The following is a 116,160-nucleotide window of genomic DNA, read 5'->3' as shown; positions in this document are numbered from 1 at the left end:
TCCGGTGGCAGCAATGTCAGCATCAGCCTGGCCCCAGGGCAAGATACAAATCCCCAGAGGCTAGGCTCTGAAAATGGCACCAAGCTGAAGCTACTCTGGCCTTGGATGCCTCTGGGACTTTGTATGAGTTTGCTCTTTGAAGCTGTGTCTCTGTGCAATCTCTAAGCACCTTCCTGTTAGACTTGAGATCTGCATGGCTTGAGTGGTTCTGCAGCTATGTTATAAAAGACGATGGCAGAAGTAGGAAGCTCTGAGGGTTTTTCTCTTACCCTTTCCCTGTGTTTGGAAGCTTCTCCCACTTCTCATCCAATCCTGGCTGAGCAAGCTGCCTCTTTCCCTGCTTTCAGTGCTTCCTATCACTTTTCTGTTGAATCCCAGTGTTCTCTCTTAAACAATCTTTTTGAAGTATGAATATCTACTTGCTATATTTGTCCCTCTCCATAGAGGAGGTGCATACTAGCTGCATTTACTCAGGCATCTTGAACCCTCTCCTTGATGTTAATGTTTGGAAAGCAACAAAAATGTACTAATCTTTTCTCCAGATTTAATCTAACTTATCATTTACATTTGGTTGAATTGCAAATAATATAGCTCTTTCTTTTCACCTATGTAACTACTATACAAACCACTTCAACATATTTAAATATTTGTAGCATTAGAGACAATAAGATAATGACAAACATAAACTATATAATGAAATGATACTTTCCTTGTGACGGCAGAATATTTTATATTTAGGGATATAATTAAGTACAGCATAATTTAAAGATGGTGTAAATTACACACTGAATAATAATAAGATATTCTATCTAGAGTTTAAGATGTCCATACCTTAATTATCAGAGTTGGGAGATGATTGAAAAATTAAAAATTAAAAAACAAATGCCTATACCGGAGTCTGATTCTTCAAAACAATCTGGCAATACCCTATATGGTCATTAGTGACCATATAGGTCATATAGCAAGTAGATATTCATACTTCATACCATATAGCAAGTAGATATTCATACTTCAAAAAGATTGTCTAAGAGAGAACACTGGGATTCAACAGAAAAGTGATAGGAAGCACTGATGTGAAATCATTCCTCATGTTTATTATGTCACTTTCTAATTCTCTTTGAATAGTTCAAATTCTTTTTTAAAAATTACTTGATTAGTGGCTCATGCCTGTAATCCCAACACTTTGGGAGGCCAAGACAGGCAGATCACTTGAGCTCAGGAGTTTGAGACCAGCCTGGCCAACATGGTGAAACTCCATTTCTACTAAAAATACAAAAATTAGCTGGGCGTGGTGGCATATGCCTGTAATTCCAGCCACTGGGGAGGCTTAGGTATAAGAATTGCTTCAACCCGGGAGGTGGAGGTTGCAGTGAGCTGAGATCATGCCACTGCACTCTAGCCTGGGTAATGGAGTGAGACTCTGTCTCAAAAAAAAAAAAAAAATTGCTTGATTTTTTCCAAACCCTCTCTTTTTTTCTTTGGATTTGTAATATTTATCTTAAGGATATACAGAATGTTATCAAACATTACTCTTTAATACTATCTCTAGTCTTGTAATTTAGGATTCTACTAGGGAAAGATTATATGAGTTATATACACAGTATCAGGCAATTAGGTTGAACTAAGGTTTCAGTTTTCTTTTCTTTTTCTTTCTTAAAAAAAAAGTTTTTGAACAGGGTCTCATTCCTGTTCAGGCTGGAGTGCAGTGGGATGATCAGGGCTCACTGCTGCTTCAACCTCGGTTAGTATTGAAGTCCCCCACTGCACTAAAAATACAAAAATTTGTCAGGTGTGGTGGTGGATGCCTATAATCCCAGCTACTTGGGAGGCTGAGGCAGGAGAATTGCTGGAACCCAGGAGGCAGAGGTTGCAGTGAACCCATATCATGCCCCTGTGCTCCAGTCTGGGCAGCAGAGTGAGACTCCATCTCAAAAACAAAAAACAAACAAACAGAAAAACAACCATCTATGATAAACCCTCTCAAATAAAAAAACAACCATCTATGATAAACCCATAGCCAACATTATACTGAACAGGGAAAAGTTTAAAGCATTCCCCCTAAGAACTGGAATAAGACAAGGATGACCACTTTCACCACTTCTATTCAACACAGTATTAGAAATCCTAGCCAGAGCAATCAGACAAGAGGAATAAAGGGAATCCAAATCTGTAAAGAAGAAGTCAAATTGTTGCAGGTTGCTAATGATATGATCATATACCTAGAAAACCCTAAAGACTCATTGAAAAAGTTACTACATCTGATACATGAATTCAGTAAAGTTTCAGGATACAAAATCAATGTACACAAATCAGTAACACTGTTATACACCAACAGCAATCAAGCTGAGAATCAAACTGAGAACTCAATCACTTTTACAGTAGCTGCAAAAGAATAATAAAATACTTAGGAATATACCTAATCTAGGAGATGAAAGACCTCTACAAGGAAAACTACAAAACACTGCTGAAAGAAATCACAGATGACACAAACAAATGGAAACACATCCCATGCTCATGAATGGGTAGAATCAGTATTGTGAAAATGACTATACTGCCAAAAGCAATCTACAAATTCAATGCAATTCCCATCAAAATACCATCATCATCTTCACAGAACTAGAAAAAACAATCCTAAAATTCATATAGAACCAAAAAAGAGCCCATATAGCCAAAGCAAGACTAAGCAAAAAGAACAATTTTGTTTGTTTGTTTCTGAGATGGAGTTTTGCTGTTGTTGCCCGGGCTGGAGTGCAATGGTGCAATCTCAGCTCACCGCAACCTCCACCTCCCGGGTTCAAGCGATTCTCCCACCTCAGCCTCCCAAGTAGCTGGGATTACAGACATGTGTCACTACCCCCGGCTAATTTTTTTGACTTTTAGTAGAGATGGAGTTTCTCCTTGTTGGTCAGGCTGGTCTTGAACTCCCAACCTAAGGTGATCCACCTGCCTCGGCCTCCCAAAGTGCTGGAATTACAGGCGTCAGCCACTGCACCCAACCTTTTTTGTTCTTTACCTGACTTCAAACTCTACTCTAAGGCTATAGTCACCAAAACAGCACGTTACTGGTATAAAAATAGGCAAATAGACCAATGGAACATAATAGAGAACCCAGAAATAAAACTAACAGCCAACTGATCTTCAACAAAGCAAACAAAAACATAAAGTGGGGAAAGAATACCATACAAATGGTGCTGGGATAATTGGCAAGCAACATGTAGAAGAATGAAACTGAATCCTCATGTCCTACCTTATTAAAAATCAACTGAAGATGTATCAAAGACTTCAATCTAATACCTGAAACCATCAAAATTTTAGAAGATAACATTAGAAAAACTCTTCTAGACACTGGCTTAGGCAAAGACTTCATGACCAAGAACCCAAAAGCAAATGCAACAACAACAAAAAAGATAAATAGATGGGACTTAATTAAACTAAAAGGTTTCTGCACAGCAAAAGAAATAATCAGTAAACAGACAACCCACAGACTGGACAAAAATTTTCACAAACCGTGCATCCAACAAAGGACTAATATCCAGAATCTGCAACGAACTCAAACAAATCAGCAAGAAAAAAACAAATACTCTCATCGAAAAGTAGGCTAAGGACATGAATAGACAATTCTCAAAAGAAGATATACGAATGGTCAACAAACATGATAAAATGCTCAACATCACTATCAGGGAAATGAGAATCAAAACCACAATGCAATACCACTTTACCCCTGTAAGAATGGCCATAATTAAAAAAAAATAGATATTGGCATGGATACAGTGAAAAGGGAACACTTCTACACTGCTGGTGGGAATGTACAACCACTATGGAAAACATTATGGAGATTCCTGAAAGAACTAAAAGTAGATCTACCATTTTGATGCAGCAGTCCCACTTTTGGGTTTCCACCTAGATGAAAAGAAGTCATTACATGAAAAAGAGACTTGCACACACATGTTTATAGCAGCACAATTCACAATTGTAAAATTATGGAACCAGCCCAAATGTCCGTCAATCAATGAGTGGATAAAGAAAATGTGGCAGTGGTCGGGCGCAGTGGTTCACGCCTATAATCGCAGCACTTTGGGAAACTGAGGCGGGCAGATCATCTGAGGTCAGGAGTTGGAGACCAGCCTGACCAACATGGCAAAACCCCAACTCTATTAAAAATACAAAAATTAGGCTGGGGGCAGTGGCTCACGCTTGTAATCCCAGCACTTTGGGAGGCCGAGGTGGGTGGATCACGAGGTCAGGAGATCGAGACCATCCTGGCTAACATGGTGAAAAACCCCATCTCTACTAAAAATACAAAAAGTTAGCTGGGTGTGGTGGTGGGCGCCTGTAGTCCCAGGTACTCAGGAGGCTAAGTCAGGAGAATAGCGTGAACCCGGGAGGCGGAGCTTGCAGTGAGCCAAGATCGAGCCACTGCACTCCAGCCTGGGTGACAGAGTGAGACTCCCTCTCAAAAAAAAAAAAAAAAAAAAAATTAGCTGGGCGTGGTGGCACTCACCTGTAATCCCAGCTACTTGCAAGGCTGAGGCAGGAGAATTGCTCGAACCTAAGAGGCAGAGGTCGCAGTGAGCCGAGATCATGCCACTGCACTCTAGCCTGGGTGACAGAGAGAGACTCTGACTCAAAAAAAAAAAAAAAGAAAAGAAAAGAAAAGAAAGTGATATATATACATATATATATATACCATAGAATACTACTCAACCATAAAAAGAAACAAAATAATAGTATTTGCAGCAACCTGGAAGGAGTTGCAGACCATTATTCTAAGTGAAGTAACTCAGGAATGGAAAACTAAACATTGTATGTTCTCACTTATAAGCGGGAGCTAAGCAATGTGGATGCAAAGGCATAAGAATGACCCAATGGACTTTGGGGACTCAGGGGGAAGGTTGAAAGGGGGTGAGGAATAAAATACTATAATTAGGTACAGTGTACACTGCTCAGATTATAGGTGTACCAAAAGTTCAGAAATCAGCACTAAAGAACTTATCCATGTAACCAAATACCACTTGTTTCCCACAAACTATTAAAATTAAAAATTTAAAAACTTTAAAAATTTTAAAGTAATTGACAATAAAAAACACAAAAAAGTAGAATGATTTCAAATAAACAACCTAATAATGCACTAAAGCAAGAACAAATCACACTCCCTAATTATGAGAAGAAAAAATAAAGATCAGAGCAGAACTAAATCAATTTAAGACTAAAAAATTACAAAGGACCAATGAAACAAAAAGTCGGTTCTTCAAAAAAATAAACAAAATTGATAAACTGTTATCTAGACCAGCCAAGAAAAGAATACTCAAACAAAATCAAAAATGAGAAAGAAGATATTACCATTGATGCCACAGAAATACAAAAAAATTATCAGAGACTTTTATGACTATATGCTGACAAACTGGAAAACCTACAGGAAATGTATAAATTCTTGGACACTACAATCTACCAAGACTGAATCAGAAAGAAACAGAAAACCTGAACAGACTAATAATGAGTAAGAAGATTCAATCAGTAATAAAAATCTCTCAACAATATAAAGCCTAGGATCAGATGGATTCACATTCAAATTTGCTCAAGTGTACAAAGTAGAACTAATGTCAATCCTCCTTAAATGACTCCAAAAAAACTGAAAAGGAGGGAATCCTCTCTAATTTTTTTTTTTTTTTTTGAGACAGAGTCTCACTCTGTCACCCAGGCTGGAATGCAGTGGCGTGATTTCGGCTCACTGCAACCTCTACATCCTGGGTTCAAGCAATTCTCCTGCCTCAGCCTCCCGAGTAGCTTGGACTATAGGTGTGCACCACCAGGTCCAGGTAATTTTTGTATTTTTTAGTAGAGACGGGGTTTCACCATGTTGGCCAGGCTGGTCTCGAATGCTTGACCTCATGATCCACCCACCTCAGCCTCCCAAAGTGCTGGGATTACTGGCGTAAGCCACCATGCCCAGCCCTCCCTAACTAATTCTATGAGGCCAGTGTCACCTTCATATCAAAACCAAACAAGGACAAGAAAAAAGGAAACTACAGGTCAATATCCCTGATGAATCCATAGAAGAAAATACTAGCAAATCAAATCAGCATTATATCAAAAACTAATACACCATGATCAAATGTGATTTATACCTGGAATGCAAAGATGGTACAACATATACAAATCAATAAATGTGATACATCACATCAACAGAATGAAGGACTAAAACCATATGATCATCTCAATAGATGCAGAAAAAGCATTTAATAAAATTCGATATCCATTCTTCAGAAAAACTCTCAACAAACTAGGCATAGAAGGAATATACCTCAGAGTAATAAAGGCCATATATAACAAATCCACAGCTAGCATTATACTGAATTCAGAAAAAGTTGAAAGCCTTTCTTCTAAGAACTGGATCAAGACAAGGACGCCCACAGTTACCACTCCAATTCAACATAGTACTAGAAGTCATACCCAAAAGAATCAGGCAAGAGAAAGAAATAAAATGCATTCAAATTGGAAAAGAAGAAGTCAAACTACCTCTCTTTGTTGATGATATGATCTTATATGTAGAGCAAGCTAAAAGACTCCACCAAAAAACTCTTAGATTTAATAAATAAATTCAGTAAAGTTGCAGTTCACAAAATCAACACACATAAATCAGTAGTGTTCCTGTATATCAATAATGATCTAGCCAAGAAAGAAATTAAGAAGGCAATTCCATGTACAATAAAAAAAAAAAAAAACCCAAAATACCTAGAAATAAATTTAACCAGGGAGGTGAAATATCGCTACAAAGAAAACTATAAGATAGCTAAACAAAAACCAGCAGAAACCTCAGCAGAGGTTAATGCCCCCATCTGACAGCTTTGGAGAAAGCAGTGGATCTCCCAGCATGGAGGTTGAGATCTGAGAACAGACAGACTGCCTGCTCAAGTGGGTCCCTGACCCCTGAGTAGCCTAACTGAGAGACATCCCCCACTAGGTGCAGACCGACACCTCACACCTCACATGGCGGGATACACCCCTGAGACAACGCTTCCAGAGCAAGAATCAGACAGCAACACTCGCTGTTCAGCAATATTCTATCTTCTGCAGCCTCTGCTGCTGATACGCAGGCAAACAGGGTCTAGAGTGGACCTCAAGCAAACTCCAACAGACCTACAGCTGAGGGTCCTGCTTGTTAGAAGGAAAACTAACAAACAGAAAGGACACCCACACCAAAACCCCATCAGTACGTCACCATCATCAAAGACCGAAGGCAGATAAAACCACAAAGATGGGGAAAAAGCAGTGCAGAAAAGCTGAAAATTCAAAAAATCAGAGCGCATCTCCCCCTCCAAAGGAATGCAGCTCATCACCAGCAACGGAACAAAGTTGGATGGAGAATGACTTTGACGAGTTGAGAGAAGAAGGCTTCAGTCGATCAAACTTCTCAGAGCTAAAGGAGGAACTACATAACCAGTGCAAAGAAACTAAAAACCTTGAAAAAAGATTTGACGAATTGGCTAACTAGAATAACCAATGTAGAGAAGTCCTTAAAAGAACTGATAGAGATGAAAACCATAACACGAGAACTATGTGACAAATGCATAAGCTTCAGTAACCAATTCGATCATCTGGAAGAAAGAGTATCAGCGACTGAAGATCAAATGAATGAAATGAAGCGAGGAGAAGTATAGAGAAAAAAGAATAAAAAGAAATGAACAAAGCCTCCAAGAAATATGGGATTCTTTGAAACCAATGAGAAAAAAGATACAACACACCAGAATCTCTGGGACACATTTAAAGCAATGTGTAGAGGGAAATTTATAGCATTAAATGCCCACAAGAGAAAGCAGGAAAGATCTAAAATTGACACCCTAGCATCACAATTAAAAGAACTAGAGAAGCAAGAGCAAATACATTCAAAAGCTAGCAGAAGGCAAGAAATAACTAAGATCAGAGCAGAACTGAAGGAGATAGAGACACAAAAAACCCTCCAAAAAATCAATGAATGCAGGAGCTGGTTTTTTGAAAAGATCAACAAAATTGATAGACCACTAGCAAGACTAATAAAGAAGAAAAGAGAGAAGAATCAAATAGATGCAATAAAAAGTGATAAAGGGGATATCACCACCAACCCCACAGAAATACAAACTACCATCAGAGAATACTATAAACACCTCTACGCAAATAAACTAGAAAACTTAGAAGAAATGGATAATTTCCTGGGCACTTACACTCTCCCAAGACTAAACAAGGAAGAAGCTGAATCCCTGAATAGACCAATAGCAGGCTCTGAAATTGAGGCAATAATTAACAGCCTACCAACCAAAAAAAGTCTAGGACCAGACAGATTCACAGCCGAATTCTACCAGAGGTACAAGGAGGAGTTGGTACCAATCCTTCTGAACTATTCCAATCAATAGAAAAAGAGGGAATCCTCCCTAACTCATTTTGCGAGGCCAACATCATCCTGATACCAAAGCCTGACAGAGATACAACGAAAAAAGAGAATTTTAGACCAATATCCCTGATGAACATCGATGCAAAAATCCTCAACAAAATACTGGCAAACCCAATCCAGCAGCACATCAAAAAGCTGATCCACCATGATCAAGTGGGCTTCATCCCTGGGATGCAAGGCTTGTTCAACATATGCAAATCAATAAATGTAATCCAGCATATAAACAGAACCGAAGACAAAAATGACATGATTATCTCAGTAGATGTGGAAAAGGCCTTTGACAAAATTCAACAGCCCTTCATGCTAAAAACTCTCAATAAATTCGGTATTGATGGAATGTATCTCAAAATAACAAGAGCTGTTTATGACAAACCCACAGCCAGTATCATACTGAATGGGCAAAAACTGGAAGCCTTCCCTTTGAAAACTGGCACAAGACAGGGATGCCCTCTCTCACCACTCCTATTCAACATAGTGTTGGAAGTTCTGGCTAGGGCAATCAGGCAAGAGAAAGAAATAAAGTGTATTCAGTTAGGAAAAGAAGAAGTCAAATTGTCCCTGTTTGCAAATGACATGATTGTATATTTAGAAAACCCCATTGTCTCAGCCCAAAATCTCCTCAAACTGATAAGCAACTTAGGATACAAAATCAATGTGCAAAAATCACAAGCATTCTTATACACCAGTAACAGACAAACAGAGAGCCAAATCATGAATGAACTCCCATTCACAATAGCTTCAAAGAGAATAAAATACCTAGGAATCCAACTTACAAGGGATGTAAAGGACCTCTTAAAGGAGAACTACAAACCACTGCTCAGTGAAATAAAAGAGGATACAAACAAATGAAAGAACATACCATGCTCATGGATAGGAAGAATCAATATTGTGAAAATGGCCATACTGCCCAAGGTAATTTATAGATTCAATGCCATCCCCATCAAGCTACCAATGACTTTCTTCATAGAATTGGAAAAAACTGCTTTAAAGTTCACATGGAACCAAAAAAGACCCCACATTGCCAAGACAATCCTAAGCCAAAAGAACAAAGCTGGAGGCATCACGCTACCTGACTTCAAACTATACTACAAGGCTACAGTAACCAAAACAGCATGGTACTGGTACCAAAACAGAGATATAGACCACCTGACTTCAAACTATACTACAAGGCTACAGTAACCAAAACAGCATGGTACTGGTACCAAAACAGAGATATAGACCAATGGAACAGAACAGAGTTCTCAGAAATAATACCACACATCTACAGCCATCTGATCTTTGACTAACCTGACAAAAACAAGAAATGGGGAAAGGATTCCCTATTTAATAAATGGTGCTGGGAAAACTGGTTAGCCATAAGTAGGAAGCTGAAACTGGATCCTTTCCTTATTCCTTATACGAAAATTAATTCAAGATGGATTAGAGACTTAAATGTTAGACCTAAAACCATAAAAACCTTAGAAGAAAACCTAGGTAATACCATTCAGGACATAGACATGAGCAAGGACTTCATGTCTAAAACACCAAAAGCAACAGCCACAAAAGCCAAAATTGACAAATGGGATCTAATTAAACTAAAGAGCTTCTGCACAGCAAAAGAAACTACCATCAGAGTGAACAGGCAACCTACAGAATGGGAGAAAATTTTTGCAATCTACTCATCTGACAAAGGGCTAATATCCAGAACCTATAAATAACTCAATCAAATTTACAAGAAAAAAACAAACAACCCCATCGAAAAGCGGGCAAAGGATATGAACAGACACTTCTCAGAAGAAGACATTCATACAGCCAACAGACACATGAAAAAATGCTCATCATCACTCACCATCAGAGAAATGCAAATCAAAACCACAATGAGATACTATCTCACACCAGTTAGAATAGCAATCATTAAAAAATCAGGAAACAACAGGTGCTGGAGAGGATGTGGAGAAACAGGAACACTTTTACACTGTTGGTGGGACTGTAAACTAGTTCAACCATTGTGGAAAACAGTGTGGCAATTCCTCAAGGATCTAAAACTAGAAATACCATTTGACCCAGCCATCCCATTACTGGGGATATACCCAAAGGATTATAAGTCATGCTGCTATAAAGACACATGCACATGTATGTTTATTGCAGCACTATTCACAATAGCAAAGACTTGGAATCAACCTAAATGTCCATCAGTGACAGAGTGGATTAAGAAAATGTGGCACATATACACCATGAAATACCATGCAGCCATAAAAAAGGATGAGTTCGTGTCCTTTGTAGGGACATGGATGCAGCTGGAAACCATCATTCTCAGCAAACTATCGCAAGAACAGAAAACCAAATACCGCATGTTCTCACTCATAGGTGGGAATTGAACAATGAGATCACTTGGACACAGGAAGGGGAACATCACACACTGGGTCCTATTGTGGGGAAGGGGTATGGGGAGGGATAGCATTAGGCGATACACCTAATGTAAATGATGAGTTAATGGGTGCACCACACCAACATGGCACATGTATACATATGTAACAAACTTGCACGTTGTGCATATGTACCCTAGAACTTAAAGTATAATAATAACAATAATAATAAAAGAAACGATACATTTACTCAACAATGACATTCCAAAAAAAAAAAGAAGAAGAAAACTATAAAACACTGTTCAAAGAAATTGAAGATGACACAAATGAATGGAAAATATCCTATGCTCATGAACTGGAAAAATTAATATAATTAAAATGAACATATTGCCCAAAGTAATCTACAGATTCAATGCAATCCCTATTAAAATACCAATTCATTTTTTATAGAATTATTTAAAACAATCCTAAAATTCACATGCAACCAAAAAAGAGCCCAAATAACCTATATAATTCTGAGCAAGAAGAATGAAGCTTGGAGGTATCGTATTACCTGACTTCCAAATATATTACCAAAACAATATAGTAACCAAAACAGCATGGTATTTATATAAAAATTGACACACAGACAAATGAAACAGAATAGAGAACCCAGAAACAAAGCCATACATTTACAGCCAACTGATCTTTGACAAAGCCGAAAAGAGCTTATATTGGGAAAAGGACAGCTCCTTCAATCAATGGTGCTGGGAAAATTGGATAGCCACATGCAAAAGAATAAAACTGGACACCTATCTCTCACCATATACAAAAACCAAGTCAAGTTGGATTAAAAACTTAAACATAAGATCTGAAACAAAAATACTGGACAAAAACCTAGGGAAACCTCTCCTGGACATTGGCCTAGGCAAATAATTTAAGACTAAGACCTCAAAAGCACATACAACAAAAACAGAAATAGACAAATGGGAATTAATTAAACTAAAAAGCTTCTACACAGCAAAAGAATCAGCAAAATGAAGAGACAACCTGTTGAATGGGAGAAAACATTTGAAAACTATTCATTCAACAGGGGACTAATATCCAGAATATATGAGGAACGCAACTAAACAGGAAAAAGCAAACAATCTCTTTATAAAGTGGCCAAAGTTGGCTGAGCATGGTGGCTCACACCTTTAATCCTAGCACTTTGGGAGGCCAAGGTGGGAGGATCCTTTGAGCCCAGGAGTTCAAAAGCAGTCTGGGCCACATAGCAATACCCTGTCCCTTATTTTTTTTTTTTTTAAGTGGGCAAAGAACATGAATAGATGTTTCTCAGAAGAAGACATACAAATGTCCAGCAGATATGTGGAAAAATGCTCAACATCACTAACTGTCACAGAAATGCAAAGCAAAACCACAATGAGATATCTTACCACTTGGAATGGCTGTGATTAAAAAGACAAAAAATAACAGATGTTGGCAATGATGCAGAGAAAAAAAAACTTTTATACACTGGGAGAATGTAAACTAGTATAACTACTGTGGAAAACAGTATGGATATTTCTCGAAAAACTAAAACAGAATTAGCATTCAATCCAGCAATCCCACTGCTGGCTACCTACCTGAGGAAAAAGAAATCAATATATCAAAGGAATACATGCACTCACATGTTTATTTCAGCACTATTCACAATAGAAATATAGAGGATCAACCTCAATGTCCATCAACAGATGAACAGATTGAAAAATGAGGTGTATGTACACAATTGAATACTATTTGGTTATTAAAAAGAATGAAATAATGTCATTCATAGCAACATGGATGGAACTGGAGGTCATTATCTTAAGTAAAATATGCCAGGCACAGAAAGAAAAATATTGCATGTTCTCATTTACATGTGGGAGCTAAACAATTGGACTACATAGAGGTAGAGAATGGAAAGGTAGATGACAAAAACTGGGTAAGGTGAGTGAGGGGAAAACGGGAGGATGAAGTCAAGTGGGTTAAAAGGTATAAACATACAATTAGATAGAAGACATAAATTCAGTCTGATAAAAGAGTTGGGTGATGTTAGTCAAACAAAAATGTACTGTACTCAGGTGAAACATACCCGACATACCCTGACTTGATCACTATACATTACATATATATAACAGAGTTTCACGTGTATCCCATAAATCTGTACAAACATAAATAAAAACACAAATAGATTGGTTGGGTTGTATATGAGAGGTGCACTCCCAGAGGTGTCCACTGGAGCATGAGCTCTGGATTGGCTGTGTTGTATATGAGATGTGAACTCCCAGAGGTGCCCAGGGAAGTAGTTTGCGATTTCTAGGAATTAGCTAACCCTCCGAGGGGCAGTGTCTCCAGGGCCAGTGAGACTCCAGATGCCACAACATCAAGAATACAGAAAATAAGCAAATATAGTTAATACATATGGCTATGAAGTTGCCTGTTATTTTAGCACCAACTGAGGTAAAGAATGATAAAGTGAGGCTCTTATATTCTAGTGAATTAAATAAAGTGAATCCTGACTCAGAAGAAAATCCACTCCCAAGAGGGAAATCCACTGAAGGCAGAAGAAAAACACCCTATACTCTGCTTCTGCTTCCAAGTGGAGGCTTCTCTCATTTCTAAAGGTGTTTTAAAAAGTCAAATAAGGCTGGGCACGGTGGTTTACACCTGTAATCCCAGCACTTTGGGAGGTTGAGGCAGGTGGATCATGAGGTGAGGGGTTCAAGACCAGCCTGGCCAACATGGTGAAACCCCGTCTCTACTAAAAATACAAAAATTAGCTGGGCCTGGTGGTACGCACCTGTAGTCCCAGCTACTCGGGAGGCTGAGGCAGAAGAATTGCTTGAACCCAGGAGGCAGAGGTTGCAGTGAGCTGAGATCGGTCACTGCACTCCAGCCTGGGTGACAGAGCAAGACTTCGTCTCGAAAAAAAAGAAAAAAAAGTCAAATAAGACAAATGAAAATGGCATCTTACCACAAATATAACCTACTTATCTGGGTTACTGAATATGAAACGATCTCTAAACAAACTCTTCTTGCAGTATCTGTTACAGATGCTTTATTTTTTAAAACCTGGTAAGATTTCTTATGCCTTAGGATACTTTATCATTTTAATCTTTTTTTTTTGTTTGAGGCGGAGTCTCGCTCTGTCGCCCAGGCTGGAGTGCAGTGGCTCGATCTCGGCTCACTGCAAGCTCCGCCTCCTGGGTTCACGCCATTCTCCTGCCTCAGCCTCCCGAGTAGCTGGGATTACAGGCGCCCGCTACCACGCTCGGCTAATTTTGTAGAGACGGAGTTTCACTGCATTAGCCAGGATGGTCTCGATCTCCTGACCTCGTGATCCGTCCGCCTTAGCTTCCCAAAGTGCTGGGATTACAGATGTGAGCCACTGCGCCCGGCCCTTTAATCTTTTATCTTCAGGATTTTTATTAGAGTACCAATCAAACATCAAATTATAGTATGATTTTTAGCATTCTTGAGTACAAACGTCTCTGCAGATTTTCAGATTGTTGAAACTAGTTAGCTGGGGGAGCAGAGAGCAGGGGCTGCATCTTGGCCCTGGAGCCCCTCTAGCTTCTGTGATGGTGGAGAAGGCATAGCTCTCCTGTTTCTCCATTTCTCCCAACTTAGCTCATTTTTTTTTTTTTTTTTTTTTTTTTTAAAGACGGAGTTTCACTCTTGTTGCCCAGGCTGGAGTGCAATGGTGCGATCTCGGCTCACTGCAACCTCCGCCTCCTTGGTTCAAGCGATTCTCCTGCCTCAGCCTCCCGAGTAGCTGGGATTACAGGCATGCGCCTCCACGCCCAGCTGATTTTTGTGTTGTTAGTAGAGACGGGGTTTCTTAAACTCCCGGCTGGCCTCGAACTCTCGAAATCAGGTGATCCGCCTGCCTCCGCCTCCCAAAGTGCAACCCAGCTCATATTTTTAGAAAGCTAATGAGTGGAATAATTTATAATCATCTCTATAAATGTATATAAATTAACTAAATGCCTTTTGTTTTATTATACTGTGTTGGCTTAGAATACCAGAATTTAAAACCACAGCTTCATCGTTTACTATTCTGTAACTCAGAGAAAAACACTAAATTTCTATAAATTTCTGTTTTGTATATAAAAATGGGATAATAAATTGTAATCATGTCATTAGGCTGTTATGAGGTTTGAATAATACACATAAAGCACTTAACACAATTAGGATAATACATGCTGGATGCTACAATGATAATATTTCTATGAGTTGTTCTTCATATGAGAGGCATCACCCATCATTATGAGCTAATGAAATTCATTCATAAATATATGAACAAGAAAGTTACAGCAAAAGCAGTTTTAAAATATTTAAGGCCAGGCACAGTGGCTCATGACTGTAATCCCAGCACTTTGGGAGGCCGAGGCAGGTGGATCACCTGAGGTCAGGAGTTTGAGACCAGCCTGGCCAACGTGGTGAAACCCCATCTCTACTAAAAATACAAAAATTAGCTGGGCGTGGTGGTGGGTGCCTGTTATCCCAGCTACTCTGCCTCGGGAGGCTGAGGCAGGAGAATTGCTTGAACCTGGGAGGAGGAGGTTGCAGTGAGCTGAGATTGCGCCATTGCACCCCAGCCTGGGTGACAAGAGTGAAACTCTGTCTCAAAAAAAAAAAAAAAGAAAAAAAAGTTAGGCCAGGCATAGTGGCTCATGCCTGTAATCCCAACACTTTGGAAGGCCAAGGCAGGAGGACTGCTTCAGCTCAGGAATTCAAGACCAACCTGGGCAACCTCGCAAGGCCTCGTCTCCACTTTAAAAAAAAAAAAAAAAAAAAAAAAAATCAGCAGGGCATGGGGGCACATGCCTACAGTCCCAGCTACTCAGGAGTCTGAGGTAGGAAGATGGCTTCAGCCCAGGAAGTCAAGGCTGCAGTGAGCCATGATCTATCTTGCCATGGGACTCCAGCCTGGGTGTCAAAGCAAGACCCTGTCTCAAAAAAATAAAATACAATATCTTTGTTTCTTGCTCTCCCTCTTGTCATCTTCTAGGGGTCTTTTAAAAAGTTCAAAAATATGTAGATGACTAACTCTGGAAAATACTGGAGTAGACTGTGTTGCAATAGAAGTGCAGTGAACTCATTCCCAGAAATTGGAAACAGATACAAATCATCTCCCAGATTTCCTTTTGGCGTCAAGCCTGCTTTAAATTGCCGAAAAAGATGGACTCCAATTTTTATTGTGGGAATGATGAAAATGACAACGAAATCAGCTACTTAAAAAGGAAATATATCAAGTTTTGGAGTCAAAAGGTATTATCTAGTGAAAGAATAAAGACATTTTAATATATACTTTGTTTTCTGTAGTATTAGAAATGTTTTAGAATATCTTCTCCTATATGAAAGATAAACTTCAAAGAAGAGAAAGCATCTAATGTGCACAGAACTGCAGTCGGTTGCTGTTAGGTAAGTTGAACTCTTTATGATAGAAGATATCAAGTTGACATGAGCTGACTCAAAGGAACATCAAAGTACTCACCGTATTAACATTGACAGATTTATCTGTCATGTAAGCAACTGCCAAGTTAATTCTGTCTTTTGTTTCTCAGATTAATGTGAAGGCTTAGTATACCAAGTTGAGTTTTCCAATGGACAAGTGGAACTCAGCCACAAACCTTGTTTAAAGTTTTGTTGTAACTCATTAGAGTTGTGGTATGGTGCTTTTTACCCCAAATGATGGGGTTTTTAAACATGAAATTCCATAGCGCTCATGTTTGCATGCAGCAAAACAATGGCCTAAAGAGAACCATTTCATACAAAACAGTAAAATTGTTGATTATTAAATAATACTGTCAACCACTTAGGCATTATTTGTCCAACAAACCCCCACTGAGGGCCTACTCTAGCAAGCTGTTTGCTTTAAGGTTTGGCCACCCCCTTCCTGGAGCTCACACCTGTCTGACCAGACAGACAAGCAAAAGAACAGTGGACAGTTAGACCATGGGAAAGGCTCTGTGAGAAAATAGCCTCAACTTTCCCTATTATCTTTTCATATATACGTACTTTGTAACCTTATATTACTAATTCAAATTATACACATCCACATGTCATGTTTTCTGACTTCCAGATTCTTTTTTTTTTTTTTTTGAGACGGAGTCTTACTCCATCGCGCAAGCTAGAGTGCAATAGCGCGATCTTGGCTCACTGCAACCTCCGCCTCCCGGATTCAAGCGATTCTCCTGCCTCAGCCTCCCTAGCAGCTGGAATTACAGGTGCGTGCCATTATGCCTGGCTAATTTTTGTATTTTTAGTAAAGATGGGGTTCCACCAAGTTGGCCAGGCTGTTCTCGAACTCCTGACCTCAAGTGTCCACCCGCCTCGGCCTTCCAAAGTGTTGGGATTACAGGCATGAGCCACTGCGCTCGGCTTCTAGATTCCTTTTTTTTTTTTTTTTTTTAAATAGACTCGGGCGATCCTCCTGCCTGTGTTTGCTGCATAGCTGGGACTACAGGCACAAACTACCACGTCCATCTCCAAATTCATTTTTAATTTCAGCAGTAGGAAAAAAGTGAAAAGGCCAAGTTTGCAGATGGAACCCAGAAGTGGGTGGGGCTTCGCTGTGAAATCTCTTGTAGCTTAACAGTGGCGTGGGGAATCTCAGAGTAAGCCCGGAGTTAGTTGAAAGGAGTCTTCAGCCAAAACTTTTATAACTTATTCTGGCGGGGGGAGGGGAAGCAGGCAAGTGGCAGGAGGGTGTTAAAAGGAGTAAAGGGGGCTCAAAGAGAGAAGCAGATTCTTGTTTCCCTTTTCATGTCAAAAGTTTTATTTCAAAGGAAGACTAAATATTTCTCTTATTCTGCCTGAATGGCCAAGTTTCCAAGTTTTTCTCAATCAACATGCAATCCTGTTAATCTAAAATGCTTGAATTTCTTGCTACTCTCTGCTTTACAGGGTTCCGTAACTTTTTTTTTTTTTAATCTGAAAAGTGGAAGAAAAGTCTAACACTTTCACTTTAGAGTTACGATACTGACCAAAAAGGCGCTGAGCGCCCAGGTGTGCTGGCTTCCAGCTGAGCGCTGTCCCTGCGCCGCCTCCAGGGGTCGGCGTAATGCTGAACGATAAGCGTGGCGCATCCTCAACCTTGGCCCCACAATGAATCAATCACCCAAGAAAATTTAAAAACCACCAGGGCCCGAGCCGCAGCCCAGGCTGGAAAGTGCGGTGTTCAGGGAGACCCCAGTACTTTTTAAAGCTTCCCGGGAGAGTCCCACGTGCAGCCAAGGGTGGGAAATTACCCACTTAATAAAAATTTCCCCTCTAAATGCGATGTTTCATTTTTAATGTACAATAGTTTTCTGAAATATTTCCATTGTTTTCATCGTATAGGTACATGTACATGTACACACCAAGACACATGCATGTGTGTATATACTAATTTTTAAAATAATGGCTACGAGAATATTTGCATTGCTCAAGTTGGAGTCCTGTCCAATCCTGAGGGCGGGTCTAATGAGGGGCCGTATCTTCCAAGACTTCACTCCGCCCCTGGACGCCGCGCGGCGCTGCGCGTGCGCAAACGCTTTTCCCCGGCGAGCCGGATCTCGGAGTCTCCCAGTGCCTTCCGTGGCCTCCCTGGAAGGGGACAGCCCGCCCCGCCCGCCCCGCCCGCCCCGCCCGCCCCGCCCGCCGAAGCTCCGCCCCGCCCGCGGGCCGGCTCCGCCCTCACCTCCCGGCCGCCGCTGCCCTCTGCCCCGGTTGTCCAAGATGGAGGGCGCTCCACCGGGGCCGCTCGCCCTCCGGCTGCTGCTGTTCGTGGCGCTACCCGCCGCCGGGTGGCTGACGACGGGCGCCCCCGAGCCGCCGCCGCTGTCCGGAGCCCCACAGGTAGGGCAGGGCGGACCCGGCTGGCCGCTTTACGACTCCGACCCTCCGGGAGGCCCGGGCAGTCCACAATGACGCTTTCCACATCCCACCGGTGGGCAGGGGCGGGGGTCCGGGCCCCCGAAGGAGGTGTGGGGAGAAGCACCCCAGGAAATTGGGGCGGCGTGGGAGGCCGAGGTAAGAGGGAAGGGACCTACTGGGGCTGCGTCGCTGTGAGTGAGCCTCGAGCCACCCCACACTGACTCTCCGGCGGCCCAAGCCGGCGCGCGACCTGACGGGGCTTTGCCGTCGAAGCGCGCGATTGCCGGTGATCGCAGGCCTTCGTAATGGCGCCTTCCCGGGGTAGAGCCGGCGCTTGGGCAGGGAATGTTTGCGTGCTCGGGAAGTGTGGAAGTTGCCCACTTCGCGCGTTTCCAGGCCACCTGTGCCTGCTCGGCCTGCGATCGCGAGGGCCCGCGGTCCCGAGGCTGCGGGGCTCCGCTGGGCTGAGGTGGGCAGAGGCAGAGACCCGGCCCTCGCGCGACCTAGTGTTTTTGTCGGATGTTGGAGGAGAAGTTCTCACGGCGGGGCGCGATCGGCGGCGTCGGCATCCGCTGGGAACTCAGCCCGTCCTCTGGGGGCGGGGCCCAGCAGTCCGGGTTGGCGAGTCCTACAGGTGCTTCTGATGCCGGCTGAGGTGGGAGAATCGAGGCATCCTAACATTGAAACGTGGCTGATGCTCACCATTTCTGCCGTAGAGTCGTGCCTACCTAGGCCAGTATCAGCCTTTTTTCAGTAGAATGGTAGGGAAAAGTTTGAATATTTTAAAGTGCAAGTTTTCTGAGAATGACAAGAGACTATGTCGGTACACCTTATCTTACTCCTCAAGACTTGAATACGAACACTCTAAATATAAAGGTGAAGGGCACGGTAAATGTCACTTTGACCAACAAGGTGAAACCGCGTCTCTACTAAAAATAGAAAAATTAGCCGGGCGTGGTGGCAGGTGCCTGTAGTCCCAGCTACTCGGGAGGCTGAGACAGGAAAATTGCTTGAACCCAGGAGGCAGAGGTTGCAGTGAGCCAAGATCGTGCCACTGCACTCCAGCCTGGGTGACTGAGCGAGACTCCGTCTCAAACAAAAACAAAACAAAGCAAGTTTTAACGTTTTAGAATAATGACATTACCCCATGTGGGTACAAAAATGACGAGCATGTCTCAGTTCTGCAGGGCATTCCAAGAAGCCAGACATTGCCTGCCGTAAGAACCACCTATATCTGAAATTATATGTGGATCACAGTTGCATCTGGTTAAACAATAGGAATGTGATGGACAGGCACCAAGGGACCAAATAAAAGTGAAATAGTTCTAAAAAGTTCTGGAAATATGGACATTATTTTCCCATTTTTCAAGTTTTAAAGATTCATAATTGACACCTATGTGTCAAGCGATGTTTAGGTCTATATAATCTGTGAAAAATACATTTTGACTGCAGGCTTAAAATACACTGCATTGTCAGCTGGCTCTTAGTGATTTTATTATTTCAGTTCTCCCTTCTTGGACCTTCATTTCACTTTTGGAAAGTCCAGATCTAAACTCGGAAATTCACATATTAAGCTGGGTGCAGTGGCTTACGCCTGTAATCCCAGCTACTGGGGAAGCCAAAGCCAGAGGATCGCTTGAGACCAAGAGCTGGGTGTTGGCTGATAAGCCTGGTTAACATAGCAAGAGCCTATCTCAACAATAAACAGTTTCACAGATTAAATGAATGCTGAACAATAGAAAGAGAATCCCATTACCTGGACTGTGTTTGTGGGAAACTGAAGTCCCTTGATCTAAGTCTTCTCAACGTCTTATTGTGAAACATTTCCAAATAGGAAAGAATTTCACAGTGGTCCCATATATTGTATAAGTGCTGTCCAGTAGAACTTTCTGCCTTGATGGTTATGTCTTTTCTCACCTTGTGAGTAGCCACTGGACTGCTGTGGCCACTGAGCACTTGAAATGTGGCCAGTGCCAGTGAGGAACTGCTTTTAAATTTTTATTTAATTTTAATCAATTTAAATGTAAATAGTCACAAGTGATTAGTGTGTACCATATTGAACAGTGCAGAACCAGACTACCCTTAACATTACTAGCTTTATCACATCTGTCCATCCTCATATCTAGCCTGATATAAATTAAACTGGTTGAAGTCAGGAAAATTCTGCCTTCTTCCAATGACTCAGATTTATTGGATTATAAGCATTTTTCGGTTTTTATGTATGCAGTTGTCAGAAGTTGAGGTTATACAAGATTGCCTTTTTTTTTTTCCGAAACAGAATCTCACTCTGTCTCGCCCAGGCTGGAGTGCAGTGGCGTAATCTCGGCTCACTGCAGCCTCTGCCTCCCAGGTTCAAGCGATTCTCGTATCTCAGCCTCCTGAGTAGTTGGTACCACCGGCATGTGCCACCACACCTGGCTAATTTTTGTATTTTTATTTTTATTTTTTATTTTTGAGACAGAGTCTCAGTCTGTCTCCCAGGCTGGAGTGCAATGGCGTCATCTGGGCCCACTGCAAGCTCTGCCTCCTGGATTCAGGTTCAAGTGATTCTCCTGCCTCAGCCTCCCGAGTAGCTGGGATTACAGGCTCCCGCCACTATGCCCAGCTAATTTTTTTATATTTTTAGTAGAGATGGGGTTTCACTATGTTGGCCAGGTTGGTCTTGAACTCCTGACCTCAAGTGATCCGCCCACCTTGGCCTTCCAAAGTGCTGGGATTACAGGTGTGAGCCACTGTGCCCAGTCACTTTTTTTTTTTTTTTTTGAGATGAAGTCTTGCTCTGTCCCCCAGGCTGCAGTGCAGTGGTGCGATATTGGCTCACTGCATCCTCTGCCTCCCGGGTTCCAGTGATTCTTCTGCCTCAGCCTCCCAGATAGCTGGGATTACAGGCACGTGCCACCATGCCTGGCTAATATTTGTATTTTTAGTAGAGATGGGGTTTCACCATGTTTGCTAGGCTGGTCTCAAACTCCTGACCTCAGGTGATCCACCTGCCTCAGCCTCCCAAACTGCTAGGATTACAGGCATGAGCCACCATGCCTGACCAAAAAATAAAAGTCTTTATAGTAAATTCTTCTAATATTAAAATAACTTGGTCACCAAAGAGAGGCATTCAGAGGACACTTACTTTCTTGTATGCGTAACTATATATTTCACTCAGACATATTTTAAACAACCTGTCTATTACCTTTATTCTTAGGAACCCACTTGTGTCCCCAGTGGGCATCCTATGAGTAAAGGAATTAGAAGAATTGAAGATGGTTAGGGAGAAACTTTTCAGTGTCCCCAAGTATCGGGGGAACCAGCCCCTGATATTTCAACGTAGGTTCTTTTCTATTTTCCCTAAGTGTCGGCTGGTCTGAGGAATAAAGGGAAAGAGTACAAAAGGAGAAATTTTAAACCTGGGTGTCTGGGGGAGACATCACATGTCAGCAGGTTCTGTGATGCCCCCCAAGCTGCAAACCCAGCAAGTTTTTATTATGGATTTCAAAAGGGAGGGAGTGTACGAATAGGGTGTGGGTCACAGAGACCACATGCTTCACAAGGCAATAAAATATCACAAGGCAAATGGGGGCAGAGCAAGATCACAGGACCTGGGCGAAATTAAAATTGCTATTGAAGTTTCATGTCCCACTGGGCACTCACTATCATTGATAACATCTTATCAGGAGACAGGATTTGAGGGCAGACAACCAGTCTGACTAAAATTTACTAGGCAGATATTTCCTCATCCTAATAGGCCTGGGGGCACTACGGGAGACCCGGGCTTATTTTGTCCCTTATCTACAAATGTATAAGACAGACATTCCCAGAGCGGTCATTTTAGAGACCTCCCCCAGGAATGCATTCTCTTTCTCAGGGCTGTTCCTTGCTGAGAAAAAGAATTAAACAATATTTTTCCTATTTGCTTTTGTAAGAAGAGAAACATGACTCCGTTCCACCTGGCTTCCAGGCGGTCAGACCTAATGGTTATCTCCCTTGTTCCCTGAACATTGCTGTTATCCTGTTCTTTTTTCAAGGTGCCCAGATTTCATATTGTTTAAACACACATGCTTTATGAACAATTTGTGCAGTTAATACAATCATCACAGGGTCCTGAGGTGACATACATCCTCAGCTTACGAAGATGACAGGATTAAGAGATTAAAGACAGGCATAGGAAATCACAAGAATATTGATTGGGGAAGTGATAAATGTCCATGAAATGTTCACAATTTATGCTCAGAGATTGTAGTAAAGACAGGCGTAAGAAATTATAGAAGTATTAATTTGGGGAACTAATAAATGTCCATGAAATCTTCACAATTTATGTTCTTCTGTCACGGCTTCAGCAGGTCCCTCCGTTCGGGGTCCGTGACTTCCTGCAACACCCAAGCACTTTCTAAGTATATGCAACCCTGGCTCACAAGCCTGAACTTCCAGTTCAATCAGAAGTTCTCAAGAACAATAAATATGACCTGGCTCTGAACTCCTGGTCAGGAGGCAGTAAGGAGCGTGCTTCCCTTTTGCAGTGAAATCATTCAGAAATATCAGAAAAGAATTTCATTGAACTTGGTTCTCTGGAAAATATAGTGTGCTTGTGTCTGTTAATTGTCTTTTTCAAACTCTGTAATTTTACTAGGTAGGTGAGATATATATATATATAAAATATATATATATATATAAAGTTTTATATATATATATATATAAAAAGTTCAGTAAGTTGCTAACAATGTTGTGTATGTTCACTGCTAAACGGCCGAAGCTATAAAATGGTTTCCTAGAACAACATTGGAGGCTTACTTCTGGGCTGTTAGAAGAATAGTAGTTTATAATTAATACATTCTCTAGTTTGCAGAGGAGATCCATGTGACTTGAATTTGGACATAAAACAATATAGCTGTCAATCTGATGGCTCATTTTAGATGCACTATTGATTCTAACCCTCTAGATCAAGGTGGTCCAGGAGAAAGCCGGCTAGTTCTGAGGAATTGCTAGTTGGAAAGCTTCCTAGGCTTCTAGTTGGGAAGGGAACCAAAGTCACTCTAAATGTATGATGTGGGTCTTGTGTGGTATGAATCCTGTTCCACAAGTTATTCCTGGAATGAGCTCAACCTCATGAAATTTCACCAGTCTTATTCTCTCATTTATTGGAAATTATATATAAAGTATTGAGGATACTCAGGGCCAGCAGATGTACTTGTATATTCTTTTTGATGTTTATGAACAGTTTTCCTATTTTCTAAGTTAATACAACCGCAAAGAAAAAGTATTTGAGAGGAGTATTGTTTTATTCTAGAATAACAATGTCTATTTGTGAATAAACTTAGGAAAAAATTTGATTTACAAATGACAGATTGTAGTTCCTGTGGTCAGTGGTACATACTTCTTAAAATAGTGCTTGCTTCTCTATATAAAGCATGTCATCTTCAATAGTTGGGTATACTGCTTTTGATCATACCTTGAGAGGCAATAAAATTGGAACACTACAGATACTTGTATAAGAAGCACACTCAAGAAAGGGTCAGTGCAACTTTGGTCAGGTGTGGCTGATGCCCGTCATCCCAGCACTTTGGGAGGCCGAGGTGGGTGAATCACGAGGTCAGGAGTTTGCGACCAGCCTGACCAACATGGTGAAACCCCATCTCTGCTACAAATAAAAAAATTAGCCAGGCGTGGTGATCCCAGATACTGTAATCCCAGATACTCAGAAGGCTGAGGCAGGAGAATCGCTTGAACCCAGGAGGCGGAGATTGCAGTGAGCCGAGATCACTACTGCACTCCAGCCTGGGCAACAGAGCAAGACTCCATCTCAAAAAAAAAAAAAAAAAAAAAAAAAAAAAAAAAAAGTCAGTGCAATTTTGTTTATAAAAGCAAAAAAGTCGGAAACAACTCAGATGTCCATGGGTAGTAGAGTAAATAAGTAAATTGGTAGTCAGAAATGGACTACTGTGATTATAGCTATGTGCATCAACAGTATCAGCTAAAGTTAGGGAAGAATACATATACTGTTATCCCACTTACATAAAGCTCAGAAACAGATAAAGCTAAGCAACATATTGTTTAGAGAGAGACACACAGGTAGTAAAACTATAAAGAAAAGCAAGAAATGATTCAAATGGAATTGGGTGTAGGATTCCTTCTGGGGGGATACAGGGCAATTATGCAGAGCCTGCCAAGGCAGGGGTAATATTTTATATTTTATCCTCAGTGGTACTTACAGGAGTGCTTATCTTTTAAACTCTACATTTGCATATTATATACTCATGTGATACTTTTCACAAGTAAATAGAAAAAATATATATTATAAAAAATTAGACCTGGCGTGGTGACTCACGTGTGTAATCCCAGCACTTTGGGAGGCCGAGGCGGGCGGATCACGAGATCAGGAGTTCAAGACCATCCTGGCCAACATGGTGAAACCCCATCTCTACTAAAAATACAAAAATTAGCTGGGTGTGGTGGTGCATGCCTGTAATCCCAGCTACTCGGGAGGCTGAGGCAGGAGAATTGCTTGAACCTGGGAGGCGGAGATTGCAGTGAGTTGAGATCGCGGTACTGTACTCCAGCCTGGCGACAAAGTGAGACCCTCTGAAAAAAAAAAAAAATTATAAAAAATATGAATTGTAAATAAGGGTGGAAAAATGGCTATAAAATGGAAAAGATGGTCCTTTAAACTCTCTTAATGCTGTTATAAGTGATTGTACAATAGATATAATTGGAGGGAAAAGAGATAGCCATGTTATTCTCAATCTATGAGATGTAGACCTATCCAATTTACACAATACTTGTTTTACAGGACGGCATCAGAATTAATGTAACTACACTGAAAGATGATGGGGACATATCTAAACAGCAGGTTTGTCTCCTTTTCTGGTTTTAATATATAATTTAGCTAAGTGCTATGCAGCTTATTTGATTTTTTTAACCTGCATATCTAATTTAGTTAATCTTTTTTGACATGAAGAGTTTGCTATTATTTATAAATATTGGAATTAATGTGTATGCTGCTTTATTTTAAGGTTGTTCTTAACATAACCTATGAGAGTGGACAGGTGTATGTAAATGACTTACCTGTAAATAGTGGTGTAACCCGAATAAGCTGTCAGACTTTGATAGGTGAGTACTACTAAATTATTTCCATAATTGCTCTGTTTTTTTGTTTGTTTGTTTTTGTTATTGTTATTGTTTGTTTTTTGAGACAGTCTTGTTCTGTCACCCAGGCTGGAGTGCATTGGTGCGATCTCAGCTCACTGCATCCTCCACCTCCTAGGTTCAAATGATTCTCATGCCTCAGCCTCCAGAGTAGCTGGGACTGCAGGCATGTGCCACCATACTCAGCTAATTTTTGTAATTTTAGTAGAGACAGAGTTTTGCCCTGTTGGCCAGGCTGGTCTTGAACTCCTACCCTCAAACCATCTACCCTCCTCTGCCTCTCAAAGTGCTGGGATTACAGATGTGAGCCACTGTGCCTGGCCTGTTCTGTTTTTAATAATACTAAATTAGCAAAACAATTTTTGGATGTTATATATTTCCATTTTAAAGTAAAAATAGGCTGGGCGCGGTGGCTCACTCCTGTAATCCCAACAATTTGGGAGGCCGAGGTGGGCAGATCACGAGAGGTCAGGAGTTCGAGACTAAACTGGTCAACATGGTGAAACCCCGTCTCTGCTAAAAATGTGGTGTGTGCGCTTGTAATCCCAGCTACTCGGGAGGCTGAGGCAGGAAAATCGTTTGAATCCAGGAGGTGGAGGCTTCAGTGAGCTGAGATCACACCACTGCACTCCAGCCTGAGTGACAGGGCGAGCCTCTGTCACAAAAAAAATAAAAATAAAGTAAAAATATACATCACTGAAACAAGAGGATCACTTGATCCCAAGAGTTTGAGACTGCAGTGAGCTATCATCATGCCACTGCACTCCAGCATGGGTGACCGAGCAAGACCCCATCTCTAAAACACACACACACACACACAGAATCAGAATGTACAATAACACTAATGTGTTTAAAACTCTATTCTTATTTTATATTGGCTGCTTCTGGCATATTCACTATTTTCCATAAGATCAGCATTGATGAAACTGCATTTCTGGTAAGTTGATCTTGATGTAAGAATGTGCATAGAGGTGGGGCATGGTGGCTCTAGCACTTTGGGAGGCTGAGGCGGGTGAACTGCCTGAGCCCAGAGTTGGAGACCAGCCCGGGCAACAACCTTGTCTCTGCAAAAAATGCAGAAATTAGCTGGGTGTGGTGATGTGTGCCTGTAGTCCCAGCTACTCCTGAGAGGTAGGAGGATCGCCACTGCACTCCAGCCTGGGCAACAGAGTGAGACCCTGGCTGGGGAAAAAAAAAAAAAAGTGCATAAAGGTAGTAAATCGGATAGCAAAAGCCAAGAAAATGAATTGTCTGATTATCTAGTTTTCAGTTTACCCTTATCCTTATGTCAGTAGAACATTTTCTTTTTAACCTTTAAAAATTTTGAGTTGCTTAAAGGTAAGCAGATATGTTGCATTGGAATATGCCATATTATTTGGATGAAATAGCAAATACAAAGAATATACATACGATTTTTTTTTTTTTTTTTTTGAGATGGAGTTTTTGTTCTTGTTACCTAGGAGTGCAGTGGCACGATCTTGGCTCCCTGCAACCTCCTCCTCCTGGGTTCAAGTGATTCTCCTGCCTCAGCCTCCCGAGTAGCTGGGATTACAGGTGCCCGCCATCATGTCTGGCTGATTTTTGTATTTTTAGTAGAGATAGGGTTTCGCCATGTTGGTCAAGGCTGGTCTCGAACTCCTGACCTCAGGTCATCTGCCCGCCTCGGCCTCCCAAAGTGCTGGGATTATAGGCGTGAGTGACCGCGCCCGGCCCATTTGTTGTTTCTGTCAGTCTGTCTTTTAGTTGGGATTTTAACTTATTTACATTAATAAAATTACTGATACATTTGGATTTAAATCCTCCTTCTTAATTGTTTCCTCTTTGTGCCAACTGTTCTGTGTTTCTTTTTCTTCCCCCTTTGCCTTCATCTAGGTTAATTATTTTTGGTATCATAGTTCCCTTCTGTCTTGGTTTTACATAATTTTACTGTTCTTTTAGTGGTTACCCTTGCTACCAATAAATTAGTACTTTTGGCTGGGCATGGTTGCTCATGCCTGTATTCCCAGCCCTTTGAGAGGCCAGAGCTGGAGGATGACTTCCGCCTGGGAGTTCGAGACCAGCCTGGGCAACATAGGGAAACCTATGAGCCCGGTGTGGTGGCACAGGCTTGTTTTCCTAGCTACTTAGGAGGCTGAGGCGAAAGGATCCCTTGAGTTCAGGAAATAGAGGCTGCAGTGAGCTGTGACTATACCACTGTTGTCCATCCTGGGTGACAAAGTGAGAGCCTGTTTCAAAAAATGAATTTAAAAAATAAAAATAAATAAATTTGTACTTTTATCACTTCCCAAACAATGCAAGAACCTTAGAACACTTAAATTCCATGTATTCCCTTTTTGCCTTTGCGTTATTATTATGTATTTTAACTCTTTGTGTTCTTTTTTTTTTTTTTTTTTTTTTTTTTTGAGACGGAGTCTCGCTCTGTCGCCCAGGCTGGAGTGCAGTGGCCGGATCTCAGCTCACTGCAAGCTCCGCCTCCCGGGTTCACGCCATTCTCCTGCCTCAGTCTCCCGAGTAGCTGGGACTACAGGCGCCCGCCACCTCGCCCGGCTAGTTTTTTGTATTTTTTAGTAGAGATGGGGTTTCACCGTGTTAGCCAGGATGGTCTCGATCTCCTGACCTCGTGATCCGCCCATCTCGACCTCCCAAAGTGCTGGGATTACAGGCTTGAGCCACCGCGCCCGGCCAACTCTTTGTGTTCTTAAACCCCATGTGACATAATTATTATTGTTTTATGCAGTCCAGTATTCATGTTAATCATGGTTACCTTTTTCATTGCTCTTTATTCCTATCTGTGCTCCCCTCTATATCATTTGGTTGGAATTTCAAGTTCCAAATTTATTTCTTCTATCCCTGTTTCTCTGTACATTCTGCAACTCCTCCCTTACCCTCACACACATGCATTGTGCCCTAGTTGTCATTTTCCTTCGGCCTAAAGAATTCCCTTTAGTATTTCCTTCAGTACAGGTTTGTTAGCAGTGAATGGTCTGAGGTTTCATTTGTCTGAAAACATCTCTTTGCCTTCATTTTAGAAGGCTATTTTTGCTGGCTGTGGAAGCATAGCTTAGCATTTTTGTTTTAACACTTTATTTTCTCCCCTGCTGGATGAGACTGCCAGCCACTTTGTCAAGCTTTCTTGCCTCCTAGTCATTGCTTTCTACTCAGCTTTTCAACCTCTCTACCTGTTCTGCTTGGGAGTTGGCAAATGCCTTCGGGGGAAGAAGTCACATAGGATATTGTGCTCACCTCAGGGAGCTCTTTTCTTGGCCCTTCAAGTGCTGGCCGTCTTTAGCTTCTGATGCCTCTAGACAGATATAGGTTTTGTGTGTATATGTGGGTGTGTATTTTTTACATCTTCTAGCGGATCTTTGCAAGTGGTTCATTGCAAGAGGGTTGGTGTACTACAAGCTAATCCATGGTAGCTAAGAAAGGAAATGCTAGTACTATTGAAATAATAATTCTTTTGTTGTTGTATTCACTGGAAACAGGACGTGGAATGCAGCCTCTCTCCTCTTTTATGGCCATATTTTAGTCATCCCAGTCAGTGCACTGAGTTTGTTTCTATGATAACTGAAATAAATGCTCATCTTACCCAGTTACAACAGGAATCTTCAAAACATTAGATGCAGCAGCAACAACAAATCTTTAATTCTTTAAAGAAACTTTTTCTTTAGTTGGTGTATTTGTTATTTATTGCTGCATAACAGTTTAACCCAGAAATCAGTGGCCTAAGACAGTATTTATTATTTCATAGTTTCTGTAGGTCGAGAATCTGAGCTTGGCTTAGCGGGGTCCTATGGTTCTCAAAAGGCTGCCATCATGTCAGGGCTCATCTGGGAAAAATCTGCTTCCCAGCTCATTCATGTGGTCATTGGCAGGAGTCAGTTCCTTCTGAACTCTTGAACAGAGGCCTCAGTTCCTCACCAGATATTGGTTGAAGGCCTTCCTCAGTTCGTTGTCACATGAAACTCCCCATAGAGCGTCTCACAACGTGACAAATTAGCTTCATCATTGAGAGGACAAGAGAGACTGCCAGTAAGAAAAAGAGTTCTAGCAAGACAGAAGTCACAGTCTTTAATAATCTAATTGTGGCAGTAACATTCCATCAGTTGTGCTATGCTCTGTATGTTAGAAACAAGTCACTAGGCTCTGTGTAATGGCTCGTGCCTGTAATCCCAGCTATTTGGGAGGCTAAGGCTGTAGGATCACTTGAGGCCAGGAGTTCAAGACCAGCCTAGGCAAGATAGCAAGGTTGTCTCTTTCAAAAGAACAAAAAGAAAAAAAAAAAGACTGTCTCATTCATGGATAGATAGAGAGGTAACTAACTGACTAGTCACTAGGTCCAGCCCACTTGAGGAAGGAATTGCAGAAATGTCTGACTCCTAGAGGCAAGAGTCATTGAGAGGCATTTTTGAAAGCTGCCTACCACAGTAAGGAAGTCAGAATATGAAGGGCTTTGTTGTTTTTTATTTAATTTTACTCAGTATTAGAGGTACTGTATGAGGCTCTTCTCACATTGCTATAAAGAAATACCTGAGACTGGGTAATTTATAAAGAAAAGAGGTTTAATTGGCTCATGGTTCTGCAGGCTGTACAGGAAGCATGGCACCAGAATCTGCTCAGCTTCTAAGGAGGCCTCAGGAAGCTTTTACTCATGGTGGAAGGCAAAGGGGGAGGCAGTGTCTCACGTGGCAGAGCAGGAGCAAGAGAGAGCGAGAGTGGCAGGGGGGTGCTGTAACACCAAGCCATGAGGGATCTGCCCCCATGGCCCAAACACCTCCCACCAGGCTCCACCTCCAACATTGGGAATTACATCTCGACATGAGATTTGCGGGGGAACATCCAAACTATATCGGGCACCAAATTTGCAGGCTGAAGAATTGCCACTTGGGTGTATTTATATGACTGCATTTTCTCACCCATTGAGTCTCCTGTACCCTAGTCTTTGGGCTTACGGACATGGTGACACAGCACCTGCTGTTCTACGAGGCAGACCCACGAGTGTAATGGTCCGTTGAAACGTGGGGATGGACCATGAGAGAGGGGGTACCTTTGGCAGTGGTGCCTTTCAAAGGGCATGAAGGATTAGGCAGGCACACTAGAGAGAGGAGCAGTGAGGGGCCACATGAGGAGCCTGAGGACGACCAGTTAGAGGACTGGGAACCTCACAGAAGTGCCACTAAAGGTGCACGAGCAGGAGGCTGTGGACTGAAAACCACGTCACAGTGAGATGAGCCTGGCACTGTTGTCTGAATGGTTTGGAGGGGGGGACTAAAGCAGGGGAGAACAGGTAGGTACATCTTGTAGTAGTAAGTAGTTAATGAACTAGATATTGAGATATTCCAGACAAAGGAAGTAGCCCTATAGAAGCACAGAATCAGATTAAACAGCTGGGTGTGCATTCAGATTGTACATCTGGGTTCCTGTTTGGCAAATAATCTTCAGATTATTTGAGGGATAGAAACAAAATGCTCCATCTGTGGCGGGTGCATTGGTGTATGTTGCTTTATCTTTTTCGATAGCACTTCTACCTGAATAGAGTAACCATTGGCTCTATAAACCAGTTGCAGGTACTATACCCCATTTCTACTGGAGCAGGAGTAGGGGTTTCCTAGCTAGAGAAGAACATGGACAATAGCTAGTCCTACCCCATTATCCATTACCAGAGAGAAATGACAGACCTCCCCGACCCTCTTTCCCCATACCTGCTTTCTCTAATAGTAATGAGTCACTTATCGGGGAAAGGATTGAGAAAAGAACTCAATGTTCTTACTGCTTGGGCATCTTTTCTCACAGGATTTTGTGGATACATGAATGGATGAATGTATGTGCTTACTGTGTTAAAACATGGGATTGACTGTATCTTCTGGCTGGCTTTATAGTTATGCCTTGTTGGTTCCTCCTTGCCAACCTGTGTAAAAGAATAGGAAAGATGGGCCGGGCACGGTGGTTCATGCCTATAATCCCAGCACTTTGGGAGGCCAAGGTGGGTGAATCACTTGAGGTCAGGAGTTAGCAAGACCAGTCTGGCCAATATGGTGAAACCCCGTCTGCTAAAAATACAAAAAATCAGCTGGGCATGGTGGTGCAAGCCTGTAATCCCAGCTACTCGGGAGGCTGAGGCAGGAGAATCCCTTGAACCCAGGAGGCAAAGGTTGCAGTGAGCTGAGATGGCGCCACTGCACTCCAGCCTGGGCGACAGGGCAAGACTCCATCTCAAAAAAAAAAAAAAAAAAAAAAAGGAAAGATGTTGCTAGTGTGGTATTTCATACAAAGTCTAAAGATCAACACATTTTGCCCGTTCAAATGAGTGTAAGCAGTCATAAAGATTTGTCAGATTATCTTTGCTTTTAATAAATCTGAAATGGCATTGAGATCAGGGATGAAGAAAGCCAAAGAAATTGGTTTACAACTGTCTTGTTCCATGTAAATGTCATCAAAATAATCAAACTCAGTAACAAATTTGGTGGTAATTTTTGTTCAAAGTTGTCACTACTTTTTTTTTTATAGTGAAGAATGAAAATCTTGAAAATTTGGAGGAAAAAGAATATTTTGGAATTGTCAGTGTAAGGATTTTAGTTCATGAGTGGCCTATGACATCTGGTTCCAGTTTGCAGCTAATTGTCATTCAAGAAGAGGTAGTAGAGATTGATGGAAAACAAGTAAGATAGTATGTTTATTAATTGGGAATTAAATTATAAAGATTTAGATTTGTGCTAGGTATTTTGCATGTGTTCAGTTATTTTGTTTCTGACTTGATAAAAAAGGTGTCTAATGTTGCCTATATCCAATTATTTACAATTTTTGTATATTTATTTTAGCATTTGAAATGTATTTTTTAAATTTCCCATATTCACACATGTTTATATCACTTTAAAATGTATGGACATTATTAATTAGAAAGTAAGGAAAGAGATTCAATTTGGCTCATAGTTCTGCTACCATTTCCTCTATGGTAAATGAAGTCTCTGTGTGTAAATGAAGTAGAATCGAGATTAAGCTTATAGTAGTAAGTGTCAAAGCAGACAGGAATATTATTAAAGTTGCAAGTTAAGGGCCCCAAAGTGGGAGTACGGGGAAATAAAGAGTAATTGTCGGCTGGGCATGGTGGCTCACGCCTGTAATCCCAGCACTTTGGGAGGCCAAGGCAGGCGAATCACCTGAGGTTGGGAGTTCGAGACCAGCCTGACCAACATGGAGAAACCCCGTCTCTACTAAAAATACAAAGTTAGCCAGGCCTGTAATCCTAGCTACTCGGGAGGCTGAGGCAGGAGAATCGCTTGAACCCAGAAGGCGAAGGTTGCGGTGAGCTGAGATCGCACCGTTGCTCTCCAGCCTGGGCACAGCAAGAGCGAAACTCCATCTCAAAAAAAAAAAAAGAAAGAATAATTTATCTGAATAGGACACATGTTTTAGTTATATAGATCTGGGAGGAAAATTTGCTTTTAAATTTTTATGGGGCTGTGCCACTATTTAAAATAAAGAATAATTATATTTTCTTTCACAGGTTCAACAAAAGGATGTCACTGAAATTGATATTTTAGTTAAGAACCGGGGAATACTCAGACATTCAAACTATACCCTCCCTTTGGAAGAAAGCATGCTCTACTCTATTTCTCGAGACAGTGACATTTTATTTACCCTTCCTAACCTCTCCAAAAAAGGTAACTTAAAAGACCATTATTTAAAGTATTAAGGAGATTATTTATTTAGTTGGTAGCTTTATATATACTCTTGAACTTTGTTGTTTTTTACACTATTTGCAAAAGTTGCTATTGATCTTTAATTAATAGTTAATATGTTTGGAAATGAGCTTCTTTAAAAAATGCTTCATAACATGTGTTGCTTCATATGTCCGTTTAAGGATTTTAGGACTCTATTTTGAGCCTTAGTAGAATGTGATCAGTGCTGTTTGCATAGTGACATTTTTCAGTAATTATTCACTCTTACTCTGGGTACTGATCACAAAATATGTAATAAGACTATTGTAAAGGTTCATTCAGATGAAGAACTATTCCTTTTTTCACAGAAACGTAGAACTTCTAAAATTTTGGCTTTCTATGTGACAGAATCATAACTGCTTTAGCTCCTTATACATGTCTTCGTTTATAGCTCTCTTCTGGCATTTAAATCAGTGAACATTCAGATATGTTCATTTTTTCTCCCATGGTAAAATATGTATTCTTGCTATCCTAAATGCTATTATTGGTTTGGTAATCTTAGGTCTAGTAGGATAAGACACCAGCATTTTGGTAATGTTGCTCTTTCTCCTGGGTAGAAAGTGTTAGTTCACTGCAGACCACCAGCCAGTATCTTATCAGGAATGTGGAAACCACTGTAGATGAAGATGTTTTACCTGGCAAGTTACCTGAAACTCCTCTCAGAGCAGAGCCTCCATCTTCATATAAGGTAAATCAAGTATTTGGTGTTGTATTTATTTGGTGTTATCATAAGCATTCATGGTTATGATGAAGAAAATTGATCTAGCATTTAAAATGGAGTGGAAATTATGAAAATGGAACCATGGAGCATTGGTGATAAGGGACTCATCTTGGTCTTAATGTGATACTTTTAGGTATTCCTATTTTCCTCTTCAAGCTTTGTTTAATAATATTGTAGTCAGATCATGATTATCAAGGTGCTGGATTTCATGTGGTTAGAATTATCAATTCCACAGTTCTTTCTCATATCCAGATTTCTGTGTTTATTCTGCACCTGCTACCTTGCATACACACATGTGCATTGTGCCCTCAGGATCTTGCCCAGTGATTCAGCTCAGGTGGTTGAGAATGTACTTTCTGGAGTCAGCCTGCCCAGGCTTGAAACCTGGTTCTGCCGCAGACTAGTTATGTGACTTGAACAAAAAAATTTTTTTTTCTTTGAGATGGAGTCTCGCTCTGTCACTTAGGCTGGAGTGCAGTGGTGTGATCTCAGCTTAATCTTCCGCCTCCCAGGTTCAAGTGATTCTCCTGCCTCAGCCTCCCAAGTAGCTGGAATTACAGGCGCATGCCACCGTGCCTGGCTGATTTTTGTATTTTTAGTAGAGACAGAGTTTCACCATGTTGGCCAGGCTGATCTCAAACTCCTGACCTCAAGTGATCCACCCACCTTGGCCTCCCAAAGTGCTGGGATTATAGGCATGAGCTGCTGTGCCGTCCTTGAACAAATTCTTAATCTCTCTAACCTCAGTTTCTTTATCTGTACAGTGGGGCACCCACTTAATCTGAATAGTAGTGTAAAGTAGTATCTCATGAAGTTGTTATAAGGATTAAATAAGTTGGGTACTACATCTAAATATGCATTAGCACCTACTAATTTCTCGAATGTTACCTGTGACATTTATACTGCTTACTAGGAATATATTCATGGGTTCAGAGAGTATCCTGATATCTCTGATTAAGTAGGCCCCTACCCAAAATTCATTTTAAATGAGCAGGGTCTATGGTTGGTCTTAAAGGAGTAGTAGTTCTCACTGAAGGTCAGGATTGCATATTTGGGGTCAGTGTGGACAGTAGCACCTTTACCCTGTCTACCTAACCTCCCTTAGCAGGTCAGCCCCAGAGCAGACTGTCTTCATAGCCCATGCCATGAGTGCCCACCTTGGGTTCTTCTCTCACTCTTAAAGTATAGAAACATGTTTTGTACACAGTGAACTTCCCATTTGTTCTAAAAGCTATTAATATGTTTGTCTTTCTCTTCTTTCTCTTGTGCTCTAGGTACTGGAAACAGATAGTTGACTCTGCTCCATTTCATTTATAATGGACTAGCCTAACGAATCTCTTGTCAATTAGCAATTATTTTCTTTTGATTTGTAATTAGAAAACAATATAAATAATTTTACAGGCTATTAACATTTCTGTGCTTGTATTGTTAGAACACATTTTAAAATTATAAGTAACTTTATTGAGGCACATTCTAAAATAAAATGCACCGTTTAAAGTATACAATTAGTTTTGACAAATGTAGTCACCCATGTGACTACCAGCACAATCAAAATATAGAATATTTTCATCATCCCAAAGCTAAAACATTAAAAAATTTAAAGTTTATTCTTAGAGATCGATGCAACTTGCATATCTAATCAAAACTCCTTTTTCAGGTAATGTGTCAGTGGATGGAAAAGTTTAGAAAAGATCTGTGTAGGTTCTGGAGCAGTGTTTTCCCAGTATTCTTTCAGTTTTTGAACATCATCGTGGTTGGAATTACAGGAGCAGCTGTGGTAATAACCATCTTAAAGGTGCTTTTCCCAGTTTCTGAATACAAGTAAGTATTTCTTATTTTTGAAATGTTAGTATTTTTAATGATTAAAAAGTGAGACATATTTGCTATGTTTTAAAGTAGAAAATATAAAAATTAGAGAGGGTAAGACAAATGGGAGGGAAAATAACACCTACTGTTTTTCTAGCCCATCTTCCAATATTAGCAAAATTGAAACAGGGGGGGGTGGGGGGGGGGGGGGGGGGGGGGGGGGGGGGGGGGGGGGGGGGGGGGGGGGGGGGGGGGGGGGGATGTTGTAAAGTAGAAAATAGAAAAAATTAAGAGGGTAAGACAAATGGGAGGGAAAATAACACCTACTGTTTTTCTAGCCCATCTTCCAATATTAGCAAAATTGAAACACATTTATTGAATAGCTATTGGAATCAGGACATTCTTAGAGATTCAGATGTGAGTAAGACAAACTCTGCTAAGAACTTAAATCTAGTAGTGGAGGAAGGAAGCAAATATGTGTAATGGAAAATGCAAGTGTATGATCAGAGGTGAGCAAAACCAGACGACTTCATGATGTATTTTCAACCCCAGAGTGTCAGTTTAAAATGTAGTTAATTTCAGTAGACAAGCAGGATACTCATTGCAGCATTGTTTGTAATAGAAAATAAAAGCAAAAGAGGCTGGGCACGGTGGCTCATGCCTGTAATCCCAGCACTTTGGGAGTCCGAGGCAGGTGGATCATGAGGTCAAGAGATCGAGACCATCCTGGCCAACATGGTGAAACCCCATCTCTACTGAAAAAAAAAAAAAAAAAAAGGCCGGGTGTGGTGGCTGACGCCTGTAATCCCAGCACTTTGGGAGGATGAGATGGGTGGATCACGAGGTCAGGAGATCCAGACCATCCTGGCTAACACGGTGAAACCCTGTCTCTACTAAAAATACAAAAAATTAGCCGGGCGTGGTGGTGGGCGCCTGTAGTCCCAGCTACTCGGGAGGCTGAGGCAGGACAATGGTGTGAACCCGGGAGGCGGAGCTTGCAGTGAGCTGAGATGGCGCCACTGCACTCCAGCCTGGGAGACAGCGAGACTCTGTCTCAAAAAAAAAAAAAAAATTAGCCCGGACCTGGTGGCTCATGCCTGTAATCCTGGCACTTCGGGAGGCTGGGGTGGGTGGATCGCAAGGTCAGGAGTTTGAGACCAGCCTGGCCAATATGGTGAAACCCTGTCTCTACTAAAAATACAAAAATTAGCTGTAGTGGTGGGCGCCTGTAGTCCCAGTTACTCAGGAGGCTGAGGCAGGAGAATGGCTTTAACCCGGGAGGCGGAGGTTGCAGTGAGCTGAGATTGCGCCACTGCACTCCAGCCTGGGCGACAGAGTGAGACTTCATCTAAAAAAAAAAAAAAAAATTAGCTGGGTGTGTGGCACCCACCTGTAGTCCCAGCTACTCAGGAGGCTGAGGCAGGAGAATCGCTTGAACCTGGGAGGAGGAGGTTGCGGTGAGCCGAGATCGCGCCATAGCACTCCAGCCTGGGAAGCGAGCGAAACTCCCTCAAAAAAAAAAAAAAAAAAAAAAAAAAGTAAAAGCAAAATAAAAACCCTTTTAACTGTTTGTCAATGAGGGCTAATGAGATTTTCTCTGGCTGAATAAGTCCAAAATCTATTATGTGGGGGGAAATATGGCAAAGTGGTATGAACACATTTAGGTAAAACAAAAGTATTATGTGTATATAAATGCATAGAAAATTTCTGGAATGAGATAATGTTATCTTTAATGAGTGGGAATGAGAGCAGAGGTGGAGAGACTGACTTTGACTTCCTTTTGTATATTTTTTAGTCAAAAATTATTTTATAATAAAATTTAAAATGAATTTTTGTTAGTATTTTCCCAAGTCAGTCATTTTATTTATTTAATTAATTTGTTTATTTATTGAGTTGGAGTGTTGGTCCATCACCCAGGCTGGAGTGCAATGACGCAATCTTGGCTCACTGCAACCTCCGCCTCCTGGGTTCAAGCGATTCTGCTGTCTTGGCCTCCCGAGTAGCTGAGGTTACAGGCATGCACCACCTTGCTTGGCTAATTTTTGTATTTTTAGTAGAGACGGGGTTTCACCATGTTGGCCCAGGTGGTCTTGAACTCCCGACCTCAGGTGATCCACCCGCCTCGGCCTCCCAAAGCGCTGGGATTACAGCCGTGAGCCACCCCGCCTGGCCCATTAGTCATTTTAATTATCTTAACAGAAACAAATCTCAATGCAGATGACCACAGTTCTTGGCTTAGCTACATTGCATTATACTTTTATGTAACAGGATTTTTGGAAAAGAAGACCTAATTTGAATATTTACTTTTCCACTTGCTTCTTATGAGGTCTTTGAAGCTCCGACTTCTTCAGGTGTAATGATGAACTAATGCCTCACTTGAAGGATTGTTGAAAGTCAAAGTCATGAAGCAAGCAAAGCACCTGCAGAGTAAAGAAATATTAGTTGCCCCTCCCACCTCTTAGTTTATATTTCCACTGAAGAATTGGCATTCCCATTCCTTTCTGATACAGAAGTATCCTTATCCAAAATGCTTAGAACCAAAAGTGTTTCAGATTTCAGCTTTTTTGGATTTTTGAATATTTGTGTTATACTTACTGGTTGAGCATCCTCAATCTAAAATCCAAAATGCTCTTGGGAGCATTTCCTTTGCATATATGGAAATATATATATATACACACTTGTATATATTTTATATAAATATATATACGTGTGTGTGGGTGTGTGTATATATATGGAGAGAGAGAGAGAGAGAGAGATGGGATCTTGCTATGTTGGCCAGTTTGGTCTTGAACTCTTGGCCTCATGCCGTCCTCCCTCCTTGGCCTCCCAAAGTGCTAGGATTACAGGTGTGAACCCCTGTGCCTGGCCAAGCATTTTTCTTTAAGTATCATGTTGGCACTCAAAAAAGTTTTGGATTTTGGAGCATTTTGGATTTTGGATTAGGGATGCTTGACCTGTAATAAAAATTCTATAATTTAAGATTTTTTTTTTTTTTTTTTTTTTTTTTTTTTTTTTTTTTTTTTGAGACGGAGTCTCGCTCTGTCGCCCAGGCTGGAGTGCAGTGGCGCGATCTCGGCTCACTGCAAGCTCTGCCTCCCGGGTTCACGCCATTCTCCTGCCTCAGCCTCCCGAGTAGCTGGGACCACAGGCACCCACAACCGCGCCCGGCTAATTTTTTGTATTTTTAGTAGAGACGGGGTTTCACCGTGGTCTCGATCTCCTGACCTTGTGATCCGCCCTCCTTGGCCTCCCAAAGTGCTGGGATTACAGGCGTGAGCCACCGCGCCCGGCATAATTTAAGATTTTTTTTTCCCCTTTGGCTGCCAGGAAGTTCCAAACTTTTTTTGAACTTTCTTATGTATACCTGCATAGAAAATGGTGTTGTAATGTTTTTCTTTTGCCATTGTTTTGTTATGGGTTTCTCTGCAGGTACAGATGCAATATAAAATGAAAAACCAAATTTGCAGTTGTACTGCAGATGCTTCCTGGTAGAAAAGGATGTAATAGAGAACTATAGAGAGCAGTGAACTGAAAATGTCCCTTCTCTGTTCTTCAATTCTTATTCTTCTGCCTAGAGGTAGTCATTGTCAACTGTTTGAGTTGACATCTTTAATCCGAATTCTATGCACTAGTGTAAATGTATACTAGATAGTAATAATTGTTTATCAACTCAGATTGTTAATTGTTCTGCATTGCATTTTTCACTTCATACAGAGGTTTCCCAAACTGTCTTGGTTTACAGTATCCTTAGTGTGCCAGTAATTTTTTTTAATGCCCCTATATGTAGGCCAAAAGACAAATTTAAAGATTTTTAAATTTTGTCCTTTTTTTTTTTTTTTTTTTTTTTTTTTTTTTTTTGAGACAGAGTCTCGCTCTGTTGCCCAGGCTGGAGTGCAGTGGCACAATCTCAGTTCACTGCAAGCTCTGCCTCCTGGGTTTATGCCATTCTTCTGCCTCAGCCTCCTGAGTAGCTGGGACTACAGGCGCCCGCCACCATGACCAGCTAATTTTTTGTATTTTTGGTAGAGACAAGGTTTCACCTTGTTAGCCAGGATGGTCTCAATCTCCTGACCTCGTAATCCATCTGCCTTAGCCTCCCAAAATGCTGGGATTACAGGCATGAGCCACAGCACCTGGCAATTTTGTTCTTAAATTACTAATTTAAGAAGTACTAGTGGGATGTGAATGCCTATAGAGCACTACACAATACCTCATACCTTGGCATCAGTGGGAAATTGACATCCTCATTTCTTTTTTAGTGTTAGTTTTGTACAGTATTTGCTTTTTATCATAGTAACCACCTGTGTTATCCATTTTGTGTTGCTTATAAAGTAATACCTGGGCTGGTTACTTTATATAGAAAAGAGATTTATATATTTAGCTCATGGTTCTACAAGAACCATGTAGGCTGTACAAGAAGCATGGTGCTGCCATCAGCTGGGCTTCTGGTGAGGTCCTCAGGCTGCTTCCACTCAGCAGCATCGCAAGGCAAAGGGGAGCGGCATGTGCAGAGATCACATGTCAAGAAAGGAAGCAAGAGGAACAGCAGGGAGGTGTCAGGCTCTTTTTAACAGCCAGCTCTCCAGGTAATGAACAATGAGAACTCATTCCCCTCCCCTCTAGAGAGGGCATTAATCTGTTCATGAGGGATCTGTCACCATGACCCAAACACTTCCTATTAGTCCACACCTCCAACATAGGGGATTAAATTTTAACATGAGGTTTGGAGGGGAAAAACTTTCCAAATCTAGCACCACCAAAACCCAGCTTTGGAAAGATTGACTTCACTGAATATTTTGCAGTCTAATGTTAAAACCATGAAGTAACCTCAAACTAGTATTACACATGAAGTCTCTTGAAAATTTATAATATTCTGTGGTGCCGCCGTGAGTGTGCTCACCAACCCAGGGTCCTCAGTGCAGTTTGGGAATCATAGACCTAAGACCTTATCTTATCACTACATATATTCTTTTTTGTCCCCTTAGTTATTTTAATTCCATTTTATTTTGTATTACTTATTTTTGAGACAAGGTCTCACCTTGACACCCAGGCTGGAGTGCAGTGGCTCAGTCATAACTCACTGCAGCCTCAATCTCCCAAGACTCATGTGATCCTCTCACCTCAGCCTCCTGAATAGGTAGGACTAAGGTGTGTGTCACCATGCCCAGCTAATTTTTTAAATTTATATTTTGTAGAGCCAAGTTTTCCCAGGCTGGTCTCAAACTCCTGGGGTCAAGCAATCCTTCCACCTTGGCTTCCCAAAGTTCTGGGATTACAGGCATCACCCACCGTGCCCAGCCCTTAATGTTATTTTTAACTGACATGTCATAATTATGTATAGCTTACCTATTCTTTTTATGGCTGCATAGTTCTAAAGGAGATAGGAAAAATACTTTGGTTTTTTCCTACTCTGACACTCTGGAGTACTTCATATTGGGCACCAATACGTGTGTGGGGATTTTTCCCCACCGATAACCAATTCTCCAGTGGACACCAGCGGGGTGTCCTGTAATTCTTTCAGTTCTGATACTTTCCACCTGGACATAGCTTCAGATTCCCACGGGCTAAGGGCTTAGTTCTACAAGACTGTCCCCCTTCAGATGCCAGTTGTAAGCCCCAGATTCTGACCAGCTGGGTTAAAGAGGTTCCCATGACCTCCTCTTTGGGTTTGCTTAATTTGCTTGGGATGTCTTTGGGGCGGCTCACAGATCTCAGGGAAACACTTCCACTTACTGGTTTATTACAAAGGAAACATGAACAGGCAGATGGAAGAAGTGCATAGGGCAGGATATGGGAAGGGAGAGAGGGGTTCAGAACTTCCCTGCCCTCCCTAGGTGCACCTCTATCCAGGCCCCATACCTCTGTGTGTTCAGCTATCCAGAAGCTCTCCAGACCTAGTCCTTTTGGGGTTTTTTTTGCAGGTTTCATCACACAGGCATGATTGATTGTATCATTGGTCACTGGTGATCAACTCAACCTTCAGTACCCCATTCCCTTCCTCAAGGTTGGGGGATGGGACTGATCTCATGGTTGATACCCCTGGCAACCAGCTCCCCTGTTGAGGCTATCCAGGATCTCCGCCCCCCCTCTACCATCAGTCATCATTAGCATCCAAAAGACACTTACCACTTTGGAGATTTAAGGGCTTTAGGAGCTATTCCAGGAAGCCAGAGGAACCTACAAGTCACAATATCACAGGTGTTCCACAGTATAGATATACCTTGACAAAACCATTCCTCTAACTTTACATAATTTCCAATTTCATGTTAATCCCAGTAATGTTCTAGTATATTCTTGCACATATATTTCTTTACACATGTGTATTTATGTACAATAGATTCCTAAAAGCAAAATTACTGGGTCACAAGTAATTGTATTAACTCCTTACAACCTGATGATAATCTTTTTTGGTTTTGCTACTAAAAATATAATTCATCTTAATTTGCATTTTCATCTTACTAGCATCTTTGCTAGTTTAGGTCTGGGTGGGTTCAACATCTTTGTGATAATTGGTTATATATGATTCTCTCATGACTTGCTTACTTCGAGCCTTTGGCCGTTTTTCAATTGTGTTGCATTTTGTAACTACTATTATATAAGAGCTCTTTGTCTATTATACATATATAATGCACATTGCAGATTCTTTTTACTGATCCCAGCCTATCATTTGTGTTTTGCTCATTTATGGTATCTCATATCATACAAAAGCTTTAAATTCGAAGTCTAAGCAATTCATGTTATTTATGGCATCTAGGGTTTTTATTTTGCCTACTAAGTAGGCCAGACTTTCCTATCTTAAAATTATGGGGCTTTTTTTGTTTGTTTTTTGTTTTTTAAAGACAGGGTTTTGTTCTGTTGCCGAGGCTGGAGTACAGTGGCAGTGTTATCAAGGTCCGCTGCAGCCTTGACCTCCTGGGTTCAAGCGATCCTCCTGCCTCAGCCACCCAAGTAGCTGGGACTACAGGCACTTGCCACCATGCCTGGCTAACTGTTGTTGTTGTTGAGACAGAGTCTTGCTCTGTTGCCCTGGCTGGAGTGCAGTGGTGTGATCTTGGCTTGCTGCAACCTCCACCTCCTGGTTTCAAGCAATTCTCTTGCCTCAGCCTCCTGAATAGCTTGAGATTACAGATGCCCGCCACCATGCCTGGCCAATTTTTGTATTTTTAGTAGAGATGGGTTTCACTATGTTGGCCAGGCTGGTCTCGAACTCCTGACCTCAAGTGGTCCACCTGCCTTGCCTCCCAAAGTGCTGGGATTGCACGTGTGAGCCCAGCCATTTTTTTTTAAAACTATTTTGTGTAGAGACAGGGTCTCACTATGTTGCTCAGGCTGCACTCCTTGGGCCCAAGCAGTAGGCCCACTCCAAAGGTGTTGGTATTACTAAGGGCATGAACCACTGTGCCCAGCCATTATATTTTCTTAAAATTAATTAATTAATTTATTTCTATTTTTTGAGACAGAGTCTCACTCTGTTGCCCAGGCTAGAGTGCAGTGGCGCAATCTCTGCTTACTGCAGCCTCCACTTCCCGGGTTCAAGTGATTCTCCTGCCTCAGCCTCCCAAGTAGCTGGGATTACAGGTGTGCACCACCACGGCCAGCCAATTTATGTATTTTTAGTAGAGACAGGGTTTCACCATGTTGGCCAGGCTGGCCTCGAACTCCTGGACTCAAGTGATCTGCCCGCCTTGGCCTCCCAAAGTGTTGGGATTACAGGCGTGAGCTACTGTGCCCGGCCAAAATTTATTTTTTAGCATTACTTTTCTGTATACTTTTAAAGCTAGAGTTCTCATTTTATTTCCCAAACAGAGGCCATTTTTCCATTAGTAATTTCTCATTGACTTAGAATGTTACCTTATTATAAACTAAATTTCCATATATGTTAAGTCTTTTTCTGGACTCTTTTCTGTCCCAATGATCTATTTGTCTATTCCTGTGCCAGTAGCACACTTTTACTCTCATGTTTTGTTTTTGTTTTTGAGACAGGGGCTAACTTTGTCACCCAGGCTGCAGTGCAGTGGCACGATCTCGGCTCACTGCAGCCTCCACCTCCCGGGTTCAAGTGATCCTCCCACCTCAGCCTCCTGAATAGCTGGGACTGCAGGTGTACACCACCACGCCCGGCTAATTTTTTCTGTTTTTAGTAGATGGGGTTTTGCCATGTTGCCCAGGCTGATCTCGAACTCCTGGGCTCAAGTGATCTGCCCTCCTCAGCCTCCCACAGTGCTAGGATTATAGGTATGAGTCCCTACACCTGACCTACTATCATGTTTTAATAAAGAGAGCTAGTTAAGGCAACTTTGTCTTCTCCCCATTGTTCTTTTAAAAAAAATCTTATGGCTATTCTTGCAGTTACTCCCCTGTGAACTTTAGAATCTGTTTGGTTCTATAAACAACTAACCTCTGTTGGTGTTCTTATTAGAATAACACCAAATTTACAATATAGGGTCCTAGATTCAATCCAAAGACGTACTCTCTGGTCAGAGATTTTAAGTAACAAAAAGAGCAACACAATCTAAAGACCTAAGGTTGTGTTCTAGTGGTGAGTGTTGTTTAGAAAGGGGCTTAGGCTTAGGCTTTTTGCTCAGCCTGGGTGTATCTAGGAACCTAAATCTGTCTTGGAGATATATACTTACCCTGTTCTTCCCTAAAATAGGAAATAATGAACTTCCTCGATGCCTTTCTATTCTCTCAGCCAGTTTGGCTGAAGTGACTTTGGGCTCAGAGTTTGTACAACCACTATGAATTTTTAAATAGAATGCAGCAAAAGAACCTAACCTTAGGTATATATTATAACCTTGAAGTAGCCTTTTCTCACTATCAAACTACAGGCAGAGGAAACATTTAATTTTGATAGTAATTAATCACTTTCTATTTCAGAGGAATTCTTCAGTTGGATAAAGTGGATGTCATACCTGTGACAGCTATCAACTTATATCCAGATGGTCCTGAGAAAACAGCTGAAAACCCTGAAGATAAAACGTGTATTTAAAACGCTGTTTCATATCATGGACTCCAAAGTAGCTTATTGCCTCCAAATTTGCCACTTGAATATAATTTTCTTTAAATCGTTAAGAATCAGTTTATACACTAGAGAAACTGCTAAACTCTAAGACTGCCTGAAAACTGACCTTTACAGTGCCAAGTTAAACTTTACCTTATTCTCGGCTGGGCGCGGTGGCTCACGCCTGTAATCCCAGGACTTTGGGAGGCCAAGGTGGGTGGATCATGAGGTCAGATCAAGACCATCCTGCTAACATGGTGAAACCGTCTCTACTAAAAAAAATACAAAAATTAGCCAGGTGTGGCTGTGCACACCTGTAATCCCAGCTACTCGGGAGGCTGAGGCAGGAGAATTGCTTGAACCCAGGAGGCAGAGGCTGCAGTGAGCCAAGATCACGCCATTGCACTCCAGCCTGGGCGACAGAGCAAGACTCCATCTCAAAAAAAAAAAAAAAAAGTTGACCTTATTCTCTAAAAGGGCTGGCTATTCATATGATGAATTGTTAAGGAAAACTTAAAGTGGAAGAGAAGACATGTGAAGAGACTTTGAAATTATCAAAAGAAAACAAAAAGACCAGACAAAATCTCATGTGCCAATAACTTTTCAAGGTGCCTTTGTTAAGGGAATTATATCCACTTAATTACTATAATATATAAGACTTTATGAAAAGCACTTTATAAAATTCTAATTTAAAAGCTCAAGAACTTAACACTTATTTTTTTTATTTAGTAGTGTGCCTTTATATGAAGTGTGTGACTCACTATAAAATCACTGAAGTGTATCATGATTTGATTGTATCCTGTACCAAGACTACTTACCTTGAATGCGCCAAGATTTAAAAGTAGTATGACACGTTCTCACTCCAAAATAAACTTTTTTTTTTTTTTTGAGGAAAAAAGTATAGCCGTTTTGGTTACACCGATATAAAACCTTTGCCCAGGTAAGAATGACCGAGATGCAGGAGTAGGTATACTTTCATTTACACTGGCTGAAAGCATGGCTCAAATTGAATGAGTCCAATGATACCATGAGTTAGATTGTGCCCTTGGTCTTGTGGTTCTAGATACAGTGCTGTTTACCCTAAAAGTGTTTTATTACCTTTTTAAACCATCACTCATATTGACATACTAATATTTTATAATGTGAATGAGTACATATAACTCATCTCTCACTATGTGATAGTTTCTATTGTTTTATTAAAAAATATTTTTACTGCAACCCATCATTTTGAAAACATTATCCAAGAAAGTAATGGTTGTTTTTTTTTTTTTGAGATGGAGTTTCACTCTTGTTGCCCAGGCTGGAGTGCAATGATGTGATCTCAGCTCACTGCAACCTCCGCCTCCCAGGTTCAAGCAATTCTGCCTCAGCCTCCTGAGTAGCTGGGATTACAGACTCCCACCACCATGCCCGGCTAATTTTTGTATTTTTAGTAGCGATGGGGTGTCACCGTGTTGGCCAGGCTGGTCTCAATCTCCTGACCTCAGGTAATCCACCCACCTAGGCCTCCCAAAGTGCTAGAATTACAGGCGTGAGCCACCATGCCCGGCCATGGTTGGTTTTTTTGAGACCACTTTATATTTAGGCCAAACATATGTGTGTGGTGGGGGTGGAGAGGATGACAAGAAGTAGAATGAAGGAGTGATGTTTCATTTTGCCAGACTTTAATTGTTACATTGCATGGAATACTGCTGAAAAAAAAATAACCTGCAACTTATAATTTGATCCTAGAGTTACCAGCTAGTAACACTTTCTTTACACCCTTTCTTATTCCATAAGTTATTAGAAAGCACCAGTTCTAACTCCAAATGATGACATGGTCTTATTTTATCTATTAAGCATAAGCTTACAGATTCTAGTGAAGAAAAAACTTTAGGAGGCTACATGGTCTATTGGAGAGTGTAGACTTTGCAGTCAGAAGATCCCTATCCGGGCTTCTTTCTTTCTCAGTAAGACTTGGGACCATAGCAAGGTCTGCAATCTCCTGAGGCTCTGTTTTCTATGGTTGTGATAACATGGTAAATTATTTTTTTCTAAGCAGTCACACATGGAAATCTTACCTAAATTTTATACCATTAACTTTTATTTCACTTACTAACTTATACCATTAACTATTACTTTAGCTATGTTTAGTATGCATGAGTTAATGAGTGATTAGAGTACTATGAGCAGCACAGGTTTAGAAATGCCTATTATTTGCCTAAAGTGCAGCCTCTTATGTAGGCAAAATCAAAGTCAAGTAAGACTTTTATTTTTTCTTTTTAAAATGCAAAGTAAAATGTGTCTTTAAAACTCTCCCAGGAGGTGAAGGGAAGCTACCATAACACCAGGTGTTATGGGCTTGGCTCATGCTTTAATTAGCTACTGTGTAAAAATGTTCAGGGATTTTCAGTTATCCACAGGCACCCAGAGGCAATGGGTAAAGTTTAACTGGAGCTAGAGCCAATTTTTTCCTCCCTAGAAGGAGTGACAGCAGCAAACAGTGGGAGAGAAGATGCCAAGTTAGAAGTGCATATAAAGACAGCTTTCCTAGGCCCCGAATCAAGACAGGTGGTGGTTTGCCATTGTAGCTGTTGGTTTCAAACAAGAGCCAAGATTGATGTCTGTCTTATGGTCTGTTGGCTAATCCCAATATGAATGGCCAGTTCAGTTGGAAGAAACACAGTCTTGAAAAAAATAGAAAAAGCAAAGATAAAAAAGAAAAGACAGCTTTCCAAGCTAGGTAACATTTGTGTTGTAACATTTGTGGTCAGTGAAATAGAAATCTAGTAATGCTAAAGTAAAACAAATTTTCAGCTTAAAAATATTGCCTTTATTCAGAATCATAAGGGTTTAAAAAAAATCTTACCATTATGAAAGTTAAAAAAAATATAGCACTCAGTGCAATGAATTACTGCATTTAATATTCAAACACTTAAGGCACATTTCTCACAATTTACATGTGAGAATTTAGCATGATCCAAACTCAAATATCCATTTCTCATATCTTTCAATGTCTGCAGCAGACACTGACTTAGAAACCTTTTTTAAAGCCATCTCAAAATCCTCCATAGTTGTAGGCATGTGCATTTCTTCTTTGGAAAGATTTCGGATTTCCTCTGGAGTCAAACCTTCAATGCGCCTTCTCATTGCCATCAAGGACGCATCCCTAGGTTTTAAGTTAAAAACAACAACAATAACAACAGACAAAGTGTTACTTTGGTTAAATGAAAACCTGTTAATAGAAACATTTTCAATTGATCTGTTGTAGCATTCTCTAATTATATATATGTAGTATTGTGGAGAAGCTTATTGGAATACAAAGCCTGTTGTGTTTTTTAAGCAGTTAAATCTGTAATGAAATAGGATGCTAATTTAAATAATTAATACTGAATATAAAGCCCCAGAAAAAGTAAAAGGGGTATTAAAGCTAGCAATTTGAATTTCATTATAACTATTCAATAAAATGAAGAATAAGCATCACAGAGTCAGAAGAGAACCTGTTAAGAAAATTAAATATTTTCTCCATGTAGAGGAAAAGCTAGGTAAGTTCAGTGGTTTCTCCTTTTCTCCTCTATTTGTGTTTAAAAAAAAAAAAAACTTCAGATTCAAATAGCTCTTTCCTTTTACCAAGTTTTATCCTTAATAGCAGCCACCATTTATGCAAAGGGATAGCAATACAGCTGATTGATGTATTCACCTTAGCTTTAATCCTCAGAACCCTGTGTGGGATGCTCACTTCAGAGAGGAGGAAATGAGCGCAGTCAAGCCCCTGGGTAATTAAGTGTCTCTACTGATACTTAGATTAGGACAAAACCGACTTGAACTAGCTGGATTAAAGACAGTCTTTTTTTCTTTTTACTGCTATTCTATCACATTTAGGATAAGTTCACTGAGAATGAGACTGTACTCTGTGCATATGGCAAGTCAATATTTTTCACAATCATTTCCTATTTTATAATATAGTGAACAAAGGCACCAACAATTTTTTTAATCCAAGACAATTATTGATGTTCTATTTTACACAATTTATCCTAACATTAGCTTCTTGAACTTGTAGCTTTCAAATGAACTGTAGACTCTTCACTGACATGAAAGATACCCAGATATCTTACCAGTACCTGCTAACACCAACAAAACCAGAATTTGTGACCCTGTCTACAAAATGTATGGGGGGCTGGGCACAGCGGCTCACGCCTGTAATCTCAGCACTTTGGGAGGCTGAGGCAGGCGGATTACTTGAGGTCAGGAGTTGAGACCAGCCTGTCCAACATGGTGAAACCCCATCTCTACTAAAAATACAAAAATGTGTGGTGACACACACCTGTAGTCCCAGCTACTCAGGAGGCTGAGGCACAAGAATCACTTGAACCCAGGAGGCAGAAGTTGCAGTGAGCTGAGATCAGACCACTGCACTCCAGCCTGGGTGACAGAGCGAGAGTCTGTCTCAAAAAACAAAACAAAACCAAACAAAACAAAAAACTGGAATGTGAGTCTTTATTCATTTTTTTTTTTTTTTTTTTTGGACACAGGGTCTTGCTCTGTTGCCCAGGCTGGGGTGCAGGGGCACAATCATGGCTCACTGCAACGTCAACCTCCTGGGCTCAAGCAATCCTCCTGCCTCAGCTTCCAGAGCAGGTGGTAACCACAAGTGGGCACCACCATGCCCAGCTAATTTTTAAAATTTTTTCATGGAGATGAGGTCTTGCTATGTCGCCCAGGCCAGTCAAACTCCTGGGCTCAAGTGATCTCCCACTTGGCCTCCCAAAGTGCTGAGATTACAGGCGTGAGCCACCACCAAGATATTGATCTATCTTAATTCAGCATAAAAACTTCACGTCAGAGGATCACTTGAGCCCAGGAGTTTCAGGCTGCAGTGAGCTGTGAATGCGCCTCTACTCCGCAGTCTGGGTGACAGAGCAAGACTTGGTCTCAAAAAACAAAACCAAGAAACTTCATATTAGAAGTTTATGCCTACAAAAACCTATGCTTCCGTGATAATCCATACCTGCACACGTTGGTAATGTCCGCACCTGAATAACCTTCCATGTTTTCTGCTATACTTGCAAGGTCAACATCATCAGCCAATTCCAGCTCACGTAGACTTATTCGTAATAGCTCCTCCCTGCCTTTTGCTAATGGTAGAAACAAATTTTAAAATGTAAGCCTGCAGCATAAACATAGTATACTGTTGTCTCAAATCTTCTTTGTGTGAGATGTTGTTTTCCAGTAAGAACTGGATCTCTCAGAAGAGATCATTTGCTTAATTCAAGAGCCATTCTTTACTTTTTAATTCCTTACTATTTATTATTAAGGCATTTAGCCTAACTAGTACTGTAAGGGAAGATACTCCTCATGTATCTCTTCGGGAAAGTTAGTTAATACCAAATTTTAAATTCTCTAAACAAAACTACCTGAAAGTTAACAGGCTTTCTGACGAGACTGAAAAGAAGATACCTGATGGCAAAGGAATATAGATTCGTTTCTCAAGGCGTCGTCTTAAAGCCTCATCTATATCCCAGGGAAAATTAGTAGCTGCCAGAACCATAACCATTTTGGAAGGGTCATCATTTTCAGAAGCACCTCCAACACCTAAAATAAGGGTAAGGAGAGAGTGAAAAAGATATTAAGTTAGATTATACCAAATAAAGCTCAGCTATTTAAAGATCATCAGATATTCAGTACAATACAAGGAAGCATAGTCTTCAAGCCTCCTTAAGACTTAACTGGTACATATGTGAATTTGTAATCCAAAGAAAATGAGTTCTGTAGTAAGCAAATATATGACTCAAAATAGATTTAATCGAAAGCCAGATCAGTTCAACTACATAACAATTTTAAATCTTTTTCAAAGCATACATAAACTCTAAGGCCAACTGATCTGCATTTATTTTTATTTCAATTTCATAGCTAAAGTAAGATAGTTGTATATACCAAAAGGGTGCCCTGTGGGTGGCCATTAATTCTGACTTGTCACCACTGTCAGTGTACCAGATCTATTACTATCACTATCAGGAACTACTTGCCACCCCCTCTAGTCCATCTGAAGTTATGAATACCTATTAAAAGCCTTGGGTTAGCAGTATGAGTAAAGTTTGACCAACTGGAGCTGGAGACGCCATACCTAACAACCTCCCGTCCCTGGTCAACTCATGCTAAACACATAGATACCATCCATTTGAACCAGCAGCTCCGCTTTCACCCTTCTGCTTGCTTCATGTTCTTCAGAAGTCCCTCGGCGACTACAAATGGAGTCTATCTCATCAATAAATATGGTGGCTGGAGAATAAAATCGAGCCTAAAGGAAAAAATCATGCAATACCAAGCTATTTCATTTTAAAATAATCCACAGGTTAGCAATCAGAAAACAGCTGAGGGAGGCTGGGCGCAGTGGCTCACACTTGTAATCCCAACACTGGGAGGGTGAGGCAGGAGGATGGATTGAGCCCAAGAGTTCGAGACCAGCCTGGGCAACATAGCAAGACTCCATCTCTACAGAAAATTAAAATATTAGTTGAGTGTGGTTACACGTGCCCGAGTCCCAGCTACTCAGGGGAATAGGTGAGAGGATCCCTTGAGGCCAGGAGTTCAAGGCTGCAGTGAGCTATGATCACACCACACCACTGTATTCCAGACTGGGTGACAGAGTGAGAACCTGTCTCTAAAACGAGGAAAGAAAGAAAACAACAAAACAGCTAACGAGCTTGCCACACTGTGCATCTTTCACACTAATATTGGGGAGATGGGATAGAATTAGAACAGCTAAAGTATGGCTTCTAATGCAACCATTTTTTATTTATTTTTCTTAAGAGGCAGGGTCTTGCTCTGTCATCCAGGCTGGGGTGCAGTGATAAGATTTTAGCTCACTTCAACTTTGAGCTCCTGGGCTTAAGCAATCCTCTCACCTCAACCTCTCGAGCAGCCAGGACTACAGGTGTGTGCCACCACACCAGGCTTATTTTTATATTTTTTGGTAGAGATGGTGTCTTATTATGTTGCCCAGGCTGGTCTCAAACTCCTAGACTTAAGCAATCTTCCTGCCTCGGCCTCCCAAAATGCTAGGATTACAGACATGAGCCACTGTACCTAGCAGGATAATTTCATCTTTAAAGAAGAGTCAATACTTGGGTTTCTATGTATAAATATTTTTGTACTTTTTCAAGAAATGGAGAGGGAAAGAGTGAACTTAATCATCATTAAAACATCCAAGAAAATTCTCAAATTTTAGTTAGGAACCATCTATCAAAAGAACCTACATCAACACAAATTAAATTTCAATCTGTTGCCACACCAAGCAAAAGTGACTAGACCGATTCTTCCCACATACTGAGGGTATGTAGAATGATCTGACTTCAAGTAAAGGCTATGTGTCCTGGGTTTAGCTGGCCCAGGAAGGTACTGTAGAGGACACCAATTGGTTCTCCCTGCACAGCACACATCTGGTAAAAGAAGCCTCTTTTTCATTTGCAAATCATCCTTCCTCCCTTTACTTCCTTTCCTTTCTTCCTTCCTTCCTTTTCTTTTTCTTTCTTTCTTCTTTTGAGACAGGAGTCTTGCTGTGTCTCCCAGTCTGGAGTGCAACACCACGATCTCAGCTCACTGCAACCTCTGCCACCCAGGTTGAAGCGATTCTCCTGCCTCAGCCTCCCAAGTAGCTGGGATTACAGGTGCACACGACCATACCCGGCTAATTTTTATATTTTTAGTAGAGACAGGGTTTCATCATGTTGGCCAGGCTGGTCTCGAACTCCTGACCTCAAGTGATCTGCTAGCCTCGACCTCCCAAAGTGCTGGGATTACAGGCGTGAGTGAGCCACCATGCCCGGCCCCTCTTTCATTCCTATTCCACTCCTTTAAAAGAGGCTAACTCTACTTGGAGCTCCAGGGGTTTTATTCAGGCCTGGCCAATCAGAGCACTCCAATTCTCTGATCAAAAACAAGGAGTTTAGGCATAGATATGAAACTCAAAACAGGCCAAATATTAATCGTTGGACTTTTGCTGGAACTATGACAAAAATGAGGGCTAATTTCTCGAGAGTTCATTACCCTAAGGACAATAAAAATAAGGCTTGAAAGCTGAGTGCAGTGGTACACGCCTGAAGTCCCAGCTACTTGGGAGGCTTAGAGAGGAGGATGCAGTACAGTATGATTGTGCCTGTGAATAACCAGTGCACTACAACCTGTACAACATAGTGAGAGCTTATCTTAAAAAAAAAAAAAAAAAAAAAAAAAGCTGAACACAATGGCTCTTGCCTGGAATCCCAGCACTTTATGGGGTCTAGGCAAGAGGACTGTTTGAGGCCAGGAGTTCTAGACTAGCCTGGGCAACATAGTGAGACTTCATCTCTACAAAAAAACCAAAAAAGGCCAGGCACAGTGGCTCATACCTGTAATCCTAGCACTTTGGGAGGCCAAGAGGGCAGATCACCTGGGGTCAGGAGTTCAAGACCAGCCTGGGCAACATGGCAAAACCTCATCTCTACTAAAAATACAAAAATTAGCCAGGCATGGTAGTGCACATCTGTAGTCCCAGCTACTCAGGAGGCTAAGGTGGGAGGATCGTTTGAGGCTAGGAGGTGAAGGCTGCTGTGAGCTGAGATTGTAACACTGCACTCCAGCCTAGGTGACAGAATGAGACCCTGTTTAAAAGAATAGAATTCATGTCTTGACCAGGATTGGGGACCCCTGCCTGTAAATCCAGCACTTTGGGAGTCTGAAGCAAGAGGATCACTTGAACCCAGGAGTTCGAGATCAGCCTGGGCAACACAGCAAGACCCCATCTGTAAAAAAAAAAAAAAAAATTAGCTGGGTGTGGTGGCTCATGTCCATTGTCCCAGCTACTTGGGACGCTTAGATGGGAGGATCACTTGAGCCTGGGAGGTCACGGCTGCAGCGAGTTGTGATCATGCTCCTGCATATCAGCCTAGGCAAGAGTGAGAACCCATTTCAAAATAAAAAAACATTCACATCTTTGTCACTAATAGCATAATTCTATCCTAATTACATAAAACTACTCTGTTTCTTAGAGGCAAGAAGTAATCAGTGAAGCTTAACAAAGTCTGAAGTTTAAAAGGCTGTGGAATTCAATCTAAACACTCTTTATCAGAACTTGTTGAATTACATTTCTTCTCTTGGTACTCTGATTTGTATTGGTGGAAGAAAGAACCTAATCCAAAGATTAGGTCATTAAAATGAAGGCATTTGATATAGTTAATAGATTGGAGATAACCTAAGTTCCACAATAACTTACGATTCTCACCTTTTGGCATCATTGTTACAATACTGTGGTTATCATATTATAACTAAACCTATTGATTTAAAAAACACAATAATTTCAGATTCCTACAGAAGATTAGTAATGCAGATCCCATAATGTGAGCATGCCCCAAAACTGGTAGATTTGGATCTACATCTGGAGAAAAAGAGACAAAGAGAAACTCTAATTATTCATGTTTGTAAAGAAAGCTAGCTTTAAGGACACCGAATCATACTCTGGGCAAAATGGCACCCTGCCTAACTATTCCATACACTGGAGATAGTTACAGCTCTCTTTCTCCCCTTTTAGAGAGGTAAGGAATCATTAGAGCTGTCTCAAACATTCACCATTTCAAACAGAAGACGAACAAGCTTCTCAGATTCTCCTCTGTATTTGGAAGTCAGAGTTGATGAAGAGACATTGAAGAATGTTGTCTTGCATTCTGTAGCTACTGCTTTAGCAAGGAGCGTCTTCCCCGTGCCAGGTGGGCCGACCATCAGTACTCCCTGTTGCGAATATAATAGCCTAAGCAGAGGATTTATCTGCTATTGTTCTAATTCATAAAAATGTCATTACTAAGTAGGAAATTTCAACCAACTTATATATAATATCAAGACAAATAAAAGACAAACAGATAAACTTTGTCACAAATTTACTCTTCCCATTAAAAAAGAAGATAACCATATTATTAAAAATTTGGAACTCAAAGATGAGAAAAAGTAGTTTATAATATCAACACCCTAACAGAGGTACCATTAACATCTGAATTTATGGCCGGGCGCGGTGGCTCAAGCCTGTAATCCCAGCACTTTGGGAGGCCGAGGCGGGTGGATCACGAGGTCAGGAGATCGAGACCATCCTGGCTAACATGGTGAAACCCCGTCTCTACTAAAAATACAAAAAACTAGCCGGGCGTGGTGGCGGGCGCCTGTAGTCTCAGCTACTTGGGAGGCTGAGGCGGGAGAATGGCGTGAACCCGGGAGGCGGAGCTTGCAGTGAGCCGAGATCACGCCACTGCACTCCAGCCTGGGAGACACAGCGAGACTCCGTCTCAAAAAAAAAAAAAAAAAAAATCTGAATTTATATCCTGATTGTCCTTTTGCTCAGACAAATTAGGTTTTTTAAAAATATAATTTATTCGGCCAGGCGTGGTGGCTCACACCTGTAAACCCAGCACTTTTGAGAGGCTGAGGCAGGCAGATCACGAGGTCAGGAGATCGGGACCATCCTGGCCAACACGTGAAACCCTGTCTCTACTAAAATACAAAAAAAGTTAGCTGGGCGTGGTGGTACGTGCCTGTAATCCCAGCTACTCGGGAGGCTGAGGCAGGGGAATCGCTTCAACCTGGAAGGCAGAGGTTGCAGCGAGCCAAGATCGCACTGCACTCCAGCCTGGTGACAGAACAAGACTCCGTCCCAAAACAAAACAAACAAAATATATATATATATAATTTATTCAAAGTATGTCTATCATTTTATATCTTGCTTATCACTTAATGTATAAAGAATTTTTACAACTATTCATACATGCAGAGTTACCTATTAGTGTGTCTTCCTAATCCAAGAAAGGCTTTTTTGATGGTCTTTTTTTAGATCAGCCCATGACTTTAAAAAGTATTTATCACATGCAGGTATTTCCCATTAATTTATTGAGAACAATCCCCAAAATACAGGTTACAATCATGCAACATGACATAATAAGCATTTCTGCACTAGCTGACTAGGTCATATTTGCAAATACAAGCTCATTCTAAATGGGGTGAATTCTAATTTTTTTTTTTTTTTTTGAGACACAGTTTTGCTCTTGTTGCCCAGGCTGGAGTACAATGGCGTGATCTCGGCTCACTGCAACCTCCGCCTCCTAGGTTCAGGCAATTCTCCTGCCTCAGCCTCCCGAGTAGCTGGGATTACAGGCACGCGTCACCATGCCCAGCTAATTTTGTATTTTTAGTAGAGACGGGGTTTCTCCATGTTGGTCAGGCTGGTCTCAAACTCCTGACCTCAGGTGATCCGCCCACCTCGGCCTCCTAAAGTGCTGGGATTACAGGCGTGAGCCACCACGCCCAGCCAAATTCTAAATTTTAATGCTGTGTATTCCACTTTCCAAAGATCACATTGTATGTATTCCTTATTCTAGAAATCTTGCAATAGCTTATGGTCTAACAAAATTCTCAGCAGCACAACATATACCTTTTAATTTAAAAATTTCCTTACTCTACTTTCTCCCTCCACTTTTCCCAATATAGATAAATATTGGCTGTCTATATCAACATGCTGCCATTTACCTTGACAATGTCATCACAGTAATAAACTTACTTTCCATGGTCTTCTAATGCCCTTAAAGAATTCAGGCATCCACATTGGTAACACTACAGCTTCCTTAAGCAACTTCTTAGCTTCTACTAAATCAGCGATATCATCCCTGAAAGAGAGGACATTTTATTAACAACCCCTTAGATGATACATGCCTATGCAGTCACTCATGAGAACCACTGGAAGCACACGATGTTGCACTGCTGACAGAATGGTGAGCCTCTCTCAGAGCACGGGTGGACTAACACTGCAATGAGGCCCACCATGTCAACCAGCAGATATATAAAGAGCACAATGTTTTCTTCAGTTCTTGGCAGTTGACAGTTTTTAGCCTGGATCATGAGAACATAGTCTACAGGCACACTCTTCAGGGTTCTGTGTCATCTCATTTTAAACTCCTGCTTTTATGGTCCTCATTCCATAACCTCCATGATTTAGAAACAATTAGCCCATTTTTTTAATTAAAAAAAAGCATAAAGAATAAAAAGGGTATAAGGCAAAGACACGCTACAACATAGCTGCTTTGCCTCCAGCTCTATTAAGAGGTAGATGCCAAGGTTAAAGAGTATCATAGAGATTGCTATAAAGTCATCTCCAACCACTAGAGTACCTACTACTACTGCTACATGTGGCAATTTCTGTTAAACAAAACAAAACAAAACAAAAAACTATTTTCATTGTATAAAGAGTCTCACTCTAACGTAAAGGCTGAAGTGCAGTGGTACCATACCATCTCGGCCCACTGCATGCCCGGCTAATTTTTTTTGTTTGTTTTTTTTTTTTAAGTAGAGACGGGGTTTCACCGTGTTAGCTAGGATGGTCTCGATCTCCTGACCATGTGATCTGCCCGCCTCGGCCTTCCAAAGTGCTGGGATTACAGGTGTGAGCCACCGCGCCCGGCCCCCAATATTTTTTAATATAATTCAAACCCATACCTAATAATCATTAAGGTTTTAACAGAAATATAATATACCTAACTTTGGGGAAAAGTTAACTTTAACTCACTGTAATACATTACAGATCTTTGATTACATGTAATATTAATAAAGTTGAGAACCACTGCTCTAAAAGAAAATAAAAGAAACATTTCTAGGATGCTATAGATAATAAGCAACACACATACATACAAATCATTGCCTTGGCCAGGTGCAATGGCTCATGACTGTAATCCTAGCACTTTGGGAGGCTGAGGCAGGAGGATCACTTGAACCCAGGAGTTCAAGACCAGCCTGATCAAGACTCCATCTCTACAAAACATTTTTAAAAATTAGCTAGATGTGGTAGTGTGCACCTATGGTCCCAGCTACTTGGAAGGCTGTGACAGGAGGATCACTTGAGCCTAGGAGTCTGAGCCTGCAGTGAGCTATGATCAAGCCACTGTCCTCCAGCCTGGGCAACAGAGTGAGAACCTGTCTCTAAAAAACAAAAACAAAAACCTCAGACTCTCAGACAAAAATTGGAACAGGCTGAATGCAGGGAAATTATGCTCATGCTGTACATACTCCAGGTCTGTCCTCAAGTTCTGCTCTTCTGTACATTCTCCATTTTCCATTTCGAAAAGCAACATCAGCACCCAGTTATTTGGTTGTGATATGACTTACCATCGAACATTGGGATTCTGGGAAATTATATCTCTTTCCAAAGCTTCTACTAAGTCTTTATCATATCCGGTACTGTCAAATTTATTTGTCTCTGGTTCTGTTACTGCAGCAGGTGATTTGTTCTACATCAAGATAAAAAAACAAGAGCTTTTGATTCATTTATTTTGTTTCTGTGAGTCAGAAACACAGATTGGACTCAAGTGACATCCTTTAAAAAGCTAATACATCATTTGGCTGGGCGTGGTAGCTCATGCCTGTAATCCCAGCACTTTGGGAGGCCGAGGCAGGTGGATCATGAGGTCAGGAAATCGAGACCATCCTGGTTAACACGGTGAAACCCCGTCTCTACTAAAAATACAAAAAATTAGCTGGGCGTGGTAGCGGGCGCCTGTAGTCCCAGCTACTCGGGAGGCTGAGGCAGGAGAATGGCATGAACCCAGGAGGCAGAGCTTGCAGTGAGCCAAGATCGTGCCATTGCACTCCAGTCTGGGTGACAGAGCGAGAGACTGTCTCCAAAAAAAAAAAAAAAAAAAGCTAACACAATAGTACAATAACAAGGATAGGATCAAAGACTCTAAGTCATCCTTCTATATCAACATTGGTTTGATGTATCAAAAGTATCAAAGGGAAATAAAAATGACCATGCATATGAACTGGCTAGCATAAAAAAATTAATACTGAGATAAATGTGGTCGCAAGCAAATATCAGATGAACACAAAATGTATTTCAACCCTTTAGAGGAGATCAGATTAAAGACTTGGCTTATTTAGCCAAGACTATGGCTCAATCTTTTTTTTTTTTTTTTTTTTTTGAGACAGAGTCTCGCTCTGTCGCCCAGGCTGGAGTGCAGTGGCCAGATCTCAGCTCACTGCAAGCTCCGCCTCCCGGGTTTACGCCATTCTCCTGCCTCAGCCTCCCGAGTAGCTGGGACTACAGGCGCCCGCCACTCGCCTGGCTAGTTTTTTGTATTTTTTTAGTAGAGACGGGGTTTCACCATGTTAGCCAGGATGGTCTCGATCTCCTGACCTCATGATCCGCCCATCTCGGCCTCCCAAAGTGCTGGGATTACAGGCTTGAGCCACCGCGCCCGGCCTATGGCTCAATCTTTAAACACCCTACTTGGCCCTCGTCAATGCTCCTAAAAATATCCCTTTTCGTTATTCCCACTACCCTCCAAAAGACACATCTCAGTCCTTACATGGGATTCCTCTCACCCTCTGTGATAACAGTCATTAGGGCCACAGTTCCCAAACTATGTACTCAATACCCAGGACACAATGGCAAACTCGCAAGGTACTGTGGGATACTTTAAATTTATGAAAGAAACACAGCAACAGCTGTTGAACATTGTGTGAACTACTAGCTCAAGGTAGCTCACAATTCCTACGTAAGACTGCTATATCCTCTTCAATAATGCCTTATTTATTTATTTATGAGATAGAGTCTCACTCTGTTGCCCAAGCTAGAGTGTAGTAGTGTCATCTTGGCTCACTGCAACCTCCACCTCCTGGGTTCAAACAATTCTCCTGTCTCAGCCTTCTGAGTAGGATGACAGGTGTGCACCACCACGCCCGGCTAATTATGTTTAGTAGAGACGGGGTTTCAGAACATTGGCCAGGCTAGTCTTGAACTGCTGACCTCAAGTGATCCGCCCACCTTGGCCTCCCAAAGTGCTGGGATTACAGGTGTGAGACACTCTGTCCGGCCTCAATAATGCCATATTTTTGTGAAGCTGGGTTTTGGGCAGTTGCTGTGATAAAATGTACAGAGAGAAAATCAATGTGGAAAAGGAATGAGGGTAGAATGTCCATTCCAACTGCAGAGTTTGAGAAACTGTGTAATAGGGCCCAGTAGGTGTTAAACTGCTAGAACACAAACTGTTTGAACCTAGCTTCTTCATAAATGGATAGGTATTTTTCAGAAGTGGATGGGTATCCTGGGCTAGAGATGCTATATAAAAATGAAGATACTTAAGAATTTTAAAGGCCAAGAAAATTTATGAAGCCCTGCATTAGGGTAAATAAACATTTCTTCTGTCGTACTAAGATTGTTACCCAATTCCCATAACATTTTTTTTTGCACATAACATGATGATTCCTTTGCCAACTGGTGCTAATGCCATTATTAATGTCCAGACTTAACTAATATTTATGATATTCAAAATGTTAACCTAGATGGCCAAATAAGCATCTGTTTCACAATGTGTGTATTGAGCCTCCAATATTAACATTAAAAGATTCAAGGAAGGAACTGTGTAACTTTTTTTTTTTTTTTTGAGACGGAGTTTCACTCTTGTTGCCCAGGCTGGAGTACAGTGGCACGATCTTGGCTCACTGCAACCTCTGCCTCCCAGGTTCAAGCAATTCTCCTGTCTCAGCCTTCCGAGTAGCTGGGATTACAGGCATGCGCCACCACACCTGGCTAACTTTTTATATTTTTAGTAGAGACGGGGTTTCACCATGTTGGCCAGGCTGGTCTCGAACTCCTGACCTCAGGTGATTCACCCACCTCGGCCTCCCAAAGTGCTGGGATTACAGGCGTGAGCCACCACACCTGGCCAGAACTGTGTAACATTTAAAAGAGAAGATAATCTTTTCTTCAAAGTATTTATAAAGTTGCTATTCATTTACAGGTATTTAACAAGTATCTGTTCTGTGTTAGCAGCTATGGAGAACAGAAAGAAGACACTGTCCCTGACTATCAGGAACATGCTGTAAGCCAGGGAAGATACAAATATAAGGCATTTTCTCTTTCTCTTTCTTTTCTCCCACAGAACACAGTACTAAGGGAATGTTCGCAGACAAAGCAAAACAAATTCAAGTTGGCAGAAAAAAGAAACAGTGTTGTGATAGGCCAGCCAAAGGAAGCTGTGGAATTTCAAATGCTGACATATTTAGTAGGATTTTATTTAATTAGTTGAAGTAGTACAATTTCTTTTAGGTATACATCTATCTAATAATTTGTTCCCGGCCAGGTGCAGTGGCTCATGCTTATAATTCTAGCACTTACAGAGACTGAGGCGGGTGGATCACTTGAGGCCAGGAGTTCGAGATCAGGCTGGCCAACATGGTGAAATCCCCTCTCTACTAAAAATACAAAAAAATTAGCTGGGCATAGTGGTACACACCTGTAGTCCCAGCTACTCAAGAGGCTGAGGCCGGAGAATCGCTTGAACCCAGGAGGTGGAGGTTACGGTGAGCTGAGATTGCACTACTGCACTCCAGCCTGGGTGACAGAACAAGACTCCATCTCAAATAAAAACAAACAACTTGTTCTAAGTGAAAACAGTAACTAGTAGGAAGTGGAAAAAAACAGTTGAGGGATTTAAAGGGACCTAGACTCCTTTTTTCAGGCTCAAAATAAAGTTTCAGATAGACAGATGAATCAGGACATAAGTCCTTGGGTTTAAAACTAGTTCTTTTGTTGGGCTCGGTGGCTCACGCCTATAATCCCAGCACTTTGGGAGGCCGAGGCAGGCAGATTACCTTAGGTCAGTAGTTCGAGACCAGCCTGGCCAACATGATAAAACCCCGTCTCTACTAACAACACAAAAATTAGCCAGACATGATGGCGCACACCTGTAATCCCAGCTATTCGGGAGGCTGAGGCAAGAGAATTGCTTGAACCCAGGAGGCAGAAGTTACAGTGAGCCGAGATCACGCCACTGCACTCCAGCCTGGGTGACAGAGTGAGACGCCATCTCAAAAAAAAAAAAAAAAAACTAGTTCTTTTAAAAGTTGGCAAAATTATAAATACAAAACCCATTACCCTCAATTAAGAGAGTTAATTAAAAATGACAGCTGGGTTCTCATTTCTAGGAAGATGGAACATACTTTTCAGCATTTCTTCTGCTAGGTAGAGCTAAAACCCTTGGGTACTATACATACCACAAACACAGGAGGACTCTGAAAGGTGCTAAGAAGCCAGCAGAGCCACTAAGGAACTCAAACATGGTGTGAGTTCCCCAGGTTTTCTTTCTTTCAAATATCCAGACTTGGGGCTGAAGAGCCAGCAACCTGGATACACCAATTTGAACAAACAAAAACGCCCCAACAGAAGCTTGCTCTTTCTGGGCAAAGGACCAGAAAAGGGGCAGTCTAGCAAGACAGAGCTTTTAGACAATTAACACTCTACTCCAGTCAAGCACCACCAAAGACTTGTGGCCCCAGCCCCACCCAGGGCAGCAAAGGCAGGGTGGAAGGCCTAGCACTTTCTATCTCTGGAAGCCTACAATGAGGTACCTCAAACCCCCACCATGGTAGAATCAGAGGCTAACTAAGAAGCTGAAACTTTCATTCCCAAGAATGAAATGAACAAGAGCCCCTGCATGTTCTCCTCTCTCCCACCCCTCCCCGCCACAGTCACTGGACATCATAGAGGGAACCTGGACTTCCACTCCCCAACCACAGTGTCTCTGGAGAGCGTGTGGAGAACTTCCACCACAGCTCAGGGGTAATGAGAAGGCCTCTGCCCCTAGGCAGGTGCCGACAGAGGCTGGCTGGAGAACCTGAACTTCCATCCCCACCCGGCAGTGGTGGCATCCCTATTCTCCCTGCCAGAGCAATGTTAGGAAAAGTCAGCTAAACAGGTTTAAATAAGATCTAGAGTCTCGTAATATAATATGAAAATGTCCAGGTTTCAACAGAAAATTCCTCATACCAAGAACCACGAAGATCTCAAACTAAAAGAGACAATCAACAGATGCCAAGACCAAGATGACAGCGATGTTAAGAGTTTCCTGACAGATTTTAAAGCCTTTTACATGCTTTAATAAGTAATTATGAATGTACTTGAAACATTATGAAGAAAAATAGCCTCAGAAACAAATAGAAGGCCCCAAGACTCCATGCCAACACACATTATACTTTAATTTCTGAAAACTAAAGACAAAGAAAAAATTGAAAGCAATGAAAGAATATCAACACCTTGCTTATTGGGAAAAACAATTTGGATGAAAGCAGATTTCTTCTCAGAAAAGCAAGCCAGAGGAAGTAGTGGCATAGTATTTTTTAAGAAAAAAAAAAAAAAGGATTTTTTCAAGAAAAAAACTCAGGCCAGGTGCGGTGGCCCACGCCTTATAATCTTAGCACTTTGGGAGGCCAAGGTGGCAAGACTGCTTGAGCCCAAGACTTCAAGACCAGCTTGGGCAATAAAATAAGATCCTGTCTCGGCCAGGTGTGGAGGCTCGCGCCTGTAATCCCAGCACTTTGGGAGGCGGAGGCGGGCAGGTAATGAGGTCAGGAGTTTGAGACCAGCCTGGCCAATACAGTGAAACCCCGTCTCTACTAAAAATACAAAAATTAGTGGGGCACAGTGGCGGGCACCTGTAATCCCAGCTACTTGGGAGGCTGTGGCAGGAGAATTGCTTGAACCCGGCAGGCACAAATTGCAGTGAGCTGAGATCGCGCCACTGCACTTCAGCCTGGACTCCATCTCAAAAAAAAAAAAAAAAAAAAGGCTGGGGGCGGTGGCTCATGTCTGTAATCCCAGCACTTTGGGAGGCCGAGGTGGGCAGATCACCTGAGGTCAGAGTTCAAGACCAGCCTGACCAACATGGAGAAACCCCATCTCTACTAAAAATACAAAATGAGCCAAGTGTGGTGGCACATGCCTATAATCCCAGCTACTTGGGAAGCTGAGGCAGGAGAATCGCTTGAACCCGGGAGGCAGAGGTTGTGGTGAGCCGAGATCGCGCCATTGTACTCCAGCCTGGGCAACAAGAGCGAAACTCTGTCTCAAAAAAAAAAAAAAAAAAAATCCTGTCTCTGCAAAATAAAAATTAAAAAATTAGCCAGGTGTGGTAGCACACATCTGTAGTCCCAGCTACTTGGGAGACTGAGTCAGGAAGATCCCTTGAGCCTAAGGAGTTCAAGGTCGCACTGAGCTATGATCGGTGCCACTGCACTCCAGCCTGGGCAACACAGACCCTATCTCAAAAAAAAAAAAAAAAAATCAGCAAGGATATAGAGCTCAGCAACACCACCATCCAAAGGATCCAACAGACATTTATAGAAAATTCCACCTCACAACAGCAACATACATACTCTTTTCAAGTGTTCACAGAACATATACCAAAACAGACCATATCTTGAGCCAAAAACAAACTTAGACAAGTTTTTTAAAAATTGAAATTATATGAAATATATTCTCAAAGCACAAAAGATTCAAACTAGAAATCAGTAACAGGAAGAAAACAAGAAAATCTCCACACAATTGGAAACTAAACAACACGCTACTAAATAATCCAGGTCAAAGAGGAAGTCTCAGTGGCTATCAAAGAACACACTGACCTGAAGGAAAATAAAGATACAACTTATCAACATTTCTGGGACACAGTTAAATCAGGGCTGAGAGGGCAATTTAGAGCACTAAATGCATATGTTAGATAAGAAAAAAAAGTCTCAGGCTGGGCGCAGTGGCTCACACCTGTAATCCCAGCACTTTGGGAGGCCAAGGCAGGTGGATCACCCGAGGTCAGGAATTTGAGACCAGCGTGGCCAACATGGCAAAACCCCGTCTCTTCTAAAAATACAAAAATTAGCTGGGCATGGTGTTCCACTCCTGTAGTCCCAGCTACTCAGGAGACTGAGGGAGGAGAATTGCTTGAACCTGGAAGGTGGTTGCAGTGAGCCGAGACTGCACCATTGCACTCCAGCCTGGGCAACAGAGCAAGATTCCGTCTCAGAAAAAAAAAAAAAAAAAAGTCTCAAATAATCATGTAAGCTTTTACCTCATGAATGTAGAAAAGAACAAAATAAACTCAAAGCTAAAAAGGAAAATATTAGGCCAGGGGCAGTGGCTCATGCCTGTAATCTCACCACTTTGGGAGGCCAAGGCAGGAGGGACAGCCTGAGGTCAAGAGTTTGAGACCAGCCTGCCCAACATGGCGAAACTCTGGCTGTACTAAAAACACAAAAATTAGCTGAGCATGGTGGTGGGGGCCTGTAATCTCAGCTACTCAGGAGGCGGAGGCAGGAGAATCACTTGAACCTGGGAGGTGGAGGTTGCAGTGAGCTGAGATCATGCTATTGCACTCCACCCTGGGCAACAAGAGTGAAACTCTGTCTCAAAAAGAAAAGAAAAGAAAAGGATATTGATAAGAGCAAAACGCAATAAAGTTAAAAACAGAATAACCACAGAGAAAAATCAATGAAACAAAGGAGTCTTTTAAAAAGATTAAAAATTGACAAACCTCTAGCAATACCGGCAATGCAAAAAGGACAGAGAACACATATTACTGATATCAGGAATGAAAAAGGAGCTATCATTATAGACCTGCAAGCACTTAAAGAATAAGGAATATGGCTACACACGGTGGCTCATGCCTGTAATCCCAGCACTTTGGGAGGTTGAGGTGGGTATATCACCCGAGGTCAGGAGTTCAAGACCAGCCTGGCCAACATGGTGAAACCCTGTCTCTACCAAAACTCACCAATAAAAGAAGATAATCTGAACAGTGCCATAACTATTAACGAAGGTGATTCATAGTTTCAAAGAAATATTCAAGCCCAGGTGGTTTCATTGTAGAAACATTTAAAAAAGAATTAAGGCTGGGCGCGGCGGTCACACCTGTAATCCTGCTGGGAGGCCAAGGCGGGTGGATCACCTGAGGTCAGGAGTTCGAGACCAGCCTGGCCAACATGGTGAAACCCTGTCTCTACTACAAATACAAAAAAAGTAGCAGGGCATGGTGGCACGTATCTGTAATCCCAGTTACTCAGGAGGCTGAAACACAAGAATCTCTTGAACCCAGGAGGAGGAGGTTGCAATGAGCCAAGATCACACCACTGTATTCCAGTCTGGGTGACAGAGTGAGACCCTGTCTCAAAAAAAAGTTTTTTTTTAAAGAATTAAATCAATTCTATACAAACTCTTCCAGAGCACAGAAGGAACATTTCTCAATTCATTTTATAAAAGCCTATATTACCCTGATGCTGAAATCAGATGAAGACAGTTCCAAAAAACAAAACAAAGCAAAAACTATAGACTAGTATCATTCATGAATACACAGATGCCAAAACTGTTAACAAAATATTACCAAATAGAATCCAGCAAGATATAAAAAGAATTACATACCATGATCAAGTGAGAATTATTCCAGGGACATAAGACTAGTTCAATGTTCAAAAATTAATTAATATAATCCACTATATTAAGAGACTAAAGAAAAAGACCCGTGTGATCATGCAACAAGTGCAGAAAAGCATGTGCTAAAACTGAATACCCATTCAGGACATAAGCTCTCAGAAAAATAGAATTTAAAGGGAATATCCTCAACCTGATAAAGAGTATCTACAAAACCATCCTGGCTAACATGGTGAAACCTCGTCTCTACTAAAAACATAAAAAATTAGCCAGGCATGGTAGCAGGTGCCTGTAGTCCCAACTACTCAGGAGGCTGAGGCAGAAGAATGGCGTGAACCCAGGAGGCGGAGCTTGCAGTGAGCGGAGATCGTGCCACTGCACTCCAGCCTGGGCGACAGAGCGAGACTCTGTCTCAAAAAAAAAAAAAAAAAAAAAAAAAAGAAGAGCATCTACAAAAACACCTACAGCTAACATTATACTCTCTATGATGAAACACTGAATTCTTTCCTCCTAAAATCAGGAACACAGCAAGGACATCTACTTTGTCACTCTTATTTGACACAGTACTGGAAGTTCTAGCCAATGCAATAAGGTAAGAAGAGGAAATAAAGGCATAGAAATCCAAAAATTCACAAATATTTGCAGATAACATAATTGTCCACAAAGAAAATACTAAGGAATCTACAAAAATTCTCCTAGAATGAACAATTCTAGCACAGTATTAAGGTGACAAGATAGAAGATGAACATAAAAATCCATTCTTGGGACAGGATAGTGGAAGACTGGCAGAGTAGGAAGCATCAAGAATCTGTATCTCCACCTAAACAAAAACTGCACCCGCAGAATCTGTCTGATGCAACTATTTAGGAACTTTGGAGTCTATTGGGAGGAATGCAACTTCCAGGGGGAAACCTGGATGGTAAATGACAAATTATGGTTAATTTTGGTTAATTTCAGCCCAGCTACTGCTATGGTTTTAATGTGTCCTTCCAAAAGCAAGGTGTTGAAACTCAATAGCTAATGTGCTAGTATTAAAAGCTGGGCCTTTGAGAGGGGATTATGCCACAAGGGTTCCTTACTCATGAATGGGAGTAAGGCCCTTATAGAGAGGCATCAGACAGCATTTGGGTTTCCTGCCTTCTTCCTTCAGCCATGTGACAACAAAGTATTCCTCCACTCCAGAGGATACAGCCCTCACCAAACAACTGAACATGGCCGCGCCCTTATCTTGGACTTCCTAGCCTCCAAACTGTGAGGGAAAAAAATTCTGTTTTTTATAAATTACCCAGTCTGTGGTATTCTGTGATAGCAGCACAAAACGGAATAAACTTCTCAGCCCCTAGTACCTTAGTGGGCAACTGTACACGTGTTCCTGGAGGAGTCTGCAGGCATTTCACAGGAGCCAGGATGGTCAAAAAGGACCCGGTCCTCCAAAAACTGGATATTTGTGTTTTGATTGCCAAATGCAGCTTCTGACCTTGCAGTCATGGGGGGCAGCTATGGTTGCACCCCTCCTCCCACTGTTGCAAGCCCTTCCCCCTCAGGCTGAAGCAACTTCCCCAGAGTTAAAGGGCCACCGACCTTTTATTTCCCCCATCCCTTCATTTTTCTCTTTTTTCCCTTTTGGGGAAACAGACATTTAAAGTCTAGGAAATTCAAAAGTAACTACACACAGGGGAATTTTTAAAGTCTCTGTGAGTCACACATGGTTGGCTCATGCTTGTAATCCCAGTACTTTGAGAGGCTGAAATGCAAGGATTGCTTAAGGCCAGGAGTTTGAGACCAGCCTGGGCAACAGAGTGAGACCCTGTCTCAACAAAAAAGATGAAAACATCAGCCAGGCTTGGAGGTGTACACCTGTAGTCCCAGCTACTCAGGAGACTAAGGTGGGAGGATCGCTTGAGCCCAGAAACTTGAGTCTACAAGTAGCTATGATCTTGCCACCATATTCCGGCCTGAGAAACATGGAGACCATAAAGAAAACAGCTATAAAATATACAAATATACACAAAAGAAAATGAGAAGGGAATTAAAACATTTCACTGCAAAAAAACAACTAAATGGCCTGGTGTGGTGGCTCACGCCCATAATCCCAGCACTTTGGAAGGCCGAGGCGGGCGAATCACTTGAGGTCAAGAGTTTGAGACCAGCCTGACCAACATCGTGAAACCTTGTCTCCACTAAAAATACAAAAATTAGCTGGGTATGTTGACATGTCGCTGTAATCCCAGCTATGCAGGAGGCTGATGCAGGACAATCGCTTGAACCCGGGAGGCTGAGGTTGCAGTGAGCTGAGATCGCGCCACTACACTCCAGGCTGGGTGACAGAGAAAAACTCCATCTCAAGAAAAAAAAAAAAAAATCAACTAAACACAAAAGAAGACAGAAGTAGAAAATTATTTTTTTATTTTTATTTTTTTTTTGAGATGGAGTTTTGCGCTGTCATCTAGGCTGGGGTGCAGTGGTGCAATCTTGGCTTACCGCAACCTCTGCCTCCCGGGTTCAAGCTATTCTCGTGCCTCAGCCTCCTGAGTAGCTGGGATTACAGGCACCCGCCACCACGCCCAGTTGATTTTTTCTATTTTAGTAGAGAGGGGTTTCACCATCTTGTCCATGCTGGTCTCGAACTCCTGAGCTCAGGCAATCCGTCTGTCTCGGCCTCCCAAAGTGCTAGGATTACAGGCATAAGCACCATCCCCAGCCACTAATGTAGAAAATTAAGGAAAAAGATGGATAGGCATATAAAAAACTGAAATAACAGAAGTCTCTCCTTATCAGTAATTACTTTAAATGGATTAAACCCTCCCATCAAAAGACAAACTGGCAGAATGGATAAAAAACCGACAGGGTGTGCACCTACAGTCTCAGCTGGTGGGGGAAGGGGGGCAGATCACTGGAACTTAGGAGTTTGAGGCTTTAGTGCATTATGATATAGCACACTGTGAATATTTACTGTACTCCAGTCTGGGCAATGCAGTGAGACCCTGTCTCTAAAATTAATAAAATAAATTTTAAAATAAAAAACATGAACCAGCCGGGCGCGGTGGCTCAAGCCTGTAATCCCAGCACTTTGGGAGGCCGAGATGGGTGGATCGCGAGGTCAGGAGATCAAGCCCATCCTGGCTAACATGGTGAAACCCCGTCTCTACTAAAAAAAATACAAAAAACTAGCCGGGCGAGGTGGTGGGCGCCTGTAGTCTCAGCTACTTGGGAGGCTGAGGCAGGAGAATGGCATAAACCCGGGAGGCGGAGCTTGCAGTGAGCTGAGATCCGGCCACTGCACTCCAGCCTGGGTGACAGAGCAAGACTCCATCTCAAAAAAAAAAAAAACATGAACCAACTATATGTTGTCTACAAGAGACACTTTAGATCTAGACACACACATAGGTTAAAAGTGTAAGAATGAAAAAAGATACTCCACACAAAAAGTAACTAAAGATACCAGGGATGGCTATAAATAAGCCTGTCACGAAAAGACAAATGCTATATGATCCACTTATATAAGTAGCCGAATTCACAGAGACAGGAAGTAGAAGGGTAGCTGCTCATGGCTGGAGGGAGGTTGAATGGTGAGTTATTGTTTAATGGGTATGAAGTTTCAGTTTTGTAAGATGAAGAGATCTGAAAATGAATGGTTATGATGGCTGCATAGCGATGTTAATGTGCTTAGTACAACTGCACTCTACACTTAAAAACCGTTAAAATGGCAAATTTTATGTTATGTGCATTTTACTATATACAAAAGTCAACTATATCATTGGGAAAAAAGTCAACTATGTGACTGGAAAAATGGAAATCGATACCACAATGAGATACTACTTCACACCCAATTAATTACATGGTTGTTATCAAAGAAACCCAAAAATAACAAGCATTGATGAGGATGTAGGGAAATTGTAATCCTGGTGGGAATGCAAAATGGTGCAGCCACTGTGGAAAACAGTTTTGTCATTTTTCAAAAGATTAAAAATGAGGCCGGATGCAGTGGCTTACGCCTGTAATCCCAGCACTTTTGGAGGCCAAGTTGGGCAGATCACCTGAGGTCAAGAGTTCAAGACCAGCTTGGCCAACATGGTGAAACCCCGTATCTACTAAAAAAATTAGCCAGGCATGGGGGTGGGTGCCTGTAATCCCAGACACTTGGGAGGCTGAGGCAGGAGAATCACTTGAACCCAGTAAGCGGAGGGTGCGGTGAGCCAGGATCACACCATTGCACTCCAGCTTGGGAAACAGAACAAGACTCCGTCTCAAAAAAAAAAAAATTAAAAATGGAATTACCATATGACCCAGCAAATCCACTTCTTGTATATATCTAAAAATCTTAAAAGCAGGGTCTGGAAGAAATATCTGTGCACCCATATTCATAGCAGCATTATTCACAAAAGCCAAACAGTGAGAGCAACCCAAGTGTACATCAACAAATGAATGATAAAGCATGAAATATACATGCAATGGAATATCACTCAGCCTTAAAAAGGAAATTTGGACATACTACAACATGGCAAAATCCCTAAAACACTATGCTGAGTAAAATGAGTAAGTCACAAAAGGGAAAATACTGCATGATTCCACTCAGATGAGGTACCTAGAGTAGTCAAATTCACAGAGAAACACAATGGTGGTTACCAAGGGTGGGGATGAGGGGGAGAATAAGAATGACAACTTTAATGGGTGTAGTGTTTCAGTTTTGAAAAATAAAAAATGTTCTGTGGATAGAGAGTAGTGATGATTCTACAACTAGTGGAACATGTGAATGTACTACTTAATACCACTTAACTGCACACTTGAAATATTTTAAATGGTAAATTTTATGTTATGTATATTTTACCATAACTTTTAAAAAATAAATAATTTTTAAAACTCAATTGAATTTCTATAGCTTAGCAATTAACATACAGACACTGAAATTAAAAATACAACACTGTTTATAATCACTTAAAAAATGAAATACTTAGGTATAAAATCTAAGAAGACATATACATATATGACATGTGCTAAAAACTATAAAACACTGGCCAGGCACAGTGGTTCACGCCTGTAATCCCAGCACGTTGGGAGGTCGAGGCTGGCAGATCACGAGGTCAAGAGATCAAGACTATCCTGGCCAACATGGTGAAACCCTGCCTCTACTACAAATACAAAAAATTGCCAGGCGCTGTGGCTCACGCCTGTAATCCCAGAATTTTGGGAGGCTGAGGAAGGGGGATCACCTAAGGTCAGGAGTTCGAAACCAGTGTGACCAATATGGTGAAACCCTGTCTCTACTAAAAAACACAAGAATTAGCTGGGCATGGTGGCTTGCATCTGTCATCTCAGCTACTTGGGAGGCTGAGGCAGGAGAATCGTTTGAACCCAAGAGAGATGGAGGTTGCAGTGAGCCGAGATCGTGCCACTGCACTCCAGCCTGGGCGACAGAATGAAACTCCGTCTCAAAAAATAAAACATAAAATTAGCTGGGCATGGTGGCACGTGCCTGTAGTCCCAGCTACTTACGAGGCTGAGGCAGGAGGATCGCTTGAACCCGGGAAACGGAGGTTGTAGTGAGCTGAGATCGCGCCACTGCACTCCAGCCTGGGTGACGGAATGAAACTCTGTCTCAAAAAATAAAACATAAAATTAGCTGGGCATGGTGGCACATGCCTGTAGTCCCAGCTACTTGGGAGGCTGAGGCAGGAGGATCGCTTGAACCTGGGAAACAGAGGTTGTAGTGAGCTGAGATCGCAACACTGCACTCCAGCCTGGTGACAGAGCAAGACTGTCTCAAAAAAAAAAAACAAAAAAGAACTATAAAACACTGATGAAAGAAATCAATGATCTGAATAAATGAAGATACAAACCATGTTTATGAATTAGAAGACTCATATTAGTGTGGTATTCTGAAATGTAATTTTCTCAACAGTAGCCTGGGCACATATTTTCAACAAACACACTAACTTGGAAAGAATACCTATTCTATACACTTTTGCTTTAATTTCTGATGACTTTAGCTTCTAACAAAGCAATGTTGGAGTGATGTCAGCAAGATGGTTAACTAGAAGTCCTTTGTGCTTATCCCTACATCCCAACAAGGACAGCCAAAACAATAAATAAACAGCTACATTTCAATGAAAATAACTACAGGAGAGCACAGAAGTCATCAAAGGAGTAACAGAAACCCAAGTGAGCATAGAAACTCAGGATAGCTGTACAAAAAACAAGGCAACACGAGGCCTCCACCCGCCATCCCCCAGCTGGGATCAGCTGGGAACCAGGAGGAGCTTCCTGTGCTGAAAAGGTAGCAAGCGGATCCCAGCAGCCCCCTCAACAACTTGGGCACCCACAGTCACGCCAGTGGGGTCCTCTGCAGTCCTCACAGGAACTAAGCCCAGCTGAGGGAGCTACCTGGAGTCCACAGAGCTGTGCCCCTCCCAGGGGAGCAGGCACTGTCTCACCCACAGTGGCCCATGCAGCTACTATGCTACACCACTGTGGAACTAGAACTACTGCTGGAGTGTGTCTTGCAATGGGGCAGGTAGCCAGGGCACCTCCTCCTCCTTGAGGCTAAGCTGCCCCTGATCCAACCCTGCCTGGTGGCCTGACATCCCCAAGCTGAGCTGTGAGTAGCTGTTATGCCCATCCCCATGGGCCAATCTACCTCGCCCTGTCCCTGCCCCCTCTCAGATCTAAAGTAATGTACTCCCTCCTGAGGACATGTGCGCTGGCCGAGCTCCTCCATCTCCCACTCAGTTACTGCTGCACCCTATCTCTAGGGGCTGAGGGAACAGTGTCACGGTACAGGGGCCGTATATACCTCTCCCCAGTTGCTGCCACATCCTGTATCCAGACTCTGTGAGGCCAAGTACAGGGATGGCAAATGCCTCAGAATGGTAGAACACAGCTGTTATCTGGGCCCTAAGAAGCAGCACAGCAATGGCTCCACCTGGCCTCATGGAGTCTAGAAGACTGCCAAGTGCCACCATCCCAGGGTCTAGACTCACCAGTATACAATGCCTCATCCCCTATTGTCACTGTGCTCTATTGGCTCAGGTTCCTGAATTGCAGAGGCCATACCCTGGTCTCTGGGCCCAAACTCGCAGAGTACCTCTTCTTCCTGGAATCAGGTCAGAGCTGTACCCTGCCCTCCAGGGATAGAATTACAGCTGCATCCCAGCCCCCGGGACCCAAGCTGCTAGAGAATGGTTCATAGTCTCAGATACTGGCTCTGTGGTCAACCTACATCCAATTTTGCCACAGAAAGCAAACCAGCATATCAAGACCCAGGTAGCACAATGGGTTCACAAGACCCTGAGCCTAGGACCTCAGTCCTACAGCCAATCCAAGCATCTGCACCTGGAACCCAGCTCCTCTGCAGCTGCTTGGAGACCATGTCAGATCTGACACCATTAGAACGATCCCCTTGGCTAAGTCCCCCCACTGAGGGAAAAACATGAAGACTCCAAAAGCCCTTGCCACCAAGGACATCAACAACCGTAGTTACTGCCACAAACTTCTACAGCCTAGAACACCGAGGTGTCTGCCGTTATTGCTGATTTTGAAAGCAGCTGAAGAAGTTGCACAGAGACCATACCACTGCAGCACCTGCAAGGAAAGAGAGTAACCACACTCTTCCCAACTGGCATACTAAGATCCAACTACAGATGAAAGTCTTTCACTAGAAGAGTGGTTCTAGAGGCAATTACTCCACCAGATGTGCAGACATCAGTGCAGGGAGACAAGAAACATAAAAAAAAACAAGAAAATATGATGCCACCTGAATAATATAACTGTCTAGTAATAGACCCCAATAAAAAGGAAATCAACAAATGCCAGGAAAGAAAAATATTTTAAGGACACTCAATAAGATACTAAAAAATACAGACAGACAATTCAGCAAAAGAAGAAAAACAATTCATGATATAAAGGAGAAATTCAACAAAGTGACAGATATCATAATTTAAAAAAAACAAAACAGGCCAGGCACGGTGGCTCACGCCTGTAATCCCAGCACTTTGGGAGGCCGAGGCGGGCGGATCACGAGGTCAGGAGATCGAGACCATCCTGGCTAACACAGTGAAACCACCCCTCTATTAAAAATAATTTTTTAAAAAATTAGCTGGGCGTGGTGGTGGCACCTGTAGTCCCAGCTACTCGGGAGGCTGAGGCAGGAGAACGGCATGAAACCAGGAAGCAGAGCTTGCAGTGAGCCGAGATCGCACTGCACTTCAGCCTGGGTGAGAGCGACATTCTGTCTCAAAACAAACAAACAAAAAACCACATATCTTGCAGCTGAAGGATTCAATTAATGAAATTAAAAAACAGAATAGAGAGTTTCAACCACAAAACTGATCAAGCAGAAAAAAAAATCTTTGAACTTCAAGATGGGTTGTTTGAAATCGGAGAAAAAGAAGAATGAAAAGAGTAAAGAAAGCTAGCTCGTAAGATTTCTGGGACACCATTATGTAAACGCATTTCTTATTATGGAAATTCCATAAGAAAAAGAAACGAGAAAAGGCATAGAAAACCTACATAGGCCAGGCACAGTGGCTCATACCTCTAATCCCAGCACTTTGGGAGGCCAAGGTGGAAGGATCACCTGAGGTCTGGCGAGACCAGCCTGGCCAACATGGTGAAACCCCGTCTCTACTAAAAATAAAGTATGCCAGGTGTGGTGGGTCACGCCTGTAATCCCACCACTTTGGGAGGCCGAGGCAGGCAGATCACTTGAGGTCAGGAGTTCGAGACCAGACTGGCCAACATGGAGAAACCCCGTCTCTACTAAAAATACAAAATTAGCCAGGCGTGGTGGTGCAAGCCTATAATCCCAACTACTTGGGAGGCTGAGGCAGGAGAGAATTGTTTGAACCTGGGAGGTGAAGGCTGCAGTGAGCCAAGATCGCTCCACTGCACTCCAGCTGGGCAACAAGCAAGACTTGTCTCAGAAAAAAAAAAAAAAAGAAAAGAAAATCTATTTAATAAAATAATAGCTGAAAATTTCCCAAGTCTGGGGGAAAATATGGATATCTAGAGCCTGAAAGCTCAAAAGCTCCAAATAGATTCAACCCAAAAAGGTCTTCCCCAAGGTATATTATAGCCAAATTGTCAAAAGTCAAAGGCAAAGTGAGAATTCTAAAAACAGCCAAGAGAAAAGCATCAAGTCACGTATAAAGGAATCCCCTTTAGACTAACAGGAGAAACCCTGCAGGTCAGGAGAGAAGGGGATGACTATTCAACATGCTAGAAGAAAAAAAAAAATCATCCAGCAAATCTATCCTTCAGCAATAAGGGAGAAATAGTCTTTTCCAAGCAAAAACACAACAAAACAAAACAAACACCCAAGGGAACTCATCACTACTAGACCAGCCTTACAAGAAATGCTCAAAGGTATGTACATCTGGAAGGGAAAAGATGATAATCACCATCATGAAAACATGCAGAAGTATAAAATGCACTGGAACAGCAGATATACAAAGGAGAAAGATAAAACAATCAAACCTTATCACTACAGACCAAACTGCACTAATAATAAGAGAGAAGAAAGGAACAAAAGATATACAAAACAACCAGGAAAAGTTAGCAAAATGACAGGAGTAAGTCCTTACCTATTAATAACCTTGAATGTAAACAGATTAAATTCCCCAATTAAAAAATGACTGAATAGACTTTTAAAAACTTTATTCAAATATATGCTGCCTACAAGAAACTCACTTCACCTGTAAAGACACATGTTGAAAGAAAGTGAAGGACTGGAAAAAGATACTCCACACAGACAGAAACCAAAAACAAGCAGGAGCTGCTATACTTAAATGAAATAAACTTTAAGTCAAAAACTGTAAGACAAAGAATGTCATAATACAATGATAAATGGATCAATTCAGCAAGAAGATATAACAATTGTAAATATCTATGCACCCAACATTGAAGCAACCACAAATATAAAGCAAATATTTAGATCTAAAGGGAGGGATAGACTCCAATACAATAATAGGGACTTTAACACCCCACTCTCAGCATTAGATAGATCATTTAGACAGAAAATCATCAAATAAACACTCCATTTAAACAGCACTTTAGACCAAATGGACCTAACAGGTATTTATACAGAACATTTCATCCAACAGGTACAGAATACAAATTCTTTTCATTGGCACACAGAACATTCTCCAGGAGAGTCTATAGTCATACCACCCTGAACACCCCCAATCTCGTCTGATCTGGGAAGCTAAGCAGAGTCAGGCCTGGTTAGTACTTGGATGGGAGAACATTCTCCAGGATAGACCACATGTTAGGCCACAAAACAGTCTCAACTAATTAAAAAGAACTGAAATCACATCAAGTATCTTTTCTGACATAACAAGAGCAACTTTCAACACTATTCAAATACAGAAAAACTAAACATGCTCCTGAAAAAACTATGAGTCAATTAAGAAATTAAGAAGGAAAATAAAACATTTATTGAAACAAATGAAAATCGGAACACAATATACTGAAACCTATGGGATATAACAATAGCAGTACTAATAAGTTTATAGCAATAATTGCCTATACCAGAAAGCACAAAGATTTCAAATAAACAACCCAGAAATGCAGCTCAAGGAACTAGAAGAGCAAGAACAAATCAAACTCAAAATGAGTAGAGGGAAATAAATAATAAAGATCAGAGCAAGGCCAGGTGCAGTGGCTCATGCCTGTAATCCCGACACTTTGGGAGGCCAAACTGGGAGGATTGCTTGAGCCCCAGGGTGCAAGACCAGCCTGGGCAATGTAGTGAGACTCTTGTCTCTTACAAAAAACTTAAAAATTAGCTGGGCATGGCGGTACATGTTTGTACTCTCAGCTACTCATGAGGCTGAGGCAGGAGGGCTGCTTGAGCCCAGGAGGTTGAAGCTGCAATTAGCAGTGACTGTGCCACTGCACTCCAGCCTGGAGACAGACTGAGACCCTGTCTCCCCACCCCATGAAAAAAAAAAAAAAAAATCATAGCAGAAAAAAGTAAATTGTGACTAACACAAAAGATAAACAAGGCTGGGCGCAGTGGCTCACACCCAGCACCCTGGGAGGCTGAGGCTAGGGGACTGCTTGAGCCCAGGAGTTTGAGACCAGCCTGGGCAACATGGCAAAACCCCATCTCTACAAAAATTACAAAAATTAGCCAGGCATGGTGGTGCATGCTTGTAGTCCCAGCTACTTGGGAGGCTGAGGTGGGAGGATCGCTTGAGCACCGGTAGTGATAGTTGCAGTGAGTTGATATAGTGCCATTGCATTCCAGCCTGGGCAGCAAGGCAAGAGACTGTCTCAAAAAAAAAAGCCCAGGCATGGTGGCTCACGCGTGTAATCCCAGTACTTTAGCAGACCAAGGCGGGTGGATTACCTGAGGTCAAGAGTTAAAGAGCAGCCTGGCCGACATGGCGAAACCCATCTCTACTAAAAATACAAAAATTAGCCAGGCGTGGTGGCATGCACCTGTAGTCCCTGCTACTTCAGAGGCTGAGGCAGGATAATTGCTTGAACCCGGGAGGCAAAGGTTGCAGTGACCCAAGGTCACACCACTGCACTCTAGCCTGGGTGATAAGAGTGAGACTTCATCTCAAAAAAAAAACAACAAAAAACCAAAAACAATCAATAAAACAAAAAGTTGTTTTGAAAAGATAAACAAGGCCAGTACGGTGGCTCACGCCTGTAATCCCAGCACTTTGAGGGGCCAAGGTGGGCAGATCACCTGAGGTCAGGAGTTCAAGATCAGCCTGATCCTGATCTTGATCAGGCCAACATGGCAAAACCCCGTCTCTACTAAAAATACAAAAATTTGCCAGGTGTAGTGGGGCGCACCTGTACTCCTAGCTCCTGGGGAGGCTGAGGCAGGAGAATCACTTGAACCCAGGAGATGGAGGTTGCAGTGAGCTAAGATCGTGCCATTGCACTCCAGCCTGGGAAACAAGAGCGAAACTCTGTCTCAAAAAAAAAAAAAAAAAAAAAAAAAAAAAAGATGAAATAACCATTAGACAGACTAATCAAGAAAAAAAAAAGACTCTAAAAATAAAATCGGAAACAGAAAAGAAGACATACAGATGATACCACAAAAATGTAAAGGACCATTAGAGACTATTAAGAACAACTATATATCAACAAATTGGAAAAGCTAATGGAAATGGATACATTCCTGGAAACAAATAATCTACCAAGAGTGAACCAAGAAGGAACAGAAAACCTGAACCAACCAGTTATGAATAATGAGATTAAATGAGTAATAAAAAGTCTTTCATGAAAGAAAAGCCCAGGACCTGATGGCTTCAATGCTGAGTTCTACCAAATATTTGAAGAACTAATACTAACTCTCAAACTATTCCAGAAAATTGAAGAGAGGAGTAGATTTCTCCCAAAGTCATTCTATGAGGCTACCATGACTCTGATAGCAAAACTAGACAAAGACACGACAAAAAAAAGAAAACTACAGGCTAATATCCCTGATGAACAAAGATGCAAAATCCTCAGCAAAATACTAGCAAGCCAAATACAGCAGCACATCAAAAAGATCATTCACTATGATAAAGTGGGATTTATTCCAGCGATATCACGATGGTTTAGCATATGCAAATCAATAAACCTGATACATCACATCAACAGAAGAAAGGACAAAAACCATATATGATCATCTCAACAGATGCAGAAAAAGTATCTGGTAACATTCAACATCCTTTCATGATAAAAACTCTCAACAAACTGCATACAGGACCATACTGCAAAACAATAAAGACCATTATGACAAACCCACAGCAGGCATCATACTGAATGGGACAAAGCGAAAAGCTTTTCCTCTAAGAACTAGAACAAGACAAGGCTGTCCATTCTCACCACTTTTATTCGGACAGAAAGTCCTAGCCAGAGCAATCAGGCAAGGGAAAGAAATACAGAAACAAGAAAGTCAAACTGTCCCTGTTTGCAGACAACACGACCTTGTATCTAGAAAACAAAAAAATCCGCCAAAAAACTCTTTGAACTGATAAATTCAGTAAAGCTGCACAACACAAAATCAACATACAAAAATCAGTAGTGTCTCTATATAACAACAATGAACTAATAGAAAAAGAAATCAAGAAAGCAATCCCATCTATAGTAGCTAAAAAACAAACAAAAAACCCTCAAAACCCAAGAATAAATTTAACCCTAGGAACAAATTTTTAAATTTTTAAATAAATTTAAATAGAGGTGAAAAAACTCTACAAGAAAAACTATAGAACACTGTTGAAAGAAATTGACGATAACACAAAAAATTGAAAGATATCTCCTGTTCATGGATTAAAAGAACTAATATTGTGAAAATGACCATACTATTAAAAGCAATCTACACATCTAAGGCAATCCTATCAAAATACCAGTGACATTCTTCATAGAAACAGAAAAGCCTCGGCTGGGTGCAGTGGCTCACACCTGTAATCCCAGCACTTTGGGAGTCGAGACGGGCGAATCAGCTGAGGTCAGGAGTTCAAGACCAGCCTGGCCAACATGGTGAAACCCTGTCTCTACTAAAAATACAAAAATTAGCCAGGAGTGGTAGTGGGTGCCTATAACCCCAGCTACTCGGGGGACTGAGGCAGGAAGAACTGCTTGAATTCGGGAGGCAGAGGTTGCAGTGAGCTGAAATCATGCCACTGCACTCCAGACTGGGTGATAGAGCAAGACTTCGTCTCAAAAAAAAAAAAAAAAAAAAGAAAGAAAGAAATAGAAAAGCCTAAAATGCCTAGAGAACCACAAAAGACTCCAAAGAGATCCTGAGCAGAAGGAACAAAGTTGGAGACATCACACTACTTGACCCTAAACTGCAATGCTATTGTAACCAAAACAGCATGGTACTGGCATAAAAACAGACATACAGACCAATGAAACAGAATAGAGAATCCAGAAATCCATGTATTGAACATTCACTGGAGCAAGTACAGTGTCTTCAATAAATGGTGCTGAGAAAACTAGATATCCATTTCAAGAAATAAGGAGCTAGACACCCTAATTCTCATCGTATCTAAAACCAACTCAAAATAAATTAAAGATATAAACGTTTAGACCTGAAACTATGAAATTATTAGAAGATGACATAGGGGAAATGCTTCAGGACATTGGTCTGGGTCAAGATTTTAGGAAGACCTCAAAAGCACAGGCAACAAAAGCAAAACTAAACAAATGTGATTATATAAAACTAAAATGCTTCTGCACAATAAAGACAACAATTAAAAGAATAAAGAGGCAACCTGTAGAATGGGAGAAAATATTTGCAAACTATTCATCTAACAAGGGATTAATATCCAGAATATACAAGGAACTCAAACAAGAGCAAAAAAAACCTCACAAATAATCCAATTAAAAAATGAGTAAATGAATTGGAATAGACATCTCTCAAAAGAAGACACACAAATGGCCAAGAGGCATATGAAAAAAACTCCTCAGTGTCACTAATCATCAGGGAATTACAAATCAAAAGCACCATGAGATACCATCTTGCCCTAATTAGGATGGCTGTTAGCAAAAAGACAAAAACTGCTGGGCGTGGTGGCTGATGCCTGTAATTCCAGTACTTTGGGAGGCCGAGGCAGGTGGATCACCTGAGGTCAGGAGTTCGAGACTAGCCTGGCCAACATGGTGAAACCCGGTCACTACTAAAAATACAAAAATTAGCCTGGTGTGGTGGCAGGCACCTGTAATCCCAGCTACTTGGAAAGCTGAGGCAGAAGAATCGCTTGAACCCGGGAGGCGGAGGTTGCAGTGAGCCGAGGTTATGCCACTGCACTCCAGCCTGGGCAACAGAGTGAGACTCCATCTTAAAAAAAAATGATAATAATTTCAACAAAAACCCTTACTGTCATAGACTTACATATGTGTGTGTGTGTGTGTGTGTGTGTATGAGGGATGCATCAAACAGTACCAGGTAATATTAAGTGCTATCAAGAAGAATAAAGAAGGGGGCCAGGCATGGTGGCTCATGCCTGTAATCCCAGCACTTTGGGAGGCTGAGGCAGGTGGACTGCCTGAGCTCAGGAGTTCGAGACCAGACTGGGCAACATGGTGAAATCCCGTCTCTACTAAAATACAAAAAATTAGCTAGGCGTGGTAGTGTGTGCCTATAGTCACAGCTACTCAGGAGGCTGAGGCATAAGAATTGCTTGAACCTGAGAGGCGGAAGTTGTAGTGAGCCGAGATGATGCCACTGCACTCCAGTCTGGGCAACAGAGTGAGACTCTGTCTCCAAGAAAAAAAAAAAAAAAAAAGACAAAACCTAGCAAATGCTGGTGAGGATTTGGAGAAAGAATTCGTATACAAAGTTCTTGGAAATGTAAAATAATATAGCCACTATGAACAGTATGGAGGAAGGGATTAATGGAGGAATAGGATTAATGAACATAGGAGTGCAGATCTCTCTGACATATTCATTTCCTTTCCTTTGGATATACTCAGCATCAGGACTGCTAGATTATATGGTAGTTCTAGTTTTTGCTTTTTAAGGAACCGCCATACTATTATAAGCACTATTCACAATAGCCAAGACATGGAATCAACCTAAGTTCCCATCAACAGACGAATGAATAAAGAAATTGTAATACAAACACGTTACGTTTCATGTAATATAAATACATGTTATGTTAAGAGAAATAATGCAGGCACAGAAAGATAAATAACACATGTTCTCACTCATAACAAAGCTAAAAAAGTTGATCTCATAGACGTACAGAGTAGAATAATGGTTACTAGAGGCTGGGATGGTAGGGGAAGGTAGGTATATTAGACATTGATTAACAAATACAAAAGTACAGCCAGATAGGTGGAATGAATTCTAGTGTTCTATAGTGCTATAGGGTGACTGTAATTATTATTATTTTTTAAAATTTTTTTGAGACAGAGTCTCACTTTGTCTCCCAGGCTGGAGTGCAGTGGCACGATCTTGGCTCACTGCAACCTCCACCTCCCAGGCTCAAGCAATCCTCCTGCATCATCCTCCCAAGTAGCTGGGACTACAGGTGTGTGCCACCATGCCTGGCTAATTTTTTTTTGTATTTTTAGTAGAGACAGGGTTTCACCATGTTGGCCAGGCTGGCCTCAAACTCCTGACCTCAAGTGATCTGCCCACCTCGGCCTCCCAAAGTGATGGGATTACAGGAGTGAGCCACCACACCCAGCCAGATGACTGAAATTAAAAACAATTTATGGTATATTTTCAAATAAGAACATATTTTAAATATTCCCAACACAAAGAAATGATAAACGTTTGAGGTGATGGATATGTTACTTACTCTGATTTGATCACTACCCATTGTATATGTGTACTGACTTATCACACTATACCCCATAAATATGTATGATTATTATGTGTCAAATTAAAAATAACAAACGAAAATTTTTAAAAACCAACGTCTACACTCAGCTTTTATAATTAATACAGAAGCAATGCTGGCATTAGAAAATTATGCTTTTGCAATCAGTGCAGAAATAGTTGATTCAGACAAGAATCACTTGGTGCTAAAACGAGTAGATGAGATATTGATGAGAAACAGAATATTTACATAGTCTCAAAGTACCTCCCACAAATTATTACAAAGGGTCAAACAGTAAGTTTATTGTGGAGAGGCCAAGCAGACACCACCTAACCAAGCAATCCAACTTATCACCAGTAATAGGACAGACATCTGTGCCTTCTTATAAGATACACTGAGAGAAAAAAACCATCATACCAATGGTATGCCTTCCCAAAATAATCTTTTTTTTTTTTTTTTTTTTTTGAGACTGAGTCTCACTCTATTCTCCAGGCTAGACTGCAGTGGTGTGATCTTAGCTCATTGCAACCTCTGCCTCCCGGGTTCAAGCGATTCTCCTGCCTCAGCTTCCCGAGCAGCTGGGATTATAGGTGCCTGCCACCATGCCCAGCTAATTTTTGTATTTTTAGTAGAGATGGGTTTTCACCATGTTGGCCAGGCTAGTCTCAAGCTCCTGGCCTCAAGTGATTCACCAGCCTCAGCCTCCTAAAGTGCTGGCATTACAGGCATGAGCCACCACGCCCAGCCAAAAAAAAAATGAATAATCTTTTTTAGTTTTTTTTTTTTTATACTTTAAGTTCTAGGGTACATGTGCACAATGTCCAGGTTTGTTACATATGTATACATGTGCCATGTTGGTGTGCTGTACCCGTTAACTCATCATTTACATTAGGTATATCTCCTAATGCTATCCCTCCCCGCTCCACCCACCCCACGACAGGCCCCAGTGTGTGATGTTCCCCACCCTGTGTCCATGTGTTCTCATTGTTCAATTCCCACCTAAGAGAACATGCGGTGTCTGGTTTTCTGTCCTTGCAATAGTTTGCCCATAATGATGGTTTCCAGCTTCATCCATGTCCCTACAAAGGACACGAACTCATCCTTTTTTATGGCTGCATAGTATTCCATGGTGTATATGTGCCACGTTTTCTTAATCCAGTCTATCATTGATGGACATTTGGGTTGGTTCCAAGTTTTTGCTATTGTGAATAGTGCCGTAATAAACATACATGTGCATGTGTCTTTATAGTAGCATGATTTATAATCCTTTGGGTATATACCCAGTAATGGGATCGCTGGGTCAAATGGTATTTCTAGTTCTAGATCCTTGAGGAATTGCCACACTGTCTTCCACAATGGTTGAACTAGTTTACAGTCCCACCAACAGTGTAAAAGTGTTCCTATTTCTCCACATCCTCTCCAGCACCTGTTGTTTCCTGACTTTTTAACGATCGCCATTCTAACTCGTGTGAGATGGTATCTCATTGTGGTTTTGATTTGCATTTCTCTGATGGCCAGTGATGATGAGCAAAAAATGAATAATCTTAATCTAATCCTGAGGAAGTATCAGGCAAGCCCAAACTGAGGAATATTCCACAAAACAACTGGCCTGAATTCTTCAAAAATTCTAGTCTAAGAAAGGCAAAAACTGAGATGTTTATGTTAAAAGGGACTAAAGAAACATGATAACTAAATTAATTTCGATGTGTGCTTCTACATTGTAATCTGACCTAGTGGGGACAGAAGGGGGAAAATCTCTATATGACATTCTTGGGATAATTGGCCAAAACTTATAAAGGTCTGTGGATTAGATGAATAGTACTATAACAATGTAAAATTTACAGCTTTTGATAATTGTGTTGTTTTTATGTAAAAAAATGTCTTAGTACTCAGGATATACATTCTGAAATACTGAAGGTTAAAGGAGCATAATATCTACAACTTAGTCTCAAATGGTTCAGGAAAAGGGTATACAGAGAAAGAAAATGATAAATCAAAAGGGGCACAATATTAATAATTGGTAAAACTAGGTAAAGTATATATGGAAGTTCCTTATACCATTCCTGCAAATTGTCTGCTAGTCTGAAATTATATCATAATATAAAGTTACCAAAAAAAGCCAAAATATTTGTTGAATTGCAAGTGGGGAAAATCCCAGCCTAGATGTAGCATAACTAAGGTTTTATTATAGCTCTGACAAACTGATGACTACAACTTATTGAAATTTAGGCTGGGCACAGTGGCTCACGCCTGTAATCCCAGCACCTTGGGAGGCCTAGGGGGGCAGATAACCTGAGGTAAGGAGTTCGAGACCAGCCTGGCCAACTTGCTGAAGCCCCATCTTTACTAATAATACAAAAATCAGCCGGATGTGGTGGCGCCTGCCTGTAATCCCTGGTACTCAGAAGGCTGAGGCACGAGAATTGCTTGAACCCAGGAGGTGGAGGTTGCAGTGAGCCAAAATCACGCCACTGCACTCCAGCCTGGGTAACAAGGTGAGACTCTGTCTCAAAAAAGGAAAAAAAGAAAAAAATAAATAAATGCGTACAGTATCAATTTTTATGGTTCAGAATACCTTTTTCACTTATAAAATTCAATTAACATTTACCTTTTCCTCTCTTCCTTTATTCTGTTCTTTCTTTTCACGACAACGAACAGCTTTCCCTCTGTCATTGTGAAGATTCTGTGCAGATGAACGGTGAACTCTGACAGTTGTACCTGGACGATTACCATGTGATTTAGAGTCACTGTACTGAGAAGACTGGCGTTTTCTAGGTCCTGGTGAGGGTCTAATCAAACAAAAACTCATTAATATCATAATCAACTCCACATATAGATGAACAGACATACTGTGTAAGTTAGAGTCAATGAACTAAAGAAGCCAATGCAACAACTGATCACAAGACACGACTGAATAAACTTCAGGATGTTGCAACCTAAGATCTAAAATTTAAATCTGGGCCAGGCGCCATGGCTCACACCTGTAATCCTAGCATTTTGGGAGGCAAAGGTGGGTGGATCACGTGAGGTCAGGAGTTCAAGATCAGCCTGGCCAACATGGTGGAACCCCGTCTCTACAAATACAAAAAATTAGCCAGGTGTGGTGGTGCGCATCTGTAATGCCAGTCACTTGAGAGGCTGAAGCAGGAGAATCATTTGAACCTGGGAGGTGGAGAGTGCAGTGAGCCAAGATCGCACCACTGCACTCTAGCCTGGGCAACAGAGTGAGACTCTGTCTCAAAAGACATAAAAAAAAAAAATAAAAATAAAAATAAGTAAAATTTAAATTTGATATATCTGTTGGTGGTGACTTAATTAAAGGAATGCGGTATAGTCATATTACAGAAATAATGGGGGGGAAGTAATGGTCACCTCTACTTAGAAAGGAAATTGTTGTGTATCAAAGATGAATGCATCTGATTGTTGGAAGCTGAAAAAAAAATTATCAGAGAAGAGAGTTTTATCGAGACAACCAGAATACAACACAAGTACTCAATTCACATTAATCTACTGGTATATATGCAATGTGGTACCATTTATTTAGAATATACAGATTTGAGTATCCCTTATCCAAAATTTTGGGGACCAGAAGTCTTTTGAATTTTTGATTTTTTCAGATTTTGGAATATTTGCATATAAATACCAGCTGAGCATCTCTAATCTGAAAATCCACAATCTAAAATGTCCCAATGAGCACTTCCTCTGAGTATGACCTTTGAGTGTCATGCTGGTGCTCAAAAAGTTTCAGCTTTTGAAATATTTTGAATTTTTGGATCACGGAAGCTCAATCTATACCATAATTTTTGTGTTTTAATTAATAAGATTTAATCATTTTTCCATTTAAAAAACGGATACAGTACTAGCTATCAACAGTTACTATAACTCATTTTCGGTGCTTTACATTTACATACATCACCTCATTTCACCTTTATGTATTTATTTTTTATTATTATTATTTTTTGACACAAGGTCTTGCTCTGTCACTGCAGCCTTGACCTCCCAAGCTCAAGCAATCCTCCCACCTCAGTCTCCCGAGTAGCAAGGACTACAGCCACATGGTACCACACAAGGGTAATTTTTGTATTTTGTAGAGACAAGGTCTCACGATGTTGCTTAGGCTAGTATCAAACCCCTGGGCTCTATCGATCTTCCCATCTTGGCCTCCCAAAGAGCTGGGACTACAGGAGTGAGCCCCTGTGTCAGTTCTCATTTCATCCTTATTTCTGTAGCAGGATTCAGACTTCTCAAATATCCGTTAGGATCCTACTCTGCTCCCAGATTTGGTTGCAGCCATTTACAACGGGGAAAACAAACAAAAAAAAGGAGTCCTATTCTCAAATAAACCACAGTATAGTTAAACAGACAGAAGCTGTGTAAAGCTAGGCATGTATACCAGAAGGTGTGAAACAGACCTAGTGCTATGGCAATGGGAATGGCCTCATGGAGACAGAAAATAAACTGGGACTGGAAATGCAGGAGTTGAACTAAACAAGAGGGTACAATTATAGACAGAACATCAATAAAGAAAAGCAAAGAAACAAAAATGAGCTTAATCTATGTAAAGGATTATAAAGACACCAGTCTAACATATAATGCTGAACATTAAGCAATAATACTGAACAGAAATGGTTCGGTACACAGAAGATACAAATACCAGTTCAAGAGGCTTAGCTTTTAGCTAACTGCTAACAAGGATCCACTGAAAACATTTTAGAAATATTAGTCTAATACTGAACATGATATACTGCTAAAGAAAACACAGAAAGCAGTGAGATGTTTGTGATTACAAATGTTCCTGAGACACGAGATGAGGGCCTAGTTTAAGGCAGTAACAATGAGAAGAGTCTCAGAGACATACTATTAGTAAAGACACTCCTGGCCGGGCACGGTGGTCACACCTGTAATCCCAGCACTTTGGGAGGCTGAAGTGGGCAGATCACTTGAGGCCAGGAGTTCGAGACCAGACTGGCCAACATGGTAAAACTCCATCTCTACTAAAAATACAAAAAATTAGCTGGGTGTGGTGGCATGCACCAGTAATCCCAGTTACTCAGGAGGCTGAGGCAGGAGAATCACTTGAACCTGGGAGGCAGAGGTTGCAGTGAACCGAGATTGTGCCACTGTACTCCAGCCTGGGAAACAGACCTCGACTGTCTCAAAAAAAAAAAAAAAAAAAAAAAGAAAGAAAGAAAGAAAGAAAGAAAGAAAGAAAGAAAAGACACTCCTAGGCTGGGTGTGGTGGCTCACGCCTGTAATCCCAGCACTGTGGGAGGCCAAGACAGGTGGATCACCTGAGGTCAGGAGTTCAAGACCAGCCTGGCCAACATGGCAAAACCCTGTCTCTACTAAAAATACAAAAATTAGATGGGCATGGTGCTGTGCACTTGTAATCTCAGCTACTTGGAAGGCTGAGGCATGAGAATCGCTTGAACCCAGGAGGCGGAGGTTGCAGTGAGTCGAGCTCACGCCACTGCACTGCAGCCTGGGTGACAGAGCGAGACTGGAAAGTTGAGAATGAGAATTTGGGAGGATGATAATGCCAAACCAACGTGTATGTGAAGCAATGATGGGGGTTTAATTTTGGATTCAGGAAATATTTCTGTGTATGTATTTTTCCCTTTGCTACAGAAATAATACAAAATAGACACTGACATATAATAAAGTATAGTTGGCCTTCCATATCCGCAGATTCCGCAATGCTGAGTCAATCAACTGCCAATGAAAAATATTTTGAAAATAAAGATGGTTGAGTTGGTACTGAACATGTACAAACTTTTTTTGTCATTATTCTCTATATAATACAGTGAAACAACTATTTATATAACATTTACATTGTATTAGGTGTTACAAGTAATCCATATATGATTTAAAATATACAGGAGGATGTGTGCAGGTTATGTGCAAATATACACCATCTGGTTGGATGCGGCGGCTCACGCCTGTAATCCCAGCAATTTGGGAGACCGATGCAAGCAGATCACCTGAGGTCAGAAGTTCAAGACCAGCTTGGCCAACATGGCAAAACCCCGCCTCTTACCAAAAAAAGCCGGGCGCAGTGGCTCACGCCTGTAATCCTAGCAATGTGGGAGGCTGAGGCAGGCGGATCACGAGGTCAGCAGTTCGAGACCAGCCAGTCTGAGATCAGCCTGGCTAACATGGTGAAACCCCATCTCAACTAAAAATACAAAAATTAGCTGGGTGTGGTGGCATGCGCCTGTAATCCCAGCTACTCGGGAGGCTGAGGCAGGAGAATTGCTTGAACCCGGGAGGCAGAGGTTGCAGTCAGCCAAGATTGCACCACTGCATTTCAGTCTGGACGACAGAGTAAGACTCCGTCTCAGGAAAAAAAAAAAAATGAGCTGGACATGGTGGCACAGGCCTGTAGTCCCAACTACTTGGGAGGCTGAGGCAGGAGAACTGCTTGAACCAGGAGGCAGAGATTGCAGTGAGCCAAGATCACACCACTGCACTCCAGCCTGGGCAACAGAGCAATACACCATCTCAATATAAACAAATATACACCATCTTATATAAGGGACTTGAGTATCCATGGATTTTGGTATCTGTGAGGGTCCTAGAACCAATTCTCCACAGATAATGAGAGACAACTATATAAAGAATTAAAAAGTTGCCTGTAACTCCACTATCCAGAATTAACCAATTAACATATTAGTCTATTTCTTGTAGTTATCTTTCATTTAAACAAAATCAGAACCATTATACACACATACACTCTTGTATTTTTCTCTCCTTATTATACTTTGAGACATTTCCAATAACAAACCTCATAAATGACTGGATGGTAGTCAATTACATAAAATGTGCCATTTCATCTACTTCTTATTGCTAGCCATTCAGTCATTCAAAAAACAATGTAAAAATAATTTCAGGCCAGGTGCAGTGGCTCACGCCTGTAATTCCAGTACTTTCGGAGGCCAAGGCAGGTGGATCACCTGAAGTCAGGAGTTCAAGACCAGCCTGGCCAACATGGTGAAACCTGGTCACTACTAAAAATACAAAAATTAGCCTGGTGTGGTGGCAGGCACCTGTAATCCCAGCTACTTGGAAAGCTGAGGCAGAAGAATCGCCTGAATCCGGGAGGCGGAGGTTGCAGTGAGCCGAGGTCATGCCACTGCACTCCAGCCTGGGCAACAGAGTGAGACTCCATCTTAAAAAATAATAATAATAATTTCAACAAAAACCCTTACTGTCATAGACTTACATACGTGTGTGTGTATGTGTGTGTATGAGAGGTGCATCAAACAGTACCCGGTAATATTAAGTGCTATCAAGAAGAATAAAGAAGGGGGCCAGGCATGGTGGCTCATGCCTGTAATCCCAGCACTTTGGGAGGCTGAGGCAGGTGGATCACTTGAGGTCAGGAGTTTGAGATCAGACTGGCCAACATGGAGAAACCCCATCTCTACCAAAAATACAAAAATTTGGCTGGCCATGGTGGCTCACGCATGAAATCCCAGCACTTTGGGAGGCCAAGGCAGGCAGATCACTTGAGGTCAGGAGTTCAAGACCAGGCGGACGGATCACTTGAGATCAGGAGTTCGAGACCAGCCTGGCAAACATGGTGAAATCCTGTCTCTACTAAAAATACAAGAAAATGAGCTGGGCGTGGTGGTGCATGCCTGTAATCCCAGCTACTTGGGAGGCTAAGGCAGGAGAATCGCTTGAACCTGGGAGACGGAGGTTGCAGTGAGCCAAGATTACACCACTGCATTCCAGCCTAGATGACAGAGTGAGACTCCATCTCAAAAAAAAAAAAAAAAAAAAAAAATTAGCTGGGTAATTATTCCAGCTACTCAGGAGGCTGAGGCATGAGAATTGCTTGGACCCAAGAGGTGGAGGCTACAGTGAGCTGAGATGCACTACTGCACTCCAGCCTGGGTGACAGAGCAAGACTCTGTTTCAAAAACAAAAAAGAGGGGCAAGGGGCTACGGGATCACGCAGGATGGTTTTTAGGTGGTGTAGTCAGAGACAGACTTTCTGAGGTGACAATTAGGTAGAGAGCTAAATGAAAGAAGGGAACAGGCCATTCAGCACTGGAGCTGAGGGAAAGGCAGGTGAAAGGAGTGAAGCATTTGTGGCCTTGGCTCATTCAAGGCCACAGCACAGTGCCTGAGGGAGAGAGCTGTAAGAACTTAGGTCCCAGAGGCTGCGGGGAACCAGGTCTCATAGAGCTTGAAAGACATGAAAACTCTGGGTTTTATTCTGTGAGATGGGAAGATATCTTAGGGACATCAGCTGACTGTTAAAAGACATTTGAAAAGAATCACATAGTGGCATTTAAGCTATGTCTAACTTTTTCTACATAAGGCTTCAACAAACCTCCATGTACTCAATTTTTTGTGTACCGTTCTAGAAGCGAATACTGGATCAGTTGAATCTGTTCTTTAATGGTACTAAAATTTAGGTGATGATAAGGTTAGAATCACCAACATAGGTGAAGAAAGAATGACTCTCGGCCAGGTACCAGTGGCTCATGCCTGTCATCCCAGCACTTTGGGAGGCAGAGGTGGGCGGATCACGAGGTCAGGAGTTCGAAACCAGCCTGGCCAACTGGTGAAACCCCGTCTCTACTAATAATACAAAAATTAGCCAGGCGTGGTGGCACACACCTGTAGTCCCAGCTACATGGAAGGCTGAGGCAGGAGAATCGCTTGAACCTGGGAGGCAGAGGTTGCAGTGAGTCGAGATTGTGCCACTGCACTCCAGCCTGGGCAACAGAGCAAGACTCCGTCTCAAAAAAAAAAAAAAAAAACAAAAAACTCTCTTAAGCGTGAGTACAAATGAAGACTAATAGAAAAATAAAAAGAATCTTAAAAGATCCAGTTAAGGAAACAAATAAATTACAGGAAGAAACAGATGCCACAAATAAAGTCAAAAAGGAAAACTTAACAGTAATCTAGAGCATTCAAAATCAGGAACAGAAAACGATACTGAAGAAAGCAAGAAAAAATAAGAAGGAACAGCCAAATTTAGGGCTTAACTTCCCACCACCCCTCAGAGGAAATCCTGCCTCTCTGCTTGTGAGACTGAGGTGACCAAATACTTCACTAAATTCAGAATCAACTGATTTCCCACTGGGAACATCTATTTGTTGGAAAGATCTTACCAATAACTGAGAAGAGTTATAGTACTGTTAGAGGTTGAATGTTTGTGTCCTTCCCAAAATTCATATGTTAAAGCCCCAATGCCCAATATGACTATTAGGAGTAAGGAAGTAAGAGTCCCTGATGTGACATGATTAATGTCCTTATAAAAGACACCAAAGAGCTCACTCACTCTCTCTGCCATGTGAGCACACAGAGAGACAGTGGCTGTCTGCTCAGGAAGAGAGCCCTCACCTGAAACCAAATTGGCCACATCTTGATCTTGGACTTCCCAGCCTCCAGAAGTGTGATAAGCAAAGTTCTGTGTTTAAGCCACCCAGTGTATGGTATTTTGTTATGGTAGCCCAAGCAGACTAATACAAGACCCAAGTGATGATTCTCCAGAAGGAGAAAAGAAAAGAGCAAGTAAATAAGAATAAAACAAATTAACAGAAAAAAGCAAAAACACAACTTGACTCATCTATTAGTTCTACTTCTGAAATTAGGGGAAAACATTATAAATGTGGAAAAATTTTTACTCACAACTATTCACTGCAACTTTATTTATAATAATGAAAAAAGCAGGAAAAAACACTAAGAGCATGGTTAATTATATAGGTTACATACCAGTCAGAACAGTGGCAAATAACTCTTAAAAAACTGCAGGGAAAAAGATCTGACATGGTTTATAAATCATAAATGTTTAAAATATGAAGAGCAAATTATTTAATCTATCTTAGCTTATCCTCATCAGAAATTGGGGCTAAAAAAATTAGTACCTACCTTCTAAGGTGGTTTTGAGAATTAAATAATACATGTAAAACAACAAACACAGTACCTGGCACACAGTAATATGCAATGATTGTTGACTATTATTAGGATTTTTCTTAAAAGAGGGTACAATGTTGTAAATTATGGATATAGCACAACTACAACTATGAAAATAATGCATAAAAGAACCGAAGAAAACAAACTAGGATGACTGTGTGATTTTCCCCCTACTTCTATGAATTTTTCTATTTTTCTTTAATGAGTTACTGTGTTTTAGTGAACTATTACGTAATATAACAGAAAATGTAATTATGTGAAAGTGCTTATGAGGCATGGGAAAAATTTAGCAAATCGCCAAAGGATATCAGGAGTCAGTAACAGAACACTAGTACAGTCCTTTTATGTGAAGATTAAGAAAATAAAAGTGGCAGCTGGGTGTGGTGGCTCACGCTTGTAATCCCAGCACTTTGGGAGGCCACGGCGGGTGGAGCACCTGAGGTCAGGAGTTCAAGACCAGCCTGGCCAACATGGTGAAACCCCAACTCTACTAAAAATACAAAAATTAGCCAGCGTGGTGGCACATGCCTGTAATTCCAGCTACTTGGGAGGCAGAGACAGAAGAATTGCTTGAACCAGGAGGTGGAGGTTGCAGTGACCCAAGATCGTGCCACTGCACTCTAGCCTGGGCGAGAGAGCAAGACTCCGTCTCAAAAAAATAAAAATAAAAAAAGTGGCTAAGAAATAATCAATACTCATCAATTGATTTTAAATGTCAAGAACATGAAGGTATGGGTCTTCTCAAAATGTGACCTAGCAACCACCTACATCAGAATCACCTGTGGATTCCTGAGTTCTACCTGCTGTCTACTGTATCAGACTCTCTGGGAGTGATGTCCCTAAATCCACATTTTTAATTAGAGATTGTTAGGACTGCTATAGCAGAGAGTGCCAGCTTTGTAATCATTATTATAAAACACAATATGTATAGGTTCAAATCCTAGCTCTACCAGTTATTGGTTTTGTGATAGTGGGGAAAAGTTACTCAACCTTATTGTACCTCAGCTGTCTTATCTGAAATATGGGGAAAATATGACTTATTTGGAAGGCTTATTGTAACAAATAAATAAAATAACACTTATAGCTTAAAATAGTTCAGAACACTGTGGATGTATAATCCAGCACCTATATTATAAAATACAACCAGGCCGGGTGTAGGGGCTCACGCCTGTAATCCCAGCACTTTGGGAGGCCAAGGTGGGCGAATCACGAGGTCAGGAGTTCGAGACCTGCCTGGCCAACATGGTGAAACCCCATCTCTACTAAAAATACAAAAAATTAGTTGGGCGTGGTGGCGGGCGCCTGTAATTCCAGCTACTTGGGGAGTTGAGGCAGGAGACTTGCTTGAACCCAGGAGGCAGAGGTTGCAGTGAGCTGAGATCATGCCACTGCACTCCAGCCCGGGAGACAGAGTGAGACTCCGTCTCAAAAAATAAATAAATAAAATAAAATACAACCAAGCCTGGTTCAAAGGCAGTGAGTTATCTCAATTGATTGTTCACAGTCAGTTACAGATCAAACTCTTTGTTCTACTCTTCCCCACCTTCTCACTACTGCACTTAACTAGTCTTAAAAAAAAAAAAAAAACAAGAAATCAGAGTTGCAATGACAAAATGTTAAAACTGAAAACCATCTGGGCAACATCTTAATGCAAGGTTAACGGGCAATGAACCCGGGAAGTCATAAGTGTTCTTTCTAGAAAGGCATGACACAGTCAATATTTAAATCTATAATACAAATTAGAAAATCTATCATGTGAATGAAGTAGATAACATCCACCTGCACATTTGTCAGTTAAAAAATATGCAGTAAAACTATGCATGATTGGCTAGTTACAGTACTTCAGTAAATATCAGCATCACTAGTTGTTCCTTTGCTGGCACTTGGTAGTAGGAAGTTGGGGGAAAAAAAGCCAGAGAAAACCCTAAAATTCAGAACATTTTATTTTTACTGTTCTCTATGAATTAAAAAGCCCTTTGTTTTTTTTTTTTAATTTTAGCAGTGTTACAGCTTGATGAAAAGAAATATTCTGTGATTCCTGTTTGAGAACCACTGTTAGTCTAACTTCCTCTCTTTGCATAAGAAAAATCTGAGGCCTGGCCGGGCACGGTGGCTCAGGCCTGTAATCCCAGCACTTTGGGAGGCTGAGGCCAGGCGAAGCACGAGGTGAGGAGATCAAGACCAGCCTGGCCAACATGGTGAAACCCCGTCTCTACTAAAATACAAAAAAATTAGCCAGGCATGGTGATGCATGCCTGTAGTCCCAGCTGCTCAGGAGGCTGAGGCAGGGGAGTCGCTTGAACCCGGGAGGCGGAGGTTGCAGTGAGCTGAGATCGCAACACTGCACTCCAGTCTCCTGACAGTGTAAGACTCCGTCTAAAAAAACAAAAAAAAGAAAAAAAAAGAAAAATCTGAGGCCTGGAAAGGTTCTATTATTTTCCCAAAGCTACAGAGAGTGGCAAAGACAGACACAGAGCCTGAATATTTCAATTCCTAACCCCATTCTCCTTCCACAAGATAACACTGTCTCTACCACTTTAAGGTCATTCACAAAAGCGTATTTTTAAATTATTCCTACCGAAATCTTATTTTTTGAAATAGGTCAAAAAGGCACAAGGTTCAAGACCAGTGAGTTATAAAAGAGTGAACATTCAGTAAAGAAAACTCCCTCCCATTCCTGTCTCTCAGCCACCCCATCCTCCTCCTAGATATAATCAATGCTATAAGCTTCTTGGGCTAACTGGTTTCTTAAAAGGTCTCCACTTACCTTCGTTCAACAGGTACAGGCATGGACCAGACTTCTCCCTCAGAAGCTGGAAGGTCATGCTGTGCTGCCTTCAAGGGAGTGCTGTCTAGTTTAAAGCTCTCTAGTGTTTTCATGATATCTTTAACATGTTTAGCTTCCACATTTATTTCCTGCCAAACCTGATTTCAAAGAAGAAGAAGCATCTTTAAATTTCTATAATATATCACTGCCAAAATTAAATGAGGGCCATTTATTAGAGATGTTAGAAAACTCCATTTTGATATCAGATTTCCAGTAAACCACATCAAGATATTCTATCGAAATTTTAAAAACAGTTCATTAAATTTATGTTTTCAACTGCAAATTTTTTTTTTTTTTTGGAGATAGAGTCTCGCTCTGTCACCAGTGCAGTGGCGTGGTCACTCCTCTGCTCACTGCAAGCTCCTCCTCCCGAGTTCACGCCATTCTCCTGCCTCAGCCTCCTGAGTAGCTGGGACTACAGGCGCCTGCCACCACGCCCGGCTAATTTTTTGTATTTTTAGTAGAGACAGGGTTTCACCATGTTAGCCAGGAAGGTCCTGATTTCCTGACCTCGTGATCCACCCGCCTAGGCCTCCCAAAGTGCTGAGATTACAGGCATGAGCCACTGTGCCGGGCCCTCAATTGCAAAACTAATTCTGATAAAATGAATTAAACATCCAGGATAGGCTGGGAATGGTGGCTCATGCCTGTAATCCCAGCACTTTAGGAAACTGAGGCGGACGGATCACTTGAGCTCAGGAGTTTGAGACAAGCCTGGCCAATATGGTAAAACCCCATCTCTACTAAAAATGCAAAAAATTAGCCGGGCATGGGGCAAGCGCCTATAGTCCCAGCTACTTGGGAGACTGAGGCAGGAGAATTGCTTGAGCCCAGGAGGTGGAGGTTGCAGAGAGCCAAGATTGCGCCACTGCATTCCAGCCTGGGCAACACAGCAAGACTCTGTCTCAAAAAAAAAATCCAGGCTAATTAAATACTACTACTAATTTACATTCTTATTTAAATTGCATAGCCGGGTATGCTGGCACATGTATGTAATCCCAGCTACTCGGGAGGCTGAGGCAGGAGAATTGTTTGAACCCCGGAGGCGGAGGTTGTGGTGAGCTGGAGATCACGCCATTGCACTCCAGCCTGGGCAACAAGAGTGAAACTTTGGCTCAAATAAATAAATAAATAAATAAATAAATAAGTTGCATAATAGGCTGGGCACAGTGGCTCACACCTGTAATCTCAACACTTTGGGAGGCCAAGGAGGCAGATCACCTGAGGTCAGGCGTTCAAGACCAGCCTGGCCAAAATGGTGAAACCCCACCTCTACTAAAAAAAAAAAAATTAGCTGAGTGTGGTGGCGGGCACCTGGAATCCCAGCTACTTGGGAGGCTGAGGCAGAAAAATTGCTTGAACCCACAAGGCAGAGGTTGCAGTGAGCTGAGATCATGCCATTACTCCAGCCTGGGCAACAGAGCGAGACTCCATCTCAAAAAAACAAAACAAAACAAAACAAAACAAATTGAATAACAAACTGAAAAGTCAGGCATAACTTTAAAGTTCTACAAGAATAATTAGCTGGGCATGGTGGCCCATGCCTGTAGTCCTGCCTACTTGAGAGGCTGAGGTGAGAGAATTGCTTGAGCCCAAGGGGAAAAAAAAAACCATCAAAGCACAACTTGTGAAAGTTTCATTTTTGTCAAACTTTATTGTTATTTCTTAGAGACAAGTTTTCATTCTGCTGCCCAGGCTGTACTGCAGTGGCACGATCATAGCTCACCATAACCTCAAACTCCCGGGTTCAAGCCATCCTCCCACCTCAGCCTCCCAAAGTGCTGGGATTACAGGCGTCAGCCACCATGCCCAGCCCTACTTTGATAACTTTTATGCTATTTAATTAACTTTGTAAATGCTGAATAATCCCAATTACCCTGATTTGATAATTAAATATTGTATATAGGAAACAAAATATAATGCGTATGCCCAAGATATGTACAACTATTATCTATCAGTAAATAATTTCTAAAAAATGAAAACAACACTGATCAGAATATACTAATTTTATGACTAATGGGTCACAACCTACAGACTAAAAAGGTCTCAATTCATATGCAACAAAGGTATTTTTTTAAAAGCAGTCTTTTTTTTTTTTTTTTTAAATATTTTTTAGAGATAGGGTTTCATTCTGTCATCCAGTCTGGAATGTAGTGAAATGGCCCTAGTTTTGAGAGTAAGGCTCCAACTCAAAAATAAAAGAGAAAAGGAATCTTGACGCAATTTAAAAACTAAGCCTGGGCAACATGGCAATACCCCATCTCTAAAAAAAATAATAATAATAAACCAGACATGGCCGGGCGCGGTGGCTCACGCCTGTAATCCCAGCACTTTGGGAGGCCGAGGCGGGCGGATCACAAGGTCAGGAGATCGAGACCACGGTGAAACCCCGTCTCTACTAAAAATACAAAAAAAATGAGCCGGGCGCAGTGGCAGGTGCCTGTAGTCCCAGCTACTCGGGAGGCTGGGGCAGGAGAATGGCGTAAACCCAGGAGGCGGAGCTTGCAGTGAGCCAGGATCGCGCCACTGCACTCCAGCTTGGGCGACAGAGCAAGACTCCGTCTCAAAAAAAATAAATAAATAAATAAATAAACCAGACATGTTGGTTTGTGCCTGTGGTCCCAGCTGCTCCGGAGGCTGGATGGGAGGATTGCTTGAGCCTGGGAAGTTAAGGCTGCAGTGAGCCATGACTGCACCACTGTATTCCAGCCTGGGCAACAGCCTGAGACCCTGCCTCAAAAAAACCCTCAAAAACCTATATATAGTTTTGATTCAACTGTATTATAGTAATGGGTCTTAACTCAGCCTAAAAACTATGGTGACGGCTGTACATTATATATGTATTTAATGCCACTGAGTTGTATATTTAAAAATGGCCAAGGCTGGGCGCGGTGGCTCAAGCCTGTAATCCCAGCACTTTGGGAGGCCGAGACGGGCGGATCACGAGGTCAGGAGATCGAGACCATCCTGGCTAATATGGTGAAACCCCGTCTCTACTAAAAATACAAAAAACTAGCCGGGCGAGGTGGTGGGCGCCTGTAGTCCCAGCTACTCGGGAGGCTGAGGCAGGAGAATGGCGTAAACCCGGGAGGCGGAGCTTGCAGTGAGCTGAGATCCGGCCACTGCACTCCAGCCTGGGCGACAAAGCGAGAGACTCCGTCTCAAAAAAAAAAAAAAAAAAAAAAAAAAAAAAAAAAATGGCCAAGGCCAGATGCAGTGGCTCACATCTGTAATCTCAGTACTTTGGGAGGCTGAGGCAGGCGGATCACCTGAAGTCAGTAGTTCCAGACCAGCCTAGCCAACATGGCAAAAACCCTGTCTCTACCGAAAGTACACAAAAATTAGCTGGGTGTGGTGGCGCACACCTATAATTTCAGCTACTCAGGAGGCTGGGGCAGGAGAATCACTTGAACCCGGGAGGCGGAGGTTGCAGTGAGCAGAGATTGCGCCACTGCACTCCAGCCTGGGCAAGAGAGTGAGACTCCATCTCAAAAAAAAAGAAAAAAAAAACAGTAAAGTGTTACGTATATTTTACCATAATAAGAAAATGGTAGGACGGGCATGGTGGCTCATGCTTGCAATCCCAGCACTTTGGGAGGCCAAGGCAAGCGGATCACCTGAGGTTAGGAGTTCAAGACTAGCCTGGCTACAAGGTGAAACCCTGTCTCTACTAAAAATACAAAAATTAGCTGGGTGTGGTGGCAGGCTCCTGTAATCCCAGCTACTCGGGAGTCTGAGGCAGGAGAATCACTTGAACCCAGGAGGTGGAGGCTGCAGTGAGCTGAGACTACACCATTGCACTCCAGCCTGGGCAACAAGTGAGAAAATCCGTCTCAAAAAAAAAAAAAAAAAAAAGAAAATGGTAAAAAAAAAAAACTATATATATAATATTGAAATGAAATTGAAGATGATAATGTTTTGTTTTATAACTTAAATGATTTAATCTTAAGTACCTTTAAACAAAAGCTTAGACTTAAGTAGCTTTTGTTTAAAGGTACTTAAGTCTAAGTACCTTTTGTTGTGGCCAACAACAAAAGGTCTGAAAGTCCTTCACTGACAACCTTAAGACTCCTTATGAAATAAAATATTTTCTAGGCCGAGCATGGTGACTCACGCCTATAATCCTAGCACTTTGTGAGGCTGAGGCAAGAGGATCATTTGAGTCCAGGAGTTCAAGACCAGCCTGAATAACATAGTGAGATGCCATGTCTATAAAAAATAAATAAATAAAAGATTAATAAAATAAAATATTTGCCCCTTCTGGTAATTATATGGATACAGTAAAGGATATGGAGGGACAGATATAGGGAAATAGATTAAGTTCAAAGAGATAGGCTATTTCTCTCAAAAAAATTAAGGACAAATATTGAACAATATTTAAAAACCAGCTCAGTAAAATCTGAGGTATAATATTCTATCTAGAAGATCAGCTCAAAAAGACTATTACTTTTTTTTTTTTTTTTTTTTTTGAGGCAGAGCCTCGCTCTGTTGCCAGGCTGGAGTGCAATGGCACAATCTCGGCTCACTACAACCTCCACCTCCTGGCTTCAAGAGATTCTCCCACCTCAGCCTCCCAAGTAGCTGCGATTACAGGCACCCGCCACTACACCCAACTAATTTTTTTGTATTTTAGTAGAGATGGGGTTTCACCACGTTGGTCAGGCTGGTCTTGAACTCCTGACCTCAGGAGATCAGCTCACCTCAGCCTCCCAAAGTGCTGGGATTACAGGTGTGAGCCACCACGCCCGGCAAGACTATTATTTTCTTAACATTTTTTTCCTCTTGTGACATAGTTGAGCCTTGTTATAAATGCCACCCTCCACTGGACCTGTAAGTTACACAATTTCCAATTTAAAATTTCTGTTGGTCCTCAGTAACTGAAATTTCTCAATGGGATTCAACCATAATCTGCTTTATAAAGTTCTGTTATACAAGGAATATGAGGCTGGGTGTGGTGGCTCACACCTGTCCCACCACTCAGGGAGGCTGAGGTGGGAGGATCACTTTAGTCTACGAGTTTGAAACCAGCCTGGGAAACAGGGAGATCCCATCTCTACCAAAAAATTTAAAAATTAGCAGGTCACAGTGCGGCACATGTGTGGTGTGGTTTCTCCCACTCAGGAGGCTGAATGGGAGGATTGTTTGAGCCTGGGAGGTCATGGCTGCAGACCGTACCACTGCACTCCCTCCTGGGCAAGAGAGCAAGAACCTCTCTCAAAAATTAAAAATATATATATATGATGCCTGTGAGATTCACAAGCCATTTACAGTTTCGACAATGGCTTAATAAAGTCTACTCTATTTTTACCAAGTAAAAATCTGAACAAAAAATGTCAAAACCATTCTTTTAAGAAACTCGTGGGGGCGCAGTGGCTCATGCCTGTAATCCCAGCATTTTGGGAGGCCAAGGCGGACAGATTACCTGAGGTCAGGAGTTCGAGACCAGCCTGGCCAACATGGTGACACCCCGTCTCTACCAAAAACACAAAAATTAGCTGGGTGTGGAGGCAGGCGCCCGTAATCCCAGCTACTCAGGAGGCTTGAACCTGGGAGGTGAAGGTTGCCGTGAGTCGAGATCGCGCCACTGCACTCCACCCTGGATGACAAGAGCAAAACTCTGTCTCGAGAAAAAACAAACAAAAAAACTCTCTTATTAGATTCCAGCAATTAGAGTTAAGTAGAACTCATAATACTGCTGATGGTGAAAGTGATTATTAATAAAGTTTCAAGTAATATTATATAGAAATCTGTGTAATAACTCAAATACTTATGTTTTGTGTTGTTTTTTATTTTTGAGACAAGGTCTAGCTCTGTTGCCCAGGCTGGAGTGTAGTGGTACAAGCATAGCTCACTGCAGCCTCAACCTCCCAGGCTCAAGTGATCCTCCCTAGTAGCTAGGACTACAGGCATGCACCTCCACATCTGGCTAATTGTTTTATTTTTGTAGAGATGAAGTCGTGCTATGTTGTCTAGGCTGGACTTGAACTCCTGGCCTCAAGTGATCCTTCTGCTTTGGCTTCCCAAAGTGTTAGGATTACAGGAGTGAGCCACTGTGTACTGTGCTCGGTAGTCATACAGTCTTTTTTTTTTTTTTTTGAGACAGAGTCTTGCTCTGTCGCCCAGGCTGGAGTGCAGTGGTGGGATCTCAGCTCACTGCAAGCTCCACCTCCTAGGTTCACACCATCCTCCTGCCTCAGCCTCCCAAGTAGCTGGGACTACAGGCACCCGCCGCCACACCTGGCTAATTTTTTGTATTTTTAGTAGAGACAGGGTTTCACCGTGTTAGCCAGGATGGTCTCGATCTCCTGACCTTGTGATCTGCCCGCCTCAGCCTCCCCAAGTGCTGGGATTACAGGCGTGAGCCACTGTGCCCAGCCATACAGTCTTAACATGTAACTACATATAGCATTGACATCTGATCTAAATTTTCTCTTCCTAGTACTTAAGCCATTAAAACACACAGTAGCCATTATTCTCACCTGTTGCCATTTTTGCTGGAGGTATGTATCTTTGACTGAGTACAGATACTTGTTCATTTGGTCAAGAACTCCCTGATAATAGACCATCGCAGAGTCATAGTTTCCCAGCAATGCATATTCACGAGCCAATTTTACATTCTCACTAATCATAAGAAGACTCATGCTCAACTGTAAGCTAAAAAGAAGAAGAAAAAAAGAAACACTTGAGGTTTACATGTCTCTTAAAAATAAGTATAGTTATTAAAAAATACTTTCCAGTGTTCCCTCAAGAAACTCACAATCATACATACCACACTTCCCATTTCTGTATGTGTGCTCATGCTATTTCCACTCCTTCAAAGAAAGTTTTTTTTTTTTTTTTTTTTTTTGAGACGGAGTCTCGCTCTGTCTCCCAGGCTGGAGTGCAATGGCATGATCTCGGCTCAATGCAACCTTCGCCTCCCGGGTTCAAGTGATTCTCCCACCTCAGCCTCCCAAGTAGTTGGGGTTATAGGCACCCACCATCATGCTCAGCTAATTTTTTTTTGTATTTTTGTAGAGACGGGGTTTCACCACGTTGGCCAGGCTGGTCTTGAACTCCTAACCTCAGGTGATCTGCCTGCTGCCTTGGTCTCCCAGGTGATCTGCCCGCCACCTTGGTCTCCCAAAGTGCTGGGATTACAGGCATGAGCCACCGTGCCTGGCCTCAAAGAAGTATTTTATTTAGGAAGCCAAGGCAGGCAGCTCATTTCAGTCCAGGAGTTCAAGACTAGCCTGGCCAACATGGAGAAACCCTGTCTCTACTAAAATGTAAAAATTAGCTGGGCATGGTGGCACATGCCTATAGTCCCAACTACTTGGGAGGCTGAGAAACGAGAATCGCTTGAACCAGGGTAGCAGAGGTTGCAATAGGTCAAGATCGCGTCACTGTACTCCAGCCTGGGAGACGGAGCAAGACTGTTTCAAACAAACAAACAAACAGGCCAGGCGCGGTGGCTCATGCCTGTAATCCCAGCATTTTGGGAGGCTGAGGCGGGTGGATGATGAGGTCAGGAGATCAAGACCATCCTGGCCAACATGGTGAAACTCGGTCTCTACTAAAAATACAAAAATTAGCTGGGCATGGTGGCACGTGCCTGTAATCACAGCTACTCAGGAGGCTGAGGCAGGAGAATTGCTTGAACCAGGGAGTCGGAGGTTGCAGTGAGCCAAGATCATGCCACAGCACTCCAGCCTGGCAACAGAGTGAGACTGTCTCAAAACACAAACAAACAAACAAACAATTAAAATATTGTTTTTAAAAAGTTCCCACATTCAAACCCTCCCAATTGTCAAAGCCCAGCTCAGAAGGCAGTTTTCCTAGTATGTCTACCCCCTGAACTCCTCAGTTCAAAAAAAACTCTCCCTCCTCTGAAGTCCCCTGCACTTTACTGTGACTTTCATCCCAAGACACTGTCTACTTCAAATTATAGTTTCTATATGTCTTATCTCTATTAGACTGTTATCTGACAGTAGGATTTGCATCTGAAAGGTGTGAGACTATATGATCCTTGCATGACACACATCTTATTAAACATCTGCAGAGCCGGGTGCGGTGGCTCAAGCCTGTAATCCCAGCACTTTGGGAGGCCGAGACGGGCGGATCACGAGGTCAGGAGATCGAGACCATCCTGGCTAACACAGTGAAACCCTGTCTCTACTAAAAAATACAAAAAACTAGCCGGGCGAGGTGGCGGGCGCCTGTAGTCCCAGCTACTCGGGAGGCTGAGGCAGGAGAATGGCGTAGACCCGGGAGGCGGAGCTTGCAGTGAGCTGAGATCCGGCCACTGCACTCCAGCCTGGGCAACAGAGCGAGACTCCGTCTCCAAAAAAAAAAAATAAATAAATAAAATAAACATCTGCAGAATGAATAGTGAATATTAGATACATTTTTTGAAGCAGTGTGGATTAGCAGAAGGCATATGTATTTTGAAGTCAGAAAAATCTTGGCTAGAATTGTAATTCTGCCACCTTAGTCGAGTCCCTAAACTTTTTTCTAAGCCTGTTTTAGTATCTGTAGAACTGTCATAGCAACTACTTTCAGGAGTTATGCTACAAACAATAAAAGACTATTTAAAGTACCAAGCGGCCGGGCGCGGTGGCTCAAGCCTGTAATCCCAGCACTTTGGGAGGCCGAGACGGGCAGATCACAAGGTCAGGAGATCGAGACCATCCTGGCTAACACGGTGAAACCCCGTCTCTACTAAAAAAATACAAAAAACTAGCTGGGCGTGGTGGCAGCACCTGTAGTCCCAGCTACTCGGGAGGCTGAGGCAGGAGAATGCGGTAAACCCAGGAGGCGGAGCTTGCAGTGAGCTGAGATCCAGCCACTGCACTCCAGCCTGGGCAGCAGAGTGAGACTCTGTCTCAAAAAAAAAAAAAAAAAAAAAAAGTACCAAGCATACTACTTGACAAATAGTAGGTCTTCAACAAAGTATCTGCCATGAAACTTTCTATATATGAGAACCTAATCCAACCTTTAAACCTAGGAGTTCAAGACCAGCCTGGGCAACATGGCAAAACCCCATCTCTACAAAAAATACAAAAATTAGCAGAGCATGGTGGTGTGCGCCTGTAGTCCCACCTACTCGAGAGGCTGACATGGGAGGATTACCTGAGCCTGGGGAAGTCAAAGCTACAGTAAGCTGAGATAGTGCCACTGTACTCTAGCCTGGGCAACAGAGACAGAGTGAGACTGTGTCTCGAGAAAACATTTTTGGCTGGGCACAGTGGCTTACACCTGTAATCCCAGCACTTTGGGAGGCCGAGGTAGGTGGATCACGAAGTCAAGAGATCGAGACCATCCCGGCTAATGCAGTGAAACCCCGTCTCTACTAAAAATACAAAAAATTAGCCGGGTGTGGTGGCAGGCGCCTGTAGTCCCAGCTACTCAGGAGGCTGAGGCAGGAGAATGGCGTGAACCCAGGAGGCGGAGCTTGTAGTGAGCTGAGGTCGCACCACTGCACTCCAGTCTGGGCAACAGAGCAAGACTCCGTCTCAAAAAATAAAAAAAAAAATAAGAAAGCAATTTTTAAAAATGCACGTAGTAGGATATGGATATATGGATGTGGATATAAAGCATTAGAAGCAGATGCCTGATAAATGTGAGCTTTGTTAATGTTCACAATGACTATCAACTGTAAATCACATGGTGAAGTTCAAGGCTGGAAAGATTTACATGCTTTTGGGGAGTAATAATTTGGATTAGGGATGTGGCTATGGGAGTAAAAAGAAACAAATTAGAAACACTGTGGTGAAAGAAATGCTGAGATTACTCAGGAACTCACTGTGTGGAGAAAAAGTTGAAAATGAATGAAGTTTCAAGCCTAGAGGACTAAAAAGGTGAAGAAATCATGAAAGATCACAGTAAAGTTGAGAAGACATATAAGTATAAAGAAAACAAGACTGTTTTTTTTTACTTCTTTTGTGTGTCAGTGGGGTATCTAGATAAGTGTATTTCATAGCTTGTTTTCTAGCTGCATCCTTTCTGATTTTCATTGCACTGGCCAATCTTTGCTCACTCTAGCCCTATCCCACCATCAGCCAGAAAAACAGCAGTGCCAGCCCAATACCAGACAGAGATAGCAAGTATTTCAGGGCCAATCTAGACCTGGATAGAGTGAGGAGCTGATGAAAAAAGAGACGTCGACACAGCAGCTCTTAAAAGTGGTCTCAGCCAGGCACGGTGGCTCATGCCTGTAATCCCAGCACTTTGGGAGGCTGAGGCAGGAGGACTGCTTGAGCTTAGGAGTTCAAGACCCGCCTGGGCAACACGGCAAAACCCCATCTCTACAAAAAGCACAAAAATTAGCAGAGCATAGTGGTGTGTGCCTGTAGTCCCAGCTACTCGGGAGGCTGAGGTAGGAGGATTACCTGAGCCTGGGGAGGTCAAAGCTACAGTAAGCCAAGATAGTGCCACTGTACTCCAGCCTGGGCAACATAGACACAGTGAGACTGTGTCTCAAGGAAACATTAAAAAAAAAAAGAAAAGAAAAAGCTCCAGGTCCAGATGATTTCTGTAAGTATGGTGGGGTTTTTTGTTTTTTGGGTTTTTCTTCTTTTTTTTGAGACGGAGTCTCACTGTGCTGCCAGGCTAGAGTGCAGTGGCGCAATCTCAGCTCACTGCAACCTCCGCTTCCCGGGTTCAAGTGATTTCCCTGCCTCAGCCTCCCGTGTGGCTGGGACTACAGCCACGCACCACCACACCCAGCTAATTTTTTGTATTTTAGCAGAGATGGGGTTTCACCATGTTGGCCAGGTTGGTCTCGATCTCCTGACCTCATGATCCGCCTACCTCGGCCTCCCAAAGTGCTGGGATTACAGGCATGAACCACCACGCCTGGCCTCGGGTTTGTATTTTTGTTGTTGTTGTTTTTGTTTTTGTTTTTTTTTCTTTGAGACGGAGTTTTTGCTCTTGTTGCACAGGCTGGAGTGCAGTGGTACAATCTCAGCTCACCGCAACCTCCGCCTCCCGGGTTCAAGCGATTCTCCTGCCTCAGGCTCCCGAGTAGCTGGGATTACAGGCATGCGCCACCACGCCTGGCTAATTTTGTATTTTTAGTAGTGACAGGGTTTCTCCATGTTGGTCAGGCTGGTCTTGAACTCCCGACCTCAGGTGATCTGCCCACCTCAACCTTCCAAAGTGCTGGGATTATAGGCATGAGCCACCACACCCGGTCTGGCCTCAGGGTTTTTTTTAACTGAGCTTCTAAACAGAAATAATTTCAACCACATAAAAGTTGATCCAGAAAACAAGAGAAAAGCTGAGCAACTCTTTTTTATGAGGCTGAAATCATCTCAATTAATTGAATAAGAACACAAGACCCATTTCACTTATGAACATGGAAATCCTAATATTAGTTTACCTACAATGCATCGACACACACACCCCATGATCAAGAAGGGTTTATCCCAGAAATGCAAGGATGACTTAAGATCAGAAAATCTATCATTGTAATTCCTCACATTAATGGACAAACGTACCTCACAAGAAAATGAGGAAAGAGTATAAGGGACAATTCACAGAAGGGAAACCCAAATGGCGAACAAGCACAGACAGAAGTGACCAATAAATACAAACCGAAGCCATGAGAAACCTCTTTTTATTATTTTTTATTTATTTTTTTTTTGGAGACAGAGTCTCTGCTGCCCAGGCTGGAGTACACTGGTGTAGTCTCGGCTCACTGCAACCTCTGCCTCCCAGGTTCAAGCAATTCTCCTGCCTCAGCCTCCCAAGTAGCTAGGACTACAGGTGCTCGCCACCACACCCAGCTAAATTTTTGTATTTTTAGTAGAGAAGGGGTTTCACTATGTTGGCCAGGATGGTCTCAATCTCTTGACCTTGTGATCTGCCGGCCTGGGCCTCCCAAAGTGCTAGGATTACAGGTGTGAGCCTATGCGACCGGCCAAGAGACCTCTTTTATTCACCAGACTCAAAAGTAAGTGCAATAATACTAAGTATTGGCAAGGATTTGGGAAAAAGGAAACCTTTACATCAATTTGCAGGCATAAACTGGCATAGTCATTTTGGAGTGCAATCTGGCAGTACTTGGGGAAATTATGTATGCATGTATACATATATGTACATACACACACATATATATATGTATATATACACCCCGTGACCCAGCAATCCCATTCTTGTGTAAATCTTCCAGAGAAAGTCTCATACAGATCCATAAAGGAACTTGGTTTTGGACATTAATGACAGAAATCTTTGAGAAATCAAGTAGCGTCAATCTATTTATTCCCTGCTAGGGGAAATATGGTGGATACAGACCACAGAGTACCATGTAGCAGATAGAAGCAATGAATAAAATTTACATATAGCAACATGGATAGATCATCAAAATACAAGGTTGGGTAAAAAAAAAGAGTCTCAGACATAGAACAAGATCTAAATCCCAATGTCATTTTATAAATTAAAAATACATATGCTATATAAAATACTCATTTTTAAAGCATGCATACATACCCAAGAAAGTACCTTAAATATATTAGAAAGTCTATGGAAGGTGAGGAGGAAAATATATGAGTGGAGAAATTGCTTATGACAAGTAGGAGAGAAACAAAAAATAAATATAAGAGAAGAAGGGCCTTATATCCATGGATAATCATAGGGAGCCTCTAAGATGGCACTCAATGACCTTTGCCTCTTGGTATCTGTACCCTTATATAATTACTACCCCTTGAATGTGTGCTTGTAACAAATAACATAATACCATTTCTGAGATTAGACTATGACTTCCATCTTGTTTGCTGTCTCTTGCTGACCCCACTCAAATGGAATACCAGCTACACGCAGTGAGCTGCCTGGGCAGAGGCTCACACGGCAAAGAGCTGAAGGAGGCTCCAGGCCAACAACCAGTAAGTAACTGAGGCCCTTGGTCCAACAGCCCCCGAGGAACTGAATCCTGCCAACAACCATGTGAGTGAGATCTAAAGTGAATCCTTCCTCACTAGAGCCTTGAGATGACTATAGCCCTGGCCAATACCTGACCACAGCTCTGAGAAACACCCTGAATCTAAAGTATCCAGTTAAGTCATGCCCAAATTCCTGACCCAGTGAAAACAGTGAGAGACAATAAATGTCTGTTGTTTTAAGTCACCAAGTTTTGGGATAATCTGTTATGAAGCAATATAGCTATGAACTAAGGTCTATGAGTAACTCAAGACTGGGCATCTGAGCTCCAAAAGAAAAGGAATAAAATCCTATGACCTAAATCTTGCCTCCCTGGATTCATGACCACTGATGACATTCTATCTTAATAAAATCCTAAAGGCCAAGGACTATATCTCTCTGTTATTTACTGGTGTCTCTCTAGTACCTAGAACCATGGCCTCAAATGTAGATCTCAATCAATCTTCCAATGACTGAATACTGCCTAGTGTCCTTTTTTTTTTTTTTTTTTTTTTTTTTTTTGAGACAGGGTCTCACTCTGTAGCCCAGGCTAAAGTGCAGTGGCGCCATCATGGCTCACTACAGCCTTGATCTTCTGGGCTCAACTGATCCTGAGTAGCTGGGACCACAGATGTGTACCACCACAGCCAGTTAATTTTTTTTTTTGGTATGTTTTGTAGAGACAGGGATTTCACCATGTTGCCCAGGCTGGTCTTGAACTCCTGGGCTCAAGCAATCAGCCCACCTTAGCCTCCCAAAGTGCTAGGATTATAGGCGTGAGCCACCATGCCTGGCCAGGTTTTTGCTGTAACTACCAAGAGTTTGTAACCTTGTCCAGTTCCTGACCCTCAGCATGTTCACATTCCTTGATCCTCAGCTCATCCCAAGCTGGGATTACAGCTTGATTCTTGTGTGATTACTTCTGCCCTGAAGTCATCCATGCCCTACAGAGACACCTAGTCTGGTCAAGGGTGTTAGAAAAGTTTAACTGGGGCCTGCTGCTAAAAGTATACAGTTGTTCTAGATGAGCTTGGATGTCAAGCCTTTCCTGTCTTTTCCCTCTCTTCCTCTTTTCCATAATAGCCTCCCTGGAGATCTTTCTTCCCATTTTCCCACTAAAAAAATCTACAATAGTCAGGCACGGTGGTTCATGCCTGTAATCCTAATACTTTGGGGTGCCAAGACAGGAGAATCGCTTGAGCCCAGGAGTTCGAGACCAGCCTTGCCAACATAGTGAAACCCTATCTCTACAAAAATTACAAAAAATTAGCTGGCCATGATGGGACGCTCCTGTAGTCTGATGGGATGCGCCTGTAGTCCCAGCTACCAGGAGGCTGAGGTGGGAGGATGACCTGAGCCCAGGAAGTCAAAGCTGCAATGAACTGTGATCATGCCACTGCGCTCCAGCCTGGGTAAGAGAGTAAGGCTCTGTCTCAAAAAAAAAAAAAAAAAAAAAAAAAAAAAATTAAATTAAATAAAAATAAATTTAAATTAAGTTGTTACTTACATATAGGTGGTCCTTGTTTTTTTCTTGAAGGCCATGATTCAATGGCCCAAAACTCATACAAGTCCCTCTAAGCCTTCTTTAAAGGTTCCATGTTTTGAACTCTTTCTAGTCAGATAAAATTCTTTAGAAGCCAATGAATTGATATTTTCTAACAAACATGAATGTAAAGTCTAATCCAAGGCTACAATAACAAATGACTTGAAAAATCCCTGATTATTAAAGAAACAATGTGTTTGCAGAAAATAGTATTAAAGCACTTAGTTCACTAAATGTTAGCCGAAAATAATTTTCCACATCCCCTTATTACTCTCTAAGCCCAAACCACCCTTCTCGAATGAATGTTACAACTGTAAATTTATGAAATTCTCCCAATTTTCAACAATATATCTTTATCATTGCTAAAATTCTACTGCAGGAAGACTAGAAACTGGCTCTATTTAGCACAATATCTGGCAATATTTGAAGAAATGAATCTATTTGAAAAAAAAACAGCTGGCTGGGCACGGTGGCTCACGCCTGTAATCCCAGCGGATCACAAGGTCAGGAGATTGAGACCATCCTGGCTAACACGGTGAAACCCCATCTATACTAAAAATACAAAAAATTAGCCAGGTGTGGTGGCAGGCACCTGTAGTCCCAGCTACTCGGGAGGCTGAGGTGGGAGAATCGCTTGAACCCGGGAGGTGGAGGTTTCAGTGGGCTGAGATCGCTCCACTGCACTCCAGCCTGGGCGACAGAGCGAGACTCTGTCTCAAAAAAAAAAAAAAAAAAAAAAAGAAAGGAAAAAAAAGCTGACTGACACAGTGTAAGCACTATGAACTATAAACACAAACTGTTGGTTCAACATTAATAGAATACTTATAAAGATGAGATTGCCCCAAAATTCAGGCTCTTGGTTACACGGATTATTAGAGAGAAGGATAACCATACGCAATGCCTGCTTTATCTCATAGCAAGTTTTTCCTTTACATTATTCTAACAGAACCACCCTTTTGCTTACATGCCTTGAGTATTTATGAGTCAGCTAGTGACTAAATTAACTTAAACTGAGCAAGATGCAATGTGAAATTTTAACTCAAGTGACAAAATCAAATTTTTTAAAATACTGAAATCCCAATTTTACAGCAAAATTTCTAGCAAATATAGTATGTGATGCAGTGTTGTGTCTCCACAGAGAAAATTTTTTTTTTTCCTCCTCTAGGATTAGGAAAAAGAAGTGATCAAAGAGACTGAAAAAGAACAGGCAAAATATCCAAATATCTGAGTTCTAAGATTCTTATTCTCTCTCTAAACAACAAATACAGGGCCCTGCCTATTTCACACCTAAAGAGGATACCTTACCCATTTAATTTTTAAAGGACTCAGGCTGGGTTCCACTTATTTGCAGTTTTTTTTAACATAACGTACATGGGTCATTCATTCAAGAAATATTAAAGGAACACCAACTAAGTTGCAAGGAATTGCACTGAAGACAAAAACAAGACAGAATTAGACCTTGAAATCCTTGAAGTTTAATAGAAGGGATATCACCTTATTTATTCTAGGTTAGTTTTTTTCCTTTGCTTAGTAAGAGGAGACAAACATAGAATATTATTAAACACAGACTAAAAAATCAGCAGCAATGTTGGAAGCCTGAAAATGTTTTCAAAATACCTATCTGTGAAATTTACTTCCTAAAACAAAAAGATCACGAAACTCAATCATGCATCTTCCTGAAGGCATTTCAGTAAAGCAAATGTATGTGACTTCAAAAGTGGCAATACACTGGTAAGCAATTTTCAGAATGTTCATGTCTGGGATATGAAAGAAACCACATGCTAACTTACAGTCAGCCACTGATTATTACGAATAGGCACAACAAATGAATGATCCATGACCAATTACATCATGGCATACATTTTTCTTACCTTTATAATCATCATATGATAAATACTTAAGCACAAGACAGTTACCACTATTTTTTAAAAATACCAAAAAGAAACTTGTTCAGGAAAAAAGTACATATAAAGTTCACTCTATTTGTACAGTAAACTTTCAGTTTACCCTAAACAAAACAAACAAATCAGTGAGTATAATTATTAAAATGTAATTTAAAAGTCATATTCAAGCTTATCGATAAACACCACAAGCAAAATCTACTATCATGTTATCAACACTGACCATATTTATGTGATAATACTATCTTTTTTAAACAGTCAAGTGGCTAAAAAAATCCAAACTACTGTCAACAGAAATTCAACAATGTTGTTAATAGAGTTAATTCAACAAGATTCTCTAATCCTCAAAATTTGTCAGCATCTTGATACCAGTTTAAAATGAGGTGGAGAATCCCTTGTGGACTACATGGCATGCCTAGTACTGAACCTATAAAAATGTAAACGCTTCTTGAATAACTAATGCTATAAAGCAGCTTTATACAGCTTTTCATAGTCTAGGAATGTTGGAAAGTTGATCAGCACTGCCTGTTTTTGGTGGTTTTTTTTTTTTTTTTTAAGGTATTTACAGGCCACAAGTTGTTAATGTTAATACAAAACAGAGTTTTGCTCCTATTTCTTGGTATAAGAACAAAAACTGGACGGGCGCAGGGGCTCACGCCTGTAATCCCAACACTTTGGGAGGCCTAGGCAAGCGGATCACAAGGTCAGGAAATCGAGACCAGCCTGGCCAAGATGGTGAAACCCCATCTCTACTAAAATACAAAAAGTTTGCCAGGCGTGGTGGAGCGCGCCTGTAGTCCCAGCTACTTGGGAGGCTGAGGCAGGAGAATCCCTTGAACCCGGGAGGCGGAGCTTGCAGTGAGCCGAGGTCGCGCCACCACTGCACTCCAGCCTGGCGACAGACCAAGACTCTGTCTCAAAAAAAAAAAAAAAAAAAAAAAAAGAACAAAAACCAGCTCCTTTGGAAAAGAAAGCAGGGCTTTATATTGAGACATTTAAGCCCGTAAAAATATTTCAAGAATCTGTCTTAACATCTACTAAGGTGACTATCATTGTGACTACGTGACAAAGATCTACTGCACCCATTCTAAAACATCGGGAATGTTTTCAGCAATAACTAAACGTCTAATTTCAAAGAGGAAGCCGTAAATTAGTGCTTTCAAGAGAAAAGAGCATCACTGTGCTGTTGGAAGTTAGTAACTAATATAAAAGCGACCCTTCGCGGTTATAGCAGGAAACTATTTTTGATTAAATAAGAGCTTGAGATTATCCACCATAAGGCACTTCAGGATCTACGTCTGTCTCTAACTTTGTCATCACATTTACATGAAACTAATGTTTCGAGGGAAAACTTTTCTAAAAGGTACCAACTCTAAACCAAAAGGCCCACAGGCCTTCCAGAGGACGCCACGCTCTAGAATAAATAAGAAATAACATCCCCAACAATATCACTCTAACCTAACAAATTTTAAGGAGAGTTGCCTCCCAATGTCATGGCCATCGGGGTTTTTACCTGTGAGGGTTTCGGGGTGGGGGGCGTGAACCGGTTCCGGAGAGAACCAGTTAAAAAAGCGAAGGACTAAACACTCTCGGCTGGTGACTTCGCTAACGACACAGACCAAAAGACGGGATCGACAAGAGCCCCCGAAAAGTCCCCCGCCGGACAGGATTCCTCAGGTAGGGGGACTGTCACCTAAGCCAAGTTGTCGGGGACAACAGCAAGGACCTAAGACCTCAGGTAGGCAGGCTCACGGAGGGTTGCGCTGCGGGTTCTCGCTGCGGGCCTCCCGAGTCCCTCACCCGCCCGGCCCTGGAAAATCCGGGGTCCCCAGAGCACCGCCAGAGTGAAAACTCACCTGCGGCGGCCCAAGCTCCTCGGGAAACCGCCCAACGCCAGGCACAGAGTATTGGCCGAGTGGAGGTCCCGGCAGCGAGGAAGGAGGGCCTGACCCAGTCCAGCCCACCTTGCTCTCCGCTCACGGCCCCAGTACTGCCCAGTTCAATCGTCACCACCACCTGCCGGCGCGGCTTCTGCTCGCCGAGAATTTGAAGACAAACCCGCCAGGGTCACTTCCGGTGCCGGGGACGACCTCAGCGACTCCGGCGCACGCGGGGCAACACCCCGGGAGCGAGGACGCTGGGCTGCAGCGGCGGAAGAGGGTGTGGCCGGGCTCGGGGGCGCGCGTGCGCAGTCTGGCACCTCCTCCCGGCGGACGCGGCGGCGGCGACCACGGATAGTATAGACCTTGGTATAGATGGTATTATAGTACTACATCGCGCGCCTCTGTACCTTGTTCAGGTGCTTGCCCACTTTCCCTCCCATTTGATTTTCACCACACTCACACACACACCGAGGTCAGGTGTCTATTTTAGAGGTGAATGTCCAGGATCAAGCAATTCGTTTATGACAAATCCTGTTTTAGAACCTAGTATTCAGAATTCCCCAGCTGGGCTCCGTGTCATGACATAACAATAGGGAGGGGGTAAACAAAGATTCTCGGACACACTGCTAGTGGGATTTTATTGATTTTTTTTTTTTTTTTTTTGGTCACCGTTTTAATACGATGAGACAAGGAAAATGATGCTATTTCATGATTTACACGTATGTACTCCACAGGGCTTCCTCCAGTCTCAATCATCCTCTGCCATCACTTGAGGCAGAATAGGGCACTTATCACACATTCCTTTAAAAATGCAAGGTAAGTAAGTTTCAAACATTAAAACATCCCAACTGGGCACAATGGCTCATCCCTGTAATCCCAGCACTTTGGGAGGCTGAGGCGGGAGGATACCTTGAGCCAGGAGTTCAAGACCAGCCTGAGCAACATAGTGAGACCCCTGTCTCTACAAAAAGTACAAAAATTGTCTGAACATGGTGGCACACGCCTGTAGTCCCAACCACTCAGGAGACTGACACAAGAGGATCACTTGAGCCCAGGAGTTGGAGGCTGCAGTGGGCCATGATGGCACCATTGCACTCCAGTCTGGGAGACAAAGTGAGGCCCTATCTCTAAAAAGAATAAAAGCACCCCAGTCATCTAACATAGACATGTAAAAGCAATTCAGGGGAAATACATCCATTCAGTCAACAAATGTTTACTTAGCAACTACTATGTGTGAGACAGTGTTGGCACTGGATATACAGTGGTCACAAAATAGAATGTTTCATGGGGCTTAAAGTCTTGTAACATTCTCAACTGAGTAGAGAATAATAGTTTCACTGTAGTAAATATGAACTCTATTGTAATAGGGAACAGGAAACTATATTTAGTATATATTTTTGGAATCAAAACCAATTCAGGGAGGTACAGATTAATTACCCTAATTCAACCTTCATCTTTTATATGAGTTCAAAGGTATGGTTTGAATTTATAAAGCCAATTTACAGTTTAAAAACTTCTCAAAGGCCACAATATTAATACACATTGTATGATTCAATTTATACGAAATTCTAGGCCAGGCACGGTGACTCACACCTGTAATCCCAGCACTTTGGGAGGCCGAAACAGGAGGGTCACTTGAGGTCAGGCGTTTGAGACCAGCCTGGCCAACATAGTGAAGCCCCATCTCTACTAAAAATACAAATATTAGCTGGGCCTGGTGGCGCACACCTGTAATCCCAGCTACTTGGGTGGCTGAGGCACTCCAGCCTGGGTGACAGAGCAAGACTGTCTCAAAAAAAAATTCCACAACAGGCAAAACTAATCTATAGTAATAGCTGATCAGTAGTTGGCTGCCTGAGGCTCTATTCAGGAGGTGGGGGAGAAGAACTAGATTGTTGAAAGACCCCAGGAAATGTTTAAGGTGATGGAAAGGAAATGTTCTGTTAGGGTAGTGCTTACAGAGGTGTATACATTTATTAAAATTCATCAACAGTACACAAACTGGGCACATTTTATTACGTGTACATACGTGTATTATATATGAAGGTTTTTTTGTTTTTTGTTTTTGTTGTTGTTGTTGTTTTGAAACAGAGTCTAGCTCTGTCGCCCAGGCTGGAGTGTAATGGCGCAATCTCGGCTCACTGCAACCTCCACCTCCCAGGTTCAAGCCTCACCCTCCCGAGTGGCTGGGATTACAGGCACCTGCCACCATGCCCAGCTAATTTTTGTATTTTTAGTAGAAACGGGTTTTCACTGTGTTGGCCAGGCTGGTCTCAAACTCCTGACCTCATGATCCACCTGCCTCGGCCTCCCAAAGTGCTGGGATTACAAGTATGAGCCACCGCTCCCGGCTGAAGATTTTTTTTAGGTGGAAAGACAAACCTCCAGAGAGTGGCTTATATTCACTACTTCCATTTCTTCACTAGCTGTATTGTCAAGCAAGAGTGGGTTATGCTGTAGCAAACTCTAAGTTACAGAGGTTTCAACAACAGCATTTTTTTCCTTATCTACTCTTTATGTTCATAGCTTGAGTGGATGCAGGCAGTGGGACCCTTGGCAGTGAAAAAAAGGGAGATAAATTGCACAGCCTCTGCCTGGATGTGAAACTTGCCACTCTGCCTACATTTTTTTGGCCAGAGCAAGTCACTGGTCAA

The 116,160-nt window shown here is 41.9% G+C and overlaps 2 protein-coding genes and 1 non-coding gene across 6 annotated transcripts; 2 read left to right on the top strand and 1 right to left on the bottom strand.

The window, feature by feature from the left end:
• The first annotated feature begins 18,368 nt into the window (after nucleotides 1-18,368).
• On the top strand, nucleotides 18,369-45,914 carry GINM1 (glycosylated integral membrane protein 1). Its single transcript, XM_050787176.1, has 8 exons — nucleotides 18,369-18,615; nucleotides 25,412-25,471; nucleotides 25,635-25,731; nucleotides 32,275-32,426; nucleotides 33,272-33,428; nucleotides 34,043-34,173; nucleotides 35,864-36,027; nucleotides 44,890-45,914. The coding sequence occupies exons 1-8, from the start codon at nucleotides 18,496-18,498 to the stop codon at nucleotides 44,999-45,001; spliced, it is 993 nt and encodes a 330-aa protein (XP_050643133.1). The 5' UTR covers nucleotides 18,369-18,495; the 3' UTR covers nucleotides 45,002-45,914.
• A 1,629-nt stretch (nucleotides 45,915-47,543) lies between these two features.
• On the top strand, nucleotides 47,544-47,678 carry LOC126954069 (small nucleolar RNA SNORA2/SNORA34 family). The gene has a single exon (XR_007725518.1). It is a non-coding gene; the product is annotated as a small nucleolar RNA SNORA2/SNORA34 family (small nucleolar RNA).
• Nucleotides 47,679-47,802: 124 nt separating this feature from the next.
• KATNA1 (katanin catalytic subunit A1) lies at nucleotides 47,803-114,044 on the bottom strand. 4 transcript variants are annotated; one of them, XM_050787159.1, is made up of 11 exons: nucleotides 113,975-114,044; nucleotides 101,762-101,936; nucleotides 95,223-95,380; nucleotides 85,131-85,311; nucleotides 58,163-58,284; nucleotides 56,565-56,670; nucleotides 54,596-54,754; nucleotides 51,164-51,290; nucleotides 50,450-50,584; nucleotides 50,001-50,127; nucleotides 47,803-48,161 (listed from the first exon to the last, which is right to left on the bottom strand). In XM_050787159.1, the coding sequence occupies exons 2-11, from the start codon at nucleotides 101,921-101,923 to the stop codon at nucleotides 47,963-47,965; spliced, it is 1,476 nt and encodes a 491-aa protein (XP_050643116.1). In that variant the 5' UTR covers nucleotides 101,924-101,936; nucleotides 113,975-114,044; the 3' UTR covers nucleotides 47,803-47,962. The 4 variants fall into 4 exon arrangements, with proteins under 4 accessions (XP_050643116.1, XP_050643117.1, XP_050643115.1 ...); XM_050787160.1 differs by having other exon boundaries at nucleotides 113,967-114,024; XM_050787158.1 differs by lacking the exon at nucleotides 113,975-114,044 and adding an exon at nucleotides 113,480-113,814.
• Between the last annotated feature and the right edge of the window lie 2,116 nt (nucleotides 114,045-116,160).

Source organism: Macaca thibetana, chromosome 4 (genome assembly GCF_024542745.1).
Source record: "Macaca thibetana thibetana isolate TM-01 chromosome 4, ASM2454274v1, whole genome shotgun sequence".
Classification (NCBI taxonomy): Eukaryota; Metazoa; Chordata; class Mammalia; order Primates; family Cercopithecidae; genus Macaca; species Macaca thibetana.
The sequence above is the reverse complement of the archived record's forward strand: the minus strand, read 5'-3'. Positions and strand labels throughout refer to the sequence as shown.

Bases quoted from the DNA above. Each gene is read 5' to 3' on its own strand.
- GINM1 (XM_050787176.1), top strand. From the start codon at position 18,496: ATGGAGGGCGCTCCACCGGGGCCGCTCGCCCTCCGGCTGCTGCTGTTC. The intron at 25,732-32,274 runs GTGAGTACTACT...TTTTTTTTATAG, and splicing joins AAGCTGTCAGACTTTGATAG to TGAAGAATGAAAATCTTGAA. The intron at 36,028-44,889 runs GTAAGTATTTCT...TTTCTATTTCAG, and splicing joins TTCCCAGTTTCTGAATACAA to AGGAATTCTTCAGTTGGATA.
- KATNA1 (XM_050787159.1), bottom strand. From the start codon at position 101,923: ATGAGTCTTCTTATGATTAGTGAGAATGTAAAATTGGCTCGTGAATAT. The intron at 58,285-85,130 runs GTAAATGTTAAT...ATCTTGATGTAG, and splicing joins ATAAAGGAAGAGAGGAAAAG to AACAAATCACCTGCTGCAGT. The intron at 50,128-50,449 runs GTATCTTCTTTT...TTCTACCATTAG, and splicing joins CTATATTCCTTTGCCATCAG to CAAAAGGCAGGGAGGAGCTA.